A 137428-nucleotide genomic window follows, 5' to 3' on the forward strand; every position below is an offset into this window, starting at 1 on the left:
TGGAACTGGGGAATCACAGGGAGAGATTGGAACTGGGGAATCACAGGGAGAGATTGGAACTGGGGAATCACAGGGAGAGACCGGAACTGGGGGATCACAGGGAGAGATTGGAACTGAGGGAATCACAGGGAGAGATTGGAACTGGGGAATCACAGGGAGAGATTGGAACTGAGGAATCACAGGGAGGGATTGGAACTGAGGGAATCACAGGGAGAGATTGGAACTGAGGAATCACAGGGAGAGACTGGAACTGGGGAATCACAGGGAGAGATTGGAACTGGGGAATCACAGGGAGAGATTGGAACTGAGGAATCACAGGGAGAGATTGGAACTGGGGAATCACGGAGAGAGACTGGAACTGAGGGAATGACAGGGAGAGATTGGAACTGGGGAATCACAGTGAGAGACTGGAACTGAGGAATCACAGGGAGAGACTGGAACTGGGGAATCACAGGGAAAGATTGGAACTGAGGAATCACAGGGAGAGATTGGAACTGAGGGAATCACAGAGAGAGATTGGAACTGAGGAATCACAGGGAGAGATTGGAACTGGGGAATCACAGGGAGAGATTGGAACTGAGGGAATCACAGGGAGAGACTGGAACTGAGGAACCACAGGGAGAGATTGGAACTGAGGGAATCACAGGGAGAGATTGGAACTGCGGGAATCACAGGGAGAGATTGGAACTGAGGAATCACAGGGAGAGATTGGAACTGAGGAATCACAGGGAGAGATTGGAACTGAGGGAATCACAGGGATAGATTGGAACTGAGGGAATCACAGGGAGAGACTGGAACTGAGGGAATCACAGGGAGAGATTGGAACTGGGGAATCACAGGGAGAGATTGGAACTGAGGAATCACAGGGAGAGACTGGAACTGAGGGAATCACAGGGAGAGATTGGAACTGAGGAATCACGGAGAGATTGGAACTGGGGAATCACAGGGAGAGATTGGAACTGAGGAATCACAGGGAGAGATTGGAACTGGGCAATCACAGGGAGGGATTGGAACTGAGGAATCACGGAGAGATTGGAACTGAGGAATCACAGGGAGAGATTGGAACTGAGGAATCACAGGCAGAGATTGGAACTGAGGAATCACAGGGAGAGATTGGAACTGAGGAATCACAGGGAGAGATTGGAACTGGGGAATCACAGGGAGAGATTGGAACTGAGGAATCACAGGGAGAGATTGGAACTGGGGAATCACAGGGAGGGATTGGAACTGGGGAATCACAGGGAGAGATTGGAACTGGGGAATCACAGGGAGAGATTGGAACTGGGGAATCACAGGGAGAGACCGGAACTGGGGGATCACAGGGAGAGATTGGAACTGAGGGAATCACAGGGAGAGATTGGAACTGGGGAATCACAGGGAGAGATTGGAACTGAGGAATCACAGGGAGGGATTGGAACTGAGGGAATCACAGGGAGAGATTGGAACTGAGGAATCACAGGGAGAGACTGGAACTGGGGAATCACAGGGAGAGATTGGAACTGGGGAATCACAGGGAGAGATTGGAACTGAGGAATCACAGGGAGAGATTGGAACTGGGGAATCACGGAGAGAGACTGGAACTGAGGGAATGACAGGGAGAGATTCGAACTGGGGAATCACAGGGAGAGACTGGAACTGAGGAATCACAGGGAGAGACTGGAACTGGGGAATCACAGGGAGAGATTGGAACTGAGGAATCACAGGGAGAGATTGGAACTGAGGGAATCACAGAGAGAGATTGGAACTGAGGAATCACAGGGAGAGATTGGAACTGGGGAATCACGGAGAGAGACTGGAACTGAGGGAATGACAGGGAGAGATTGGAACTGAGAGAATCACAGGGAGAGACTGGAACTGAGGAATCACAGGGAGAGACCGGAACTGAGGAATCACAGGGAGAGACTGGAACTGAGGGAATCACAGGGAGAGATTGGAACTGAGGGAATCACAGGGAGAGACTGGAACTGAGGAATCACAGGGAGAGATTGGAACTGGGGAATCACAGGGAGAGATTGGAACTGAGGGAATCAGGGAGAGATTGGAACTGGGGAATCACGGAGAGATTGGAACTGGGAATCATAGGGAGAGATTGGAACTGAGGCAATCACAGGGAGAGATTGGAACTGAGGGAATCACAAGGAGAGATTGGAACTGAGGGAATCAGGGAGAGATTGGAACTGGGGAATCACAGGGAGAGATTGGAACTGAGGAATCACAGGGAGAGATTGGAACTGAGGGAATCAGGGAGAGACCGGAACTGGGGAATCACAGGGAGAGATTGGAACTGGGGAATCACGGAGAGATTGGAACTGAGGGAATCACAGGGAGAGATTGGAACTGAGGAATCACAGGGAGAAATTGGAACTGAGGGAATCACAGGGAGAGACTGGAACTGGGGAATCACAGGGAGAGATTGGAACTGAGGGAATCACAGGGAGAGATTGGAACTGGGGAATCACAGGGAGAGATTGGAACTGGGGAATCACAGGGAGAGACTGGAACTGAGGGAATCACAGGGAGAGATTGGAACTGAGGAATCACAGGGAGAGATTGGAACTGAGGGAATCACAGGGAGAGACTGGAACTGAGGGAATCACAGGGGGAGACTGGAACTGAGGAATCACGGAGAGATTGGAACAGAGGGAATGACAGGGAGAGATTGGAACTGAGGAATCACAAGGAGAGATTGGAACTGAGGAATCACGGAGAGATTGGAACTGGGGAATCACAAGGAGAGATTGGAACTGAGGGAATCACAGGGAGAGATTGGAACTGAGGAATCACAGGGAGAGATTGGAACTGAGGAATCACAAGGAGAGACTGGAACTGAGGGAATCACAGGGAGAGATTGGAACTGGGGAATCACAGGGAGAGATTGGAACTGGGGGAATCACGGAGAGATTGGAACTGAGGAATCACGGAGAGATTGGAACTGAGGAATCACAGGGAGAGACTGGAACTGAGGAATCACAGGGAGAGATTGGAACTGAGGGAATCACAGGGAGAGATTGGAACTGAGGAATCACAGGGAGAGACTGGAACTGAGGAATCACAGGGAGAGATTGGAACTGAGGGAATCACAGGGAGAGATTGGAACTGGGGAATCATGGAGAGATTGGAACTGAGGAATCACAGGGAGAGATTGGAACTGGGGAATCACAGGGAGAGATTGGAACTGAGGAATCACAGGGAGGGATTGGAACTGGGGAATCACAGGGAGAGATTGGAACTGGGGAATCACAGGGAGAGATTGGAACTGAGGGAATCACAGGGAGAGATTGGAACTGAGGGAATCACAGGGAGAGACTGGAACTGAGGAATCACAGGGAGAGATTGGAACTGAGGGAATCACAGGGAGAGATTGGAACTGAGGGAATCACAGGGAGAGATTGGAACTGGGGAATCACAGGGAGGGATTGGAACTGGGGAATCACAGGGAGAGATTGGAACTGAGGAATCACAGGGAGAGATTGGAACTGGGGAATCACAGGGAGAGATTGGAACTGAGGAATCACAGGGAGAGATTGGAACTGAGGAATCACAGGGAGAGATTGGAACTGGGGAATCACAGGGAGAGATTGGAACTGGGGAATCACAGGGAGAGATTGGAACTGAGGAATCACAGGGAGAGATTGGAACTGGGGAATCACAGGGAGAGATTGGAACTGAGGAATCAGAGGGAGAGATTGGAACTGGGGAATCACAGGGAGAGATTGGAACTGAGGAATCACAGGGAGGGATTGGAACTGGGGAATCACAGGGAGAGATTGGAACTGAGGAATCAGAGGGAGAGATTGGAACTGGGGAATCACAGGGAGAGACTGGAACTGGGGAATCACAGGGAGAGATTGGAACTGGGGAATCACAGGGAGAGACCGGAACTGAGGAATCACAGGGAGGGATTGGAACTGGGGAATCACAGGGAGAGATTGGAACTGAGGAATCACAGGGAGAGATTGGAACTGAGGGAATCACAGGGAGAGTTTGGAACTGGGGAATCACAGGGAGGGATTGGAACTGGGGAATCACAGGGAGAGATTGGAACTGAGGGAATCACAGGGAGAGATTGGAACTGAGGAATCACAGGGAGAGACTGGAACTGAGGAATCACAGGGAGAGACTGGAACTGGGGAATCACAGGGAGGGATTGGAACTGAGGGAATCACAGGGAGAGATTGGAACTGAGGAATCACAGGGAGAGACTGGAACTGAGGAATCACAGGGAGAGATTGGAACTGAGGGAATCACAGGGAGAGATTGGAACTGAGGAATCACAGGGAGAGATTGGAACTGAGGGAATCACAGGGAGAGACCGGAACTGAGGGAATCACAGGGAGAGATTGGAGCTGAGGAATCACAGGGAGAGATTGGGACTGGGGAATCACAGGGAGAGATTGGAACTGAGGGAATCACAGGGAGAGACCGGAACTGAGGGAATCACAGGGAGAGATTGGAGCTGAGGAATCACAGGGAGAGATTGGGACTGGGGAATCAGGGAGAGAGACTGGAACTGAGGGAATCACAGGGAGAGATTGGAACTGAGGAATCACAGGGAGAGATTGGAACTGAGGGAATGACAGGGAGAGACCGGAACTGAGGAATCACAGGGAGAGATTGGAACTGTGGGAATCACAGGGAGAGACTGGAACTGTGGGAATCACAGGGAGAGATTGGAACTGGGGAATCACAGGGAGAGATTGGAACTGTGGGAATCAGGGAAAGATTGGAACTGGGGAATCACAGGGAGAGATTGGAACTGGGGAATCACAGGGAGAGATTGGAACTGGGGAATCACAGGGAGAAATTGGAACTGAGGGATCACAGGGAGAGATTGGAACTGAGGAATCACAGGGAGAGATTGGAACTGAGGAATCACAGGGAGAGATTGGAACTGAGGGAATCACAGGGAGAGACTGGAACTGAGGAATCACAGGGAGAGACTGGAACTGAGGAATCACAGGGTGAGACTGGAAACGGCAGCACCGAGGACAGATGTCTCCCCATTTTAACTATGCTGGTTGCTGAGAGAATGGAAGGGCTCTCAGAAATAATTGTGGGGACCAAAGTTTAAATCACAGATTTCCCACAAACGATTACTTGCTCCGGCAAAACTACTTCATTAAGTCACAGTTAACTGAATGTTCAAACTATGCCATACAAAGGTCAGAGTGCCAACTGATGGCATTGCCTGGGAGAGAGGTCCACAGAGGGGAGAAGAAGGCTGGGGCTTTGCACACTCTCCAACCCCTCCTCCTTTGCATGGGGTGGGATTTTGGGCTGACCTCAGCCATATTTCTGGCCCTGTGGTCATCAACACATGGTAGGCGGAATGCAGCGGGAGGAGGAGGTGGCCAGCGAGCGGGAAATTTAATTTTCTTTAAAAATTTCAACTTTTATTCATGGGTCCTGTGGAGGTCATGCTCCAAAGACACTTGCACATGCCTGTTTTCTGTGTTTGTCTCAGGGATCCCTTCTTCGATCTCTGAATGCTGAGGCCTAATCAGGCAGCCCCTGCATCTAGTATTCCAAGAGTACAAATGGCGGGAAACACGGTGGAGACCTTATTCCCCTCATTTGCACCATGGGAATCTTCAAGCTTCAGAATAGGCAAACTCTTCGGAAGATCCAGGCACAATGCTCCCATGCCGTGGCCCGAGGAATTCTTCTCCTGGGAGTGATTCAAACAGCTCTAGGTTGGAGTCTAAGGCCCATTTCTTCAGTACACCCCTCCGAATGAGTGACCCGCTAGCAAATGAAGGCAGGAGGGCTGGTTTAGACCGATTCAACCAGACAATCAATATGGTGGCAATCAGCAATTTTAATAATCAAGTACAACTAGTTATACACAGTTCCACAGGTCCACTATTCTCTGGGAAAAGAAGAACTGCTGAACATACAACCTAGTTTTGCCCTTACATAACTTGTAAGAGTGACCCCATGTCCTCCCTAATATGTTCAGTTGAAATAACTGGTCCACATAAACACCATCTAGTCCCTTCATTATTTTACAAACCTCGACCAAATCGCCCTAAAGTATAGAGACCCAGCTCTTTGAGCCTACCTGGGTAACTAAGATGTTTTAAACTGGGAGTTAATCTTGTGGCCCTTCTCTGCACCCTTTCCAAAGCCTCAATGTCATCTACCATGCGAGGAGACCAAAACTAGACACAGTATTCTAACTGAGACATAACCAGGGTCCTGTACAAGGATAAAATGGTATGCTTTGTTTTATAGTGAATTGTCATATGAATGCACCCTAAAACCCGGTTTACTTTAGCTATAGCCTCACAGCATTGGTTGTGAACCTTTAGAAAGTAATGCACTAAAACACTAAACCAGATCTCTTTCTTTCATCACTGACTTGAATTCTATTCCCTATAGGGTGTACGTATATTCGGCATTTGACCTGCCCATGTGCATAACACTGCACTTTCCTAAGTTAAACATCATTTGCCAAACATAGGCCCTTTTCCCCAACACATCGAGTTCTGCTTGTTGAGCATCCTCCACACTCCTAACTCCCGCATGCATCTTGGTATCAGCTGCAAGCTTGCTGATCCTTGCCCCCAACACCTACATCTAGATCATTAATAAAAATAGTAAATAGCAATTGATCCCTGTGGGACACCACTGGTAACTGGTCTCCAATCAGGCCATTGACATCAACTTTCTACCCACAGGCATTCAGCCATTCCTCAATCCACCGCAGCAGATTACCACTAATTCCACAAGATTCTATCTTGTTGAGAAGACTCTTGAGAGGTACCTTATCAAAAGCTTTTTGAAAGTCTAGGTAGACAATGTCTACAATTTTACCTTCATCCACTAACCTGGAGATTAGTTCAAAAAATTCAATCAGGTTTGTAAGATAGTACCTCCTTTTCCAGAAGCCATGCTGGGTGTCCCTGATAAGGCCTAATGATCCCTTGGAGCCTTTTGCATATTACTGATAGATAGATAGATAGATAGAGAGAGAGAGAGATAGATAGATAGATAGATAGATAGATAGATAGATAGAGATAGGGAGAGAAAGATAGATAGATAGAGAGAGTGAGAGAGAGAGAGATAGATAGATAGATAGGTGGCTGGATGGAAGGTGGACGGATGGACGGATGGAAGGTGGACGGATGGACGGATGGAAGGTGGGCAGATGGATGGATGGAAAGTGGGCGGATGGACGGATAATCTTGCTCATTGAAAGGATTTGATGGCTTGCCTTGTGTCATCAGTACATTGCATTTCTGAATATCAGCTCTTGATTAGTTCTCATTTAACGACATTGCAGTTGTTACCCCTCTAACCCTCCATTATCTTACAGCCCTGGCTTTAAAGAGAGCCCCGGGAAATAAACAAAGCGCTGGAGGCACCTCCAATTCTGAAGATGCTTTTTGCTCCTTCGCTCAGCATTTGTTTCCTTCTGCAGATTTTCAGACTGCTGCTTTGTCCATTGGTATGTAAGTGGGTTGAATTCAGAACATGGGGAGCTGTATCGTATTCCACTGGAAGGCGTTCCACAGTATGCGATGTGATATAGTGGGAGTGTTGTTCTGTAATGAGGAGTGTTCTCAATCATCAGAAGGTCAGAGGCAAGATCCTCAACCTCCAAAACATGACTGATGTATCTGCGTCCAGGAAATTACTGGTTGACAAAAGCAAAATACTGCAGATGCTGGAAATCTGAAATAAAAACAGAAAATGCTGGAAATACTCAGCAGGTCAGGCAGCATCTGTGGAGAGAGAAACAGAGTTAACGTTTCAGGTCGATGACCTTTCGTCAGAACTACCAGGTGAATCTGCCGATGAATTGTCCGGGCATCCAGTTCATTCTGTTTGCACAGTATTTATGCATGCATCAACGTCAACACAATTGTTAACCATGAGCGGACAAGATAGCAGGTTAACACAGAATGCAGTTTAGTGTCGGCTTACTCACACGTTTGTTAATTGTTTTTTTCTTCACCCAGCACTCCTGTGCTCGCTGACTTACATTGGCCCCCGTTCCACCAATGCCTCGATTTTAAAATTCTCATCCCTGTCTTCAAATCCCTCCCTGGCCTCACCCCTCCCTGTCTAGGTAACCTCCTCCAGCCCTGCAACCGTCCGTGATCTCTGCCCTCCTCCAATTCTGGCCTCTTGCACATGTCGGACTTTCATCGCTCTACCATTGGCGGCCGTGCCTTCAGCTGCCTGGGCCCTAAGCTCTGGGATTCCCTCTCTAAACCTCTCTACCTCTGCTCCTTTATTTCCCACATTTCAACAGTAACTACACTTCAAATGTACTTCATTGGCTGTAAAGCGCTTTGAGACGTCTGGTGGTCGTGAAAGGCGCGATAGAAATGTAAGTATTTCTTTCTTTCTTTCTTTCTTTCTTTCCTTTAAGATGCTCCTTAAAACCTACCTCTTTGACCAAGCTTTTGGTCACCTGTGCTAATATGTTTTTATATGGCTCAGTGTCAAATTTTGTTTTGATAATGCTCCTGTGAAGTGCCTTGGGATGTTTCACTACGCTACAGGCGCTATATAAATGTAAGTTGTTATTGTTGTTGCTGTTCTGTTACAAATACTCTCAAGTTGGCTTAATGTCGTGTGAAAAGCTGCACAGAATCAGATGCTGACTGGGAGAAAGCGAATCAATGGCCTTTGCTGTAAGGCTCTAGCTGTGCAGGTCAATGCTGTGAGTCAGCCGCTTATCTCAAGCTTTTCTCTCACCGAATGTATTTTGAAGCTCGCCGTCAGTACAGTTGCCTCAGGGCTTGTCAAAGCGACAAATGGTGGAGGATGTGGGGGAGAAGCACTTGGCAGGGGCACCAGAGACTCGCACAGGATGCGGGAGGGTCACAGTGTTACCATCGACACAAGTGGTCGGCTTTGCTGGGTGACGAACACTCTGGCCTCTCGAGCGCATAGTCTAGGCTGACACCTCACCCAGGGTCGCCGGCTCTGATTGGACGGGTTCCTGGAGGTTTCACCACATGACCTCCTGCTTCCAATCGCTCCGCCCCCCACCATTGGTCGCTCGACACGTCCATCCTCACGGCCAATTGGAAAGCAAAGAGACTCTTTCTTGCCCGATTGGATGATGCTCGACTCTCAGTCAAACAACCTTTTCCCATCTCCAATATTTTTACAACTAATGAACACAACCTTTTTTAACGCCCCTCTAATGTTCTCCAGAGTTGCTCGCAGCAGTGTCCTGGGGATTAATCTTCAATTCCTGGAGGGTTGGAAACCCTAACCTCACCGTAGCATTGAGGGCGAGCTGAATTGTCGGAGACCAGGACCTTCAGATCTGTAGTCAAAGCAAGGACCTCATCTGTCTGCTCTGTTGAGTCATGTGGACTTTAAAGCTTCCATTTGAAGAAGTTCTCCTGGTGTCAGCTGTGGCTCAGTGGGTAGCACCCTCTCGCCTCTGAGTCAGCAGCTCATGGGTTCTTAGTCCCACTCCAGAGACTTGAGCTCAAAAATCTAGGCTGTCACTCCAGTGCAGTTTTGAGGGAGTGCTGCACTGTCGGAGGTGCCGTCTTTTGGATGAGACGTTAAACTGAGGTCCGTCTGCTCTCTCGGGTGGGCGTAAAAGATTCCATGGCACTATTTAGAAGAAGAGCAGGGGAGTTCTCTCTGGTCTCCTGGCCAATATTTATCCCTCAGTCACCTCCTCGGAAATGTCCCAAGACGCATCAAGTAGCTTTGCAGTTCAGGAAGTGCTGTTATGTAGGTAAGTGGCTCAGTGGTAGCACTCTCCCCTCTGAGTCAGGCAGGTTGTGGGTTCACGACCCACTCCCCCAGGACCCATGCACAAGATCTCCGCTGAGGGAGTGCTACATTGCTGGAGGTGCTGTCTTTCAGATGAGATGTTGGACAACAAACCCACCTGCCTCTTCAGGTGGATGTGAAAGATTCCATGGCACCATTCAGAGAATTAGTACCAACAAAGTTACTCCAACATAAGGTTTACATCTGAGGATCCTGATGGAAGTTAAGTTAGGAAAAGGGGAGACTCACTGTGAAATTCATGGAGCATCAGACAATGGGAAACCTGATTGTCACCATGTGGGAGCAGAACTTTGGGATGGTACCTGGTTATGCTGGGATTCCATTGGAATTTAACAGCACAAGCTTCAGTTGAATTTTTTCACCATTTCCCAGCCGGCAGCCGGAGAGTATGAGAGGTCGGGGGGGTTGAAGAGATCGTGGGTCGGGGGGTGAAGAGATCGTGGGTCGGGGGAGAAGAGATCGAGGGTTGGGGGGTGAAGGGATCGTGGGTCAGGGGGGGTGAAGGGATCGTGGGTCGGGGGGGTGAAGAGATCACGGGTCGGGGGTGAAGAGATCACGGGTCGAGGGGTTGAAGAGGTCGGGGTGAGGAGATCGTGGGTCGGGGGTGAAGAGATCGTGGGTCGGGGGTGAAGAGATCGTGGGTCGGGGGGTGAAGAGATCGTGGGTCGGGGGGTGAAGAGATCGTGGGTCGGGGGGTGAAGAGATCGTGGGTCGGGGGGTGAAGAGTTCGTGGGTCGGGGGTGTGAAGAGTTCGTGGGTCGGAGGGTTGAAGAGCTCGTGGGTCGGAGGGTTGAAGAGATCGTGGGTCGGGGGTGAAGAGATCGTGGGTTGGGGTGAAGAGATCATGGATCGGGGGGTGAGGAGTTCGTGGGTCAGGGGGTGAAGAGTTCGTGGGTCGGGGGTAAAGAGATCGTGGGTCGGGGGGTTGAAGAGATCGTGGGTCGGGGTTGAAGAGATCGTGGGTCGGGGTTGAAGAGATCGTGGGTCGGGGGTGAAGAGATCGTGGGTCGGGGGTGAAGAGATCGTGGGTCGGGGGTGAAGAGATCGTGGGTCGGGGGTGAAGAGATCGTGGGTCGGGGGTGAAGAGATCGTGGGTCGGGGGTGAAGAGATCGTGGGTCGGGGGGTGAAGAGATCGTGGGTCGGGGGGTGAAGAGATCGTGGGTCGGGGGGTGAAGAGATCGCTGGTCGGGGGGTTGAAGAGATCGCGGGTCGGGGTGAAGAGATCACGGGTCGGGGGGTGAAGAGATCACGGGTCGGGGGGTGAAGAGATCACGGGTCGGGGGGTGAATAGATCATGGGTCGGGGGGTGATGTGTTTGTGCGTCAGGGGTGAAAAGATCGTGGGTCGGGGGGGTTGAAGAGATCGTGGGTCGGGGGGTTGAAGAGATCGCGGGTCGGGGGGTTGAAGAGATCGCGGGTCGGGGGTGAAGAGATCGTGGGTCGAGGGGTGAAGAGTTCGTGGGTCGGGGGTGATGAGTTTGTGGGTCGGGGGTGACGAGATCGTGGGTCGGAGGGGTTGAAGAGATCATGGGTCGGGTTGAAGAGATCGCGAGTCGGGGGTGAAGAGATCACGGGTTGGGGTGAAGAGTTCGTGGGTCAGGGGTAAAGAGATCGTGGGTCGGGGGTTGAAAAGATCGTGGGTCGGGGGGTGAAGAGATCGTGGGTCGGGGGTGACGAGATCGTGGGTCGGGGGGGTTGAAGAGATCGCGGGTCGGGGGTGAAGAGTCCACGGGTCAGAGGGTGAAGAGATCACGGGTCGGGGTGAAGAGTTCGTGGGTCGGGGAGTGAAGAGATTGTGGGTCGGGGGTGAAGATTTCGTGGGTCGGGGGTGAAGAGATCGCGGGCCGGGGGTGAAGAGATTGCAGGTCGGAGGTGAAGAGATCGTGGGTCGGGGTGAAGAGATCATGGGTCGGGGGTTTGAAGAGATCGTGGGTCAGGGGTTGAAGAGATCGTGGGTCGGGGGGTGAAGAGATCGCTGGTCGGGGGTGAAGAGATCATGGGTCGGGGGTTTGAAGAGATCGTGGGTCGGGTGGTTGACGAGATCGCGAGTCGGGGGTAAAGAGATCGTGGGTCGGGGGGATGAAGAGATCGCGGGTCGGGGTGAAGAGATCACGGGTCGGGGGGTGAAGAGATGATAGGTCGGGGTGAAGAGTTCGTGGGTCGGGGGGGTGAAGAGATCACGGGTCGGGGGTGAAGAGCTCGTGGGTTGGGGGTTGAAGAGATCGTGGGTCAGGGGTGAAGAGATCGTGGGTCGGGGTGAAGAGATCGTGGATCGGGGGTGAAGAGATCGTGGGTCGGGGGTGAAGAGTTCGTGGGTCGGGGTGAAGAGTTCGTGGGTCGAAGAGATCGAGAGTCGCGGGTGAAGAGATCGCGGGTCGGTGGTGAAGAGATCGTGGGTCGGAGGGGTGAAGAGATCGTGATTCGGGGGTAAAGAGATCGTAGGTCAGGGGGTGAAGAGATCGTGGGTCGGGGGTGAAGAGTTCGTGGGTCGGGGGTGAAGAGATCGCGGGTCGGGGGTGAAGAAATCGTGGGTCGGGGGGGTAAAGAGATTGTGGGTTGGGGATGAAGAGATCGATGGTCGGGGGTGAAGAGATCATGGGTCGGCGGTTTGAAGAGATCGTGGGTCGGGGGGTGAAGAGATCGTAGATCGAGAGGTGAAGAGATCGCAGGTCGGGGGTGAAGAGATCGTGGGTTGGGGGTTGAAGAGATCGCGGGTCGGGGTGAAGAGATCACGGGTCGGGGGGTGAAGAGATCATGGGTCAGGGGTGAAGAGCTCGTGGGTCGGGGTTTGAAGAGATCGTGGGTCGGGGGGTTGAAGAGACCGCGGGTCGGGGGTAAAGAGATCACGGGTCGGAAGGTGAAGAGATCACATCGCGGGGGTGAAGAGTTCGTGGGTCGGGGGTGAAGAGATCGCGGGTCGGTGGTGAAGAGATCGTGGGTCGGAGGGGTGAACAGATCGTGATTCGGGGGTAAAGAGATCGTGGGTCAGGGGGTGAAGAGATCGTGGGTCGGGGGTGAAGAGTTCGTGGGTCGGGGGTGAAGAGATCGCGGGTCGGGGGTGAAGAGATCGTGGGTCGGGGGGTTGAAGAGATCGCGAGTCGGGGGTAAAGAGATCGTGGGTCGGGGTGTTGAAGAGATCGCGGGTCGGGGTGAAGACATCACGGGTCGGGGGTGAAGAGATCATAGGTCGGGGGTGAAGAGTTCATGGGTCGGGGGTTAAGAGATCGTGGGTCGGGGAGTTGAAGAGATCGTGGGTCGGGGGGTTGAAGAGGTCGCGGGTCAGGGGTGAAGGGATGTGAAGAGATCGTGGGTCGGGGTGAAGAGATCATGGGTCGGGGGTTTGAAGAGATCGTGGGTCAGGGGTTGAAGAGATCGTGGGTCGGGGGGTGAAGAGATCGCTGGTCGGGGGTGAAGAGATCATGGGTCGGGGGTTTGAAGAGATCATGGGTCGGGTGGTTGACGAGATCGCGAGTCGGGGGTAAAGAGATCGTGGGTCGGGGGGATGAAGAGATCGCGGGTCGGGGTGAAGAGATCACGGGTCGGGGGGTGAAGAGATGATAGGTCGGGGTGAAAAGTTCGTGGGTCGGGGGGGTGAAGAGATCATGGGTCGGGGGTGAAGAGCTCGTGGGTTGGGGGGTTGAAGAGATCGTGGGTCAGGGGTGAAGAGATCGTGGGTCGGGGTGAAGAGATCGTGGATCGGGGGTGAAGAGATCGTGGGTCGGGGGTGAAGAGTTCGTGGGTCGGGGGTGAAGAGTTCGTGGGTCGAAGAGATCGAGAGTCGAGGGTGAAGAGATCGCGGGTCGGTGGTGAAGAGATCGTGGGTCGGAGGGGTGAAGAGATCGTGATTCGGGGGTAAAGAGATTGTGGGTCAGGGGGTGAAGAGATCGTGGGTCGGGGGTGAAGAGTTCGTGGGTCGGGGGTGAAGAGATCGCGGGTCGGGGGTGAAGAAATCGTGGGTCGGGGGGTAAAGAGATTGTGGGTTGGGGATGAAGAGATCGATGGTCGGGGGTGAAGAGATCATGGGTCGGCGGTTTGAAGAGATCGTGGGTCGGGGGGTGAAGAGATCGTAGATCGAGAGGTGAAGAGATCGCAGGTCGGGGGTGAAGAGATCGTGGGTCGGGGGTTGAAGAGATCGCGGGTCGGGGTGAAGAGATCACAGGTCGGGGGGTGAAGAGATCATGGGTCAGGGGTGAAGAGCTCGTGGGTCGGGGTTTGAAGAGATCGTGGGTCGGGGGGTTGAAGAGACCGCGGGTCGGGGGTAAAGAGATCACGGGTCGGAAGGTGAAGAGATCACGTCGCGGGGGTGAAGAGTTCGTGGGTCGGGGGTGAAGAGATCGCGGGTCGGTGGTGAAGAGATCGTGGGTCGGAGGGGTGAACAGATCGTGATTCGGGGGTAAAGAGATCGTGGGTCAGGGGGTGAAGAGATCGTGGGTCGGGGGTGAAGAGTTCGTGGGTCGGGGGTGAAGAGATCGCGGGTCGGGGGTGAAGAGATCGTGGGTCGGGGGGTTGAAGAGATCGCGAGTCGGGGGTAAAGAGATCGTGGGTCGGGGTGTTGAAGAGATCGCGGGTCGGGGTGAAGACATCACGGGTCGGGGGTGAAGAGATCATAGGTTGGGGGTGAAGAGATTGTGGATCGGGGGGGTGAAGAGATCGTGGGTCGAGGGGTGAAGAGTTCGTGGGTCGGGGGTGATGAGTTTGTGGGTCGGGGGGTGACGAGATCGTGGGTCGGGGGGTTTGAAGAGATCGTGGGTCGGGGGGGTTGAAGAGATCGTGGGTCGGGTTGAAGAGATCGCGAGTCGGGGGTGAAGAGATCACGGGTTGGGGTGAAGAGTTCGTGGGTCAGGGGTAAAGAGATCGTGGGTCAGGGGTTGAAAAGATTGTGGGTCGGGGGGTGAAGAGATCGTGGGTCGGGGGTGACGAGATCGTGGGTCGGGGGGGTTGAAGAGATCGCGGGTCGGGGGTGAAGAGTCCACGGGTCAGAGGGTGAAGAGATCACGGGTCGGGGTGAAGAGTTCGTGGGTCGGGGGGTGAAGAGATTGTGGGTCGGGGGTGAAGATTTCGTGGGTCGGGGGTGAAGAGATCGCGGGCCGGGGGTGAAGAGATTGCAGGTCGGAGGTGAAGAGATCGTGGGTCGGGGTGAAGAGATCATGGGTCGGGGGTTTGAAGAGATCGTGGGTCAGGGGTTGAAGAGATCGTGGGTCGGGGGGTGAAGAGATCGCTGGTCGGGGGTGAAGAGATCATGGGTCGGGGGTTTGAAGAGATCGTGGGTCGGGTGGTTGACGAGATCGCGAGTCGGGGGTAAAGAGATCGTGGGTCGGGGGGATGAAGAGATCGCGGGTCGGGGTGAAGAGATCACGGGTCGGGGTGTGAAGAGATGATAGGTCGGGGTGAAGAGTTTGTGGGTCGGGGGGGTGAAGAGATCACGGGTCGGGGGTGAAGAGCTCGTGGGTTGGGGGGTTGAAGAGATCGTGGGTCAGGGGTGAAGAGATCGTGGGTCGGGGGTGAAGAGATCGTGGATCGGAGGTGAAGAGATCGTGGGTCGGGGGTGAAGAGTTCGTGGGTCGGGGGTGAAGAGTTCGTGGGTCGAAGAGATCGAGAGTCGGGGGTGAAGAGATCGCGGGTCGGGGGTGAAGAGATCATGGGTCGGCGGTTTGAAGAGATCGTGGGTCGGGGGGTGAAGAGATCGTAGATCGAGGGGTGAAGAGATCGCAGGTCGGGGGTGAAGAGATCGTGGGTCGGGGGTTGAAGAGATCATGGGTCGGGGGTTTGAAGAGATCATGGGTCGGGTGGTTGACGAGATCGCGAGTCGGGGGTAAAGAGATCGTGGGTCGGGGGGATGAAGAGATCGCGGGTCGGGGTGAAGAGATCACGGGTCGGGGGGTGAAGAGATGATAGGTCGGGGTGAAGAGTTCGTGGGTCGGGGGGGTGAAGAGATCACGGGTCGGGGGTGAAGAGCTCGTGGGTTGGGGGGTTGAAGAGATCGTGGGTCAGGGGTGAAGAGATCGTGGGTCGGGGTGAAGAGATCGTGGATCGGGGGTGAAGAGATCGTGGGTCGGGGGTGAAGAGTTCGTGGGTCGGGGGTGAAGAGTTCGTGGGTCGAAGAGATCGAGAGTCGGGGGTGAAGAGATCGCGGGTCGGTGGTGAAGAGATCGTGGGTCGGAGGGGTGAAGAGATCGTGATTCGGGGGTAAAGAGATCGTGGGTCAGGGGGTGAAGAGATCGTGGGTCGGGGGTGAAGAGTTTGTGGGTCGGGGGTGAAGAGATCGCGGGTCGGGGGTGAAGAAATCGTGGGTCGGGGGGGTAAAGAGATTGTGGGTTGGGGATGAAGAGATCGATGGTCGGGGGTGAAGAGATCATGGGTCGGCGGTTTGAAGAGATCGTGGGTCGGGGGGTGAAGAGATCGTAGATCGAGAGGTGAAGAGATCGCAGGTCGGGGGTGAAGAGATCGTGGGTCGGGGGTTGAAGAGATCGCGGGTCGGGGTGAAGAGATCACAGGTCGGGGGGTGAAGAGATCATGGGTCAGGGGTGAAGAGCTCGTGGGTCGGGGTTTGAACAGATCGTGGGTCGGGGGGTTGAAGAGACCGCGGGTCGGGGGTAAAGAGATCACGGGTCGGAAGGTGAAGAGATCACGTCGCGGGGGTGAAGAGTTCGTGGGTCGGGGGTGAAGAGATCGCGGGTCGGTGGTGAAGAGATCGTGGGTCGGAGGGGTGAACAGATCGTGATTCGGGGGTAAAGAGATCGTGGGTCAGGGGGTGAAGAGATCGTGGGTCGGGGGTGAAGAGTTCGTGGGTCGGGGGTGAAGAGATCGCGGGTCGGGGGTGAAGAGATCGTGGGTCGGGGGGTTGAAGAGATCGCGAGTCGGGGGTAAAGAGATCGTGGGTCGGGGGGTGAAGAGATCGTGGGTCGGGGGTGACGAGATCGTGGGTCGGGGGGGTTGAAGAGATCGCGGGTCGGGGGTGAAGAGTCCACGGGTCAGAGGGTGAAGAGATCACGGGTCGGGGTGAAGAGTTCGTGGGTCGGGGGGTGAAGAGATTGTGGGTCGGGGGTGAAGATTTCGTGGGTCGGGGGTGAAGAGATCGCGGGCCGGGGGTGAAGAGATTGCAGGTCGGAGGTGAAGAGATCGTGGGTCGGGGTGAAGAGATCATGGGTCGGGGGTTTGAAGAGATCGTGGGTCAGGGGTTGAAGAGATCGTGGGTCGGGGGGTGAAGAGATCGCTGGTCGGGGGTGAAGAGATCATGGGTCGGGGGTTTGAAGAGATCGTGGGTCGGGTGGTTGACGAGATCGCGAGTCGGGGGTAAAGAGATCGTGGGTCGGGGGGATGAAGAGATCGCGGGTCGGGGTGAAGAGATCACGGGTCGGGGGGTGAAGAGATGATAGGTCGGGGTGAAAAGTTCGTGGGTCGGGGGGGTGAAGAGATCATGGGTCGGGGGTGAAGAGCTCGTGGGTTGGGGGGTTGAAGAGATCGTGGGTCAGGGGTGAAGAGATCGTGGGTCGGGGTGAAGAGATCGTGGATCGGGGGTGAAGAGATCGTGGGTCGGGGGTGAAGAGTTCGTGGGTCGGGGGTGAAGAGTTCGTGGGTCGAAGAGATCGAGAGTCGGGGGTGAAGAGATCGCGGGTCGGTGGTGAAGAGATCGTGGGTCGGAGGGGTGAAGAGATCGTGATTCGGGGGTAAAGAGATTGTGGGTCAGGGGGTGAAGAGATCGTGGGTCGGGGGTGAAGAGTTCGTGGGTCGGGGGTGAAGAGATCGCGGGTCGGGGGTGAAGAAATCGTGGGTCGGGGGGGTAAAGAGATTGTGGGTTGGGGATGAAGAGATCGATGGTCGGGGGTGAAGAGATCATGGGTCGGCGGTTTGAAGAGATCGTGGGTCGGGGGGTGAAGAGATCGTAGATCGAGAGGTGAAGAGATCGCAGGTCGGGGGTGAAGAGATCGTGGGTCGGGGGTTGAAGTGATCGCGGGTCGGGGTGAAGAGATCACAGGTCGGGGGGTGAAGAGATCATGGGTCAGGGGTGAAGAGCTCGTGGGTCGGGGTTTGAAGAGATCGTGGGTCGGGGGGTTGAAGAGACCGCGGGTCGGGGGTAAAGAGATCACGGGTCGGAAGGTGAAGAGATCACGTCGCGGGGGTGAAGAGTTCGTGGGTCGGGGGTGAAGAGATCGCGGGTCGGTGGTGAAGAGATCGTGGGTCGGAGGGGTGAACAGATCGTGATTCGGGGGTAAAGAGATCGTGGGTCGGGGGTGAAGAGTTCGTGGGTCGGGGGTGAAGAGATCGCGGGTCGGGGGTGAAGAGATCGTGGGTCGGGGGGTTGAAGAGATCGCGAGTTGGGGGTAAAGAGATCGTGGGTCGGGGTGTTGAAGAGATCGCGGGTCGGGGTGAAGACATCACGGGTCGGGGGTGAAGAGATCATAGGTTGGGGGTGAAGAGATTGTGGATCGGGGGGGTGAAGAGATCGTGGGTCGAGGGGTGAAGAGTTCGTGGGTCGGGGGTGATGAGTTTGTGGGTCGGGGGTGACGAGATCGTGGGTCGGGGGGTTTGAAGAGATCGTGGGTCGGGGGGGTTGAAGAGATCGTGGGTCGGGTTGAAGAGATCGCGAGTCGGGGGTGAAGAGATCACGGGTTGGGGTGAAGAGTTCGTGGGTCAGGGGTAAAGAGATCGTGGGTCAGGGGTTGAAAAGATTGTGGGTCGGGGGGTGAAGAGATCGTGGGTCGGGGGTGACGAGATCGTGGGTCGGGGGGGTTGAAGAGATCGCGGGTCGGGGGTGAAGAGTCCACGGGTCAGAGGGTGAAGAGATCACGGGTCGGGGTGAAGAGTTCGTGGGTCGGGGGGTGAAGAGATTGTGGGTCGGGGGTGAAGATTTCGTGGGTCGGGGGTGAAGAGATCGCGGGCCGGGGGTGAAGAGATTGCAGGTCGGAGGTGAAGAGATCGTGGGTCGGGGTGAAGAGATCATGGGTCGGGGGTTTGAAGAGATCGTGGGTCAGGGGTTGAAGAGATCGTGGGTCGGGGGGTGAAGAGATCGCTGGTCGGGGGTGAAGAGATCATGGGTCGGGGGTTTGAAGAGATCGTGGGTCGGGTGGTTGACGAGATCGCGAGTCGGGGGTAAAGAGATCGTGGGTCGGGGGGATGAAGAGATCGCGGGTCGGGGTGAAGAGATCACTGGTCGGGGGGTGAAGAGATGATAGGTCGGGGTGAAGAGTTTGTGGGTCGGGGGGGTGAAGAGATCACGGGTCGGGGGTGAAGAGCTCGTGGGTTGGGGGGTTGAAGAGATCGTGGGTCAGGGGTGAAGAGATCGTGGGTCGGGGGTGAAGAGATCGTGGATCGGAGGTGAAGAGATCGTGGGTCGGGGGTGAAGAGTTCGTGGGTCGGGGGTGAAGAGTTCGTGGGTCGAAGAGATCGAGAGTCGGGGGTGAAGAGATCGCGGGTCGGGGGTGAAGAGATCATGGGTTGGCGGTTTGAAGAGATCGTGTGTCGGGGGGTGAAGAGATCGTAGATCGAGGGGTGAAGAGATCGCAGGTCGGGGGTGAAGAGATCGTGGGTCGGGGGTTGAAGAGATCGCGGGTCGGGTTGAAGAGATCACGGGTCGGGGGGTGAAGAGATCATGGGTCAGGGTTGAAGAGCTCGTGGGTCGGGGTTTGAAGAGATCGTGGGTCGGGGTGTTGAAGAGATCGCGGGTCGGGGTGAAGACATCACGGGTCGGGGGTGAAGAGATCATAGGTCGGGGGTGAAGAGTTCGTGGGTCGGGGGTTAAGAGATCGTGGGTCGGGGAGTTGAAGAGATCGTGGGTCGGGGGGTTGAAGAGGTCGCGGGTCAGGGGTGAAGGGATCGTGGGTTGGGGTGTTGAAGAGATCGCGGGTCGGGGTGAAGACATCACGGGTCGGGGGTGAAGAGATCATAGGTCGGGGGTGAAGAGTTCGGGGGTTAAGAGATCGTGGGTCGGGGGGTTGAAGAGATCGCGGGTCGGGGGTGAAGATGTCGTGGGTCGGGGTGTTGAAGAGATCGCGGGTCGGGGTGAAGACATCACGGGTCGGGGGTGAAGAGATCATAGGTCGGGAGTGAAGAGTTCGTGGGTCAGGGGTGAAGAGATCGTGGGTCGGGGGTGAAGAGATCACGGGTCGGGGATGAAGAGATAGTGGGTCGGGGGGTTGAAGAGATCGTACTTTGGGGGGTGAAGAGATCATGGGTCGGGGGGTGAAGAAATCGTGGATCGGGGGTGAAGAGATCGTGGGTCGGGGGTGAAGAGATCATGGGTCGGGGGGTGAAGAGATCGTGGGTCAGGGGTGAAGATATCGTGGGTCAGGGGGGTTGAAGGATTCGTGGGTCGGGGGTGAAGAGATCGTGGGTCAGGGGTGAAGAGATCGTGGGTCGGGGGTGAAGAGATCGTGGGTCGGGGGGTGAAGAGTTCATGGGTCGAAGAGATCGAGAGTCGGGGTGAAGAGATCGCGGGTCGGTGGTGAAGAGATCGTGGGTCGGAGGGGTGAAGAGATCGTGATTCGGGGGTAGAGATCGTGGGTCAGGGGGTGAAGAGATCGTGGGTCGGGGGTGAAGAGTTCGTGGGTCGGGGGTGAAGAGATCGTGGGTCGGGGGTGACGAGATCGTGGGTCGGGGGGGTTGAAGTGATCGCGGGTCGGGGGTGAAGAGTTCACGGGTCGGAGGGTGAAGAGATCACGGGTCGGGGTGAAGAGTTCGTGGGTCGGGGGGTGAAGAGATCATGGGTCGGGGGTGAAGAGTTTGTGGGTCGGGGGTGAAGAGTTCGTGGGTCGGGGGGTGAAGAGATCATGGGTCGGGGGTTTGAAGAGATCGTGGGTCGGGGGTTTGAAGAGATCGTGGGTCGGGGGGTGAAGAGTTCGCTGGTCAGGGGTGAAGAGATCATGGGTCGGGGGGTTGAAGAGATCGCGAGTCGGGGGTAAAGAGATCGTGGGTCGGGGTGTTGAAGAGATCGCGGGTCGGGGTGAAGACATCACGGGTCGGGGGTGAAGAGATCATAGGTCAGGGGTGAAGAGTTCGTGGGTCGGGGGTTAAGAGATCGTGGGTCAGGGAGTTGGAGAGATCGTGGGTCGGGGGGTTGAGGTCACGGGTCAGGGGTGAAGGGATCGTGGGTCGGGTGTTGAAGAGATCGCGGGTCGGGGTGAAGACATCACGGGTCGGGGGTGAAGAGATCATAGGTCGGGGGTGAAGAGTTCGTGGGTCGGGGGTTAAGAGATCGTGGGTCGGGGGGTTGAAGAGATCGTGGGTCGGAGGGGTGAAGAGATCGTGATTCGGGGGTAAAGAGATCGTGGGTCGGGGGTGAAGAGTTCGTGGGTCGGGGGTGAAGAGATCGCGGGTCGGGGTGAAGAAATCGTGGGTCGGGGGGGTAAAGAGATTGTGGGTTGGGGATGAAGAGATCGATGGTCGGGGGTGAAGAGATCATGGGTCGGCGGTTTGAAGAGATCGTGGGTCGGGGGGTGAAGAGATCGTAGATCGAGAGGTGAAGAGATCGCAGGTCGGGGGTGAAGAGATCGTGGGTCGGGGTTTGAAGAGATCGCGGGTCGGGGTGAAGAGATCACGGGTCGGGGGGTGAAGAGATCATGGGTCAGGGGTGAAGAGCTCGTGGGTCGGGGTTTGAAGAGATCGTGGGTCGGGGAGTTGAAGAGACCACGGGTCGGGGCTAAAGAGATCACGGGTCGGAAGGTGAAGAGATCACGTCTGAAGAGTTCGTGGGTCGTGGGTGAAGATCGCGGGCCGGGGTTGAAGAGATCGCGGGCCGGGGGTGAAGCGATCGTGGGTCAGGGGGTGAAGAGTTCGTGGGTCGGGGGTGAAGAGATCACGGGTCGGGGGTGAAGAGCTCGTGGGTCGGGGGGGTTGAAGAGATCGTGGGTCGGTGGTGAAGAGATCGTGGGTCGGGGGTGAAGAGATCGTGGATCGGGGGTGAAGAGATCGTGGGTCGGGGGTGAAGAGTTCATGGGTTGGGGGTAAAGAGATCGTGGGTCGGGGGTTGAAGAGATCGTGGGTCGGGGGTGACGAGATCGTGGGTCGGGTGGGTTGAAGTGATCGCGGGTCGGGGGTGAAGTGTTCACGGGTCGGAGGGTGAAGAGATCACGGGTCGGGGTGAAGAGTTCGTGGGTCGGGGGGTGAAGAGATCGTGGGTCGGGGGTGAAGAGTTTGTGGGTCGGGGGTGAAGAGATCGTGGGCCAGGGGTGAAGAGATCATGGGTCGGGGGTTTGAAGAGATCGTGGGTCGGGGGTTTGAAGAGATCATGGGTCGGGGGGTTGAAGAGATCGCGAGTCGGGGGTAAAGAGATCGTGGGTCGGGGTGTTGAAGAGATCGCGGGTCGGGGTGAAGGCATCACGGGTCGGGGTGAAGAGATTATAGGTCGGGGGTGAAGAGTTCATGGGTCAGGGGTGAAGAGATCGTGGGTCGGGGGTGAAGAGAGCACAGGTCGGGGATGAAGAGATCGTGGGTCGGGGGGTTGAAGAGATCGTACTTCGGGGGGTGAAGAGATCATGGGTCGGGGGGGTGAAGAAATCGTGGATCGGGGGTGAAGAGATCGTGGGTCGGGGGTGAAGAGATCGTGGGTCGGGGGGTTGAAGGGATCATGGGTCGGGGGGTGAAGAGATCGTGGGTCAGAGGTGAAGATATCGTGGGTCAGGGGGGTTGAAGGATTCGTGGGTCGGGGGTGAAGAGATCGTGGGTCGGGGTGAAGAGATCGTGGGTCGGGGGTGAAGAGATCATGGGTCAGGGGGGTTGAAGGAATCGTGGGTCGGGGGTGAAGACTTCTTGGGTCGGGGGTGAAGAGATCGTGGTTCAGGGGGTGAAGAGATCGTGGGTCGGGGGTGAAGAGATCGTGAGTTGGGGTGAAGAGATCGTGGGTCGGGGGTGAAGAGATCGCTGGTCGGGGGTGAAGAGATCGTGGGTCGGGGGTGAAGAGATCGTGGGTCGGGGGTGAAGTTATTGTGGGTCAGGGGGGTTGATGGAATCGTGGGTCGGGGGTGAAGACTTCTTGGGTCGGGGGTGAAGAGATCGTGGTTCAGGGGGTGAAGAGATCGTGGGTCGGGGGGGTGAAGAGATCGTGAGTCGGGGTGAAGAGATCGTGGGTCGGGGGTGAAGAGATCGCAGGTCGGGGGTGAAGAGATCGTGGGTCGGGGGTGAAGAGATCGTGGGTCGGGGGGTGAAGAGATCGTGGGTCGGGGGGTGAAGAGATCGTGGGTCAGGGTGAAGAGATCGTGGGTCGGGGCAGCGGGGGTGAAGAGATCGTAGATCAGGGGGTGAAGAGATCGTGGGTCGGGGGGGGTGCGGGGCTAAAGAGATCGCGGGTCAGGGGTGCGGGGTTAAAGAGATCGCGGGGCGGGGAGGGAGGCCCATCCCGGGCCGGAGGAAGCTCTCCTGTAGTGCTGGAAAGGCACTTACCTACTGGATCCGGCCTTTCTCGCCCCCCTTCAGCTGCCGGGGTTCTCGAACCCTGATGCCTACCCTGCCTCCGCCACTGACCTTGTACGAAATTGGTGGAGGCTTTTCCCCTTACCAGGCCCCACAGATTCACCGATGTAAGGGCTCTCGGCCTTTATATCCAGCACACTCCCACCGGAGGTAAAGCGGGAATGCATTGGAAGGGCCACGGATTTTCAGCTCAATAATGTTACGATGTAACTAATACAAAGCAGTTTCCATCGCAACATAAAACGGACTCAGTCCTCTGAGACCTGGGGACATTCAGGGAGTACCATCACTTGAAGGACTGCAGCTGCTCAAAGAGAAGGCCTACCATCACCTCCTCAGGGTAACTAGGGTGGGGAATAAGTGTGGCCCTGCCAGTGTCACGGTACGCTAGGAGAGAGAACCATTGAGAGCAGAATGTCTGGTTCCTGTGTCTGCTATATCCTTCTTACCTCCTTGACATCTTAACGGATGATCTCTCGATGATCCCGGTGTTTAAGTGATATCTTCGCTGCTCATCTACTCATCTGTGCTAATCTGTCACAACTGTGTGGATTTTCCTTGTTTCACTTTAATTAGAGCTCAGAGCACGGATTCTGATCAAGAGCTCAGAAGGAGTTCTTTGATCCAAGATCAGAGTCATTTTTTTTTTCGTTTCAAATTAAGAATCTTATCGATTGATCAATGGTTTGATGATAACTTGGTGATTGAGTTTGCAGCTCTGTGTGTGTCCTGATTTGGATGGTTTGAATTTAATTTGGCACACCTCTTCAAAAGGCAGATAGAGTCATTGTTGGGCAGCAGCAGTGGCTCCGGTGGTTCCAATCCCACCCCAGAGACTTCAGCACAAAATCTCGGCTGGCACTCCCAGTGCAGTGCCGAGGGAGCGCTGCACTGTCGAAGGTGCCGTCTTTTGGATGAGATGTTAGTCTTCCCTCTCAGGTGGGTGTAAAAGATCCCGTGGCACTACTTCGAAGAACAATTGAGTTCTCCCGGGTGTCCTGGCCAATCTTTATCCCTCAACCAACATCATTACAACTCGAGGAACAGCACCTCATCTTCCGATTAGGCACCTTACAGCCTTCCGAACTCAATATCGAGTTCAACAATTTCAGATCATAACCTTGGCCCCTATTATATTTTTGATGCGCTATCGATTCTAATAAAAGGCCGAGTAGAGTTCAGAACAACAGGCTTTTATTAACTACTGAATGCAACTACAAACAGATCGGGACTATGCCTCTAGTGGACGACCAAATGGCAGAGAGCTGCCGTGCAGCCGTCCTTATACCAGGTAGCCAAGGGCGGAGTCAGCTGAGGCATAGTCAGGTATAACAGTGAAACAAGAGTGAACGACAACAACAACAACAACAACAACAACAATAGTGAGCACAGTGAACGACAGTGGTTTACCACAATTTTTAATATTTTTTATCCACACTTTTGGTTTGTGCCTTTCCCTTGTTTCCCTCTCTCTCCCACGTGGCAGCTGTCTCTCACTCTGCACATTTCACACTTCATCCAGAGCCGTTGTTTGTTTCTTTACCTGTCCTATTACCATCTCGTCTCACCTTGAATATCTCTTAATGTCGCTTCTTTCATCCCCTCCCCCATTTCCCAGCCCCCAAACTGCCTTTTAATCTTTTCATTTCCTGCCTTTTTTCCTCAGTTCTGACGAAGGGTTTCGACCCGAAACGTTAACTCTGTTTCTCTCTCCACGGATGTTGCCTGGCCTGCTGAGTTTTTCCAGCGTTTTCTGATGTAATTTTCATTAAAAGTGTTGATCTGTTCAATATCACATCGCGGTTTGTGGGATCTTGCTCTGTGCAAAATTGCCTGTTGCGTTTCCCACATTACAACAGTCACTACACTTCAACAGGTACTCCATTGGCTGTAAAGCACTTTGGGACGCTGTGAAAGGCACTGTATAAATGTACATTCTTTCTTCTATTTATTAATGTGACTTTGTTAAACTTGCCTGAAAACCTAACTTCAAATGGATTTAGTGGTTAAACAACTCTCCCAAATAGGGCTGAAGTTTTCTGAATTGAGGTGATTGATCCAGACATGGGGCTCGATTTTCAGTGCACCGTGGAGTCGGGTTTGGAGGCGTGCGGGGGGTTAAATTCCCGAAATCGGGGGTCCCGCCCCCAACCCGCCCTCAACCCGCCTCCATGCCAGTTTCAAAGGAGGCGGGTACCCGCCCCGCACTGGGACCCGCCTACCCGAGGCGGGAAGGGATTAGTGCCAATTAACAGGTAGTTAACAGGTAGCTAACAGGCAGTTTTTAGCCTAATCCCTATTTTAACGCTTGAACTGTGGGATTCCCGACGGCTCCAAACCACGCCAAGTTGGAGGAGTCGGTCCGTCGGGATGAAGGGCTTGGAGGGGTCGAGATGTCGGTGTTCAGGTGAGTGATGTGTGCATGAGTGCAAAGGTAAGTGTGTTTGGTGTATCTAAAGTGATTAAAGAAGTTTAAATGACCTTTTCTTACCTTTTCAGCCTTCCTTCCTTTAGGTTCGGGGAGTCCCTCATCTCACCGGCAAAGAAAGCAGAATGGCTGCGATCTGTCAAAAGTGACAGCCTGCAGCTTTCTGTGCAGGAGAGATTTCTAACTGAGTCTGTGGAGAAGGACTCAGGTTAGAAGTAAGCCTGTCAGTGTTTGACAGCTTCAAACAGCTGTGAAACGCTGATATTTCATCTGTCAAAACGTCTTGACAGATTAAATTTCAGTCTGTGACGTCACCTGTTGCCGGGTGGCCCTTAATTGGCCTGCTGAGCCCGCTGGGCGGGCTCAACAAGGTCAATCAAGTTAAAATCGCGTGGATTGGCCGCATCTCGATGGAGGCGGGACTACAACCCCGAAAGTTGTAGTCCCGCCTCCAACCCGACTCCTGAAAGAAAATCCTGCCCATGGACTCAATTGAATGCGGTGTTTGAGGGAGATCATTTATTTTTTGATACGCTCTCCGAGCTTTGCTCACCAGAACTGCAAATCGATGGATGCTGCCCGTGAGGAGTCAGCAACGGAGGAGACAGCAGATAAAGAGAGCGGGGCCCGAGGACAGCCCCGAGCTCGAGGAGGGACACCGGGGGAGACAGCGAATAAAGAGAGCGGGGCCCGAGGACAGCGCCGAGCTCGAGGGGGGGCACCGGAGGAGACAGCGAATAAAGAGAGCGGGGCCCGAGGACAGCACCGAGCTCGAGGAGTCGGCACCGGAGCAGACAGCGAATAAAGAGAGCGGGGCCCGAGGACAGCGCCGAGCTGGAGGAGGGGCACCGGAGGAGACAGCGAATAAAGAGAGCGGGGCCCGAGGACAGCGCCGAGCTCAAGGAGGGGCACCGGAGGAGACAGCGAATAAAGAGAGCGGGGCCCGAGGACAGCGCCGAGCTCGAGGAGGCGGCACCGGAGGAGACAGCGAATAAAGAGAGCGGGGCCCGAGGACAGCACCGAGCTCAAGGAGGGGCACCGGAGGAGACAGCGAATAAAGAGAGCGGGGCCCGAGGACAGCACCGACCTCGAGGAGGAGCACCGGGGGAGACAGCGAATAAAGAGAGCGGGGTCCGAGGACAGCGCCGAGCTCGAGGAGGCGGCACCGGAGGAGACAGCGAATAAAGAGAGCGGGGTCCGAGGACAGCGCCGAGCTCAAGGAGGGGCACCGGGGGAGACAGCGAATAAAGAGAGCGGGGACCGAGGACAGCACCGACCTCGAGGAGGAGCACCGGGGGAGACAGCGAATAAAGAGAGCGGGGCCCGAGGACAGCACCGACCTCGAGGAGGAGCACCGGGGGAGACAGCGAATAAAGAGAGCGGGGACCGAGGACAGCACCGACCTCAAGGAGGGGCACAGGGAGAGACAGTGAATAAAGAGAGCGGGGCCCGAGGACAGTGCCGAGCTCGAGGAGTCGGCACCGGAGGAGACAGTGAATAAAGAGAGCGGGGCCCGAGGACAGCGCCGAGCTCGAGGAGTCGGCACGGGAGGAGACAGTGAATAAAGAGAGCGGGGCCCGATGACAGCGCCGAGCTCGAGGAGGGGCACCGGAGGAGACAGCGAATAAAGAGTGCGGGGCCCGAGGACAGCGCCGAGCTCGAGGAGGGGCACCGGAGGAGACAGCGAATAAAGAGGGCGGGGCCCGAGGACAGCGCCGAGCTCGAGGAGTCGGCACCGGAGGAGACAGTGAATAAAGAGAGCAGGGCCCGAGGACAGCGCCGAGCTCGAGGCGGGGCACCGGGGGAGACAGTGAATAAAGAGAGCGGGGCCCGAGGACAGCACCGAGCTCGAGGAGGGGCACCGGGGAAGACAGTGAATAAAGAGAGCGGGGCCCGAGGACAGCGCCGAGCTCGAGGAGTCGGCACCGGAGGAGACAGCGAATAAAGAGAGCGGGGCCCGAGGACAGCGGCGAGCTCGAGGAGTCGGCACTGGGGGAGACAGCGAATAAAGAGAGCGGGGCCCGAGGACAGCGCAGTGTCGAGGAGGGGCACCGGGGGAGAAAGCGAATAGAGAGAGCGGGGCCCGAGGACAGCGCGGAGCTCGAGGCGGGGCACCGGGGGAGACAGCGAATAAAGAGAGCGGGGCCCGAGGACAGCACTGACCTCGAGGAGTCGGCACTGGAGGAGACAGCGAATAAAGAGAGCGGGGCCCGAGGACAGCGCCGAGCTCGAGGAGTCGGCACCGGGGGAGACAGCGAATAAAAAGAGCGGGGCCCGAGGACAGCACCGAGCTCGAGGAGTCGGCACCGGAGCAGACAGCGAATAAAGAGAGCGGGGCACGAGGACAGCGCCGAGCTGGAGGAGGGGCACCGGAGGAGACAGCGAATAAAGAGAGCGGGGCCCGAGGACAGCACCGAGCTCAAGGAGGCGGCACCGGAGGAGACAGCGAATAAAGAGAGCGGGGCCCGAGGACAGCACCGAGCTCGAGGAGTCGGCACCGGAGGAGACAATGAATAAAGAGAGCGGGGCCCGAGGACAGCACCGACCTCGAGGAGGGGCACCGGGGGAGACAGCGAATAAAGAGAGCGGGGCCCGAGGACAGCACCGACCTCGAGGAGGAGCACCGGGGGAAACAGCGAATAAAGAGAGCGGGGCCCGAGGACAGCACTGACCTCGAGGAGTCGGCACTGGAGGAGACAGCGAATAAAGAGAGCGGGGCCCGAGGACAGCGCCGAGCTCGAGGAGTCGGCACCGGGGGAGACAGCGAATAAAAAGAGCGGGACCCGAGGACAGCGCCGAGCTCGAGGAGGGGCACTGGAGGAGACAGCGAATAAAGAGAGCGGGGCCCGACGACAGCACCGAGCTCGAGGAGGGGCACCGGGGGAGACAGTGAATAAAGAGAGTGGGGCCCGAGGACAGTGCCGAGCTTGAGGAGGGGCATCAGGGGAGACAGTGAATAAAGAGAGCGGGGCCCGAGGACAGTGCCGAGCTTGAGGAGGGGCATCGGGGGAGACAGCGAATAAAGAGAGTGGGGCCCGAGGACAGCGCCGAGCTCGAGGAGGGGCACCGGGGGAGACAGCGAATAAAGAGAGCGGGGCCCGAGGACAGCGCCGAGCTCGAGGAGTCGGCACCGGGGGAGACAGTGAATAAAGAGAGCGGGGTCCGAGGACAGCGCCGAGCTCGAGGAGGGGCACCGGAGGAGACAGTGAATAAAGAGAGCGGGGCCCGAGGACAGCGCCGAGCTCAAGGAGGGGCACCGGAGGAGACAGCGAATAAAGAGAGCGGGGCCCGAGGACAGCGCCGAGCTCGAGGAGGGGCACCGGAGGAGACAGCGAATAAAGAGAGCGGGGCCCGAGGACAGCGCCGAGCTCGAGGAGGGGCACCGGAGGAGACAGCGAATAAAGAGAGCGGGGCCCGAGGACAGCGCCGAGCTCGAGGAGGGGCACCGGGGGAGACAGTGAATAAAGAGAGCGGGGCCCGAGGACAGCGCCGAGCTCAAGGAGGGGCACCGGGGGAGACAGTGAATAAAGAGAGCGGGGCCCGAGGACAGCGCCGAGCTCGAGGAGGGGCACCGGGGGAGACAGCGAATAAAGAGAGCGGGGACCGAGGACAGCACCGACCTCGAGGAGGGGCACCGGAGGAGACAGCGAATAAAGAGAGCGGGGCCCGAGGACAGCGCCGAGCTCGAGGAGGGGCACCGGAGGAGACAGCGAATAAAGAGAGCGGGGCCCGAGGACAGCGCCGAGCTCGAGGAGTCGGCACCGGGGGAGACAGTGAATAAAGAGAGCGGGGCCCGAGGTCAGCGCCGACCTCGAGGAGGGGCACCGGAGGAGACAGCAAATAAAGAGAGCGGGGCCGAGGACAGCGCCGAGCTCGAGGAGGGGCACCGGGGAAGACAGTGAATAAAGAGAGTGGGGCCCGAGGTCAGCGCCGAGCTCGAGGAGGGGCACCGGGGAAGACAGTGAATAAAGAGAGTGGGGCCGATGACAGCGCCGAGCTCGAGGAGGGGCACCGGGGAAGACAGTGAATAAAGAGAGTGGGGCCCGAGGTCAGCGCCGAGCTCGAGGAGGGGCACCGGGGAAGACAGTGAATAAAGAGAGTGGGGCCGAGGTCAGCGCCGAGCTCGAGGAGTCGGCACCGGAGGAGACAGTGAACAAAGAGAGCGGGGCCCGAGGACAGCGCCAAGCTCGAGGAGTCGGCACCGGAGGAGACAGTGAACAAAGAGAGCGGGGCCCGAGGACAGCGCCGAGCTCGAGGAGTCGGCACCGGAGGAGACAGTGAATAAAGAGAGCGGGGCCCGAGGACAGCGCCGAGCTCGAGGAGTCGGCACCGGAGGAGACAGCGAATAAAGAGAGCGGGGCCTGAGGACAGCGCCGAGCTCGAGGAGTTGGCACCGGAGGAGACAGCGAATAAAGAGAGCGGGGCCCGAGGACAGCGCCGAGCTCGAGGAGGGGCACCGGGGGAGACAGCGAATAAAGAGAGCGGGGCCCGAGGACAGCGCCGAGCTCGAGGAGGGGCACCGGGGGAGACAGCGAATAAAGAGAGCGGGGCCCGAGGACAGCGCCGAGCTCGAGGAGGGGCACTGGGGGAGACAGTGAATAAAGAGAGCGGGGCCCGAGGACAGCGCCGAGCTCAAGGAGTCGGCACCGGGGGAGACAGTGAATAAAGAGAGTGGGGCCGAGGACAGCGCCGAGCTCGAGGAGTCGGCACTGGGGGAGACAGTGAATAAAGAGAGCGGGGCCCGAGGACAGCGCCGAGCTCAAGGAGTCGGCACCGGGGGAGACAGTGAATAAAGAGAGTGGGGCCGAGGACAGCGCCGAGCTCGAGGAGTCGGCACTGGGGGAGACAGTGAATAAAGAGAGCGGGGCCCGAGGACAGCGCCGAGCTCGAGGAGGGGCACCGGAGGAGACAGCGAATAAAGAGAGCGGGGCCCGAGGACAGCGCCGAGCTCGAGGAGGGGCACCGGAGGAGACAGTGAATAAAGAGAGCGGGGCCCGAGGACAGCGCCGAGCTCGAGGAGGGGCACCGGGGGAGACAGCGAATAAAGAGAGCGGGGCCCGAGGACAGCGCCGAGCTCGAGGAGGGGCACCGGAGGAGACAGCGAATAAAGAGAGCGGGGCCCGAGGACAGCGCCGAGCTCGAGGAGTCGGCACCGGAGGAGACAGTGAATAAAGAGAGCGGGGCCCGAGGACAGCGCCGAGCTCGAGGAGGGGCACCGGGGGAGACAGTGAACAAAGAGAGCAGGGCCCGAGGACAGCGCCGAGCTCGAGGAGGGGCACCGGGGGAGACAGTGAATAAAGAGAGCGGGGCCGAGGACAGCGCCGAGCTCGAGGAGTCGGCACCGGAGGAGACAGTGAACAAAGAGAGCAGGGCCCGAGGACAGTGCCGAGCTCGAGGAGGGGCACCGGAGGAGACAGCGAATAAAGAGAGCGGGGCCCGAGGACAGCGCCGAGCTCGAGGAGTCGGCACTGGGGGAGACAGTGAATAAAGAGAGCGGGGCCCGAGGACAGCGCCGAGCTCGAGGAGTCGGCACTGGGGGAGACAGTGAATAAAGAGAGTGGGGCCGAGGACAGCGCCGAGCTCGAGGAGGGGCACCGGGGGAGACAGCGAATAAAGAGAGCGGGGCCCGAGGACAGCGACGAGCTCGAGGAGGGGCACCGGGGGAGACAGCGAATAAAGAGAGCGGGGCCCGAGGACAGCGCCGAGCTCGAGGAGGGGCACCGGGGGAGACAGTGAATAAAGAGAGCGGGGCCCGAGGACAGCGCCGAGCTCGATGAGTCGGCACCGGAGGAGACAGTGAATAAAGAGAGCGGGGCCCGAGGACAGCGCCGAGCTCGAGGAGGGGCACCGGAGGAGACAGTGAATAAAGAGAGCGGGGACCGAGGACAGCACCGACCTCAAGGAGGGGCACCGGGGGAGACAGCGAATAAAGAGAGCGAGGCCCGAGGACAGCGCCGAGCTCGAGGAGGGGCACCGGAGGAGACAGCGAATAAAGAGAGCGGGGCCCGAGGACAGCACCGAGCTCGAGGAGTCGGCACCGGAGGAGACAGCAGATAAAGAGAGCGGGGCCCGAGGACAGCGCCGAGCTCAAGGAGTCGGCACCGGAGGAGACAGTGAATAAAGAGAGCGGGGCCCGAGGACAGCGCCGAGCTCGAGGAGGGGCACCGGAGGAGACAGCGAATAAAGAGAGCGGGGCCCGAGGACAGCGCCGAGCTCGAGGAGGGGCACCGGAGGAGACAGTGAATAAAGAGAGCGGGGCCCGAGGACAGCGCCGAGCTCGAGGCGTCGGCACCGGAGGAGACAGCAGATAAAGAGAGCGGGGCCCGAGGACAGCGCCGAGCTCGAGGCGTCGGCACCGGAGGAGACAGCAGATAAAGAGAGCGGGGCCCGAGGACAGCGCCGAGCACGAGGCGTCGGCACCGGAGGAGACAGCAGATAAAGAGAGCGGGGCCCGAGGACAGCGCCGAGCTGGAGGAGGGGCACCGGAGGAGACAGCGAATAAAGAGAGCGGGGCCCGAGGACAGCGCCAAGCTCGAGGAGGGGCACCGGAGGAGACAGCGAATAAAGAGAGCGGGGCCCGAGGACAGCGCCGAGCTCGAGGAGGGGCACCGGAGGAGACAGTGAATAAAGAGAGCGGGGCCCGAGGACAGCGGCGAGCTCGAGGAGTCGGCACTGGGGGAGACAGCGAATAAAGAGAGCGGGGCCCGAGGACAGCGCCAAGCTCGAGGAGGGGCACCGGAGGAGACAGCGAATAAAGAGAGCGGGGCCCGAGGACAGCGCCAAGCTCGAGGAGGGGCACCGGGGGAGACAGTGAATAAAGAGAGTGGGGCCCGAGGACAGCGCCGAGCTGGAGGAGGGGCACCGGAGGAGACAGCGAATAAAGAGAGCGGGGCCCGAGGACAGCGCCGAGCTCGAGGAGGGGCACCGGAGGAGACAGTGAATAAAGAGAGCGGGGCCCGAGGACAGCGCCGAGCTCGAGGAGGGGCACCGGAGGAGACAGCGAATAAAGAGAGCGGGGCCCGAGGACAGCGCCAAGCTCGAGGAGGGGCACCGGAGGAGACAGCGAATAAAGAGAGCGGGGCCCGAGGACAGCGCCGAGCTCGAGGAGGGGCACCGGAGGAGACAGTGAATAAAGAGAGCGGGGCCCGAGGACAGCGCCAAGCTCGAGGAGGGGCACCGGAGGAGACAGTGAATAAAGAGAGCGGGGCCCGAGGACAGCGCCGACCTCGAGGAGTCGGCACCGGAGGAGACAGCAGATAAAGAGAGCGGGGCCCGAGGACAGCGCCGAGCTCAAGGAGTCGGCACCGGAGGGGACAGCGAATAAAGAGAGCGGGGCCCGAGGACAGCGCCGAGCACGAGGCGTCGGCACCGGAGGAGACAGCAGATAAAGAGAGTGGGGCCCGAGGACAGCACCGAGCTCGAGGAGTCGGCACCGGAGGAGACAGCGAATAAAGAGAGCGGGGCCCGAGGACAGCGCCGAGCACGAGGCGTCGGCACCGGAGGAGACAGCAGATAAAGAGAGTGGGGCCCGAGGACAGCACCGAGCTCGAGGAGTCGGCACCGGAGGAGACAGTGAATAAAGAGAGTGGGGCCCGAGGACAGCACCGAGCTCGAGGAGTCGGCACCGGAGGAGACAGCACAAATCCAGCGAATTCTAAAACAACAGCTAAAAACAAGGAGTGACGTCACAGGACAGCAGGTAGGTGATTAATATTTTTTCTCTCTAAGCTAGGACAGTGGTTTGAACTAAGAGCGGGAAAACTATAATGTACTTCATTAAATTAATAACTTAACTAGATAAACTAATTAATATAACTATAAATAACCATTTGAATAAAAACTTTAACTAAGAGAGCGAGAGGAGTGGCCAGAGATAAAGGTAGGCCCGACTTTTAAGACTTTCAGGGCTAGAAATTCATTACAGCACCAGGCGCTAATGCATTAAATTGCACGTAAAATTCATGCTCATTGCTCAAAGGAATGATTGGAGCACTAATTCAAGCCTTTGGGGGGAAAATTCAGTATCACCACGTTTGGGGCGCAATTATCAGCTGCGCGTAATGTTTAGCGCTTGGTGCTAATTATTGCCTCCGCCGGCAAACTTGGCTTTTATCGCCCCCGGAGGTGATTAGAGCGCTAAATCAGGCGCTACACACCTGTCTTAAGGTGCAAAGGCCGAGGAGCGAGGCGCTACCTCAGAGCGCTGGCGAAGCTCATGTAATGTCAGTCAGCAATGGAACACAGACACAATGGTGCCGTCCAGTTCTTAAAGGGGAGGGTCGATCTTGCTCTCCATCCACACCCTGCTCATTGCAGCCTTGAATCTCGGCCTGGAGAGACCTGTACATCAAATCTGCTGGAAAGAACAATGGAGAGGCCATGGGAAAGAGCTCAGAGTGCAGCCCCCACAGTCTCTTATAAATCGATACAAGGAAGGTCAAATCAAAATGAACCTGCAAAGTGCTGCTCAGTACCCAAAACTCCTTCACACAGTGTTGAATCTCTCCAGAAGTCTCTCTCTTTCTCAGAATGCGTGGTGCAAAAATGTCACCAACAAAAAAAGGCAGGAAGCGGTCGCCTTTAAATAGCGCTCCCCCAGTCCCTTCCCGACTGCAAAACGCTCCCCTCAACCTGTCATTGCTAGCGGCAGGCGGCAAGGCAGGGGGCGCCACTCAATATCCGGTCCGGGGCGCTACCGGGGCGTTGCACACTCGACTGACGTCACGATCTGCCGGCACAGGAGATCGGGTCGGTAGTGTTTAGCGCCAGCGCAAAATGTCTAGTTAATTTCATGAGCGGCGCAAACATCGCCGCCCATGGGCACTAGTTGCTTTGTGCCCTATTAGCGCCCTCTTAAGGTGCTAACGTGAGGCGCAAACCAACTGAGTTTTTCCCCCTTTAAGCCCAAGCTCATTGGCGTTACACTCGAGGGTGGACCAATGTCAGGTGCAGTCTAATCGCAAGTCATGATTGCCACCGGCTTTTTTCAGTTCTTCAAGGGGAAGTTCATTGATGCTGCAGAACCTCATTCTCAGCATTGCTGGCTGTGCAGCTGTCTGACCAAACAGCAGCAGGTCAAGGAGATGGAGGACTGAACCAGCTGTACTCAGGGCAGATCCACGCCCCAGGGAGAGAGCCCGCAGATTCTGCAATCAAGCACTGGAGGCGTTGGTGTTTGCTGTGGAGAGATGGAGGGCGGTGCTCTACCCGGCAAGTGGCAGGAGGCCATTGCCGCAAGTCTTCCACACCATGTGGAGGGAGGTAGCGCAGCATGTCTTAGGCAGCACTGTGGTCCCCAGGACCCACACACAATGCAGGAAGAAATTTAACGACCTCACTCAGGTGGTCAGGGTGAGTTAATGCTTCAACAAATGCCACATACCACCACCTGAACCACAGTCTGCACACACTGGCCAAAGCACCACACCCCCAGCACTCATCCACCAACAATCACTACCTACCAACACTCACACCCACATCTCACACCTTGCACACAATGACAGCTATTCAACTATGGCAGGCACATTACCCAAACACATTGCTCCACACTCACTCGCACACTTTCCTTTCTCTTGCAGGCCAAGCTGGCTCACAACAAGAGGGAGCAGGAGTGCACAGGCAGGGGACAAGCCGACACCCAACCACGGTCTGTGCTGGAGACTCAAGTGCTGCAGATTATTGGGCGCCAGGTGGTGGGCGCCGTGGTCATCGGTGACCTTGACCCCCTTGGGGACAACAACGGTATGTTCATCTCTACTCCTTCTTCTCACATCCCACTTCCCCCTCACCCCACAATCTTTTTGCACTTTCTAGTTAAGCATGTTGTATTTCTCCCTTCCTGCCCCCCTCCCCTCACCTTAACCCAACTCTTGTGCCTTTCTGCTTTCAGATACTGAGCAAGCACCTGAGCAGCCTGTCCCTGAGGGCACCGCACAGAGCGAGGCGGGAGAAGAGGAGGAGGCAGAAGACACCGCGTCACTGTATCTCTCACCCACAGGCACCAGCTCAGATACTGGCACTGTGCATTCTTTAGAGGCTAGTATAGTAGCGGGATCTGTACAGGGTGAGGCACCGGGGATGAGTGGGCTGCAGCAAGGCCAGGGGGAAAGGGTAGCTCGGGGGCCAGCTCCCCAGAGGGCGAGTTTGTGCGCGAGTTCTGCTGCACAGGATTCAGATGAGGACCTCGATGGGGAGCTGTTTAGAAGACGGGTGATGGGCATGTTCACGGAGATAGGTGCAATGGCAAGGGTGCCTGAGAGCCTCTCGGCAATGATAAGGAGCGTGGAGGAGTCCACCTCCAACATTGCACAAGGCTCTGCGCGCACCATGAAACCCATCGTTTCCAGTCTGTAAAGGATGGTAGACTCCCAGAGAGACCGTGGCGACCCAGACTTGATGCCACGTGTGATGGGTGACCTGGCACCTTCCATTGCAGTACAGGCGGAAGTGACGCAACGTCTTAGTGCTGTAATGCAGTCTATGGTTGGTGGCATCCAATCTCAGACTGCTCTCATGCAGTCTCAGCTTGATGCCACGCAAGCTCTGACTGCTGCCATCATGGCTGGGTCCACCACCATCCACTGGGGATTTCCCAGTGCCGCAGCAGGCCAGCAATCTGTGCTCCAGCAGATTGCTAGGGATGCTGAGGTGCTGCCATGGGGGAGTGGCAGTGGGTCAGTTGAGCAGGAACCTGCTGTCCTCTCTCAGGATGACAGCATTCCTGCTCTCACCACTGCCACGCCGCCATTGTCCTTGTTGCTGCCTGTCATCCAGCCAGCCCAGACTGCTGCCGCCCATGCTGAGGAGGTGCAGTCTACAGCCGGGCCTTCCAGACCCAGAGCTAGTCGAGGGCGTCCTGCAAGGCCATCTGAAGTCTCCCGCACGGACACTCAGCAGCCTTCCACCAGCCCTGCTACAGCCACTGGGCCAACACTTCATAGGAGCACTAGAGTAGGCAAAGGCACAGTTACAAGAGGCACTAAGGGATTGCACAAGGGTGAATAGTTAAATATTTTTGTTGTAAATATGTGTTCACTGATTTTCGATAAATTTATTAATTCAGTTTGGATTCTTTTGTGGTGTGTCTCATTTCAGCTTTGTGCTGTGATATGGTCTGTGACAGGGTTGGAATGATGGGGAGGTGGTGAGCAACGGGGATCTGGGGTTTAATTTATTGGAACCGCACTCTGATGAGGCGGTCATGGCTGCCCTTCCGGAAGGCCAATTGAGTGGCTGCCTCCTCCCTCACTCCTGTTCCTCCTCTCCCTTGTCCTCCTCCTGAGGTGGTCCCGCAATCCCTGGTGGCAAGGGCTACGCCCTCATAATGGCCAAGTTGTGGAGCATGCAGCAGACCACCACGAAATGGGACACCCGCTCAGCCAAGGGCTCCTCCCAAGCGGTCAAGGCAATGGAACAGTTGCTTGAGTACCCCGATGGTCTGCTCAATGATGTTCCTGGTGGCAGCATGGCTCTCATTATATGAGTGCTGGGCAGGAGTGTTGGGGTTGCGGAGGGGAGTCATGAAAATAATGGCAGGAAAAATAAAGAAGCAAATTATTATTTAAATGGAGAGAGATTACAAAATGCTACAGTTCAGAGGGACCTGGGGGTCCTTGTGCATGAAACACAAAATGTTAGCATGCCGGTACAACAGGTAATCAAAAAGGCAAATGGAATGTTGGCCTTTATTGCAATGGGGTTGGAGTATAAAAGCGGGGAAGCCCTGTTACAACTGTACAGGGTATTGGTGAGACCACACCTGGAGTACTGCGTACAGTTTTGGTCTCCTTATTTAAGGAAGGATATACTTTGCATTGGAGACAGTTCAGAGACGATTCACTAGGTTAATTCCAGAGATGAGGGGGTTGACTTATGAAGAAAGGTTGAGCAGGCTGGGCCTATACTCATTGGAATGTAGAAGAATGAGAGGTGATTTTATTGAAACATATAAGATACTGAGGGGACGCGACAGGGTAGATGCAGAGAGGGTGTTTCTCCTCATGGGGAAATCTAGAACTCGGGGGCATAGTTTCAGAATAAAGGGTCGCCCTTTCAGAACTGAGATGAGGAGGAATTTCTTCTCTCAGAGGGTCGTAAATCTGTGGAATTCTCTGCCCCAGAGAGCCGTGGAGGCTGGGTCATTAAATACATTTAAGGTGGAGATAGACAGATTTTTGCAAGATAAGGGGGTGAAGGGTTATGGGGAGCAGGCAAGGAAATGGCTTTGAGCCCAAGATCAGCCATGATCTTATTGAATGGCGGAGCAGGCTCAAGGGGCCAAGTGGCCTATTCCTGCTCCAATTTCTTATGTTCTTATGAGCCAGGTGGAGAGTGGATACCCCTTGTCTCCGACCAGCCAGCTGGCACACCGGTCTGGTGCAGGATGAAGGCATCGTGGCTGCTGCCAGGACAGCGGGTATTGACATTAAGGATTCGCTGTCTGTGGTCGCACACCAACTGCACATTAAGTGAGTGTTAGCCTTTGCGGTAACGGAAGATCTCAGGATTGTTATGCGGTGTCTGCAAAGCCATGTGGGTGCAGTCAATGGCGCCCTGCACCATGGGGAAGCCCGCTATCCTGGCAAGACCACATGCACGCTCATCCTGCTTCTCTCTGGTGATGGGGAAAGAAATGTAGTCCCTTCTCCCATTGTAGAGAGCCTTTGTGACCTCCCGGATGCAGCGATGGACGGCGAACTGCGAGATGTTAGCTATGTCTCCTGTTGCAGACTGGAAGGATCCGCTGGCGAAGAAATTGAGGGTGACAGTGACCTTGACTGCCACTGAGAGAGCCGTGGTTGCCCTGATCTGAGGCTTGAGGTCTGGTTGCAGGAGATGGCAGAGTTCTGTGACCACATCCTTGCTGAAGCAGAGCCTTCTAATGCACTGCTCCTCGCTTAATTGGAGGTAGGAAAAGTGCTCTCTGAATACCCTCGGAGGGTAAGGCCTCCTGTTGAGAGCCCTCCTGGCCCTTCTCCTCCCTCTGGCCACATGTTCCAGTCTTTCTCGCTACCTCCACTCCCTCCGCCGTAGATCCTGGTGGGCGAGGTCGACTGCCAGGACAGCCCCCATTAATGTAACCAAATGTAGCAGTTTGATTTAAAAAAAAATAAATGTAGCTACTTTTTAGTTGCCACAACACTCGTCATACTAAATAGCTTTGAAATTACGGAATGAGACTTGCACTGTGTGAAACTGACAAGAAAGCACTGAAACTCCACTAACCTTGGGCTGCAACTCATTACTGATGATCGCTTGAGTTGCACACTCACTGATGTCACGATCCACCTGGCGTTGAGGCTCGCGGCAATAACTGTTAGCGGGGGCGGGGGGCGGGGCTGCAGGATTTGGTGTGCACCATTGGATTCACCTCGCCCCGGCGATAATGCACTAGAGCCCCATTAGCGTCATCTGCTGGCTCCAACAGGAGGTGCTAAGGTCCTGAATGTTTCCCCCTTAGTCTTAAGTTTATTTCTGTTAAGTTAGTTAATAGCCTATTAAGAACATACCACTTTCCTGCACTATCCCCTTATCCCTTGATTCCCTTAATATTCAAAAATCTATCAATCTCTGTCTTGAATATACCCAATGACTGAGCCTCCACAGCCCTCTGGGGTAGAGAATTACAAAGATTCACCACCCTCTGAGTGAACAAATTTCTCCTCATCTCAGTCCTAAATGGCCGACCCCTTATTCTGAGACTGTGACCCCTGGTTCTAGACTCCCCAGCCAGGGGAAACATCCTCCCTGCAGCTACCCTGTCAAGCCCTGTAATAATTTTGTATGTTTCAATAAGATCACTTCTCATTCTTCTAAACTCTGGAGAATATAGGCTCAGTCTACTCAATCTCTCCTCATAGGACAATCCCCCCCATCCCAGGAACCAGTCTGGTGAACCTTCGTTGCACTCCCTCTATGGCAAGTATATCGTTCCTTAGGTAAGGAGACCAAAACTGTACACAATACACCTGGTGTGGTCTCACCAGGGACCTGTATAATTACATTGTAATTAAATAGAGGCATGGCAGGGCACTCCAGTCCCGTGGAATGCACATCCTGTGCCATGTGGGAACTCCAGGACGCTTCCCGTGTCCTGGACAATGATGTGTGCAGGAGGTTTCGTCAGCTGGAGAAGCTCGAGCTCTGGGTTTTGGAGTTTGAGTGGCAGCTGGTGTCACTGCGGTGCATCCATGAGGCTGAGAGCTACGTGGATAGCACGTTTCTGGAGGTGGTCACCCTGCAGCGTAAGAGTGTGCAGGCAGAGAGGGAATGGGTGACTATCAGACAGACAAGGAGGATCAGGCAGGTAGTGCAGGAGTCCCCTGAGTGCAGCTCATTCTCTACCAGTATACTGAATACTGGTGAGGGCGATGGTTCCTCTGGGGAGTACAACCAGAGCCATGTCCATGGCACCACTGTACAACAGTGAGGGGGGAGGGGGGGAAGAAGATCGGGAAAGCAATAATAATAGGGGATTCGATAGTATGGGGAACAGGCAGGCATTTCTGCGGCCGTAGACGTGACTCCAGAATGGCATGTTGCCTCCCTGGTGCCAGGGTCAAAGATGTCACTGAGCGGCGGCAGAACATTCTGAGGGGGGAGGGTGAACAGCCAGAGGTCGTGGTCCATATCAGTATCAACGACATAGGTTGAAAGAGGGATGAGGTCCTGCAGGCAGATTTTAGGGATCTAGGAAAGAGGTTAAAAAGCAGGACCTCAAAGGTAGTAATCTCCGGATTACTCCCAGTGCCACGAGCTAGTGAATATAGAAATAGGAGGATCGCGCAGATGAATGCGTGGCTGGAGAGATGGTGCAGGAGGAAGGGCTTCAGATTCTGTACAGGCCGGACGGGTTCCACCTCAACATAGCCGGAACCAATGTCCTCTCGGGCGGAGGGTTTACTGGTGCTGTTGGGGAGGGGTTGAACTAATGTGGCAGGGGGATGGGCACCAGGATGTAGCATTAGAAACATAGAAGATAGGAGCAGGAGTAGGCCATTCGGCCCCTCGAGCCTGCTCCGCCATTCAATGAGATCATGGCTGATCATCCAAATTCAGTACCCTGTCCCTGCCTTCTCCCCATATCCCTTGATCCCTTTAGCCTTAAGAAATATATCCAACTCCTTCTTGAATATATTTAATGAATTGGCCTCTACTGCCTTCTTTGGCAGAGAATTCCACAGGTTCACCACTCTCTGGGTGAAGAAATTCCTCCTCATCTCTGTCCTAAATGGCTTACCCCTTATCCTTAGACTGTGACCCCTGGTTCTGGACTCCCTGACCATCGGGAACATCCTTCCAGCATCTAGTCTGTCTAGTCCTCACAATCACAGAAACCCCACAGTGCAGATAGAGGCCATTTCGGCCCATCAAGCCTGCACCAACACATATCCCACCCGATCCCCGTAACCCCTACACAAACACATATCCCACCCTATCCCCGTAACCCCACGTATTTAATCCCCCTAACACTAAGGGTCAATTTATCATAGCCAATCAACCTAACCCGCACATCTTTGGACTGTGGGAGGAAACCGGAGCACCCGGAGGAAACCCACGCAAACACGGGGAGAATGTGCAGACTCCACACTGTTAGAATTTTATAAGTTTCGATGAGATCCCCTCTCATTCTTCTAAACTCCAGCGAGTACAAGCCCAATCGACCCTGTCTCTCCTCATAGTCATTCCTGCCATCCCAGGTATCAGTCTGGTGAATCTTCGTTGCACTCCTTCCATGGCAAGAACATCCTTCCTCAGATAAGGCGACCAAAACTGCACACAATACTCAAGATGTGGTCTCACCAAGGCCCTGTACAACTGCAGCAAGACATCCTTGTTCCTGTACAATGAAGACCAACATACCATTTGCCTTCTTAACCGCCTGCTGCACCTGCATGCTTACTTTCAGCGACTGGTGCACAAGGACACCCAGGTCTCGTTGCACTTCACCTTCTCCCAATCTATTGACATTAAAATAATAATCTGCCTTCCTGTTTTTGACACCAAAGTGGATAACCTCGCATTTATCCACGTTATATTGCATCTGCCATGCTTCTGCCCAATCACCCAACCTGTCCAAATCATACTGGAGTTTCTCGGCATCCTCCTCACAGCACACACGCCCACCCAGCTTTGTGTCATCTGCAAACTTGGAGATATTACATCTAGTTCCCTCATCCAGATCATTAATATATATTGTGAATAGCTGGGTTCCAAGGACCGATCCCTGCGGTACCCCACTAGTCACTGCCTGCCACTCGGAAAAAGAGCCGTTTATTCCAACTCTTTGCTTTCTGTCTGCCAACCAGTTCTCTATCCAAGTCAATACCTTGTCCCCAATCCCATGTGCCTTAATTTTACACGCTAATCTCTTACGCGGGACCTTATCGAAAGCCTTTTGAAAATCCAAATACACCACATCCACTGGTTCTCCCTTATCTATTTTACCAGTTACATCCTCAAAAAATTCCAGATTAGTCAATCACGATTTACCTTTTGTAAATCCACGTTGACTTTGTCCGATCCGGTCACTTTTTTCCAAGTGCTCTGCTATTACATCCTTTATAATGGCCTCCAGCATTTTCCTCACTACCGATGTCAGGCTTAGATAGGAGAAACAAGGTGTACAAAGGATTGGGAGAGACAGAAAGCACTAAAGTAAGAAATAGTATGGTATTAGGTGAGGTCAGACTAAAAGAGAATACAAGAAGGTCTAAGATAGGTTTACAGTGCATATGTGTAAACGCACAAAGTGTGGTAAATAAGGTTGGTAAGCTGTAGGCGCAAATAGCCACATGGGAATATGATGTAGTAGCGATAACGGAGATCTGACTCACAAAAGGGCAGAATTGGGTACTAAATATTCCTGGATTTAAGGTGTTCAGGAAAGATAAAAAGGGCAGCACAGTGGCATAGTGGTTAGCACTGTTGCCTCACAGCGCCAGGGACCCGGGTTCGAATCCGGCCTCGGGTGACTGTCTGTGTGGAGTTTGCACATTCTCCCCGTGTTTGCGTGGGTTTCCTCCGGGTGCTCCGGTTTCCTCCCACAGTCCAAAGATGTGCGGGTTAGGTTGATTGGCTATGATAAATTGACCCTTAGTGTTAGGGGGATTAAATACGTGGGGTTACGGGGATAGGGTGGGATATGTGTTGGTGTAGGGGTTACGGAGATCGGGTGGGATATGTGTCGGTGCAGGCTCGATGGGCCGAAATGGCCTCTATCTGCACTGTGGGGTTTCTGTGATTTCTGTGAAAGACTTACATTTATATAGCGCCTTTCATGACCATTGGACGCCTCAAAATGCTTTACAGCCAATGAAGTATTTTTGGAGTGTCGGCACTGTTGTAATGTGGGGAACGATGTGGGAAAAGATAGGGAAGGAAAGAAAGGAGGTGGGGTGGCAGTATTGCTTAAGGAGAATGTTACAGTGCTGGAGAGAGACATTACCCTGGAGGGGTCAAGGACAGAATCTATTTGGTTAGAGTTCAGAAACAATAGAGGTGCCATTACCCTACTAGGTGTATTCTATCGACCACCAACTAGTGGGGAAAATATAGAGGAGCAAATTTGCAGGGAAATTACAGAGAGATGCAAGAATTATAGAGTAGTAATAATGGGGGACTTCAACTATCCTAATATAGACTAGGATAGTAATAGTGTAATGGGCAGAGAGAGGGAAGAATTTCTGAATTGTGTTCAGGAGAACTTTCTTGATCAGTACATTTCCGGCCCAACGAGGGAGGAGGCATTGCTGGATCTGGTTCTGGGGAATGAGGTGGGTCAAGTGGAGCAAGTGTCAGTAGGGGAACATTTAGGGAACAGTGATCATAGTATCATAACGTTTAGATTAGGTATGGAAAAGGACAGGGAGCAATCTAGAGTAAAAATATTTAATTGAAGCAAGGCCAATTTCAGTGGGTTGAGTACGGATCTGGCCCGGGTAAATTGGAATCCAAGATTGGCAAGCAAAACTGTAATGGTACAATGGGCTGCCTTTAAAGAGATGGTTTGGGTACAGTCGAGGTACATTCCCATGAGGGGGAAAGGTACAGCAACCAAAGTCAGAGCTCCCTGGATGATGAAAGAGAGAGAGTAAGATGAAGCAGAAAAAGGACACGTAAGACAGATATCAGGCTGAGAATACAAGTGAGAACCCAGGCTGAATATAGCAAGTTCAGCAGGGAAGTGAAAAAGAAAATAAGAGGGGCAAAGAGAGGTTATGAGAATAGATTGGCAGCTAACATAAAAGGTAATCCAAAAGTCTTCTATAGGCATAATAAAAATAGTAAAAGGGTAGTAAGAGGAGGGGTGGGGCCAATTAGGGACCAAAAAGGAGACCTACGTATGGAGGCAGAGGGCATGGCTGAGGTACTAAATGAGTACTTTGCATCTGTCTTTACCATGCAGGAGGATGCTGCCAAAGTCTCAGTGAAAGAGGAGGTAGTTCAGATACTGGATGGGATAAAAATTGATAAAGACCTGGCACTAGAAAGGCTGGCTGTACTTAAAGTAGATAAGTCACCAGGACCGGATGGGATGCATCCTAGGATGCTGAAGGAAGTTAGGCTGGAAATTGCAGAGGTACTGGCCATAATCTTCCAATCCTCCTTGGATACGGGGGGTGGTGCGAGAGGACTGCAGAATTGCAAATGTTACACCCTTGATCAAAAAAGGGTGTAAGGATAAACCCAGCAACTACAGGCCAGTCAGTTTAACCTGTGTACTGGGGAAGCTTTTAGAAACAATAATCTGGGACAAAATTAAAAGTCACTTGGACAAGTGTGGATTAATTAAGGCAAATCGTGTTTAGCTAACTTGATTGAGTTTTTTGATGAGGTAACAGAGAGGGTTGATGAGGGCAATGCGGTTGACGTGGTGTACATGGACTTCCAAAAAGCTTTTGATAAAATGCCACATAATAGGCTTGCCAGCAAAGTTGAAGCCCATGGAATAAAAGGGACAGTGGCAGCATGGATACAGAATTGGCTAAGTGACAGGAAACAGAGTAGTTGTTCTTAGGATTGGAGGAAGGTATACAGTGGTGTTCCCCAGGGGTTGGTCCCAGGACTACTGCTTTTCTTGATATATATTAATTAATTGGACTTGGGTGTACAAGGCACAATTTCAAAATTTGCAGATAACACAAAACTTGGATGCATAGTGAACAGTGAGGAGGATAGTGATAGACTTCAAGAGTGTGGCATCAAGGAGCCCTAGTAAAACTGAAGTCAATGGGAATCGGGGGGAAAACTCTCCACTGGCTGGAGTCATACCTAGCACAAAGGAAGATGGTTGTGGTGATTGGAAGTCAATCATCACAGCCCCAGGACATCATTGCAGGAGTTCCTCAGGGCAGTGTCCTAGGCCCAACCATCTTCAGCTGCTTCATCAAAGACATTTCCTCCAACATAAGGTCAGAAATGGGGATGTTCACTGAAGATGGCACAGTGTTCAGTGGCATTCGCAACTCATCAGATAATGAAGCAGCCTATGCCCGCATGAAACAAGACCTGGACGATATTCTGGCTTGGGCTGATAAGTGGCAGGTAACTTTCGCGCCACACAAGTGCCAGGCAATGACTATCTCGAACAAGAGAGAGAGTCTAACCACCGCCCCTTGTCATTCAATGGCATTACCATTGCCGAATCCGCCACCGACATCCTGGGGGGTTACCAAACTCAACTGGACCTGCCACATAAATACTGTGGTAACAAGAGCAGGTCAGAGTCTAGGTATTCTGCAGTGAGTGACTCACCTCCTAATTCCCCAAAGCCTTTCCACCATCTACAGGGCACAAGTAAGGTGTGCGATGGAATACTCTCTACTTGCCTGGATGAGTACAGCTCCAACAACACTCAAGATACAGACACCATCCAGGACAAAGCAGCCCACTTGATTGGCACCCCATACACCACCTTAAACATTCACTTCCTCCACCACCGGCGCACTATGGCTGCAGTGCATACCAACAACAACAACAACTTGTATTTATATAGCACCTATAACGTAGTAAAATGTCCCAAGGTGCTTCACAGGTGTATTTTAAGACAAAAAATGACACTGAGCCACGTAAGGATAAATTAGGGCAGGTGACCAAAAGCTTGGTCAAAGAGGTAGGTTTTAAGGAGCGTCTTAAAGGAGGAAAGAGAGGTAGAGAGGCGGACAGGTTTAGGCAGGGAATTCCAGAGCTTAGGGTCTAGGCAACAGAAGGCACGACCATCAAAGGTTGAGCAATTATAATCAGGGATGCTCAAGAGGGCAGAATTAGAGGAGCGCAGATATCTCGGGGTGTTGTGGGGCTGAAGGAGATTATAGAGATAGGGAGGGGCGAGGCCATGGAGGGTATTGAAAACAAGGATGAGAATTTTGAATTTGAGGCGGATATTTGGTCGGAAGCTCATTTCAGGGTCAAATATGACACCGAGGTTGCGAACAGTGTGGTTCATGTAGGTCAGCGAACACAGGGGAGATGGGCGAACGGGGCTTGGTGCGAGTTAGAACACGGGCAGTCGAGTTTTGGATGACCTCAAGTTTACGTAGGGTGGAATGTGGGAGGCCAGCCAGGAGTGCGTTGGAATAGTCAAGTCTAGAGGTAACAAAGGCATGGATGAGGGTTTCAGCAGCGGATGAGCTGTGGCAAGGGCGGAGACGGGCAATGTTACGGAGGTGGAAGTAGACGGTCTTTGTTATGCTGTAGCTATGTGGTCGGAAGCTCATTCCTGGGTCAGATATGACACCAAGGTTGCGAACAGTGTGGTTCAGCCTCAGACCGATGTTACGGAGAGGAATGGAGTCAGTGGCTAGGGAACAGAGTTTGTGGCGGGGACCGAAAACAATGGCTTCGGACTTCACAATATTGTAATTGGAAAAAAGTTTTGCTCATCCAGAACTGTGTGTCGGACAAGCAGTCTGACAATTTAGAGACCGTGGAGGGGTCGAGAGAAGAGGTAGTGAGGTAGAGCTGGGTGTCATCAGCGTACATGTGGAAACTGACGCTGTGTTTTCGGATGATGTCGCCAAGGGGCAACATGTAGATGAGAAATAGGAGGGGGCCAAGGATAGATCCTTGGGGGACACCAGAGGTAATGATGCGGGAGTGGGAAGAGAAGCCATTACAGGTGATTTTCTACCTACAATTACGTAGATAGATAAGAATTGAACCAGGCGAGTGCAGTCCCACTCAGCTGGACGATGATGGAGTGGTGTTGGAGAAGGATGGAGTGGTCAACCATGTCAAAGGCTGCAGACAAGTCAAGAAGGATGAGGAGGGATAGTTTACCTTCATCAGTCACAAAGGATGTCATTTGTAACTTTGATGAGAGCCGTTTCGGTACTGTCGCAAGGGCAGAAATCTGATTGGAGGGATTCAAACATGGAATTGCGGGAAAGATGGGCACGGATTTGGGAGGCGACAACACATTCAAGGACTTTCGAAAGGAAAGGGAGGTTGGAGACGGGGCGGTAGTTTGCAAGGATGGAGGGGTCAAGGGTTGGTTTTTTGGTTTCTACAAGATGCACTGCAGCAACTCACCAAGGCTTCTTCGGCAGTACCTCCCAAACCACGACCTCTACCACCTAGAAGGACAAGGACAGCAGGCGCATGGGAACACCATCACCGCCAAGTTCCCCTCCAAATCACACACCATCCTGACTTGGAAGTATATCGCCGTTCCTTCATCATCACTGGGTCAAAATCCTGGAACTTCCTCCCTAACAGCACTGTGGGAGTACCTTCACCACACGGACTGCAGCATTTCAAGGCGGCGGCTCACCACCACCTTCTCAAGGGCAACTAGCGATGGGCAATAAATGTTGGCCCTGCCAACAATACCCACATCCCATGAATTAATTTAAAAAAAGAGGAAATAGACAGGCTGGGGGAATGGGCGGACACGTGGCAGATGAAATTTAATGCAGAAAAATGCGAAATGATACATTTTGGTAGAAAGAACAAAAGAGAATATAAACTAAAGGGTACAATTCTAAAGGGGCGCATGAACAGAGAGACCTGGGGGCATATGTGCACAAATCGTTGAAGGTGGTAGGGCAGATTGAGAAAGCAGGTAAAAAATACGGGATCCTGGGCTTCATAAATAGAGGCATAAAGTTCAAAAGCAAGGAAGTTATGATCAACCTTGCTAAAACACTGGTTTGGCCTTAGCTGGAATATTGTGTCCAATTCTGGGCACCGCACTTTAGGAAGGATGAATACAGAAAAGATTTACAAGAATGGTTCCAGGGATGAGGGACTTCAGTTACGTGGATAGACTAGAGAAGCAGAGGAGATTTGATAGAGGTGTTCAAAATCATGAGGGGTCTGGACACAGTAGATAGAGAGAAACTGTTCCCATTGGCAGAAGGGTCGAGAACCAGAGGATGCAGATTTAAGGTGATTGGCAGAAGAACCAAAAGCCACATGAGAAAAAACTTTTTTACGCAGCGAGTGGTTAGGATCTGGAATGCGCTGCCTGAAAGGGTGGTGGAGGCAGACTCAATCGTGGCTTTCAAAAGGGAATTGGATAAGTACCTGATGGAAAAACATTTGCAGGGCTACGGAGAAAGGGTGGGGGAGTGGGACTAGCTGAAGTGCTCTTGCAGAGAGCTGGCACGGGCTCGACGGGCCGAATGGCCTCCTTCTGTGCTGTAACCATTCTACGATCCTATGATTCTAATTCTCCAACTGTTAGCGTGAGGTTGGAAAGCCAAGACCAAATGTAGTCCTCCGCTGAAGCAGGTGATAATTGGACCTGGGAAGTGCAGACATAATTTAGTCACCATTTTAAAGTCATACATGCCTCCCTTATTTTTATTTAATATTTTGATTTGATATTGTTATTTATACTTAAAAGATCAGGTGAAGTGCTAAACCTGTCTGCTGACTCAAAGAAGAGCGGGGAGTTCTCCCAGTGCCCTGAAAAACAACATTCCTCCCTCAACCAACACCCCAAAGAACAGATCCATTGTCATTCATCTCACTGTCATTTTCAATGATCAAGAATTGAATGTGTGAAGTATCTTGAGAACCTGCAATGTGCAAGATGCTAACTAAGTATTATTGAGAGGCATCAGCCTGCAGACCAAGCACAAAGTTTACAGGGCTGCCGTTCTGACGACCCTGTTTTATGCTTGTGAAACTTGGACAACACGTTCACGCCACGTTAAGAAGTGGAATCACCTTCACCTAAGCTGCCTGAGATGCCTAATGAAAGATCAGATGGAAGGCAAGAACCCCAACACTGAAGTTCTCAAGAGAGCTGACATGCCAAGTATGGATGCTCTGATCGTGAAGGCACGGCTACAATGGTCAGGTCATGTGGTGCGAATGTCTGATGAACGAACCTCAAAGATGATCTTTTATGGCACATTGACTACAACAACAACAACTTGCATTTATATAAGGCCTTTAACGTACTAAAATATCCCAAGGCGTGTCACAGGAGTGTTATCAAACAACATCTGATACGGAGCCACATGAGGAGATATTGAGACAGGTGACCAAAAGCTTGCTCACAGAGATAGGTTTTAAGGAGCGACTTAAAGGAGGAGAGAGAGGCGGAGAGGTTTAGGGAGGGAATTCCAGAGCTTAGAGCCTAGACAGCTGAAGGCACGGCCACCAATGGTGGAGTGAAGGAAGTCGGAGATACGCAAAAGGGTAGAATTGGAGGAGCACAGAGATCTCGGATGTTTGTAGGGCTGGAAGAGGTTACAGAGATAGGGAGGGTTGAAGCCATAGAGGGATTTGAAAACAAGAACGAGAATTTTAAAAATCGACAACTGTAAAGTGATTTTGTGGTTGTCCGCAAAAGATCTATAAAGGCTGCCTAAAAGCCCCTCTGAAACAGTGACAAATAGATGCCCATTAAATGGGAACAACTTGCTCAAGATAAGGAAGCCATGAAAAACCATTCATGAAGGCACCTCCCACTATGAGGCCCGTCAGATTGCTGATGCAGAATGTAAATGTCAGGTGAGGAAGTCTCACCTGAAGAATCAAGATCCCCAACCTGGTGTATCCAGGATCCACTGTTCAATCTGTGGACGCTCACTCCTCATCAGTCACCAAAGAACTGATTGCAGAAATTGTATCGTTCCTGGGCTGTGGGCATCGCTGGCAGGGCCAGCATTTATTGCCCATCCCTAGTTGCCCTTGAGAAGGTGGTGGTGAGCCGCCTGCTTGAACCACTGCAGTCCGTGTGGTGATGGTATTCCCACAGTGCTGTTAGGGAGTTCCAGAATTTTGACCCAGCGACAATGAAGGAATGACGGTATATTTCCAAGTCAGGATGGTGTGTGACTTGGGGAGCTTGCTGGTGATGGTGTTCCCATGCACCTGCTGCCCTTGTCCTTCTACGTGGTAGAGGTTGTGGGTTTGGGAGATGCTGTCGAAGAAGCCTTGGTGATTTGCTACAATGTATCTTGTAGATGGTACACACTTCAGCCACAGTACGCCGGTGGTGGAGGGAGTGATGTTTAAGGTGGTGAATGGGGTGCCTATCAAGTGGGCTGCTTTGTCTTGGATGGTGTCGAGCTTCTTGAGTGTTGTTGGAGCTGCACTCATCCAGGCAAGTGGAGAGTATTCCATCACACTCCTGACTTTTGCCTTGTAGATGGTGGAAAGGCTTTGGGGAGTCAGGAGGCGAGACACTCGCCACAGGATACCCAGCCTCTGACCCACTCTTGTAGTCACAGTATTTATGTGGCTGGTCCAGTTAAGTTTCTGGTCAATGGTGACCCTCCCAGGATGTTGATGGTGGGGGATTCGGCAATGGTAATGCCGTTGAATGTCAAGGGGTAGTGGTTAGATGCTCGCTTGTTGGAGAATGTGGCAGCACGGTGGCATAGTGGTTAGCACTGTTGCCTCACAGCGCCAGGGACCCGGGTTCGAATCTGGCCTCGGGCGACTGTCTGTGTGGAGTTTGCACATTCTCCCCGTGTTTGCGTGGGTTTCCTCCGGGTGCTCCGGTTTCCTCCCACAGTCCAAAGATGTGCGGGTTAGGTTGATTGGCTATGATAAATTGACTCTTAGTGTTAGGGGGATTAAATACGTGGGGTTACGGGGGTGGGATGTGTGTTGGTGTAGGGGTTACGGGGATCAGGTGGGATATGTGTTGGTGCAGGCTCGATGGGCTGAAATGGCCTCTATCTGCACTGTGGGGTTTCTGTGATTCTGTGATTCTGTGAATGTCATTGTCTGGCACTTGTGTGGCGCGAATGTTACCTGCCACTTATCAGCCCAAGCCTGAATGTCTTCCAGGTCTTGTTGCATTATCTGAGGAGTTGTGAATGGCACTGAACACTGTGCAATCATCAGCGAACATCCCCATTTCTGGCCTTATGATGGAGGGAAGGTCATTGATGAAGCAACTGAAGATGGTTGGGCCTAGGACACTGCCCTAAGGAACTCCTGTAGCGATGTCCTGGGGCTAAGATGGTTGACCTCCAGCCACTGCAACCATCTTCCTTTGTGCTAGGTATGACTCCAGCCAGCGGAGAGTTTTCTGCCTGATTCCCATTGACTTCAGTTTTACTAGGACTCCTTGATGCCACACTCGATCAAATGCTGCCTTGATGTCAAGGGCAGTCACTCTTACCTCACCTCGAATTCAGCATTTTGTCCGTGTTTGGACCAAGGCTGTAATGAGGTCTGGACCCGAGTTTTTCCACATTGTCGGGTAGATGCCAGTGTTGTAGCTGTATTGGAACATCTTAGCTAGAGGCGTGGCTAGTTCTGGAGCACAAGGCTTCAGCACGACAGACGGTGTGTTGTCGGGGCCCATAGCCTTTGCTGTATCCAGTGTGCTCAGCTGTCTCTTGATATCATGTGGAGGGAATCAAATTGGCTGAAGACTGGCTTCTGTGACGGTGGGGACCTGAGGAGGAGGCTGAATTGAATTATCCACTTGGCACTTCTGGCTGAAGATGGTTTCAAACGCTTCAGCCTTATCTTTTGCACTCACGTGCTGGGCTCCACCATCATTGAGGATGGGGATATTCATGGAGCCTCCTCCTCCCGTTAGTTGTTTAATTGTCCACCACCATTCATGACTGGATATGGCAGGATTCCAGAGCTTTGATCTGACTCGTTGACTGTGGGATCGCTTAGCTCTTTCTATAGGATGCTTCTTCCTCTGTTTAGCATGCATGTAGTCCTGTGTTACAGTTTCCCCAGGTTGGGACGTCATTTTTAGGTACGCCTGGTGCTGATCCTGTCATGCTCTTCTGCACTCCTCATTGAACCAGGGTTGGTCCCCTGGCTTGATGGCAATGGTAGAGTGAGGGATATGTTGGGCCATGAGGCTACAGATTGTGGTGGAATACAATTCTGCTTCTGCTGATGGCCCACAGCACCTTATGGATGCCCAGTTTTGAGCTGCTAGATCTATTCTGAATCTCACCCATTTAGTACATTGGTAGTGCCACACAACACGATGGCGTGTGTTCTCAGTGTGAAGACAGGATTTCATCTCCACAAAACTCCGTGATAGTTTTCCTTCCAATTCTGTCGGGGACAGATGCATCTGCGACAGGTAGATTGGTGAGGATGAGGTCAAGTAGGTTTTTCCCTCGTGTTGGTTCTCTCACCACCTCCCGCAGGCCCACTCTGGCACCTATGTCCTTCAGGACTTGGCCAGCTCGGTCAGCAGTGCTGCTACCGAGCCACTCTTGGTGATGGACATTGAAGTCCCCCACCCAGAGTACATTCTGTGCCCTTGCCACCCTCTGTGCTTCTTCCAAGTAGTGTTCATCAGCTGAGGGAGGGCGGTAGGTGGTAATCAGCAGGAGGTTGACCATGCTTGACCTGAAGCCATGAGACTTCATGGGGTCCTGAATCAATGTTGAGGACTCCCAGGGCTACGTCCTCCCGCCTGTATACCACTGTGCCACCACCCCTGGTGGGTCTGTCCTGCCCGTGGGACAGGACATACCCAGGGATGGTGATGGTGGAGTCTGGGACATTGGCTGAAAAGTATGATTCTGTTGATTGACTAGTCGGTGGGAGAGCTCTCCCAATTTTAGCACATCCCCAGATGGGCTGGTTGTGTCCGAAGCTGGTGCCTAGTTCGATGCCAGGTGGTCAAACCGGTTTTATTCTTCTTCTGATTTTTCGTAGCGGTTAGTTACAACTGAGTGACTTGCTAGGCCATTTCAGAGGGCAGTTAGGAATCAACCACATTGCTGTGGGTCTGGAGTCACATATAGGCCAGACCAGGTAAGGACAGCAGATTTCATTTCCCTAAAGGAGATTAGTGAACCAGATGGGTTTTCACAACAATGCGATAGTCATCCTTACTGATAGTAGCTTTTTATTAACTGAATTATAAATTCCCCGGCTGCCGTGGTGGGATTTGAACTCATGTCTCTGGATAATGGGGGGATTGTCCTACGAGGAGAGATTGAGTAGACTAGGCCTATATTCTCTAGAGTTTAGAAGAATGAGAGGTGATCTCATTGAAACATACAAAATTCTTACAGGGCTTGACAGGGTAGATGCAGGGAGGATGTTTCTCCTGGCTGGGGAGTCTAGAACCAGGGGTCACAGTCTCAGAATAAGGGGTCGGCCATTGAGGACTGAGATGAGGAGAAATTTGTTCACTCAGAGGGTGGTGAATCTTTGTAATTCTCTACCCCAGAGGGCTGTGGAGGCTCAGTCATTGCGTATATTCAAGACAGAGATCCATAGATTTTTGAATATTAAGGGAATCAAGAGATATGGGGATAGTGCAGGAAAGTGGGGATAAGGTAGAAGATCAGCCATGATCTTATTGAATGGCAGAGCAAGCTCGAGGGGCCAAATGGCCGACTCCTGCTCCTATTTCATATGTTCTTATGTAGTCATAACTTGATTTGGCAGCCAACCCTGATTCAATGGACAGTAACGGGTTGACATTCTAAGTGCACAGTCCCGGTGGACCTTGAAGGTCTGGACAATTACTGCATTGCCCCCCTGCCCCCCGAAACCCCCGCCCCACCATTTTCTATCCATTAAAATTTTAAATGAGGAAAGCCCTTGATCCCTTGATTCATGCTCCTGGCTGGGGAGGCTCAGCACTTGAAGAAACTTAAGACTCCCTCCTCTCAGTTTAGACCAGTAATTGACCATATCCAATGGATCTCCTTGTGCTGGGAGAGTAAGACCCAGATTACACTGTCCGTGGTGAATCGTATTGTTAATTGAACCCGTTACAAAGCATGCAGTGCATCACTGAGTGTGGAAACTGTAATGTATTGTCACATGGTTTGGTATCTTGCGCAGTTCACTCTGGCCTAATAAAGTAAGCACATGGACTAGCAACTCACCCTGTCTCTGTCCTTCATTTGTTCTACCCACATATATTACATTTTGGCGACAAGGATGGGATTCCAAAGCCATTTTTAGGGATCATGGAAGGACACAGTGTTCAACCTTTGAGTGGACAAGTTTAGGGTGAATATGTGACACCTAAACTGAATTTTTGCGATGTTTTACCGTTAATGCTCCTGCAGAATTGTCTGTGCTTCACCTTCGTGTGTATGTATACCCAGCAACAGCGGCGCTGATTCTCACGGGTACACCGGTAGCCTGCTGAGTCACTGTTCAACGGGATCGGGGCCATTATGGCCGCACCTACGGGATTCATCGGAAGCCTCGGCATGTATGACCGAGCTCACGAACCATTCAGTTTTTACACTGAGCGGATGGAGATTTTTTTTTTTTTTTTTTAAGGCCAATAACATTATTGAGACCGACGGTGCAGATGAGAATGTTCAAGTTCAAAATAAAGTAATTCATGAACAAAAGAAAGCAACTTTTCTAGCGGAGATCAGGCCAGATGTCTATGGAACGTTGACAAACCTACTCGCGCCAGGGAAAGCGAAGGATGGGTTATTTGAAGACATTGTCGAGAAACTCGAGGACCATTTTGGCCCAAAGCCATTAGAAATTGCAGAGAGCTATAAGTTTGGTACCAGAAACCAAAAACAAAGTGAAACCATCAGTGAGTACATTGTAGCTCTTAAAAACCTGTCTTTGCATTGTAACCTTGGCATATTTTTGGATCGTGCGTTGCAAGATAAGTTTGTGTGTGGACTGGTGGATGAGCGCACACAGTCCAAGTTACCGAACACTCCAAATCTAACATTTGACATAGGGCAATTTTGCATGCTATCTATGGAGATGCCGTCTAAGAATGTGAGGGAACTCCATCCAACTCAAGTGACGAGTGCAGCTGAGGTCTACAGTCACAAAGCCACTGCCGAACCTAAAGCTGAGAGACCACGTCAAAAGCATGTCGGTGAGAGCAGTTCAGTGAATTGTTTTCACTGCAATGGAAATCACTCATCACAATCCTGCCAATACAGAAATGGAAAGTGTTTTCACTGCCAGAAGCAAGGCCATCTTTCAACAGCTTGCAGAGCTAGATCTAAAGCAGGAAGTAAGAACCATTCTAGTGGCAATGCAAAGCAGCGACAACAAAAGGGAGGAGTTCACAATATTGAAGTGAACACACCTGATGAAGAACTAGGCACCTACAGTATCTATGCCACTAGTGGCACACTAGCAGTCTTGCAAAAGACTTCCATACAAACATTTTGATCAATGAGCAATACGGCGGCGGACTGCTCGATCATGAGTATGAACACATATGTGAGTAAGTTTAATCAAATACCACTTATAAAGAGTACCGCAGAGTTAAAAACCTACTCTGGTGAAATCCTAGAGACATGTGGACAAATGGAATGTACAGTTCAACACAATGGCCAGTCAGTAAAGCTGCCTATTACTGTAACGAGCTACAACAACAGGCTAACTCTCATGGGCAAAGACTGGTTGAGAAAGTTAAAACTAGACTAGAAAAACGTCTTCAGTGTAGATGCTTCAAAGAAGCGACTTGACAAAATGCTGAACAAGTACGAAAGCAGGTTCACAAACAGTTATGAGAGCATCACTGGGTATGGCGTGTATATCCGCATCAAGTCCAACGCGAAGCCTGTCTATTGTAAGGCAAGGCTGGTCCCCTATACGCGGAAAAGTCAGGTGGAGGAAGAGCTGGAGAAACTGAGAGAGAACGGAGTGCTAGTAAAAACTGACAAAAGTGAATGGGCTACCCCAATTGTGGTAGTGTCCAAAGCAGACAAACTGTACGCTTGTGCGGTGACTACAAAGTTACTATCAACCAAGCAGTTGACGATGAGCAGTACCCGTTACCTACATTGCAAGATTTGTACGCAGCACTCTCTGGGTCAAAGGTTTTCTCCAAGCTTGACCTGTCACACGCTTACTCTCTGCTGAATGTTGACAGAGAGTGAACAGTATCTCACCATCAACACACAAGGGACTGTACTCATACACCAAGCTGCTGTATGGTGTAAAGTCCTCCTCCAAAATTTTCCAGGCTACGATGGATAAGATTTAGCTAGGAATTCCAAATTGCTTATGCAATCAAAACAACGTGCTGATCGCAACAAGCAGCGAGGAAGAAAATCTAGAAGTGTTAGATATAGTGCTTCAAAGGTTGAATGCCCACAATGTCAATTTGAAAAAGGACAAATGTGCTTTTGTGCAGCCTGAGGTTGTGTACATTGGTCTGAAAGTTGATGCAAATAGCTTGCACCCGTGAAGGGAAAGGCTGATGCTGTTATCAATGGTCCAAAGCTACAGAACGTGTCTGAGTTATGATCTTTCCTTGGAATGGTCCAGTACTACGCATGTTTCTTACCCGAGTTAGCGACCATGTTAGCTCCATTGCACGAGCTCCTCAAGAAGGATGTCCAGAGGAAGTGGACGAAAGCGCAACAGGAAACTTACGACGCTTTTAAGAGAAGTCTCTCTAGGGATCCTCTACTTATGCAGTTCGACACATTGCATGAGCTTAAGTTAGCGTGTGATGCTTCCAGCTACAATGTGGGAGCTGTCATAAGCCACGTAATGGATGACAGCCAAGCGAAACCAATCGCGTTCACATCGTGAACCCTCACAAAGAGCGAAAGAAACTACGTGCAAATTGAAAAGGAAGCACTCGCCATTGTGTTTGGAATCAAGAAATTTCAACAGTTCCTGATCGGCAGAAAGTTTACCCTGATAACCGATCACAAACCACTTCTAGTAATGTTGGGGCCCAAATCTGCCATCCCTGCAATGGCCACATCAAGAATGCAATGTTGGGCAGTGTTGTTGTCACAATATGACTACACGACTGAATATCGCACTTCAAAGCAAAACGCAATCGCAGATGCCTTGTCCAGGTGGTCACATGAAGACTCGTGTTGAGAGTGAAGGTGAGATTTTCGCGCTAGGTGCAGTTGACAAAGATTTTCCCGTGACTGCAACTGAGATTGCAGATGAGACTCAAAAGGACTCAGTACTGAAAAGAGTATGAAAACTCCTTGAATGGATGGATTGATCAGGGTATGGACACAGAATTGAAACCATTCCATAACCATTGTACTGAATTCTCGTGAGCAAGATTGTATCAAGTGGGGAAACAGAGTGCTGGTACCTACTTCTTTGAGAGATAGAATTCTGGCCAAACTTCATACTGACCATCCAGGGATTGTCAGTATGAAATCAATTGCAAGAAACTTTATTTACTGGCCTGGATTGGACAATGATCTTGAATCACTCGTCAGCAAATGCAGTGCTTGCCAAAATTGCAGAAACAAACCACCCAGAACTCCACTACAATCCTGGTCATGGCCAAGTAGACCTTGTCAGAGAATACATGTAGACTTCTGTGAGAAAGCAAATGATTATTTCCTGGTACTTACAGATAGTCACTCATAGTTTTGTTGTATTTGAGAGGGGAAAATATACATCTTTTTAAGGGTAATGTATTATCACATGGTTTGTCACATGGTTTGGTATGAGCATGCTCAGTTTGCTCTGGCCTAATAAAGCAAGCACATGGGCTAGCAACTCATCGTGTCTCTGTCCTTCATTTGTTCTACCCACATATATTACAGAAACCAGCTTTCCTATACAGAGCATTTTTCAGTATTAGGACAATAAATCTGCCGTCCTTACCCGCTCTGGCCTACATGTAACTCCAGTCCCACACCAACGCGGTTGACTCTTAACTGCCCCCCGAAGTGGCCTAGCAAGACCCTCAGCTCGATCAAAACTGCTATAAAAAATTGCAGCTTTTCAAAAAGGCAGCTCACCATCGCCTTCTCAGAGTAACTAATAAATGCCGGCCTTGCCAGCGACGCCCACACCCCAAGAATAAATAATAACGTAAAATTCTGAGGGATTTGTCTTAAATCAGTTTGATACTTTCTGGGTCAAGTCAAGGTTACTGATTGACAGCGAGAGCTACATGGCCTTCCTCAGCGGAAGAATCGTTCCTGGGAACAGGAACTGTCAAGGTCCTTATTGTTCAAATCACCTTTTTAAAAAAGAACTTGTGCGTCCCCTGAAAAAATGATTCCCGGGTCTCACCCTCAGCAGTTATCAACCAATTGTTTGCTGCCACCTCACCACCTACCTCCCTTCCAACACATCAACACTATTACAGTTTTAACCCCTGGTGTCGGCCTGTCTATCTTCCTGTCTGTGTCTTTCTTTCCTTCCTTATTTCCTTCCTTCCACTGGCCCATTTTTTAATTCTTATAATACCCCTGTGAAACACCTTAGGACCTTTTACTACATTAAAGGCGATACATAAATACAAGTTGTTGTTGTTGTTGTGGAATGGTTTGCAGGATGAGGGATTATAGTTAGGTCGATAGATTGGAGAAGGTGGGGTTGTTCTGTTCAGAGCAGAGAAGGCTAAGAGGAGATTTGATAGAGGTACTTAAAATCATGAAGGGTTTAGACAGAGTAAAATAAAGAGAAATTGTTTCCAATGGCTGATGGGTCGATAACCAGAGGCACAGACTTAAGGTGACTGGCAAAAGAACCAGAGACGATATGATGGAAAACGGTTTTGTGCCACAAGGGGTTAGGATTTGGAATGCGGGGTGGAAATAGATTCAATAGTTGCTTTCAAAAGGGAATTGGATAAATACTTGAAGGAGAAAAATTTGCAGGGATACGGGGAAAGAGCAGGGAGTTGGTTAACTGGATTGCTCTTAGAACGAACCAGCACAGACTCGATGGGCTGAATGGCCTCCTTCTGTGCTGTACTATTCTATGATTCTATGATTAAGGAGCAAATGTCAGAGTGTAGAGCCGAGATGGCTGAAGGGACAGGCAGCAATAGTGAGGTGAAGGGAGGGAGCGATGCAAAAAGACCAGAGTCAAAGGAATAGAGCAGTTGTAGGATCAGAGGAGGCTACAGAGATAGGGAGGGGCGAGGTCAGGCAGGGAGTTAAACACAAGGATGAGAATTTTAAATGGGAAGGGTTGGGGAACCAGTAGCCGAGGACAGCAAGGACAAGGGTGCTGGGGGAGCAGACCCTGGTGTGGGTTAGGATACAGGTAGCAGAGGCTTGCATAAACCAAAGTGTTCGGAGGGTGGAGGGTGGGAGGTCGTAGGGAGAGCTTCAGAATAGTCAAGTCTGAAGGACAAAGGCATTGTTAGAGGAACGATGTCCTTACTTAGACGTTTCTCCTAAAAGTAATAGGGCTCACAGCATTACAGGTAGATGTTCACAGATTTATTAAGCATATGATAATAACTATTGGCAGCATTGATGGCTCCATTTGGACCAGCCCATGTGGAATGGCTGTCGACTACTCGTTCCGGAGATCAGGATCAGTCGGACAACACACAAGTCTTTCCGGAGCCATTGGCTCTTACCCGGATAGAGAGCTGCTGCCACCTAGTGACAGCTGTTAGACTTGGTGTCGACGGGGTGAAGTCCCACATTGTACAAAAACAGGAGAAGACACTTTCTCGGTGCAATTAAATGACCTGCTCATGTGATCACGTTTTAAAGTCACATGTTGCCACAATTTGGTCCGCAGGTTGTTAATTTTGGACAACAGTGTCCTGCTTTTCTTAAAAGAGGAATGTTGCCCCAACCCTTTCCCTCCCATCCCATGTTTCTCCTCATTACTGCAGTTACTGGGGAGCCTCACGAGATCCCAGTCTGTGGAAGTCTCTGTGTTGCCAGTCACTCAGCCTCATTGTGTGCCACATTCAGCACCTCACCACGGAAACAGTGCCACCCCCAGATCTCCCAACAATGCCATCCCCAGATCTCCCAATAATGCCATCCCCGGCTTACATCACTCAGAGGACACGTGCCTCATCATAAACATTTAAAACAGGCAACAAGAAACTCAATGGTTCACAACGTCGTATAAATAAATATTCATTGCTGCAAAGATTTCAGGCATCTCTGAAAGAGCTGCAGGATGGATTGCGCTGGCCTGGTGTCTGGACATTAGATCACCGATCAAATGGGGAATATCAGGCGGGGAGGAGTGCTCGGGCTCAGGGGAGCCTGCCCGATATCACAGAATCACAGAATCACAGATATCCTGTCCATTCATTTTAATACATGCTCCTCCCCAACTGTTTTCCTGGATTCACTGTGCCCAGAAAATGTCCACTCTTTAGGTGTCAGCCTTGGCTCAGTGGGTAGCACTCTCACCTCAGTCAGAAGGTTGTGGGTTCAAGTCCCACTCCAGAGACTTGAACACAAAATCCAGGCTGACACTCCACTGCGGTTCTGAGGGAGTGCTGCACTGCCGAAGGGGCTGAGACTTTAAACCGAGGCCCTGTCCACTTTCTCAAGTGGATGTTTCCTACATTAAAGCAGTGACTACACTTCAAAAGTACTTCATGGTCTGTGAAGCTCTTTGGGACCAGCCCAAGGTTCCTTCCTTCTTTGTTCGGGCCGCCTGCGTCTAGTGCCCTTCCAACCAACACCCCCTCCCACCTCGGTTACACGGACCCCCATAGCCTGTGTCTACAGTCGGAGCAGACATTCTGGCCCCCATTGGGAGGGAGCCTGGAAATCCCAGGGCAACATAAAGGAGGCCGAGGCTTCACCCCATGTGGATGAATAATCTGTGCCCGGTCCTGTAGCTAACTTGTTACTGGGATTTTGATAGAGCACCACACTGACTAGACTGAGGGAATACACAGCGCAAACTGGTTCCTAGTCAGGGGAAGCGACAGACAGAGCTGGTGTGTGATAAAGGAATTCAACACAAGGCAATACAGACCATTAACAGAGGCTAATTTATTTGACATTATGATAACACAGTTACAGAGAGGATTATCAGGAACATAACAAATCCACAATCCCAGTATACAACTATCAGTATTAACACTAAGAAGTGTGAGGAAATGCATTTGGAGAGAGCTAACAAGGCAAGGGAATACACAATAAATAGTAGGACACTGAGAAATGTAGAGGAACAGAGGGACCTTGGAGTGCATGTCCACAGATCCCTGAAGGTAGCAGGACAGGTAGATAAGGTGGTTAAGAAGGCATACGGGATACTTTCCTTTATTAGCCGAGGCATAGAATATAAGAGCAGGGAGGTCATGCTTGAACTGTATAAAACATTAGTGAGGCCACAGCTAGAGTACTGCGTACAGTTCTGGTCACCACATTACAGGAAGGATGTGACTGCACTAGAGAGGGTACAGAGGAGATTTATGAGGATGTTGCCAGGACTGGAAAATTTTACCGATGAGGAAATATTGATATAGGCTGGGGTTGTTTTATTAACAGAAGAGGATGAGGGAAGATTTAATTGAGGTGTATAAAATTGAGGGGTCTAGAGTGGATAGGAAGGACCTATTTCCCTTAGCAGAGAGGTCAATAACCAGGGGGTATAGATTTAAAGTAATTGGTAAAGGATTAGAGGGAAGTTAAGGGGAATTTTTTTCACCCAGAGGGCGGTGGGGGTCTGGAACTCACTGCATGAAAGGATGGTCGAGGCAGAAACCCTCATCACATTTAAAAAGTACTTGGATATACCGTAATCTACAAGGCTACGGATCAAAAGCTGGAAAATGGGATTAGACTGGCAAAGACACGATGGGTCGAATGGCCTCCTTCTGTGCCGTAAACTTCTGAGATTCTATACCGATTAAATGGCATTCTAACAAAAACATACAACCTCGTAAAGAGTTGACAGGTTACAGTTATGTGCAGAACATTTTGGGTACAGTTCTGTCCCCCCTCTAATGGTGGTGAGCCATTGACACACCCTCTAGTTCGATGCTCGGTTTCAAATCCGTCAGGCTGCATATCTCTGGCTTTCGGCAGAAGGAGAAGGATACCCAGCAATGTTTCAATGTTCGTAAGTGTTGTGTCGGTACCTTTCTACCTAGACACAATTTAGGACTCAGAACTCAGAGATTCAAACATGAAGTGCTTTATTGGAAGGAAAGGAAGTTCTGGGAAGTTCCGAACAATGAGAGCTAAACTTAACAGAGAACACCCAACCATTTATCTCCAGTGACAGCGCCACCACAGGTGGGAGGAGAACACACAATAGAACACACAATGCATAACAGTAGGGTCTCCCAAAGAATGTCTCAATATTCAAAAGGGTTTCCCAGAGAAAGATTTGAAAACCACTCATATAATTAACATACAATAAAATAAGTTTCCAAAGAACCGAAATATACTAATCAGTCCTGCAACAGTAACAGACAGCAAACAACACATCTATTTCTAATATGTCCAAAGACTTGTGCTCACTTCCTGTTTATAAATGGGGCAACTTTAAACACTATCATCATAAACCATAAAACCAACTGAGGTTGAATATCGAAGAGGTGAATTAAAGCACGGAGAAAGGGAACACATGACAGCATGTCAATTACACAATACATACGAACAAACGAATTAGGAGCAGGAATAGGCCACTCGGCCCCTCGAGCCTGCTCCGCCATTCAATAGGATCATGGCTGATCGGATTACTCCACATTCCCGCCGACCCCAGATAACCTTTCACCCCCTTCATTGGCTGTAAAGCGCCTTGAGACGTCCGGTGGTCGTGAAAGGCACCACACAATCATAAACAACAAAAACTGGTACTTCTACAGCACCTTTAACGTAGAAAATCGTCCCCAGGCGCTTCACAGAGTAATCAAAAAATATATAATGGTCAGTGAACAACAGCAGGCCGAGGATGACCAGAGGGTGGATTTAAGGAGGATCTTAAAAGGAGGAGAGGGAGGTGGAGAGGTTTAGGGAAGGAACTCCACGGCCGCCAATGATGAGGTAAGGGGAAGGGGAAATGCAGACGGGACGGGGAGTATTGGGAGGAAGGGGGTGTAGTGTTGGCAGTTGCAGAGATATGGAGGGGTGAAGCCTTGAAGGGATATAAACACCAGGATGAGAATTTTCAATTGAACTTGTTGGACGGGGGTCCGGGAGCCAATGTAGGTCAGCGAGGGCAGGGCTGATGGGTGAGCAGGATAGGAAACGGGCCGCAGAGGGATGAGCTGAAGTTTACAGAGGATGGAGGGTGAAGGGCTGGCCAGCGAGCAGTGGAATCGTCAAGTCTGGAGCCGACAAAGGCATGGATGAGGCTTCTGGGCGGGTGGCATTACAGAGGTGCAAGTAGGTGGTCTCTGTGATGGAGAGGATGTTGGGTCAGAGACTCAGGCATCGGAGAATTGTGACCAAACACAGACATGTGAACAGTGACTGGTTTCATAGCGACTCTCCCCAGAACCTAGGAGCATCGTGAAATCTATTACTACACCACAGTTGCTTTATGCAGGACTACAATCCTCCATCAAGATAGGAAAGGCAGGTGAGATTTTTCCCTCTCTCCTCCCACAGCTTATAGACACACGAGAAGCAGTATTCAATCCCTCAACACCCCCAGCTCACCAGCTCCAATATTAAAAGCCGTGGATGTCACAATTGCGACCACCGATAGCGAGCACGGCTGTGGGGGGAAATCCGTAAACTGACTTGAATGATCACGGTCATTGTCATTTAGCGCCCCAAAAAAGTTAGCGACCCCGCGCCCGAAATTCACTTGTAGCACTCCAAGAGGGGGCGCTGCAAGGGAATATCGCAACGTCGCGCCGCGGTACCACAGGCCTTCCTCCCCTCATTAAAGGGGAGGGGACCTAGCACAGTGCGACCCGGGGCCCAGCTGGGCCACCAAGGATCGGAGTGCCGGCAAAAGAGCCCGGCACTGAAGCGGAGAGCCGAGCCGAGCTCACGGAGCGCAGCCGGCACCCTGCGGGAGGGCTTCACAGAAGGCCAGGGACGGCAACGGGGACAGGTGCTGGCAGGCGGCCAGCAACATAAATGGCCGCCCGGCACCTCCCCTTTAACTTGTGCCGCCCCAGCCGCACGTACGCCCCCCTGACCCTGTCGGACATAGCATCTGGCGGTAAGTCAGGGTGCACTACTGAAGATCATGGCTGGGGCGCGAGCGGGGCACTAACAGTTGCCGCCGCTAACCTCCCGCTGAATTTTGCGGGAGACGTTAGCATTGCCGCGCCCGGGCGCTAGTTGCATTGCGCCCCGTTAGCGCCAAAGAGTCAGTGCTGTCCCAGCTTCAATTCGAAAAGCAGGATGGACTTTATCTGGCATCGAACCCGTGAATTTGTAGATTAAAGTCATTGTATCTGTCACACTGTAAAATGACAAGCTGTATTTATCGAAGTACATTCCAATTCTCTTGTAGCTTACACTCGGTATTTCAGACTCTACCCCATTATTAAAGAGCAAGAAAGTATTGTGTGCCGTTAGATGCAAGTCTAAACACCACGACAATATATTCCTACCAAGGACACAGGAAGAGTCCTTCCCTTTTCTTTGGATATCAGAGGTTGTGATGCCCACACAAATATGGTCAGTGCTCCTACTTTTGTGCAATTCTACTTCGCAGTAATATCTGTCGTTGTTCCGCCAGTAATCTGTACACAGGATTTGTGGATAAAAATCAAATCTGTCCTTGTGATCGGGGTAAGTCTTTGATGTTGAATGTGTCACTGTCTGATAGCCGTTGTAGAAGTGAAGACAATGATTTGCCGAATTCACATTAAAAGTGAGTGTTCGAACAACTGTGGAGACAAAGGAAGAGCGATGATCCATTTGTTGGGACGCCTGTGGTGCTAAGCATCGGATTGGGAATGGGTGATGCGGGATCAATTCCCCAGTTCACTCAGCTCCCACTGTATATAAACCGCACCCTGTACAGAAGCACTGGGCGGAGGCTGACACCAGGAGGGGGGAAAAGAGGACAAATTAGGAGATGCCCAGCCTGAGTGGCAACTTGCACCTCCTGGCAGTTGTCCAATGAAACAGTAACAGGATTCTGAGAGATTAATAACTGCTTTGCTCATATAATCTAGGCGGACACTCCAGTGCAGTGCTGAGTAGGTGCTGCACTGTCGGAGGTGCTGTCTTTCAGATGAGAGATTAAACCGAGGCTGTCTGCCTTCGCAGGGGGGCGTAAAAAATCCCATGGCACTATTTCAAAGAAGAGCAGGGGAGTTCTCCCCAGTATCCTGAAAAATATTTATCGCTCAAACATCACCATTAAAACAGATTATCTGGTCATTACCACATTACTGTTTGTGGGAGCTTGCTGTGCGCAAATTGGCTGCTGCCTTTCCCTACATTACAACTGTGGCTACACTTCAAAATTACTTCATTGGCTGTTAAGCGCTTTGGGTTAACATGCAGGTACAGCAAGTGATTAGGAAGGCAAATGCTATGTTCGTCTTTATTGCAAGCGGGTTGGAGTTTAAGAGTAAGGAAGTCTTGATGTAATTATATAGGGCCTTGGTGAGACCACACCTGGAGTATTGTGCACAGTTCTGGTCTCCTTACCTAAGGAAGGATATACTTGCCTTGGAGGCGGTGCAATGCAGGTTCACTAGATTGATTCCTGGGATGAGGGGGCTGTCCTATGATGAGAGATTGTGTAGAATGGGCCTATATTCTCTGGAGTTCAGAAGAATGAGAGGTGATCTCATAAAATTCCTAGCGGACTTGACAGGGTAGATGCTGAGAGGTTGTTTCCCCTGGCTGGAGAGTCTAGAACTAGGGGTCATTGTCCCAGGATAAGGGCCCGCCATTTAGGACTGAGATGAGGAGAAATTTCTTCATTCAGAGGGAGGTGAATCTTTCTTATTCTCTACCCCAGAGGGCTGTGGATGCTCAGTCGTTGAGTATATTCAAGACTGAGATCGATAGATTTTTTGGAATCAAGGGGTATGGAGATAGGGCAGGAAAGTGGAGTTGATGTAGAAGATCAGCCAGGATCCTATTGAATGGCGGAGCAGGCTCGAGGGGCAGGTGGGTTGCTTGCCCTCATTTTGATAATGGAGTTTACACTGTCAACTTGGACGGTGCCGAGACAGCAAGTAGAAGTCCCGCTCCAACACACTTGCAATGAAAACCTCGCCGATTTGGAAAAATCTAACTGACTGTAAATCACCGTTGGACGAAATATTGCAGTAATCAGAAATACTCACGCAGCAAGAAATCATTCCTGAGCTTCACCTTGGCTGCACAAAGTAAACAGAGTAAAGAAGAATCAATGAAGACTTGCACTTAATTTCCACAGCATAGCTTTAGCAACTCGCATTGTTCTACTTATTTTAGTTATCATCTTCATAAACACAGATACAGGGGTGAATAGATAGGTAGAGATATCTATATATAGACCGATCGCTCTGGGAGTTCACGTTACTCCCTGGGGAAAATTCGCCTGCACCCATTTCCTTGGGCCCAGAATCGGTGCTGTCGAGGCCGGCCCGAAATTAGGCCCAAGTTCAACAATTTGTTCGAGCTGCCAAGTGCCTATTGCCCCTCCACAGGCAGCTCGCCCATCTCCGAAAACTAAATTGAGGCCACTTCCCTCGCCAGTAGAGGCCCTCAGGTAAGTGCCGGGAAGGGGGGGTGGGAAAAAAGGACAGTGTGGGGCATTCGATCACGGCCAGCCAGTTGCCATGACGCCGGCGGAGCTCTCGTGCCTCCAAGTGAATCTTTAAAAGAAAGAAATTTACTTACCATTTCGACAGCGGACGCTGGCTAGGCCGCATTCACATCTGGAAAACCTGAGGCGAGCAGGCCCAAAGTCTAGGCTGCCCAGTTTTATTGACTTGCGGAGCAGGCTCGAGGGGCCGTATGGGCTACTCCTGCTCCTATTTCATATGTTCTTATGGGACATCCAGAGGTTGTGAAAGGCACTATATAAATGCAAGTCTTTTTTCTTTCACTGGACAGGATTCCAGACAGACCTTAGATGCCCGGTTGAGTCTTTTATTACAATACTAAGCGATACAGATCAGAAGGTGCCAGGGTTGATTTGCAGTTTGCGCTGTTGGTGGGGCTACTGGGAGACCACAATTGGTCTCCGTGTCCCATATTGGAGAGGTGGTGGGGGTGCGAACTCCGCTAGGGTTCTGACCTACTATATTCCTGGTGTAAAGTCAGGACTTCTGGTGATGACTGCCTCAGTCCTGGTCAAATATCCTGCCGACACTCGAGGGTCAAAGGTGACACATGAAAAACTGCCTCCCGTGGGGCAAGTGCAGTCTGCATCCTATAGGCAATGGTCGCAGCCAGGGTCAGAGTCGGTCGTTATACGCTAGCCACATCTGAAACACAAGGGGCCGATTCTACCCAACACCACGCAGTGGGAATGGAGCGGGTGAGGGAAATAAGATGGCGGGGGAGGATTCGTGCTGCGTCCCCGATCTCTCCCCAGCGCCCTCCCCCCACCGCACCACCGCCCAGCACCTGCCCCAGTGGAGCGCGGGTGGCCTAATTTAAAAGGGATGAAGTCATTAGGTTATGGACGCCATTTTAACCGCAGGCCCGACTGAAGGCCGTTCAGTCTCCAAACCGCCAGCAAATACTGGGGGCAGCAAGGACCCAGGCCACAGGAGGCTCGGGTAAGTCATCTTTTCAAGGGTCCTTGTGGGTCAGGATGAGCAGGAGAGACACCTTAGGCTACCCTCCCCCCAACATCACTGAAACAGATGTTCTGGTCATTATCACATTGCTGTTTGTGGGAGCTTGCTTTGTGCAAATTGGCTGCCGCGTTTCCTACATCACAACAGTGACTCCACATCAAAAGTAGTTAATTGGATGTAAAGTGGTTCGAGACGTCCGGTGGTGGTGAAAGGCGCTATAGAAATGTAAGTCTTTTTTTTCCAACCATTTTGACTCCCGCCCGCTGGTGATTACGTCATTCCCGTCGGCATCAGGCAGGAGTCAGAATTAGAATATGTAAATGAGGCCTAGGAGTTTAAAAACACCCGCTCTTTATGCTTCCCTCAGGCTCACTAACTACTCACCTGCCCCCCCGCCCCCCCCACTCTTCCTCCTAAGCTGTGCGGCCACGCAGTTCTCTTCAGGTTGCCGTACACCAGGTGTTGCAGGCCGCGCAGTCCCGCTAGAGCGTGCCCAGCGCGCAGGCGCTCTTTTTAATCACGTCCCACAGTCTCGTTCTTTGGGACCGCAGGAGCGGGCTTCGGTGCCTATGCTCTGGACCCATTTGGGCGCCTGTGTGCTGAAGCCCACTCCAGGCCTAACCCTGAGCCTGTGAATGCCGAGTGTCCACACCACCATTCCTGCGGCCTTCTGCGCACGCACGCGGTGTCACAGAGCCACGCATGCACGTTACCCAACAGTTGCGGCCTTGCAGCATGGCCACAATTTCTTCAGCTCCATGGGAGAACTGCATCTGTTGGTGGCGGGGGGTGGGGGGGGGGGGGGGGGGCGGGGAAAGAGTGAGAGAGACTGGGGGGGGGGGGGGGGGCGGGGGAAAGAGTGAGAGAGACTTTGCGGGGGGGGGGGGGGAGTGAGTGAGAGAGACTGGGGGGGAGTGAGAGAGACTGGGGATGGGGTGAGAGAGACTGGGGGGGGGGAGGGAGTGAGAGAGACTGGGGGGGAGGGAGGGAGTGAGACTGGGGGGGGAGGGAGGAGTGAGAGAGACTTGGGGGGGGGGGGGGGGGAAGAGAGAGAGAGAGACTGGGGGGAGTGAGAGAGTCTAGGGGGAAGAGATATTCCCTGCACTTCTGGAAGAAAGATGAATGTTTATTTCTCTTAAATCGTAGCTTTTCCTGCTTTTTTTGTTAATTTGGTGACGGATTGTGTATGTGTTTTTCCGCACTTGTGAATAATTGCTGCCTTTCTGACATGCTACATGGGGGGTGCTGCTTCAAGAAGACCACGTTTATTAATGGAAGTGATTGAAGTTGAAAATACAGATACCTGTTTTTGTTCAATTCTTTTTAATACTGTGAGCTAAAGAACTACAGCACTTCATATTTGTTGGTTGTCTGGTTGCATTGTGATTAATATTCTAATTACTTATGTGGACATCCAGCACGTCAGCGCCATAGGAAAGCCGCTGCTCCTGCTGCCTGTGCAGCCACTGCTATAGTGACATGAGGGATGGACTAATACATTGAAAACCTTTAAATTAACACAAATTGCACGAATAGATATGCCTCTTTCAGCTCACCTTGGGCTTTAGGATTGTTTGTCGATACATAACCGTGTAACTGAGTGGCGTTTCTGAAGTGTTAATGCACTATTATGCAGTTCTTTTATATCCCAGTCATTTCTGACAAGTATTTTTTATTAAATACAGTTTGTTCATGATGAACTAAAAGCTTTAAATTAATTCTATCATAAACAAACTTGCAGAATGGGCATGTAAATGACAAATGAATTTCAATCCAGATAAGTGTGAGGTGGTGCATTTTGCTAAGAGGATCAAGAAGGCGACTTACTCCGTGGAAAATAAGAGTCTAAATGGGGTAGAGCTGCAAAGGGATCTAGGGCGATAGATTCACAAATCATTAAAAGTAGCAACACAGGTTAAAAAAGCCATAAAAGTGCAAATAAAGCACTGGGGTTCAATTCTAGAGGAATAAAATGCAAAAGTATCGAACCTTGTCTGATTGTCTCATGATTTGAGACGGTGGGGTGGCAATATGTAATTACTGTATATATGCTTTTAAGTGGTGGTGGTGAAGGTGAAAGTGGTGGTGAAGGTGAAAGTGGTGGTGAAGGTGAAAGTTGCCCACGGACAAAAAGGTCACGCTCAAAGGAGTTCATGGCCCGCTCAGTACAAGAACAAATTAGAGGGAACATTGCGCCCCCTCCCCACGCCCCCACAACTGCCGGTGGGTGGCTAGCCTTCATTTTGATAATGGCGTTTACCCTCTCAAATTGAACGGAGTCGAGCCAGCAAGTAGAAGTCTCGCTCCAACGCACTTCCACTGAAAACCTCACCGATTTCGAATATCTAACAGACTGTAAATCACCGGTGGGCGAAATATTGCACTTATCAGAAATACTCACACAGCAATAAATCCTCCCTGGTCTTTGGTTCTGAGGTAAATGTTTTCAACATCCATGGATTGGCTGTACAAAGCAAACAAACAGAGTAAAGAAGAATCAATAAAGACTTGTGTGTAATTTCCACAGCTAGCTTTAGCAACTCGCATTCATAGAATCACAGAATCATAGAATGGTTACAGCACTGAGGAGGCCATTCGGCCCGTCGAGCCCGTGCCAGCTCTTTGCAAGAGCACTTCAGCTAGTCCAACTCCCCCGCCCTTTCTCCGTAGCCCTGCAATTTTATTTCCTTCAGGTACTTATCCAACTCCATTTTGAAAGCCATGATTGTGCCTGCCTCCACCACCCTTTCAGGCAGTGCATTTCAGATCCTAACCTTCTTCTTAGGCAGTCCCTCGGAACCGAGGATGACTTGCTTCCACATTAATAATGAGTTCGCAGGTGACTGATGAGTCCAATGTGGGACCTACAGTCTCTGTCACAGGTGGGGCAGACGGTGGAGTGCTTGGGTTGACGTGCGCTCCGCTTCCGCTTGCTCCCGGCGAAGAGACTAGAGGTGTTCGGCGCCTTTCCGGATGCTTCTCCGCCACTTTGTGCGGTCTTGGGCCAGGGATTCCCAGGTGTCGGTGGGGATGTTGCACTTTTTCCAAGGAGGCTTTGAGGGTCTCCTTGAAGCGTTTCCTCTGCCCACCTGGGGCTCTCTTGCCGTGTCGGAACTCCAAGTAGAGCGCTTGTTTTGGGAGTCTTTTATCAGGCATGCGGACGATGTGGCCCGTCCATCGGAGCTGATTGAGTGTGGTCAAAGCTTCGATGCTGGGGATGTTGGCCTGAGCAACAACACTGATGTTGGTGCGCCTATCCTGCCAATGGATTTGCAGGATCTTGCAGAGGCAGCGTTGGTGGTACCTCTCCAGTGCTGTACGTGGTCCACGTCTCTGAGGCATACAGAAGGGCGGGTATTACTACTACTCTGTAGACCACGAGCTTGATGTCGGGTTTAAGGTCCTGGTCTTCAAACACTCTCTTCCTCAGGCGACCGAAGGCTGCACTGGCACTCTGAAAGCGGTGTTGGAATTCATTGTCGACGTCTGCCCTTGTTGACAGAAGGCTCCAGAGGTATGGAAAGTGGTCCACGTTGTCCAAGGCCTTGTCGTGGATTTTAATAATCGGGGGGCAGTACTGTGTGGTGGGGGCAGGTTGGTAGAGGACCTTTGTCTTACGGATGTTTAGTGCAAGGCCTATGCTCTCATACGCTTCAGTGAAGGTGTTAACGATGGTTTGGAGTTCGACCTCAGAGTGAGCGCAGATGCAAGCGTCGTCTGCATACTGTAATTCGACGACAGAGGATGGGACGAACTTGGATTTGGACTGGAGGCAACGGATGTTGAACAGTTTCCCCGTTTGTTCTGTAAATTAGCTCCACTCCAGCGGAGAGCTTACTGAGGGCGAGATGGAGCATTGCAGCAAGGAAGATCAAGAAGAGCATTGGTGTGATGACACAGCCTTGCTTGACCCCGCTCCATACGTGACTTGGGTCTGTGGTGGAACCGTTGGTCAGGATCACAGTTTGCATGTCGTCGTGAAGCAGGCGGAGGATGGTGACAAACTTTTGAGGGCAGCCGAATTTGAGGAGGACACTCCATAATCCCTCACGGTTGACAGTGTTGAAGACCTTTGTGAGGTCAAAGAAGGCCATGTACAGCGGTTGGTGCTGTTCCCTGCATTTCTCTTGTAATTGGAGCGAGGTGAAGATCATGTCCATTGTGCCCCTTAGTGGGCGGAATCCGCATTGCTACTCTGGGAGGAGCTCTTCAGTCACTGGGAGAAGGCGACTGAGGAGGATTCTTGCAATGACGTTCCCTGTGGCAGACAGCAGGGAAACTCCTTTGTAATTACCGCAATCGGGCTTGTCACCTTTCTTGAAGATGGTCACAATTACGGCGTCTCTGAGATCCCCTGGCATGCTCTCCTCCTTCCAGATAAGAGAAATGAGTTCATGAATTCGCTGATCCTAACCACTTGCTGAGTAAAAAGGGTTTCCCTCATGTCGCCTTTGGTTCTTCTGCCAATCACCTTAAATCTGTGTCCTCTGGTTCTCGAGCCTTCTGCCAATGGGAACAGTTTCTCTCTATCTATTCTGTCTTGACACTTCATGATTTTGAACATCTCTATCAAATCCCCTCTCAATTTTCTCTGCTCTAAAGAGAGCAACCCCAGATTCTCCAGCCTGGGACTAGGGACAGGGTCACTGGCAAGGCTTGGAAGCTAAGCAGAGCCAGGCCTGGTTAGTACCTGGAAGGATGACCATCAGGGAAGACCAGGTGCAGAAGGTCACGGAAGGAGCCCCGAGGAGGGGCGGTTGGTGAGAAGCTCACGGAAGGAGCCTCGGGAGGGGCGGCTGGTGAGCAGGCCCGGGCGTTGGGCTGAAGATTGTCGGACAGGAGGAATGGTGGAAATGGAATGGCGGCGCGCACAGACGCAGCGGCTTTGCTTCTCCCAGGACGGTGCTATTTATGTTTAATGTTAATGTTATTTGTACTGGACTCATGGGAGCTTGCAAGATCACATTTCGTTGTTCATGTACTTGTGCATTGTACAATGACAATAAAGTTGAATTATTATTATTATTATTATTATTAACTGAAGTCCCTCATTCCTGGAATCATTCTCGTAAATCTTTTCTGCACCCTCTCTAAAGTGCGGTGCCCAGAATTGGACACAATACTCCAGTTGAGGCTGAACCAGTGTTTCATACAGGTTTCTCATAATTTCCACAATTTTGTACACAATGGCCAGAAATTCAGGTCGGAGGCTACCCGCGAGTGCAAGCCTCCGACCTGCACTTATCTAGCGCGCCGACCGTTGTGCTGTGGGCCCGCGTGGGATTCCGATCCTGGGCCTCCTCCAACTGCCGGCGCGCAGTGCTTGCGTATCCCAGGGGCGCAGTTAGTTCGAAGCGTCCCCTGGGATCAGGTGGGCCATGGAGAGCCAATGGTAGCAGGGAAATGCCCATTCATAAATTTGATAGGAAGAGCTGTCAAAACTACAAATACAAATCAGCCCCAAAACATAACTAAAACTTCAAATACATTTAAAAAACATCACATTTTTAAAATAACTATAAATTACATAAAATAACTATTTTAAACAATAATTTAAATTTTTGAAAAAATGGATTCGTTTCTAACGGGGCTAAAAATAAACTTACCTTTCTTTAAAGTATTTAAAAATAATAAACCTGTGGAAAAAACGTTTTAATTTTACTTAATTCACCACTTACCTTGTTAAAAGCAGGCCTTGCGACTGCTTTTTAAAAGTGTAACTCCTGGAGACTTACCCTCCCGGAGAAAGCTGCAAAAAAAACGGAGGTTCCTGGCGAACACGCTGCCTCTCCGGCGCACGCGTTCAACCTGTGAACCCCTTCCTTTAAGGGAACGGAATTTCAGGTTTCCCGTGCATGCGCAGTGCATCCACAAAACCGGCACTTTTGTTGGGTCTACGGGTGAGGACCCAGCGCTTACTCACGCGTGGGGACCCGAATTTCTGGGCCGATACCTCTATTCAAGCCCAGTATCCCATAAGCTTTTTTAACTGCTTGCTCAACCTGCCCTGCCACCTTCAAATATTTGTGTACATATACCCCTAGGTCTTTCAGTTCATGCACCCACTTTAGGATTTTACCCTTTAGTTTATATTGCCTCTCCTCATTCTTTCTACCAAAATATATCACTTCACAAATAGAGATAAATGGGTTTGATTTAAAAGCCATTACAGAGACATGGTTGCAAGCTGGCCAAGGTTGGGAACTAAATGTTCCAGGGTACTTGATGTTTCAAAAAGACAGGCAGAATGGAAAAGGAGGGGGAGTAGCCCTGATAATAAAGGATGACATAAGGACAGTAGCGAGAAAGGATCTCGCTTCGGAAGGTCAGGAAGTAGAATCAGTGTGGGTGGAGATAAGGAATAACAAGGGGCAGAAAACACTGGTAGGAGTAGTGTATAGGCCCCCTAACAGTAGCTATACCATTGGGCAGAATATTAATCAAGAAATAGTAGGAGCTTGCAACAAAGGTAATGCAATAATCTTCATATAGACTGGTCAAATCAAATTGGCAAAGGTAGTCTGGAGGACAAGTTCATGGAATGCATTTGGGACAGTTTCCTAGAATAATATGTCATGGAACCAATCAGGGAACAGGCTATTTTAGATCTTGTGTTGTGTAATGAGACACGGTTAATTAGCAATCTCATAATAAAGAATCCTCTGGGGCAGTGTGATCATAATATGCTAGAATTTCACAATTTTGAAAGTGACTTGCCGAAGTCTGAACCTAGAGTCTTAAACTTAAATAAAGCCAATTACATTGGTATGAGGGGTGAGTTGGCTAAGGTAGATTGGAAAAAGAGATTTAAAAGTATGGCGGTAGATAAGCAGCGGCTAGCGTTTAAAGAAATATTTCATAATTCTCAATAAAAATACATTCCATTGAGAAACAAAAACTCCACAGGAAAAGTGATCCAACTGCGGCTAACTAAAGAAGTTAATGACAGCATTAGATTGAAAGAATAAGCTTATAATGTTGCAAAGAATAACAATAAGCCTGAGGACTGGGAGAGTTTCAGAAACCAGCAAAGGTTGACCAAAAAAATTGATGAAAAGGGAAAAAATAGAATGAGAGAAAACTAGCAAGAAATATAAAAGCAGATTGTAAGAGTTTCTACAAGTATGTAAATAGTAAAAGAGTAGTAAAGTAAACTTGGTCCCTTAGAGGCTGAGACAGGAGAAATTATTATGGAGAATAAGGAAATGGAAGAAATGTTAAACAAATATTTTGTATCTGTCTTCACAGTAGAAGACACAAAAAGCATACCAAAAATGATGGGGAACCAAGGGTCTAATGAGGGTGAGGAACTTAATGTAATTAATATAAGTAGAGAAAAAGTACTAGAAAAACTAATGGGACTAAAAGCTGACCAATCCCCTGGACCTGACGGCCTACATCCTAGGGTTCTAAAAGAGGTGGCTGAAGAGATAGTGGATGCATTGGTTTTGATCTTCCAAAATTCCCTAGATTCTGGAATGGTCCCAGCCGATTGGAAGGTCGCAAATGTAACACCGCTATTCAAGAAAGAGAGAAAAAACAGGGAACTACAGGCCAGTTAGCCCATCAGTCATCGGGTAAATGCTGGAATCCATTGTTAAAGAAGTGGTATCAGGGCACTTCGAAAATCATAACATGGTTTTATGAAAGGGAAATCGTGTTTGACAAATTTATTAGAGCTTTTTGAGGATGTAACTAGCAGGGTAGATAAAGGGGAACCTGTGGATGTAGTATATTTGGATTTCCAAAAGGCATTGATAAGGTGCCACATAAAAGGTTATTACACAAGATTAGGGCTCATGGGGTTGGGGGTAATATAGTAGTATGGATAGAGGATTGGTTAACGGACAGAAAACAGAGACTAGGGATAAACGGGTCTTTTTCAGGTTGGCAGGCTGTAACTAGTGGGGTGCCACAAGGATCAGTGTTGGGGCCTCAGCTATTTACAATCTATATTAATGACCTAGATGAAGGGACCGAGTGTAATGTATCCAAGTTTACTGATGATACAAAGCTAGGTGGGACAGTAAGCTGTGAGGAGAACACAAAGAGTCTGCAAAGGGATATAGATAGACTGAGTGAGTGGGCAGTAAGGTGGCAGATGGAGTATAATGTAGGGAAATGTGAGGTTATTCACTTTGGTAGGAAGAATAGAAAAACAGAATATTTTTTAAACAGTGAGAAACTTTCAAATGTTGGTGTTCAGAGAGGTTTGGATATCCTCATGCAAAAAACACAGAAAGCTAGCATGCAGGGACACCAAGCAATAAGGAAGGCAAATGGCATGTTGGCCTTTATTGCAAGGGGGTTGGAGTATAAGAGTAAGGAAGTCTTGCTACAACTGTACAGGGCCTTGGTGAGACCACACCTGGAGTACTGTGCACAGTCTCCTTATCTAAGGAAGGATATACTTGCCTTGGAGGCGGTGCAACGAAGGTTCACTAGATTGATTCCTGGGATGAGAGGGCTGTCCTATGATGAGAGATTGTGTAGAATGGGCCTATACTCTCTGGAGTTTAGAAGAATGAGAGGTGATCTCATTGAAACATACAAGATTCTGAAGGGGATTGACAGGGTAGATGCTGAGAGGTTGTTTCCCCTGGCTGGAGTGTCTAGAACTAGGGGGGCATAGTCTCAGGATAAGGGATAGGCCATTTAAGACTGAGATGAGGAAGAATTTCTTCACTCAAAGGGTTCTTTGGAATTCTCTGCCCCAGAGGGCTGTGAATGCGGAGTCTTTGAGTATATTCAAGGCTGAGATAGATAGATTTTTGGACTCGAGGAGAATCAAGGGATATGGAGATTGGGCGGGAAAATGGAGTTGAGGTTGATGATCAGCCATGATCTTATTGAATGGCAGGGCAGGCTCGAGGGGCTGTATGGCCTACTCATGCTCTTATTTATTAAGTTCTTATGTTCTCACTTTTCTGCGTTAAAAGACATCTGCCACATGTCTGCCCATTCCACCAGAAAAGCAGTGGTCCTAGAACCGAACCCTGGGGAACACGACTGTATACCTTCCTCCAGTCCGAAAAACAACTGTTCACCACTACTCTCTGTTCCCTGTCACTTAGCCAATGCTGCCACTGTCCCTTTTATTCCATGGGCTTCAACTTTGCTGGCAAGACTATTATGTGGCACTTTGTCGAACGCCTTTTGGAAATCCATGTACACCACGTCAACCGCATTGCCCTCATAACCCTCTGTTACCTCAACAAAAAACTCGATCAATTGGTTAAACACGATTTGCCTTTAACAAATCCATGCTGGCTTTCCTTAATTAATCCACACCTGTCCAAGTGACTGTTAATTTTGTGCCTGATTATTGTTTCTAAAAGCTTCCCCACTACAGAGGTTAAACTGACTGGCCTGTAGTTGCTGGGTTTATCTTTACACCCTTTTTTGAACAAGGGTGTAACATTTGCAATTCTCCAGTCCTCTGGCACCACCCTCGTTTCTAAGGAGGATTGGAAGATTATGGCCAGTACCTCCGTGGTTTCTTTCTTCACCTCCATCAGTGTCCTAGGATGCATCTCATCTGGTCCTGGTGACTTATCTACTTTAAGTAAAGCCAGCATTTCTAGTACCTCCTCTATCAATTTTTATCCCATCCAGTATCTCCTCTTTCACCATGTCTATGGCAGCATCTTCTTCCTTGGTGAAGACAGATGCAAAGTACTCATTTAGTACCTCAGCCATACGCTCTGCCTCCATACGTAGGTCTCCTTTTTGGTCCCTAATCGGCCCCACCCCTCCTCTTACTACCCATTTACTATTTATATGCCTGTAGAAGACTTTTGGATTACCTTTTATGTTAGCTGCCATTCTATTCTCATACCCTCTCTTTGCCCCTCTTATTTTCTTTTTCACTTCTCCTCTGAACTTTCTATATTTAGCCCGATTCTCAGATGTATTCTCGACCGGACATCTGTCATACGCGCTCTTTTTCTGCTTCATCTTGCTCTCTATCTCTTTTGTCATCCAGGGAGCTCTGACTTTAGTTGCCCTGCCTTTCCCCCTAGTGGGAATGTACCTCGACTGTACCCGAACTATTCCCTCTTCAAAGGCAGCCCATTGTTCGATTACAGTTTTGCCTGCCAATCTTTGATTCCAATTTACCCGGACCAGATCCATTCTCAACCCACTCTAGATTGCTCCTTGTCCTTCTCCATAGCTAATCTAAACATTATGATGCTATGATCACTGCTCCCTAAATGTTCACCTGCTGACACTCGCTCCACTTGACCCACCTCATTCCCCAGAACCAGATCCAGCAATGTCTCCTTCCTCGTTGGGCCGGAAACATACTGATCAAGAAAGTTCTCCTGAACACACGTCAGAAATTCACCCCCTGCTCTGTCCTTTACACTATTACTATCCCAGTCTATATTAGGATAGTTAAAGTCCCCCATTTTCACTACTCTATAGTTCTTGCACCCCTCTCCAATTTCTCTGCAAATTTTCTCCTCCATATTTTCCCACTAGTTGGTGGTCTATAGAATACACCTAGTAGTGTAATGGCACCTCTATTATTTCTTAACTCTAGCCATATAGATTCTGTCCTTGACCCCTCCAGGACATCCTCCCTCTCCAGCACTAACATTCTCCTTAATCAATACTGCCACCCCACCTCCTTTCTTTCCTTCCCTATCTTTCCTGAACACCTTGGGGGAGAAATTCGGTTGTTAGCGCCACCAATTAACGCCTAGAGGTTGAGAAGTGGGGCGCGAGCCAATTTCCGGGTGGGCGCAAGGCACCTAGCACCTCGCCCCATATTGAGCATGCATATAGCGCCGGCGCTAAATCTTAGCGCCCGCTCATGGGCGCAGGCTGATTATGACGTCATGTGTGTGTGCAACACCTTTTGGGCGCCCCGGACCTGAAATTCAGTGGCGCCCCCCTCCGTAGCGCCTGGCGCTAATAGTGACAGCTTACCTGGACCTTACCAAGTCGCTCTCGGGCTGGAGGAGCGTTATTTAAAAGGGAAGCGGCAGCATTTTTGGAGCACAACTTCCTCGAGAGCTACAAAGAGAGTTGCTGAGCTGCACACTGAGAGCCATTTGACCACTGAGCCAGCGCAGGCAGACGATCTTCAGCCTTCTGACCATCACCTTGCTGTTGGTGAGCCTTGACAACGGGGAACCTTCCTGTGGGCACTTATTATGGGGGCTGCATTGGAGGGGAACGTCCTACTGCTGAATCATCTGGAAAGGGCACCGAGACGCTGGGAGAGGGGGGCGGGCATGGCCAGACGGAGGAGGGCCAACAGACATCACCACAGCAGACCTTACGCTGGCAGGGTTTTCCGACAGCAGTTTTCCTACATGAACATGCCTGAGGAGCAGTGTGTCAGAAGGCTGCGATTTAGAAAGGAGGTGGTGACTGAGCTGTGCCAGCTGCTTCAGCCAGATCTGCAGCCTCAGATAAGGTGCAGGACATCTCTGTCGGTGGCTGAGAAGATGCCTGCTGGCCTGAACTTCTACGCGAGCGGCTCTTCTCAGGCTGCGCGTCAGAGGCTGATCAGAAGTAGCTTCCAGGCCCCTCTCACGGAATGCTTGCTGCCATTCCAAGAACAGGAATGGAACCGGTCTGATACCACCAAGCCTGTGAAGGGCAAGATGCATGTAAATAGAAGGCATGGCCATTGTAAAAGAAGAAAGTGTTTCATTACACAAAATGTGGTTCCTTCAAACATGAGAAAGCTATGGCAACAGAAAGCAAAACTAATACACTGACACATAACTGCCTCTCACACCCGGGAGACTGTCCAAAACATAAATCACATTCCGACCATCTTCCTTGGCCTTTATTCCACTGCGCCAACCAAAGCATCCAATGCCCCATCAGTGAGGCGTTCCGCCCTCTGCCTCACCCTTTCCATGTATTGCTAGACTGGTGCGCCACAGGCAGGCTCCCACCGCTTTGAAGGCCTACAAGGCAGTGAGTGTGTCTGGTGATGCCAATTGACCTGCCCCTTAAAGGGCTGGCCGGCGCCAGTGTGTCTCAGGGAAAGTGATTATTGACAGCATCCTCGCTGCGCCCCGCCGCCGCGAAATTGGGTTGCGCCGCCGGGTTAGCGCCTTAAGAGTAGCGTGCAGCACCTGATTTAGCGCCACAATCACCTTTAGAGGCGCTAAATTGCACATCGCCAGGACTAGCGCCCCAAACGTGGCTATACCGAATTTCTAGGCCCTTATATCCAGAAATATTTAATACCCTACCCTTTTTTGAGCCAGGTCGCCATTATTGCCATGACATCATATTCCCATGTGGCTATTTGTGCCTGCAGCTCACCAAATTTGTTTGCTATGCTTTGTGCGTTCACATACATACACTGTAAACTCATCTTAGACCATCCTGTGTTCCCTCTTAGTCTGACCCCACCTAATAGCTTACTATTTCTTACTTTGGTGCTAACTGTCTCTCCCAATCCTTTGTGCCCTTAGTTTCCCCTTTCTAATGCTACATCCTGGTGGCCATTCCCCTGCCAACTTAGTTTAAATCCTCCCCAACAGCACTAGCAAACCTCCCCATGAGGATACTGGTACCAGCTCTATTGAGGTGCAACCCATCCGGCCTGTGCAGGTCCCACCTCCCCCAGAACTGGTCCCAATGCCCCAGGAATCTGAAGCCTTCCCTCCTGCACCATCTCTCCAGCCACACATTCATCTGCTCTATCCTCCTATTTCTATACTCACTCGAGCATGGCACCGGGAGTAATCCAGAGATTACTACCTTTGAGGTCCTGCTTTTTAATCTCTTTCCTAGCTCCCTATAGTCTGTCTGCAGGACCTCATCCCTCTTTCAACCTATGTCGTTGGTACCGATATGGACCACGACCTCTGGCTGTTCATCCTCCCCCCCTCAGAATGTTCTTCAGCCACTCGGTGACATCCTTGACCCTGGCACTAGGGAGACAATATACCATCCTGGAGTCACGTCTATGGCCGCAGAAACGCCTGTCTGCTCCCCTAACTATCGAATTCCCTACCACTATTGCTTTCCCTGTCTTCCTCCTCAACCCCCGTACAGCTGAGCCACCCGTGGTGCCGCAGACTTGGCTCTGGCTGTACTCCCGAGGAACCATCGCCCTCACTAGCACTCAGAACCGAATACTGGTTGGAAAGCGAGATGCACTCGGGACTCCTGCACTTCTGTCCGGTAGTCACCCATTCCCTCTCTGCCTGCGCACTCCTTAGCTGCAGGGTGACCACCTCCTGAAACGTGCTATCCATGTAGCTCTCAGCCTCGCAGATGCACTGCAGTGACACCAGCTGCTGCTCAAGCTCCGAAACCCAGAGCTCGAGCTCCTCCAGCTGACGACACCTCCTGCACACGTGGTTGTCCAGGACACTGGAATCGTCCTGGATTTCCCACATGGCACAGGACGCGCATTCCGCGGGACTGAGCTGCCCTGCTATACCTTTATTTATTCGACTATTAACTAACTTTACAGAAACTTAAGGCTAAGATGTATCTAATTCAAGTTATTAATATAATATAGTATTAACAGTTACTAATTTAATGTAGTATTAACAGTTACTAATCTCCAAGCTCCTGCTTTATCCCTAACCAGTTATTTAACCCTGGCCCCTAACTTGCAGGAAATAAACGGTTACCAGCTATCCTGTGACGTCACTCCTTGTGTTTTTCGCCACTCCCTTTATGTTGCCGCCGCTGCCGCTCAGTTCCGCGCTCTCATTGTTCTATTTATTTTATTTACCATCTTAATAAACACAGATACACAGGTGAATAGATAGGTAGAGAGATCTATCTATAGACAGATTGCTCAGTGAGTTCAAGGTACTCCCTGGGGGAAAAATTCACCTAAGCATATTTTTTCAGGCCCAGATTCGGTGTTGCCCGAGGCCGGCCAAAAATTAGGCCCGAGTTCAATGATTTGGCCGAGCTGCCAGGTGCCTATTGCACCGCCACAGGCAGCTCGCCCATCTCCGAAAACTAAATTCAGCCCCTTCAGGCTCTCGGGTAAGTGCTGGGAAGGGAAGGGGGAAGGACAGTGGGAGAGGGATCATTCGCAGCCAGCAGGAGAGCCATGGAGCTGGGCGGAACTCTCGTGACTCCAAGTGAAATTTAAAAATAAATAAATAAATTTACTTACCTTTTCGGTGGCGGTCGCTAGCTAGGTCGCTTTGATGCCTGGAAAACCTGAGTGGAGTAGGGCCGACGTCTGGGCAGCCCAGTTTCTCCAAGAGGTCCTAAAACAGGCGCTAGGCCCCTCATTAGCATATGCAAAGGGCCAAACGCCTGTCTTAGGCGGCCGCTCTGGACGTCTGAAAAATGGCCCGACTCAATCTCGGGTCGGACGTTCAGACGTCCTTGGGACGCAGGATGTTGGTCCCTGAAATTGGGCCTTGTTATGCCCAAACAGGCACAGCGAGGTCCAGCTTGCACCCACCCCCAGGATCATTTCACTGACGACAGCAGCAGGGAGCAGTCCCATGTGTCACACAGCTGCTCTATTCAAAGCCAACAAGGGCCATGACTTTGAATGAGTCGGGGAAGCTGAGCCGGAACTGATGTGGAGCCACACGGTCCTGGGATGTATTCACCTTCAGACTTTCTTTCCCCTTTAATACAATGGCACAGCAGAACACAGACTTGTTGCTCTAACTCTCAAGTTTTCTGTTTAAATAGGACAAGCGATTTGTGATGACTCAGATCCACTTAGAAACTATGATTATCGCCATTTCGCAGACAGCTCTGCAAAATGGTGGCATTTGGACATCAAGTTGCACTGCCTGTGGAAAGTATAGGTATGTCGTAGGATGTTACACAGAACTTACATCACAGAAACCGGCCATTCGGCCCAACTGGGCCACGTCGCTGTTTATGATCTACACGAGCCTCCTCCCGCCTTATTTCATCTCAGTTTATCAGCATATCCTTCGATTCCTTTGTCAGGAGTAGTTGTGATCTGGAATTCAGTTCCAGAAAGGGTGGTGGAAGCAACGTTCCCGCTAAGCGTGCATGGATTCGGAGGCCCCGCACAGGATGCTCACCAGCTGTTCCGCTGGAAAAGACATCGCGTGGGGTGGCCGTGTAGCAAATCTAATGCGACCGTGCACGAAAATCTTTTGCAGGGAACATTGGGTGGAAGCAGATTCAACAGAAACCTTCAAAAAGGGAAGTGGATAAATATTTGAAAGGAAAAAATTTACAGGGCTCTAGGGGAAGAGCAGCGGAGTGGGAGTAATCGGATTGCTCTACCAAAGGGCCAGCACAGGCACGAGTGGCCTCCTGATGTGCGGTTTCATTCAATGATTCTAATCTAGTTTCCCCTTAAATGCATCTTTGCTATTCGCCTCAACCACTCCATGTGGAAGCAAGTTCCACATTCTCACCACTCTCTGGGTAAAGAGTTGCACTGAGCCAAGTCACTTGTCTTATCCATATTGTTGGAAAAGTAATAACTTAATAAAACATTAATTATCTAATAACTGAAATGTATGAATTCACTAACCGATATTTCCTCTGTCTAGGATTTGCTTGGAAATCGGTTGCACTCGCTGTTTAACCCACGTGGCAAGTTCTGTGACAGCTACGTTGACGTTAGCCAGTGAGGATTGGACATCTGTCTTTAACTGCGGGAAATCCAGAGGTTGCACGCTTGCTTTTAAACAACTGGATTCCTGTCAGGGAATAAAGCACAATGGATCATTTAATCTACAGAAAGCTCTCGGAAAATAAGTCAGGCCATCAGCTAACATCCGATTTCAGGGCTGAACAAACTGACTGCACTTGGTTTTTTCTCCCTATTTGTTCCTGGAATTCGGGCAACACTGGCCCATCCCTGGTGGCCCCGAGGGATTGACTCACCCACCGAGTGTGGGCCTGGACTCACGTGTAGGGCCAGGCAGGGGTGGAAGGCTCCCTTCCCCTGAAGACTCCAGGTGAACCGGTTGATGTGCTCAGGATACAAGAGGTCCTGAAATAATAAATGAAGCACTTCTGTCCAAGATTTCACTCGGTGATGGCTTCTCTAATTCACAGAGATGCACAGAATTTACAGCACAGAAACAGGCCATTCGGCCCAGCTGGTCTGTGCTGGTTTATGCCCCACACGAGCCAATTCAATGAGGGCTTTCACTCTATGAAGAAAGTTCCAACTCATTTGTTCATTTGTCAGAAAACATATCTGAGTGAGGGACCCAGACATTCAGTACAAATACATACAATCTCTTCAATTGCAAGCTTCCTTCGAGTTAAGCAGACCGCTATTTAAATTCACAAGGCCCCAGTTACTGTTTTTGAAGGTATTTATCAGTTGGCCTTTTACAAAACCATGAGTCTATTTTCAAACCCTTTCAAAGAGGGTTTGTCTGAAACCTGCTAAGAGAGTTAGTTTCGGCAGATTATTTATATAACTAGAGAGAATCACTATGGTTGGAAATATTACGCCATAGTTTAGCGCAGCCAAAACTTTTCATTATTTTTTAATACAAAATAAACTTTGGTGCACCTGCAACCACGGCAACCGTGAGCAGAAAAGCGCAGGAATTGAGGAAGAGACGGTGGAGTCGGAAATAGTGAAACAAGTCTCTTGTTCCCCCCGCCCTTCACCACAGTGCTTCTAATCTGGGTCCTGGAAAAGACAGCTGAGCATTTCTGTAAGGAGATGGGGAGTAGCAGGAGTAAGTGAGGCCGAGCACACAGCTCATGTCTCGGGCCTTCGGACAGGCCATCGAAAGCACCAGAAAGACTCCCAGTGCCTGCCCCTCAGCCCATAGGGCAGCGGCAGGAGAACAGCTTTAAATCGGGAAACTCTGAACATCCTGGGTCGTGACGGTGAGATTCAGTCTCTAGCTGAGGAGGAGGAAATCGACATGTGCTCAAGACACTTGAAACAGCCAAGCGACAGCAACTATTGGAAGAGCATAAGAAGTAAGAGCAAGAAATCGGCCATTCGACCCCTCGAGCCTGCTCCGCCATTCAATGAGATCATGGCTGATCTGATCTTGGCTTCAATGCCACTTTCCTGCTCGCTCCCCATAGCCATTGACTCCCCTATAGTTCAAATATCTGTCTATCGCCGCCTTGAATATATTCAATGACTCCGCCTCCACAGCTCTCTGGGGTAGAGAATTCCAAAGATTTACGACCCTCAGAGGAAATTCCTCCTCATCTCCGTCTTAAATGGGCGACCCCTTATCCTGAAACTGTGCCCCCGAGTTCTAAATTCCCCCCACGAGGGGAAACATCCTCCCTGCATCTACCCTGTCAAGCCCCTTCAGAATCTTATGTTTCCGTAAGATCACCTTTCATTCTTCTAAACTCCAATGAGTATGGGCCCAAGAGGAGGAGCAGGGGAGTTCCCCCTGGGGTCCTGGCCAACATTTATCCCTCAGCCAAAATCACTGAAACAGATAATCTGGTTATTAGAACATTGCTCTTTGTGGAATCTTGCTGTGCGTAAATTGGCTGCCACTTTACAACAGTGACCACCCTTCAGAAGTACTTAATTGGCTGCAAAGCACGTTAGGATGTCTCGTGGACGTGAAAGGCACTGTATAAATGGAAGCGCTTTCTTTCCACAAGGAGCTTCAGACATGGACCCCGCCCTCCCGCGTCACTTCATGAGAATGGCTGCCAGAGTCTCTATTTCACAGAGTGTCGCTTGGCTTCTGCCAAATAATCTCATCGTGCACGATCCACCTAAACACGCAGGAATGCCATGCTCACCACCGAAGGGGGATTGTAGTTATGTCTCACAAAAAGACAGAATAAAGGAATCGCTGCAGTCCTAAAGCAGTCAGTAGGGAATTCTCACTCTGGTATTTATTACAGTAACACTAATCATTCTCAACAATGAAACTGTTCTCACAAGACAGTCAGAATAGTCAATACAACGGATAGAAAACAGAAGTTAAAAGCACACAGTAAAAACAAATGGAAAAGTCAGAGGCAGACACATGTGAAACTGTGATTCCCAGCTCCAATCCCCAATAGAAGACACCAGTTATTACAGAACTGCATTTTCCCCGCTGGTTGCCAGCCATGGTAACAGACATCAAGTGAATTTTTATATAATTAGAAAAGTATATACACATTTTACCTGCAAGAATATCAGGTTATCATTGATCGTCAGCAGGGTTCTCAGTTGATGCTCATTCCCTCGGAGTTCAGCACACCTCTGCTCTAATTGGTTCCTGATGCTCTCAGCCTGGCCCAGTGCCACTCGCTCGTCATTGTCTATCAGTCCAATCACTTCTTTATGTGCTTCTTCAATGGCTTTGACCATTGCAGTGAATTTCCTGGTGACCTCAGCTCTCACCTCCTGTGACGAATTCTATTGATAAACAATAAATGGAGTCAGCAACTTTTCAGACTGAGAACAGGTTGCATTATCTAGGCTTGTATTCCCTTGTGTAGAGAAGATTAGGGGGGCGATCGGATTCAGATGTTTCATAAACTTGTATTTATACAGTGCCTTTAAAGTAGTAAAACGTCCCAAGGTGCTTCACAGGAGCGTTATCAAACAAAATTTGACGCCGATTCACGCGAGGAGATATTAGGACAGGTGACCAAAAGCTTGGTCAATGAGTTAGGTTTAAAGGAGCGTCTTAAAGGAGGAGAGGTAGAGAAGCGGAGAGGTTTAGGGAGGGAATTCCAGATCTTGGGCCTAGGAAGCTGAAGGCACGGCCGCCAATGGTGGAGTGATGGAAATCGGGGATGTGCAAGATGATTGAAGGATTTAATAGGGAAGATAGAGAAATTATTTCCTCTGATGTGAGAGTCCAGAACAAGGGGGCATAATCTTAAAATTAGAGCTAAGCCGTTCAGGGGTGAAATCAGGAATCACTTCTTCAGACAAAGGGTAGTGGAAATCTAGAACACTCGCCTCCAAAAAGCTGTTGAAGCTCAGTCACTCAAATTTTTCAAAACTGAGATTGATTTTTGTTAGCCAAGGATATTAAGGGATATGGAACCAAGGCAGATAAATGGAGTTAAGATACAGATCAACCATGATTTAATTGAATAGCAGAACAGGCTCGAGGGACTGAATGACCTCCTCCTGTTCCTATGTTCTCTCCAGTGAAAAGCTCACTGTTTTGTGAAGTTAACAATCACCAATGGACTTACCGTGACTGAATCAACGTTTTTCTGCAGTTTATTGATCTCTACCAACGTCTTTTGTAGCTGTTCTTTCACGTCAGACTTCTTCTGGAGAAGTAGCTTCTAGAATGAAATCACATGTAATTAAGAAATGACAGTGAGGGGTGCGTGAATCACAATCAGACATTCCGCTCCGAGTGCCTCCATGGCCTCGCCCCTCTCCATCTCTGTAACATCCTCTAGTCCTACCACAATCCAAGATCTCTGCACTCCTCCAATTCTGGCCTCTTGTGCTTCCCCGATTTTCATTGCCGCACCATTGGCGGCCTTGCCTTCATCTGCCCAAGTTTCAGAATTTCCTCCCTCAACCTCTCTCTCCTTTAAGTCGCTCTTTAAAGCCTCTCTCTTTGACCAAGCTATTGGTCACCTGTGCTAACATCTCCTTTGGCGGCTCAGTATCGAACGTTGCCCGATAACGCTCGCGTGAAGCGCCTTGGGATATTTTACTACATTGAAGGCACTATATAAATGCAAGTTGTTGAGTGCCAGGGTTACCCCCCTTGCCACACTCGGGTAAGTTTTTGATATAAATACAAGTCCTTCATTTCTTTTCCTGCTGGCTGGAGGCAGGTGCATGGTGGGAAATGATCTCCAAATGGAAGAAAATGAGCAGCAAACGAGGAATAAATGGTTAGAATTTAGTGGAGATAGTTAGGAAGTTCACCTTATGTAACTGAACTATTAATAACTTTCTCCATCATCTCATATCACACCCCACCTATAAATCCAGCAGAAGGTTAGCAGCTGAACACAGAATTCATGGCACTAATGGCAGGGACTGTATCTGCTTCTCTTAATTCCAAAGGTTTCTTAATTCACATGATCTGATCATTCATTGCTTTGAACACTTAATGCCCACCTTGCAGCGTTATTTACCGTGCTGATGTCCTCATTGGGTAATCCCATCTTTTACTGCAAAATTGACATTGAATTATCCTGCGTAGACTAAGACGGCATTAAATCCTCAATAGCTCCTGCTGCCCCCTCACGTACAGGATCAATACCCTAGTCACTAGTTACTGAGGATACACTATTTACTCCAATTTACCAGATGAATAGAAATTTGCTCCAATTAAATATCGGGAAGACCAAACCCATTGTCTTGGGTTCATGCTACAAACGCTGTTCCCTTGCCACTGATTGGCCGGGGAGGGAGAGCCACTGTCCAAGGCTGACCAAGCCTGTTTGCAGCCTTGGAGTCATATTTGATCACAAATTTTGCTTCCGACTTCATTTCCGTTCAATCCGCCGATTTCCACCTTTGTAACATCGCCCGTCCGCCCTTACCTCAACTGCTGCCCAAACCCTCGTCCATGCCTTCATCACCTCTAGACTTAACTATTCCAACACACTCCTGGCCGGCCTTGGCATCATCCAAAACTCTGCCGCCCATGTGCTAACTTGCACTAAGTCCCGCTCACCCACTTCCCGCTGACCTACATTGGCTCCTAGTTAAGCAACAGTTCGATTTTAAAATTCTCATCCTTGTTTTCAAATCCCTCCATGGCCTCGCCCCTCCCTATCTCTGTAACCTCCTCCAGCCCCATAATCCCCCTCGACCTCCGCGCTCCGCCTATTCTGGCCTTTTGAACATCCCCGATTTTAAATGCTCCACCATTGGCAGTCGTGCCTTCAGCTGCCTAGGTCCTAAGCACTGAAATTCCCTCCCTAAATCTCGCCGCCTCACCACTTCTCTTTCCTCCTTTAAGACTCTTAAAACCTACTTCTTCAACCAAGCTTTTGGTCATCTGCCCTATCATCATCTTACATGGCTCGGTGTCAAATTTTGCTTTTCTGGATAACGCTCCTGTGAAGCGCCTTGGGCCGTTATGTTAAAGGCGCTATATAAATATATAAGTTGTTGTACCACAATACAGAATAGTCTGGAGAAATGTGGCGATCATGAGGCCAAATTTTAATGAGCAACTTGGAGCGCGCTTCACATGGGATCGCACTTTGTACTGGAGCAAATCCCTTGACCTCAATTAGAAGTTCCTGCTTCTATTCATCCCCAGTCCCCGTTTTTCTGACCCTAACCATTTCCATGTAGGATGACCAATTCTAGGCAAAAGAGATGGGTATTTACAATCCACAGGCATTGTGCCTGCGTGAGATGGGGCTGAATGAAGCTGACACAAATCTACCCACTCGAGCATGCATACAACTATTAAAAAACAGCATTGTAGAATGATCTGGATTCCCTCTCTCAATGTGAATGTTTGTCCACCCTGGAAACTGGAGCTTTGATCCAGAACCAGGCGGGCAGTTTTCCTTACCTTTCGTTCACCTACTTCCTCTTCCACAGTCACCGTTTCATGAATAACGTGTTGCCCCGTGACACACAATTCACAAACACACATTCCTTCTGTTCTGCAGAACAAGTCCAGGGCTTTCCCGTGAGCTACACAACTTCTCTGAGCATGGAGGTGTTTGACTGGGTCAGTCAGGGTGTGGTCCCCGAAAGCTGGCTCCTTGTGATGAGGCTTCAAGTGGCTCTCGCAGTAAGAGAGCAGACAATCCAAGCACGATTTCCTGGCCTTTAACCTGGTCTCCGTGCAGACATCGCAGGCGACATCCCCCGGGCCAGCTGGAGAGCTAGGTGAAAGCTTGCCCCTTGAGCGGAGGTCTTCCAGCACCTCACACAAGATGAGGTTCTTGTGCAGTGTGGGTTTCGGAGTGAAGGTGTGTAGGCACTGCGGGCAACTGGCCCTGTCTGAGCTGGAGCTGGAGCTGAGCTCCCAGTAGGTGCCGATACATTGCAGGCAGAAGCTGTGTCCACACGGGATGGTGGTGGGGTTGCTGAAGATGTCCAGGCAGATCGCACAGACGAATTTGCCGTCGGAACGGGGTCTGGGAGAAGCCATGGCGGTGGGAAGCAAAGGCAAGATTCTCGGGAAGTGAAAGTGAAAGTTTGGGAACTTGTAGGAAGTGGAGGAGGAGCTGTCCGGGATTGGCTGGACAAATCCCAGCACGGTTACATGATTGGTTCTGTTACTAGATTAGTAATCCAGCACCGGATTCAGACACGACAAAGGCACACCCAGCCCAGTCAACCCCTCCTCGCCAACATCTGGGGACTTGTGCCAAAATTGGGAGAGCTGTCCCACAGACTAGTCAAGCAACAGCCTGACATAGTCATTGTGATGAAATATTCCATTCATCACTGCCTGTGACTGTGGTTGGTTTCAGGTTTCTCCTCACCATTGTATTGTGTATTGGAATGTATGGAATGTGTTGTGTGTAGGGCTCCGCCCATACCTGGCCTCTATGTAAGCCAGCTCAGTCTGGCCTCACAGCCAGTACTGCAGACCTCCAGGGAAGATACCTCTCTCCACTGCGTGTTATCTTCTAAGTTAATAAAAGCCTTGTTTTGTTTCGCTAACATCGCGTCTCGGGATTATTGAGGCACATCAGTCATACTCGCAGAATCATAATGTTCAGCCAATGTCCCAAACTCCTCCATCACGACACCAGGGTATATCCTGTCCCACCGGCAGGGCAGACCTACCAGGGTGGCGGCACAGTGATATACAGTCGGGAAGGAGAGGGCCTGGGAGTCCTCAACATTGACTCTGGATCCCATGAAGTCTCATGGCTTCAGGTCAAGCATGGGCAAGGAAACCTCCTGCTGATTACCACCTACCGCCCTCCCTCAGCTGATGAATCAGTACTCCTCCATGTTGAACACCACTTGGAAGAAGCACTGAAGATAGCAAGGGCACAGAATGTACTCTTGGGGGGCGGGGGGGGGACTTCAGTGTTGTTGGTATTGGTAGCAGTGACCACCACACAGTCTGTGTGGAGACAAAGACCCCTCTTCACACGGGGGGCACCCTCCATCGTGTTGTGTGGCACTACCACTGTGCTAAATGGGATAGATTCAGAACAGATCTAGCAGCTCAAAACTGGGCATCTGTGAGGCGTTGTGGGCCATCAGCAGCAGCAGAATTGTATTCCACCAGAATGAGTAACCTCATAGCCCGGCATATCCCTCACTCTACCATTACCATCAAGCTAGGGGATCAACCCTGGTTCAATAAGGAGTGTAGAAGAGCATGCCGGGAGCAGCACCAGGCGTACCTAAAAATGAGGTGCCAACCTGGGGAAGCTGCAACACAGGACTACATGCATGCTAAACAGCGGAAGCAGCATGCTATAGACAGAGATAAGCGATCCCACAATCAACGGATCAGATCAAAGCTCTGCGGTCCTGCCACATGCAGTCGTGATTGGTGGTGGACCATTAAACAACTAACGGGAGGAGGAGGCTCCATGAATATCCCCATCCTCAATGATGGCGGAGCCCAGCACGTGAGTGCTAATGACAAAGCTGAAGCATTTGAATCCATCTTCAGCCAGAAGTGCCGAGTGGATGATCCATATCAGCCTACTCCCGAGGTCCCCACCACCACAGACACCAGTCTTCAGCCAATTCGATTCACTCCACATGATATCAAGGAACAGCTGAGCGCACTGGATACAGCAAGGGCTGTGGGCCCCGACAACATCCCAGCTATCGTGCTGAAGACTTGTGCTCCAGAACTAGCCGCGCCTCTAGCCAAGCTGTTCCAGCACAGCTACAACACTGGCATCTATCCGACAATGTGGAAAACTGCCCAGGTATGGCCTGTCCACAAAAAGCAGGACAAATCCAATCTGGCCAATTACCGCCCCATCAGCCTACTCTCACTTTAGGAAGGACGTGAATGCTTTGAAGAGGTAGAGAAGAGGGTACCCGAGCCCATCACTTCGATTTCCACTTTTTTCTCCCCCTTCATTTTTCTTTTCTCTTTACCCCTCCTCGACCACTCTCACCTGACATCATGCGTCCTTTCATTTCACCACTCTTGTGTACTCTGCCCTCGCAAATCCCTACACCAACCCTTCAGCACTCCTCAACCTTCCTACTCTCCTGCCGCTGTCCCAGGCTTGACTCCCTCTTAGATAAGCCTACAGCGTCCCTCTGTGCCTCTCGGCATTCTCCGGAGGGCCCAGCGAGGCACTCGTCGCTGCCTCCTTATGAGCAGCAACTGCAACTGCTCCATCCTACTCTCTCGCCGACCTTCCCGCCCAGCGCGCCCGCTGGGGGCTAATCTTTCCTACCTCCTTCCCGTCCTGCTCACCCCTCCCAATGCTGACCCTTTGGACTCTGCCACTGGATCAGCTATTACTGCCCCTCTCCACATCTCCCTCTAGAATGTCCATTCACTTGTGAACAAGGTCCTTGCCATTCTTGCCAGCTTATTGCGGATGACCGCACTGACATCATGGCCTTGACGGAAACCTGGCTCAGGGGTGATGACCAATGCTCCCTCTAATTTTTTTTTGGTGCGGTCCCTTTAAATTTGCTGCACATGCGTGGTATCTTCCAATGGCAGCAGTTGGTGACTGGCCTGCGCGGGACCTCCCGATTGGTGTACGGCCGTGCCGCCTTAGCAGGAATACTGGTGATGACACCTTCCCCCTAAATGAAGACTCCCCGCCTGGCTATACCGTCCACTACCTGCCCCGCTCAGGCCGTCGCGGTGGCGCTGTGGCTCTTATCACCAAATCACACCTTGGTCTGTCCCCCTACTCCTCTGGGACCTTCTCCTCCTTTCAGCACCTCACCTTGTTCCACCCCTCTCGCCTCTCATTTAAAAACCTCATTCTCTACCACCCACCCAAGTACCAAGCCAAGTTTCTCACCGAGATATCTTCACCACTTTCCTCCCTCACCCTCTGCACCGAGCGACTTCTCATACTCAGTGATTTCAACCTCCAGCTCAACTCATCATGCTCCCTCTCTGAGTTCACTGCCCTCCTATCCTCCCCTAATCTCTCCGTCCATATAAACTCCCCAACCCATATTCACGGCCACCCCCTTGACCTTACAACCTCATGTAGCCTCGCGTCAATCGCAGATAAGGTGATCTATCATCACTTCCTTGTATCACTCTCCACCCACAACCCCCTTTCCCCTCCCAATCCTGATCCTTCTGTGTCCGACCCTGGAAAAAACTCTCTCTCAATTCACTTACAACTGCACTTTCAAGTGCCCTCTCCGAGCTCACCTAGTCCATGAGACCCACCTCCTGCTTCGTCGACCCTATTCCCACTAAACTGCTGACCACCCAACTTCCATTCCTAGCCCCCATGTTAGCTGATACTGTTAACGGTTCTCTCTCCTCAGGTACTGTCCCCCTCTCCTTCAAATCTGCCATCATCACCCCCTCAAAAGTCCAACCCTTGAGCCCCTCTGTCCTTGCAATCTACTGCCCCCATCTCTAAACTCCCTTTCCTCTCCAAGTTCCTTAAATGTGCTGTCACCTCCCAAATCCATGCCCATCTTTCCCAGAACTCCATGTTTGAATCCCTCCAATCAGGTTTCCGCCCCTGCCACAGTACAAATGTACTTTATCAAAGTCACAAATGACATCCTTTGTGACTGTGACAGTGCTAAACTATCCCTCCTTGTCCTTCACGACCTGTCTGCAGTCATTGACACGGTTGACCACACCATCCTTCTCCAACGCCTCTCCACCATCGTCCAGCTGGGTGGGACTGCCCTCACCTGGTTCCAGTCTTATCTATCTAATCGTAGCCAGAGAATCACCTGCAATGGCTTCTCTTCCCACTCCCACACCCTTACCTCTGGTGACCCCAAGGATCTATCCTTAGCCTCCTCCTATTTCTCATCTACATGCTGCCCCTCGGCGACATCATCCGAACACAGCGCCGGTTTCCACATGTATGCTGATGACACCCAGCTCTACCTCACCACCACTTCCCTCGACCCTCCACCGGCTTTAAATTGTCTGACTGCTTGACCGACTTCCAGTACTGGATGAGCAGAAATTTCCTCCAACTAAATATTAGGAAGACCGAAGCCGATGGCCCAGATTTTCGGGGGCCTATGACCGCATAGGCGGTGAGTACGCGGCCGTAATTGCCCCGCAAGTTCTGGGTTTCTGCAGTGATGCGCGTGCCTGAAAACCCGGATCTTGCGATGTCACGAATGCGCGCTGACCTACATTGGCTCCCTGTTAAGCAACACCTCAATTTTTAAATTCCCCTCCTTCTTTACAAATCCCTCTAAGGCCTCACCCCTCCCTATCTCTGTAACCTCCTCCAGCCCCACAACCCTCCAAGATCTCTGCGCTCCTACAATTCTGGCCTCTTGCGCATCCCCCGATTTTAATCGCTCCACCACTGGTGGCTGTGCCTTCCGCTGCCGAGGCACTAAGCTCTGGAATTCCCTCCCTAAACCTCTCCGCCTCTCTTTCCTCCCTTAAGGCACTTCTTAAAATCTACATCTTTCACCAAGCTTTTGGTCACCTGCTCCAATATCTCCTTATGTGACTCGGTGTCAACTTTTGTTTGATAACGTTCCTGTGAAGCACCTTGGGATGTTTTACTATGTTAAAGGCGCTATAAATACAGGTCATTGTTGTTGTTGTAGAATGGTTCCAGGGATGAAGGATTATAGTTACGTGGATAGACCGGAGAAGGTGGGGCCATTCTGCTTAGAGCAGGCTAAGGGGAGATTTGATGGAGGTGTTCAAAATCATGAAGGGTTTAGATAGAGTAAATCAGGAGAAACTGTTTCCAATGGCTGAAGGGTCGATAACCAGAGGCACAGATTTAAGGTGATTGGCAAAAGAAACAGAAGCGACATCAAGAAAAGCTTTTTTATGCAACAAGGGTGATGTGCCTTCAATAACCACAAAACTAGAAGTTATAGACTTTAACAAGTTGGCTTTTAATCACTAACATCAGAGCTAACATCTCAGCACGCCGACTGGTTCACAGGAATGAGTCATACAGATCCTGAGATCTTTATGTAAGAGAAGTCAGGGGCGGAGCCAAGAGCCAAGACCTGGAACCTTCCAGGTTAGTCAGGAAAGAGGAAGTGAAACTATACACCGTGTGGGGGAGGGTAATATACATGAGTGCAAAACGAATACAGGAAAATACAGGATCAAGACAAACAGATTTCATTACATTCACCCCTTCTTTTGATTTAGTCCATCGGGGTGATGTTTCTTAAAAGTTGGTATAAGTGAGTCTGTCAGGAGGTTTTGCGGTTCTCAGTGATCGGCGCAAAGCCGGTTGGGGTGCCTCTAGGGGAGTGGATTCTGGTTCCTCCGCTGTCCGGGCCTCCGCAGTGTCTTCCAGGTTATCTGCAGTGTCCTCCAGGTTAAAGTTGGGTATTGATACCTCCGGGCGTCCTGTCTCTTTGTAGTGTAGGTCTTCCTCGGGTAGTCTCTCATCGTTCTCTCTGCTCCCCGAGGGAGTGAGGTCTTTTATGGAAACAGTGTCCTCTCGCCCGTCAGAGTATTCGATATAGGCGTACTGAGGGTTTGCATGGAGGAGCTGTACCTTTTCCACAAGGGGGTCCGTTTTATGGCCTCTCACGTGCTTCCGCAATAGTACTGTCCCCGGAGACGTCAGCCACGCGGGTAGAGATATGCCCGAGGTGGATTTCCGGGGGGAAACTAACATCTTTTCGTGAGGGGTAGCGTTAGTGGCTGTACATAACAGAGACCTTATGGAGTGGAGCACGCCTGGGAGGACTTCCTGCCAGCGGGAGGTCGGAAGGCCTTTTGACTTTAAGGCTAACGTGACAGCCTTCCAAACAGTAGCATTCTCCCTTTCCACTTGCCCATTACCCTGGGGGTTGTAGCTAGTGGTTCTGCTAGTGGCTATCCCCTTCGAGAGCAAGAACTGGCGCAGCTCGTCACTCATGAATGACGTCCCCCTATCGCTGTGTATGTAGTTCGGCATGCCAAACATGCAGAATAGATTACAGAGACACTTGATGATCGTGGCACTGGTCATGTTTGGGCAGGGAATGGCGAAGGGGAAGCGGGAATATTCATCGATGATATTGAGGAAGTATACGTTACGGTCGGCAGAGGGAAGGGGTCCCTTGAAGTCCAGACTTAGGCGCTCGAATGGCCGTGTGGCTTTGATAAGGTGTGCACGGTCAGGCCTGTAGAAACGAGGCTTGCATTCCGCACAGATGCGGCAGGCTCTGGTCATTGCCCTGACCTCCTCGATGGAGTGGGGCAGATTGCGGGACTTTATAAAATGGTATAGTCGGGTGACCCCTGGGTGACAGAGGTCATTGTGGAGACCCTGTAATTTGTCCGTATGAATGCTGGCACACATTCCCCGCGATAGGGCGTCTGGGGGTTCATTGAGGGCTCCCGGCCTGTACATAATATCATAGTCGAACGTGGATAGTTCGATCCTCCACCTGAGTATTTTGTCATTCTTGATTTTCCCCCTTTGTTTGTTATTAAACATGGAAGCCACCGACCGCTGGTCGGTGAGCAGGGTGAAACGTTTGCCGGCTAGGTAGTGTCTCCAGTGCCGCACTGCCTCCACTATAGCCTGTGCCTCCTTCTCGACAGAAGAGTGCCTGATTTCAGGTCCCTGAAGGGTTCGGGAGAAGAAGGCCACAGGTCTCCCAGCCTGATTGAGGGTCGCAGCTAAGGCAAAGTCTGACGCATCACTTTTGACTTGAAAGGGAATGCTTTCGTCCACTGCACACAGTGCAGCCCTTTCAATGTCCTGTTTGATACTGGTGAAAGCCTCCCGAGCTTCAGCTGATAGTGGGAAGGACGTCGATTTAATGAGGGGTCGGGCCTTATCAGAGTAATTGGGCACCCATTGGGCATAATACGAAAAGAATCCCAGGCACCTTTTTAAAGCTTTGGGATTGTGTGGCAGGGGCAGTTCCTTTAGGGGGCGTAGTCGGTCAGGGTCCGGTCCAATTACCCCATCTTCCACCACACAGCCGAGGATACAGAGACGGGTTGTGTTGAAGACACATTTGTCTTCGTTGTAGGTTAGATTCAGCTTTAGGGCAGTTTTTAAAAATCTCGCAAGATTTAGATCGTGGTCTTGCTGGTTGTGCTCGCAGATAGTGACATTGTCCAGATAGGGGTAGGTAGCTTGTAGTTTATTCTCGTCAACCATGCGGTCCATCTCACGTTGGAAGACCGAGACCCCATTTGTTACCCCGAAGGGCACTCTGAGAAAATGGTAGAGGCGTCCGTTCGTCTCAAAGGCGGTGTATGCGCGGTCCTCCGTTCTAATGGGGAGCTGGTGATACGCGGATTTGAGGTCGATAGTCAAGAAGACTCGGTATTGCGCAATCTGGTTGACCATTTCTGATATGCGGGGTAAAGGGTAGGCGTCCAGCTGGGTATAAATATTAACAGTCTGGCTGTAGTCAATTACCATCCGTTTCTTTTCGCTATTTTTAACTATGACTACTTGGGCACGCCACGGACTGGTACTGCATTCAATAATGCCTTCCCGCAGGAGTCTGTCCACATCCGCCTTGATAAAGTGTCTGTCTTCCAGACTGTACCGTCTACTTTTGGTCGCTATGGGCCTACAGTTCGGAGCGAGATTAGCGAATAAAGAGGGCGGGCTGATTTTTAAGGTTCATAGGCCACAGACTGTGAGTGGCGGCTGGGACCCGCCATATGCTAGCGTGATACTTTCGTGGTGGCACTGGAAGTCCAGGCCCAAGATTACATTAACACAGAGTTCTGGCATCACGAGGAGTTTAAAATCCTTGTAGTCCGTGCCTTTTACAGTCAGTGTTACCACACAGTAGCCCAAAATGTCCGAAGTGTGGGGCTTAGCAGCCATAGCAATTCTGCTCCGTGTAGGGGTTACCGTTAATGAGTGCCGCCATACCAGGCTAGGGTGGATAAAACTCTCGGTACTCCCACAGTCAATTAAACATTTCGTTAAATTCCCGTTTACCTGTATGTCCATCATGGATTTTGTCAACGGGTGTGGCCTGGATTGATCCACCATGATCAAAGCCACTGTTGGGCCCTGGGCGGCCGTTGAGTCGGGAAAAGATGGCGGATCCCAAGATGGCGGCCCGTACGGCACGCACGTGGCGGTGACGGAGTTGGAAGTCGGATTCCCCCTGCAGACTTTGCTAAAATGCCCCTTTTTCTTACATTTGAAGCATGTAGCGTCCTTCGCTGGGCATCGTTGTCTGGGGCGCTTGGCCTGGCCGCAGAAGTCGCATTTCGGGCCTCGAGACATTGCCGCTGTAGTAGGACTCCTGGGTGAACTTCTGTGTGGGGACTCCGGCGGTGTAGAGCTGGTCTGAGACCTGGATGGGGAAGATGGCTGATGACAAGATGGCGGCCCGCTCGGTGCGCACGAGGCGGTGAGGGCCGCATGGCCGGAAGAATAAGAGTCAGAGTTTTTCTGGGCCACGTCCAGCAATCGCGCAGTGGCCACTGCCTTTTTTAAGTCCAGGACCTCCTTCTCCAGCAGTCTCTGCCGGATATAATTCGATTTGAGGCCCGTGATGAAGGAATCGCGGACCAATTCGTCAGAGTACACGTTGGACGTCACGGCCTTGCAGTTACAGTCCCGGACCAAGTGCTTTAGGCCCTGTAAGAAATCGTCCATTGATTCCTCAGGTCACTGCCTGCGTGTAGCCAGCAGATGTCTGGCGTATACTTCATTTACCGGCCTCTGGTATTGGGCCTTCAGGATAGTGATGGCCTCCGTGTAAGAGGTGGCGTCCCGGATGAACGAATAGATCCGATGACTAACGCGAGTAGTCAGTAGACTCAGTTTATCTACCTCACTAGCGGATGAGGCCCCCGCGAAGAGTTCGAAGCATTTGAGCCAGTGTCCAAATTGATTTGATGCTTCAGCAGAATGTGGATCCAAGTCCAGATGCTCTGGTTTTAGGAGTCGATCCATCCTAGTATTCTTTAGTGATTAAAATTGATGTGCCTTCAATAACCACAAAACTAGAAGTTATAGACTTTAACAAGTTGGCTTTTAATCACTAAGATCAGAGCTAACATCTCAGCATGCCGACTGGTTCACAGGAATGAGTCATACAGATCCTGAGATCTCTATGTAAGAGAAGTCAGGGGCGGAGCCAAGAGCCAAGACCTGGAACCTTCCAGGTTAGTCAGGAAAGAGGAAGTGAAACTATACACCGTGTGGGGGAGGGTAATATACATGAGTGCAAAACGAATACAGGAAAATACAAGATCAAGACAAACAGATTTCATTACAAAGAGGTTAGGATTTGGAATGCACTGTCTAATAGCGGGGTGGAAATAGATTCAATAGTTGCTTTCAAAAGGTAATTGGATAAATACTTAAAGGAGAAAAATTTGCAGGGATACGGGGAACAAACGGGGAGTTGGTTAACTGGATTGCTCTTAGAACGAACCAGCAGACTCGATGGGCTGAATGGCCTCCTTCTGTGCTGTACTATTCTATGATTCTATGATTAAGGAGCAAATGTCAGAGCGTAGAGCCGAGATGGCTGAAGGGACAGACAGCAATAGTGAGGTGAAGGGAGGGAGCGATGCAAAAAGACCAGAGTCAAAGGAATAGAGCAGTTGTAGGATCAGAGGAGGCTACAGAGATAGGGAGGGGCGAGGTCAGGCAGGGAGTTAAACACAAGGATGAGAATTTTAAATGGGAAGAGTTGGGGAACCAGGAGCCGAGGACAGCAAGGACAAGGGTGCTGGGGGAGCAGACCCTGGTGTGGGTTAGGATACAGGTAGCAGAGGCTTGCATAAACCAAAGTGTTCGGAGGGTGCAGGGTCGTAGGGAGAGCTTTAGAATAGTCAAGTCTGAAGGACAAAGGCATTGTTAGGGGAACAATGTCCTTACTTAGACGTTTCTCCTAAAAGTAATAGGGCTCACAGCATTACAGGTAGATGTTTACAGATTTATTAAGCATATGATAATAACTATTGGCAGCATTGATGGCTCTGTTTGGACCAGCCCGTGTGGAATAACTGTCGACTGCTTGTTCCGGAAATCAGGATCAGCTGGTCAGCACACAGGTCCTTCCAGAGCCATTGGCTCTTACCCGGATAGAGAGCTGCTGCCAAGCGAGTAGGGCAAGGCTGGATGGCATTTATTTTAATGCAAGGAGTCTTGCGAATAAGGTGGATGAACTGAAGGTGTTGATGAACACATGGGATATGATATTGTTGCTATCACGGAGATATGGTTGAGGGAGGGGCAAGACTGGCAGCTCAATATTCCGGGGTATAGAATCTTCAGGCGTGACAGAGAGGAGGGGGTGTCACAATATTAATTAAGGAGTCAATAACTGCTGTAAGGAGGGATGATATATTAACAGGGTCTTCTAATGAGGCCATATGGGTAGAACTTAAAAACAAAAAAGGGGCAAGCACTTTGCTGGGAGTGTACTATAGGCCCCCAAACAGTCAGGGGGAGATAGAGGAACAGATATGTAGGCAAATCTCAGAGAAGTGTGCAAATAATAGGGTAATAATAGTGGGGGATTTCAACTTCCCCAATATTAACTGGGATAGTCAGAGTGTGAAAGGCTTAGAGGGTGCAGAATTCTTAAAGTGCATCCAGGAGAGCTTTTTGAGCCAGCATGTAGAAAGTCCTACAAGAGAGGGGGCAGTACTGGACCTAATTCTAGGGAATGTGGCCGGGCAAGTGGTAGAAGTGTTATTGGTGAGCACTTTGGTGACAGTGACCATAATTCGGTGAGATTTAAGGTAGTCGTGGAAAAGGACAGAGATGGACCAGAAATAAAGGTTCTAAATTGGGGGAAGGCCGATTTTAATATGATAAGGCAGGATCTGGCCAAAGTGGACTGGGATCAGCTACTTGTAGGAAAATCCACATCGGAGCAATGGGAGTCTTTCAGAAAGGAAATTGAGAGAGTACAATGGCAACATGTTCCCGTAAAGGTCAAGGGTGGGACCAACAAGCCCAGGGAACCTTGGATGGATGTCAAGGGATATACGAGAATGGATTAGGAAAAAAAGGGGGGCTTTTGGCAGATACAAGGGACTAAAGACAGAGGAAGCCCTAGAGGAGTATAAAAAGTGCAGGGGGATATTTAAAAAAGAAATTAGGAGAGCGAGGAGGGGCCATGAAATAACACTGGCGAGCAAAATAAAGGAAAATCCTAAGGTGTTTCATAAGTATATTAAGGGCAAGAGGATAACTAGGAAAAGAGTAGGGCCCATTAGGGAGCAAAGTGGCAATCTGTGTGTGGAGCCAGAAGATGTAGGTGGGGTTTTAAATGAATTTTTTGCATCTGTGTTCACTATGGAGAAGGACGATGTAGACATAGAAATCGGGCAGGGGGACTGTGATATACTTGAACATATTAGCATCGAGAGGGAGGAGGTACTAGCGATTTTAGCAGGCTTAAAAGCGGATAAATCCCCAGGCCCGGACGAGATGTATCCCAGGCTGCTGTGTGAGGCAAAGGAGGAGATTGCAGGGGCTCTGACACAAATTTTCAGAACCTCTCTGGCCACAGGGGATGTGCCAGAGGACTGGAGAACAGCTAACATAGTACCATTATTCAAGAAGGGTAGTAGGGATAAACCAGGGAATTACAGGCCAGTGAGCCTAACATCAGTGGTAGGGAAATTATTGGAAAAAATTCTGAGGGACAGAATTAGTCTCCACTTGGAGAGGCAAGGATTAATCAGGGATAGTCAGCATGGCTTTGTCAAGGGAAGATCATGTCTGACCAATTTGATTGAATTTTTCGAGGGGGTGACTAGGTGTGTGGATGAGGGTAGTGCAGTGGATGTGGTATACATGGATTTCAGTAAGGCTTTCGACAAAGTCCCGCATAGGAGACTGGTCAAGAAGGTAAGAGCCCATGGGATCCAGGGTGCCTTGGCACATTGGATCCAAAACTGGCTTAGTGGCAGAAGGCAGAGGGTGATGGTCGAAGGTTGTTTTTGTGACTGGAAGCCTGTGTCCAGTGGGGTACTGCAAGGATCGGTGCTGGGTCCCTTGCTGTTTGTGGTCTACATTAATGATTTGGATGTGAATGTAAAAGGTATGATCAGTAAGTTCGCAGATGACACAAAAATTGGTGGGGTGGTAAATAGCGAGGAGGGTAGCCTCAGTCTGCAGGACGATATCGATGGATTGGTCAGATGGGCAGAACAGTGGCAAATGGAATTTAACCCTGAAAAGTGTGAGGTGATGCATTTTGGAGGGACTAACAAGGCAAGGGAATACACAATGAATGGTAAGACCCTAGGAAAGACAGAGGATCAGAGGGACCTTGGTGTGCATATACATAGATCCCTGAAGGCAGCAGAACAGGTGGATAAGGTGGTTAAAAAGGCATATGGGATACTTGCCTTCATTAGCCGAGGCATAGAATATAAGAGCAGGGAGGTTATGATGGAGCTGTACAAAACGCTATTTGGCCACAGCTGGAATACTGTGTGCAGTTCTGGTCGCCACACTATAGGAAGGATGTGATTGCATTGGAGAGGGTGCAGAGGAGATTCACCAGGATGGTACCTGGGCTGGAGCGCTTCAGCTATGAAGAAAGACTGGACAGGCTGGGGTTGTTTTCCTTGGAGCAGAGAAGGCTGAGGGGGGATCTGATTGAGGTGTACAAAATTATGGGGGGCATAGATAGGGTAGATAGTAAGGAACTTTTTCCCTTAGTAGAGGGGTCAATAACAAGGAGGCATAGATTCAAGGTAAGGGGCAGGAGGTTTAGAGGGGATTTGAGGAAGAACTTTTTCACCCAGAGGGTGGTTGGAATCTGGAACTCACTGCCTGAAAGGGTGGTAGAGGCAGGAACCCTCACAACATTCAAGAAGCATTTGGATGAGCACTTGAAATGCCATAGCATACAAGGCTACGGACCAAATGCTGGAAAATGGGATTAGATTAGACAGGGCTTGATGGCCGGCACGGACGCGATGGGCCGAAGGGCCCCTTTCTGTGCTGTATAACTCTATGACTCTATGACACCTAGCGACAGCTGTTAAACTTGGTGTCGAGGGGGTAAAGTCCCACATTGTACAAAAATAGAAGACATTTTCTCAGTGCAATTAAATGACCTGCTCATGTGATCATCTTTTAAAGGCACATGTTGCCGCAATTTGGTCCGCAGGTCGTTAATTTTGGAGAACAGTGTCCTGCTTTTCTTAAAAGAGGAATGATGCCCCAACCCTTTCCCTCCCATCCCATGTTTCTCCTCATTACTGCAGTTACTGGGGAGCCCCACGAGATCCCAGTCTGTGGGAGTCTCCGTGTTGCCAGTCACTCAGTCCCATTGTGTGCCACATTCAGACTGAATTCGAAGCGTCAGTTTCCGGAGTGGTGCAAGTGTCGGGCTTGGCAAGTCACCATCCCGAGGAGGGGCGAGATTCGGGTTCCATCTTCAATGGAAATATTCTTAATGCTGCCTAGATGGGCCACAGAGGCATTGCGCACCTCACCACGGAAACAGTGCCACCCCCAGATCTCCCAACAATGCCATCCCGGCTTACATCACTCAGAGGACACGTGCCTCATCATAAACATTTAAAACAGGCAACAAGAAACTCAATGGTTCACAACGTCGTATAAATAAATATTCATTGCTGCAAAGTTTTCAGGCATCTCTGAAAGGATGGATTGCGCTGGCCTGGTGTCTGGGCATTAGATCACCGATCAAATGGGGAATATCAGGTGGGGAGGAGTGCTCGGGCTCAGGGGAGCCTGCCCGATATCCTGTCCATTCATTTTAATACACGCTCCTCCCCAACTGTTTTCCTGGATTCACTGTGCCCAGAAAATGTCCACTCTTTAGGTGTAGCACTCACCTCAGTCAGAAGGTTGTGGGTTCAAGTCTCACTCCAGAGACATGAACACAAAATCCAGGCTGACACTCCACTGCGGTTCTGAGGGAGTACTGCACTGCCGGAGGGGCTGAGACTTTAAACCGAGACCTTATCCACTTTCTCAAGTGGATGTTTCCTACATTACAGCAGTGACTACACTTCAAAAGTACTTAATTGTCTGTGAAGCACTTTGGGACCAGCCCAAGGTTCCTTCCTTCTTTGTTCGGGCGCGCCTGCGTCTAGTGCCCTTCCAACCAACACCCCCTCCCGCCTCAGTTACACGGACGCCCATAGCCTGTGTCTACAGTCGGAGCAGACATTCTGGCCCCCATTGGGAGAGAGCCTGGAAATCCCAGGGCAACATAAAGGAGGCCGAGGCTTCACCCCATGTGGATGAATAATCTGTGCCCGGTCCTGTAGCTGACTTGTTACTGGGATTTCCATAGAGCACCACACCGACCAGACTGAGGAAATACACAGCGCAAACTGGTTCCTAGACAGAGGAAGCGACAGACAGAGCTGGTGTATGATAAAGGACATAGATTCAACACAAGGCAATACAGACGATTAACAGAGGCTAATTTATTTGACATTATGATAACACAGTTACAGGGGGGATTATCAGGAACATAACAAATCCACAATCCCAGTATACAACTATCAGTATTAACACTAAGAAGTGTGAGGAAATGCATTTGGGGAGGGTAACAAGGCAAGGGAATACACAATAAATAGTAGGACACTGAGAAATGTAGAGGAACAGAGGGACCTTGGAGTGCATGTCCACAGCTCCCTGAAGGTAGCAGGACAGGTAGATAAGGTGGTTAAGAAGGCATACGGGATACTTTCCTTTATTAGCCGAGGCATAGAATATAAGAGCAGGGAGGTCATGCTTGAACTGTATAAAACATTAGTGAGGCCACAGCTAGAGTACTGCGTACAGTTCTGGTCACCACATTACAGGAAGGATGTGACTGCACCAGACAGGGTACAGAGGAGATTTATGAGGATGTTGCCAGGACTGGAAAATTTTACCGATGAGGAAATATTGATATAGGCTGGGGTTGTTTTCTTAACAGAAGAGGAAGAGGGGCGATTTAATTGAGGTGTATAAAATTGAGGGGCCTAGAGTGGATAGGAAGGACCTATTTCCCTTAACAGAGAGGTCAATAACCAGGGGGTATAGATTTAAAGTAATTGGTAAAGGATTAGAGGGGAGTTGAGGGGAATTTTTTTCACCCAGAGGGTGGTGGGGGTCTGGAACTCACTGCCTGAAAGGATGGTCGAGGCAGAAACCCTCATCACATTTCAAAAGTACTTGGATATACCGTAATCTACAAGGCTACGGATCAAGAGCTGGAAAATGGGATTAGGCTGGCAAAGACACGATGGGTCGAATGGCCTCCTTCTGTGCCGTAAACTTCTGAGATTCTATACCGATTAAATGGCATTCTAACAAAAACATACAACCTCGTAAAAATTGACAGGTTACAGTTATGTGCAGAACATTTTGGGCACAGTTCTGTCCCCCCTCTAATGGTGGTGAGCCATTGATACACCCTCTAGTTCGATGCTCGGTTTCAAATCCGTCAGGCTGCATATCTCTGGCTTTCGGCAGAAGGAGAAGGATACCCAGCAATGTTTCAATGTTCGTAGGTGTTGTGTCGGTACCTTTATACCTAGACACAATTTAGGACTCAGAACTCAGAGATTCAAACATGAAGTGCTTTATTGGAAGGAAAGGAAGTTCTGGGAAGTTCCGAACAAAGAGCTAAACTTAACAGAGAACACCCAACCATTTATCTCCTGTGACAGCGCCACCACAGGTGGGAGGAGAACACACAATAGAACACACAATGCATAACAGTAGGGTCTCCCAAAGACTGTCTCAATATTCAAAAGGGTTTCCCAGAGAAAGATTTGAAAACCACTCATATAATTAACATACAATAAAATAAGTTTCCAAAGAACCGAAATATACTAATCAGTCCTGCAACAGTAACAGACAGCAAACAACACATCTATTTCTAATATATCCAAAGACTTGTGCTCACTTCCTGTTTATAAATGGGGCAACTTTAAACACTATCATAAACCATAAAACCAACTGAGGTTGAATATCGAAGAGGTGAATTAAAGCACGGAGAAAGGGCACACATGACGGCATGTCAATTACACAATACATACGAACAAACGAATTAGGAGCAGGAATAGGCCACTCGGCCCCTCGAGCCTGCTCCGCCATTCAATAGGATCATGGCTGATCGGATTACTCCACATTCCCACCGACCCCCGATAACCTTTCACCCCCTTCATTGGCTGTAAAGCGCCTTGAGACGTCCGGTGGTCATGAAAGGCGCCACACAATCATAAACAACAAAAACTGGTATTTCTGCAGCACCTTTAACGTAGAAAATCGTCCCCAGGCGCTTCACAGAGAGTAATCAAAAAGAATATAATGGTCAGTGAACAACAGCAGGCCGAGGATGACCAGAGGGTGGATTTAAGGAGGATCTTAAAGGAGGCGAGGGAGGTGGAGAGGTTTAGGGAAGGAACTCCACAGCCGCCAATGATGGGGTAAGGGGAAGGGGAAATGCAGAACGGACGGGGAGTATTGTGAGGAAGTGGGTGCAGTGTTAGAGATATGGAGGGGTGAAGCCTTGAAGGGATATAAACACCAGGATGAGAATTTTCAATTGAACTCGTTGGACGGGGGTCCGGGAGCCAATGTAGGTCAGCGAGGGCAGGGCTGATGGGTGAGCAGGATAGGAAACGGGCAACAGAGGGATGAGCTGAAGTTAACAGAGGGTGGAGGGTGAAGGGCTGGCCAGCGAGCAGTGGCATCATCAAGTCTGGAGCTGACAAAGGCATGGATGAGCCTTCTGGGCGGGCGGCATTACAGAGGTGCAAGGAGGTGGTCTCTGTGATGGAGAGGATGTTGGGTCAGAGACTCAGGCATCGGAGAATTGTGATCAAACACAGACATGTGAACAGTGACTGGTTTCATAGCGACTCTCCACAGAACCTAGGAGCACTGTGACATCTATTACTACACCACAGTTGCTTTATGCAGGACTACAATCCTCCATCAACATAGGAAAGGCAGTGAGATTTTTCCCTCTCTCCTCCCACAGCTTCTAGACACACGAGAAGCAGTATTCAATCCTTCAACACCCCCAGCTCACCAGCTCCAATATTAAAGGCCGTGGATGTCACAACTGCGACCACCGATAGCGAGCACGGCTGTGGAGTTTGGTGGGGGGGTGGTGGGGGGAAGGGGAAGACATTAAACTGACTGAATGATCACTGTCATTGGGCGAAGGGATTATGTTCCTTCCAAAGGCATGAGCAACATTCATCCCAGGACTGCCGACACACAACTGCACAGCGCCAGCTCCAGCACCGAGGTCTTTATTTAAGCTTGTAAAGTGTCAGTGCTGTCCCATATCCAATTCGAAAAGCAGGATAGGCCATAGTTAGATCCACATCCGTGAATTTGTAGATTAAAGTCATTATACCTGTCACACTGTAAAATGACAAGCTGCCATATTCCAAGTACATTCCAATTCTCTTGTAGCTTACACTCGGGATTTCGGACATTACCCCATTATGCAAAGCCAAGAAAGTATTGCGTGCCGTTAGGTGCAAGTCTAAACACCACGACAAGTTATTGCCACCAAGGACACAGGAAGAGTCAGACCCTCTTTTTGGCATCTCTGGAGCTGCGATTCCCACAGAAATATGGTCTCTGCTGCTACTTTTGTGCAATTCTACTTCACAGTAATATTTCTTCCTGCCCATCACCCAAGAATCTACACACAGGATTTGTGGATGAATATTAAATCTTTCATTGTGATCGGCGTATAATATTGGTGTTGAATGTGTCACTTTCTGATACCCGCTGTAGAAGTGAAGACAATGATTTGCCGAATTCACATTAAAAGTGAGTGTTTGAGCAACTGTGGAGACAAAGGAAGAGCGATGATCCATTTGTTGGGACACCTGTGGTGCTAAGCATCGGATTGGGAATGGGTGATGCGGGATCAATTCCCCAGTTCACTCAGCTCCCACTGTATATAAACCGCACCCTGTACAGAAGCACTGGGCGGAGGCCGACCCCAGGAGGGGGGAACGAGGACAAATTAGAAAGGGATGCCCAGCCTGAGTGGCAACTTGCACCTCCTGGCAGTTGTCCAATGAAACAGTAACAGGATTCTGAGAGATTAATAACTGCTTTGCTCACATAATCTAGGCTGACACTCCAGTGCAGTGCTGAGTGAGTGCTGCACTGTCGGAGGTGCTGTCTTTCAGATGAGATGTTAAACCGAGGCTCTGTCTGCCCTCGCAGGGGGGCGTAAAAGATCCCACAGCATTATTTCAAAGAACAAGGGAGTTCTCCCGGTACACTGGCCAATATTTATCCCTCAGCCACCATCACTTAAACAGATTATCTGATCATTTATCACACTGCTGTTTGTGGGAGCTTGCTGTGCCCAAATTGGCTGCTGCGTTTCCTACATTACAACAGTGACTACACTTCAAACAGTACTTCCATGGCTGTAAAGGGCTTTGGGACGTTCTGAGGCTGTGAAAGGCGCTATAGAAATACAAGTTTTCTTTCACCCGACAGGATTCCAGACAGACCTTAGATGCCCAATCGAGTCTTTTATTACAATACTAAGCGATACAGATCAGAAGGTGCCAGGGTTGATTTGCAGTTTGCGCTGTTAGTGGGGCTACTGGGAGACTACAATTGCTCTCAGTGCCCCATACTGGAGAGATGGTAGGGGGAAAACCAGCTAAAGTTCTGGCCTGGTGTATTCCTGGTGCAAAGTGAGGACATCTGGTGAAGACCACCTCAGTCCTGGTCAAATATCCTGCCGACACTCGAGGGTCAAGGGTCACACATGAAATGCTTTCTCTTGGGGTGAAGTGGAGTCTGCACCAGGCAGGCCCAGGGTCAGAGTCCGCCGTTATATGTTAGCAACATCGCAAACATAAGGGATGATGTCATTAGCACACGGATGCCATTTTAACCGTGGGCCTGACTGAGGGCTGCTCAGTCTCCAAACCGCCAGCAAATACTGGCGGCAGCAAGGACCCAGGCCACAGGAGGCTCAGGTAAGTCATCTTATAAAAGTTCATTGTGGGCCAGGATGACTCAAAGTGCCACCTTAGGCCTCCCCTGCCCCGGGCTTTCCCTTCCCCCCACCCCCTGATCTTGCTTATTCACCACCCCCACCGCCCCCTAAATCTGTACTTACCATGCTGGGAACCATTTCCCTGAGCCCCCAGTGGCGGCTTGACTCCCCCCCCCCCCCCCCACCAGTGAATACATCATTCCCTCCAGCATCAGGCAGGAGTCGGAGTCAGGATATGTAAATGAGGCCTGCGAGTTCAAAACACTCTTTATGCTTCCCTCAGGCTCAATAATTACTCCCCCTGCCCCCGCACGCCACCTCCCCCGTCGGTGGGTGGCTAGCCCTCATTTTGATAATGGCGTTTACCCTGTCAAATTGGACGGAGTCAGCAAGTCAGCAAGTAGAAGTCCCGCCCCAACACACTTTGTGAAAACCTCACCGATTTGAGATGAAATATTGCACTTATCAGAAATACTCACACTGCAAGAAATCCTCCCTGGTCTTTGGTTCCAATATAAGCGTGTTCACCATATTTCCACTGGCTGTACAAAGTAAACACAGTAAAGAAGAATCAATACAGACTTGCGTTTAATTTCCACAGCATAGCTTTAGCAACTCGCATTGTTCTATTTATTTTATCTATCATGTTAATAAGCACAGATAACGAGATAGGTAGAGAGATCTATCTATAGACCGAATGCTCTGGGAGTTCAAGTTACTCCCTGGGGGAAAATTGCCTGTGCCTATTTTCTCAGGCCCAGAATCGGTGCTGCCCGAGGCCGGCCCACAATTAGGCCGAAGTTCAATGATTTGGTCGAGTTGCCAGGTGCCTATTGCCCCTCCACAGCTCGCCCATCTCCGAAAACTAAATTCAGGCCCTCAGGTACGTGCCGGGAAGGGCAGGGGGTGAAATCGATCACGGCCAGCAGGGGAGCCGTAGAGCAGGGCCAAGTGAATTTCTAAAATAATTAATTTACTCACGTTTTGGGCGCGAGCAGACAATGGCTAGAAGGGAAAAAAAAGACAGACTTGCATTTATATACTTCTTAGGCGGAACCGAGGATGGCTTGCTTCCACATTAAAAATGACTTGCATTTATATAGTGCCTTGGGACATCCCAAAGTGCATTACAGCCAATTAATTACTTCTGAAGTGTCGTCAATGTAGGGAACGCGGCCCCTCATTAGCATACGCAAAGGGCCAAATACCCAGCTTAGGCGGTCATGCTGGATGCCTGAAAAATGGCCCGACTCAGTCTCGAGTCGCACGGTCTTCAGGCGTCTTTGGGACGCAGGATGTGGTCTCTAAAATTGGGCCTCGTTACGCCCAAACGGGCACAGTGAGGTCCAGCTTGCACCCACCCCCTGGATCATCTCACTGATGACAGCAGCAGCGAGCAGTCCCATGTGTCACACAGCTGCTCTATTCAAAGCCAACAAGGGCCATGACTTTGAATCAGTCGGGGAAGCTGAGCCGGAACCGATGTGGAGCCACACGGTCCTGGGATGTATTCACCTTCAGACTTCCCGCCCCATTATAGTATAAAGGCAGCACTATTCCATTGTTTGATGAATGTAGAGAAGCACACAGAATTGTCGCCGTCATTCCCAAGGCTCTTTGCTTAAATAGGACAAGTGATTTGTGATCTGAAACTAGGATTTTCATCATTTTGCAGACTTCAATGCAAAATGATGGCTTTTGGACAGCAGGTTCCACTGCATGTGGAAAGTATAGATATGTCCTAGGATGTTACACAAAACTTACATCACAAACACACGAGCCTCCTCCCACCTTATTTCATCTCACTATCAGCGTATCCTTCGATTCCTTTTTCCCTCGTGTGTTTATCCAGTTTCCCCTTAAATGCATCTTTGCTATTCGCCTCAACCACTCCATTTGGTAACAAGTTCCCCATTCTCACCACTCTCTGGGTAAAGAGTTGCACTGAGCCAAGTCACTTGTCTTATCCATATTGTTGGAAAAGTATTAACTTAATAAAACATTCATTATCTAATAACTGAATTCACTAACCGATATTTCCTCTGTCTAGGATTTGCTTGGAAATCGGTTGCACTCGCTGTTTAACCCACGTGGCAAGTTCTGTGACAACTTCGTTGACGTTAGCCAGTTTGGATTGGACATCTGTCTTTAACTGCGGGAAATCCAGAGGTTGCACACTTGCTTTTAAACAACTGGATTCCTATCAGGGAATAAAGCACAATGGATCAATTAATCTACAGAAAGCTCTCGGAAAATAAGTCAGGCTGAACAAACTGACTGCACTTGGCTTTTTCTCCCCATTTGTTCCTAGAATTCGGGCAACACTGGCCCATCCCTGGCGGCCCCGAGGGATTGACTCACCCACTGAGTGTGGGCCTGGACTCACGTGTAGGGCCAGGCCGGGGTGGAAAGCTCCCTTCCCCCCCCCCAAGGGCTTTAGTGAACTGGTTGATGTGCTCAGGATACAAGAGGTCCTGAAATAATAAATGAAGCACTTCTGTCCAAGATTTCACTCTGTGATGGCTTCTCTAATTCACAGAGATACACAGAATTTACAGCACAGAAACAGGCCATTCGGCCCAACTGGTCTGTGCCGGTGTTTATGCTCCACACGAGCCAGCCCTAAATCAGTCAGTAGGGAATTCTGACTCTGGTATTTATTACAGTAGCACGAATCATTCTCGACAATGAAATTGTTCTCACAAGACAGCCAGAATAGTCAATACAACAGATAGTAGGAAACAGAAGTTAAAAGCACACAGTAAAAACAAATGCAAAAGTCAGAGGCAGGCACATGTGAAACTGTGATTCCCAACTCCAACCCCCAATAGAAGACACCAGTTATTACGTAACTGCATTTTTCCCTCTGGTTGCCAGCCATGGTAACAGACATCAAGTGAATTTTTATATATTTAGTAAAGTATATACACATTTTACCTGCAAGAATATCAGGTTATCATTGATCTTCAGCAGGGTTCTCAGTTGCTGCTCATTCCCTCGGAGTTCAGCACACCTCTGCTCTAATTGGTTCCTGATGCTCTCAGCCTGGCCCAGTGCCACTCGCTCGTCATTGTCTATCAGTCCAATCACTTCTTTATGTGCCTCTTCAATGACTTTGACCATTGCAGTGAATTTCCTGGTGATCTCAGCTCTCACCTCCTGTGACGAATTCTATTGATAAACAATAAATGGAGTCAGTAACTTTTCAGACTGAGAACAGGTTGCATTATCTAGGCTTGTATTCCCTTGCGTAGAGAAGATTAGGGGGGCGATCGGATTCAGGTGTTTAATAAACAACTTGTCTTTATACAGTGCCTTTAAAGTAGTAAAACGTCCCAAGGTGCTTCACAGGAGCGAACAAAATTTGACAGCGAGACACATAAGGAGATACTGAGACAGGAGACCAAAGGCTTGGTCAAAGAGTTAGGTTTTATGGAGCCCGTTAAAGGAGGAGAGGCAGAGAGGTTTAGGCAGGGAATTCCAGATCTTGGGCCCAGTCAGCTGAAGGCACGGCCACCAATAGTCGAGTGCTGGGAATCGGGGATACGCGAGATGATTGAATGATTTGAGCGGGTTGATAGAGAGAAACTATTTCCTCTGGTGGGTGAGTCCAGAACAAGGGGGCATAATCTTAAAATTAGAGCCAGGCCATTCCGGGGTGATGTCAGGGATCACTTATGCAGACAAAGCGTAGTGGAAATCTAGAACTCTCGCCTCCAAAAAGCTGTTGAGGCTCGGTCATTGAACATTTTTAGAAATGAAACTGATAGATTTTTGTTAGCCAAGGGTATTAACGGATCTGGAACCAAGGTGGGTAAATGGAGTTACAATATCAAGCAGCCATAATCTAATTGAAGAGCGGAACAGGCTCGAGGGACTGAATGACCTCCTCCTGTTCCTATGTTCTCTCCAGTGAAAAGCTCACTGTTTTGTGAAGTTAACAATCACCAATGGACTTACCGTGACTGAATCAACATTTTGCTGCAGTTTATTGATCTCTACCAACGTCTTTTGTAGCTGTTCTTTCATGTCAGTCTTCTTCTGGAGAAGTAGTTTCTAGAATGAAATCACTTGTAATTAAGAAATGACAGTGAGGGGTGCGTGAATCACAATCAGACATTCCGCTCCGAGTGCCTCCATGGCCTCGCCCCTCTCCATCTCTGTAACATCCTCTAGTCCTGCCACAATCCAAGATCTCTGCACTCCTCCAATTCTGGCCTCTTGCGCTTCCCCGATTTTCATTGCCGCACCATTGGCGGCCTTACCTTCAGCTGCCCAAGTTCCAGAATTTCCTCCCCAAACCTCTCTCCCCTTTAAGTCGCTCTTTAAACCTCTCTCTTTGACCAAGCTATTGGTCACCTGTGCTAACATCTCCTTTGGTGGCTCAGTATCGAACATTGCCCGATAACGCTCGCGTGAAGCGCCTTGGGATGTTATACTACATTGAAGGCACTATATAAATGCAAGTTGTTGTTGTTGTTGAGTGCCAGGTTTACCCCCCCTTGCCACACTCGGGTAAGTTTTTGATCAAAGCTCAATATACATACAAGTCCTTCATTTCTTTTCCTGCTGGCTGGAGGCAGGTGCATGGTGGGAAATGATCTCCAAATGGAAGAAAATGAGCAGCAAACGAGGAATAAATGGTTAGAATTTAGTGGAGATAGTTAGGAAGTTCACCTTATGTAACTGAACTATTAATAACTTTCTCCATCATCTATCACACCATACCGATAAAACCAGCAGAAGGTTAGCAGCTGAACACAGAATTCATGGCACTAATGGCAGGGACTGTATCTGCTTCTCTTAATTCAAAGGTTTCTTAATTCACATGATTTGATCATTCAATGTTTTGAACACTAAATGCCCACATTGCAGCGTTATTTATGTTGCTAATGTCAACCTCATTGGGTAATCCCAATTAAATCCTCACCGATTCCTGCTGCCCCCTCACGTACAGGATCAATACCCTATTCACTAGTTACTGAGTATACACTATTTACTCCAATATAGAATAGTTTGGAGAAATGTGGCGATCATGAGGCCAAATTTTAATGAGCAACTTGGAGTGCACCTCACATGGGATCGTGCTTTGTACTGGAGCAAATCCCTTGTCCTCAACTAGAAGTTCCTGCTCCTATTCATCCCCATTCCAAGTTTTTCTGACCCTAACCATTACCATGTACGGTGACCAATTCTAGGCAAAAGATGAGTATTTAAAAACCACAGGCTTTGTGCCTGCGTGAGATGGGGCTGAATGAAGCTGACACAAATCTACCCGCTCGAGCATGAATACAACTATTAAAAAATAACAGCATTGTAGAATGATCTGGATTCCCTCTCTCAATGTGAATGGTTGTCCACCCTGGAAACTGGAGCTTTGATCCAGAACCAGGCGGGCAGTTTTCCTTACCTTTCGTTCACCTACTTCCTCTTCCACAGTCACCGTTTCATGAATAACGTGTTGCCCCGTGACACACAATTCACAAACCCACATTCCTTCTGCACGGTGGCATAGTGGTTAGCACTGTTGCCTCACAGCGCCAGGGACCCGGGTTCGAATCCGGCCTCGGGTGACTGTCTGTGTGGAGTTTGCACATTCTCCCCGTGTTTGCGTGGGTTTTCTCCGGGTGCTCCGGTTTCCTCCCACAGTCCAAAGATGTGCGGGTTAGGTTGATTGGCTATGATAAATTGACCCTTAGTGTTAGGGGGGTTACAGGGATAGAGTGGGATATGTGTTGGTGTAGGGGTTACGGTGATCGGGTGGGATATGTGTCGGTGCAGGCTCGATGGGCTGAAATGGCCTCTATCGGCACTGTGGGGATTCTGTGATTCTGTGAAGTCCAGGGCTTTCCCGTGAGCTACACAACTTCTCTGAGCATGGAGGTGTTTGACTGGGTCAGTCAGGGTGTGGTCCCCGAAAGCTGGCTCCTTGTGATGAGGCTTCAAGTGGCTCTCGCAGTAAGAGAGCAGACAATCCAAGCACGATTTCCTGGCCTTTAACCTGGTCTCCGTGCAGACATCGCAGGCGACATCCCCCGGGCCAGCTGGAGAGCCAGGTGAAAGCTTACCCCTTGAGCGGAGGTCTTCCAGAACCTCACACAAGATGAGGTTCTTGTGCAGTGTGGGTTTCGGAGTGAAGGTGTGTAGGCACTGCGGGCAACTGGCCCCGTCTGAGCTGGAGCTGGGCTCCCAGTAGGTGCCGATACATTGCAGGCAGAAGCTGTGTCCACACGGGATGGTGGTGGGGTTGCTGAAGATGTCCAGGCAGATCGCACAGACGAATTTATCCTCGGAACGGTATCTGGGAGAAGTCATGACGGTGGGAAGCAAAGGCAAGATTCTCGGGAAGTGAAAGAAGGGACGACTGTTTACAAGTTCAATTTTCAGAAGTATCTCTGACACAGAATCTCAAAATCCCAGTGATATATTCTATATTATTTAAATATCCGAATCCGAGCTTCCTGTTAATTCTAATAATTTCTTATTAAAAGTTATAGATCCTTCCTAAATGTTTTCCTTTCAAAGGTATGGTAATGTAAATAGGAGGCCAGGGTCAGGGAGCTCTCTTCCATGACAATCCCAGGGTGTTGCTGAGCTCCTTGTGTTGCATTGAGAATCTTGCTCCCCTCAGCTCCTCTGTGTGGTGAAATCTCACTGTGAGGTATTCATGCAAACTCTGCCCACCATTTCAAAGGAGCCATTAACAGAGGACGTTGTATGTGGTTTGATCGCTCTAATGAAATAATTGGCAAAGAACCAACTTTTAAGTGTCCGTACACTAAATCACACAGTACAATAATACTCCACTGATGTTTCTATATTCTCCCAATAACTCTATGTAACTTGTTACATCTTTATAAAAAGGATATAGCGGCACTGGAGAGGGGGCAGAGAAGGTGTACAACGATGATACCAGAAATGCGAGGGTATACCTATCAGGAAAGGATGAACAGGCTGGGTCTCTTTTCTCTTGAAAAAAGAAGGCTGAGGGATGACCTAATAGAGATCTTTAAAATTATGAAAAGTTTTGATAGAGTGGATACTGAGAGAGTGTTTCCACTTGTGGGGAAGAGCATAACTAGAGGCCATCAATATAAGATAGTCACCAAGAAATCCAATAGGGAATTCAGAAGAAACTTCTTTACCCAGAGAGTGGTGAGAATGTGGAACTCGCTACCACAGGGAGTGGTTGAGGCGAATGGTATAGATGCATTTAAGGGGAGGCTGGACAAGCATATGAGGGAGAAGGGAATCGAGGATTACGCTGATAGATGAAGAAAGACGGGAGGAGGCTCGTGTGGAGCATAAACGCCAGCATGGACTGGTGGGGCCGAATGGCCTGTTTCTGTGCCGGAGATCCTGTGTTTATTGCATTGCAACCATCTGCCTGCAGTCCACTGGGAATGGGTGAGAGGATTACACGCACGGACTCAAATAACGATTAATTATTGCTGTATCAGCAACAAGCATTTATATAGCGTATATATAACATAGAAAAATGTGCCAAGGTGCTTCGCAGAGGCGTAATCAGACCAAAATGGATGCCGAGCGAAATGAGATATTAGGAGGGGTGATCAAAACCTTGGTCAAGATGTGGGTTTTAAGGAGGGTGTATAAGGAGGGGATAGAGCTGAATAATCGGAGCGGTTTAAGGAACAAATGCCAGAGTGTAGGGCCTCGATAGCTGAAGGGACGGCTGCCAATAGTGGGGTGAAGGGAGGGAGGGTGCAAAAGGTGCAGCGTCAAAGGAAGAGAGAGTTCAGGGTGATTGTAGGACCAGCGGAGGCTACAGAAACAGGGAGGGGCGAGGTCATACAGGGAGTTAAACACAAGGATGAGAATTTAGATTGGAAGAGTTGGAGAGCCAGGAGCCAAGGACAGCAAGGACAAGGCTGCTAGATGAGCAGAACTTGGTGTGGGATAGGATGAGGTAGCAGAGGTTTGGATGAACGAAAGTGTTCGGAGGGCGGAGGATGGGAGGTCGACCAGGGAAGCTTCAGAATAGTTGAGTCTGGAGGACAAAGGCATTGTTAGAGGAACAATATTCTTACTTATAAGCTCTCCTTAAAAGAATTGGGTTCACATCATTACAGGTAGATATCCACAGATCTAGTAAGTATATTATTATTATTATTATTGACAATAATTAAATGTGCACTTAACAGCAGCACTTGTGAGTTTTTAACCCGGGAATCTACACATTAACAGTGAAATGGCCAACTGATCAGACCTCATCGAATGCTATGGTCTCTCTTTTCACAATGACTGTGAATGGTAAGACCCTAGGAAAGACAGAGAATCAGAGGGACCTTGGTGTGCATGTACATAGATCCCTGAAGGCAGCAGAAAAGGTAGATAAGGTGGTTAAAAAGGCATATGGGATACTTGCCTTCATTAGCCGAGGCATAGAATATAAGAGCAGGGAGGTTATGATGGAGCTGTACAAAACGCTGGTGAGGTCACAGCTGGAGTACTGTGTGCAGTTCTGGTCGCCACACTATAGGAAGGATGTGATTGCTTTGGAGAGGGTGCAGAGGAGATTTACCAGGATGTTACCTGGGCTGGAGCGCTTCAGCTATGAAGAAAGACTGGACAGGCTGGGGTTGTTTTCCTTGGAGCAGAGAAGGCTGAGGGGGGACCTGATTGAGGTGTACAAAATTATGAAGGGCATAGATAGGGTAGATAGTAAGGAACTTTTCCCCTTAGTAGAGGGGTCAATAACCAGGGGGCATAGTTTCAAGGTAAGGGGCAGGAGGTTTAGAGGGGATTTGAGGAAAAACTTTTTCACTCGGAGGGTGGTTGGAATCTGGAACTCACTGCCTGAAAGGGTGGTAGAGGCAGGAACCCTCACAACATTCAAGAAGCATTTAGATGAGCACTTGAAATGCCATAGCATACAAGGCTACGGGCCAAATGCTGGAAAATGGGATTAGATTAGACAGGGCTTGATGGCCGGACGCGATGGGCCGAAGGGCCTCTTTCTGTGCTGTATGACTCGATGACTCTATCGTTTTTTCACAATATGCTGTTTTAGTATTACCAGTTGCTCATTTCATGTTCCCTATAGTGTCAGCTGTGGCTCAGTGGGTAGCCCGCTCGGCTCTAGGTCAGAAGGTTGTGGGTTCACAGTCCCAACTCCAGACACTTGAGCATATATACCTAGGCTGACACACCAGTGCAGTGCAGTGCTGCGGGAATGCTGCACTGTCGGAGGTGCCATCTTTCAGATGAGACGTCTGCCCCCTCATGTGGATGTAAAAGATCCCATGGCCACTATTTCAAAGTAGAGCAGGGGAGTTATCCCTGGTGTCCTGGACAATATTTATCCCTCAATCAAAGTTGAGGGGATGACCTGAATTTAGGAGAGTTTATATGGTGCAAAGGTTTAGGGAGGATAGGAGGGCAGTGAAATGTTTCAGTTGTTTTGGCCCATTGGTCTTGTCACTCTGCATCAGAGATAGTCAAACCTATGATTAAATGATACAAATGATGTTGTTTTTGCGTTGCACGTATAGAAACGGGGCTCAAGAGCTTCCTTGGTGCCATTGACTCCCCAAAGCCTTTCCACCATCTACAAGGCACAAGTCAGGAGTGTGATGGAATACTCTCCACTTGCCTGGATGAGTGCAGCTCCAACAACACTCAAGAAGCTCGACACCATCCAGGACAAAGCAGCCCGCTTGATTGGTACCCCATCCACCACCTTAAACATTCACTCCCTCCACCACCGGCGCACCGTGGTTGCAGTGTGTACCATCTACAAGATGCACTGCAGCAACTCGCCAAGGCTTCTTCGGCAGCACCTCCCAAACCCGCGACCTCTTCCACCTAGAAGGACAAGGGCAGCAGACGCATGGGAACACCACCACCTTCAAGTCACACGCCATCCTGACTTAGAAGTATATCGCCAATCCTTCATCGTCACTGGGTCAAAATCCTGGAACTCCCTCCCTAACAGCACTGTGAGAGCACCTTCACCACACGGACTGCAACAGTTGAAGAAGGCGGCTCACCATCACCTTCTCAAGGGCAATTAGGGATGGGCAATAAATGCTGGCCTTTCCAGCGATGCCCAGGTCCCATAAGCGAATAAAAAAAATTCTTGGCTTATCGCTGAATGAATAAAAAATGTAAACTGGACCAGAGGAATGAAGCTCTCTCTGTTTTTATCATCAATTCTAATTGATTCCCAGAGACCAATCAATATGGTGGTAATGTACAGGATGCAATTGATACAGGAGTGTCGGCACTTAGCTGAAAGCCTTGTGACTTGTTTCTTTCCTCTGTACAATAGTAAGGTCTGGAAGCCATCTAATTGCTGAGACCAACCAACTGTCTGCATTCATTTGCAAAATCTCATGGGAGAAAGTGATCTCAAGGTCTCCCACTTAACGATCATGATCTCATGCATTTATGGACAGCAGCCTATAATTTGCAACATTGCTATTGACAGAGCGTGAGAGAAAACAAGAGATCATTATGGAGGTGGGCTATCCCATCATTCATGTGGTAGTGAAGCCACTCTATCAAAAATACAAGCCTTATATTTAATAGAGGACTTTTCACCATCACGAAGATAGCTGGGACAGTTTATGTTGTTTTGTCTTTCTCTTGCAAATCTCACAGCTGCGAATTGAGAAAGTCAAACGGAAAACAATGAGAGAAAGCAAAGACAGAAAAGAAGATAGAGAAGAGGAGAGAAGTAAACATGAATGACGTGGTATTCCTTGCAGACCACATGACAGACTGATGTTTACATTTGGGCATGTGACTTTACCGCAACTGTCTGTTTGAATCTCTCCAATCAATTTCCCGCTCCTGCCTCAGCACTGAAATGGCCCTGACCAATGGCACAAATGACGTCTGCTGTGACTGTGAACATGGCGCATTATCCCTCCTGGTCCTCCTCACCTTCTTTGGAGCCTTTGACATGTAGGACCACACCATCCACCTCCAACACCTCTCCTCCATTGCCCAGCTCAGTGGGATTGCCCATGTTCGGTTTTACTCTTACCGATCCAATCGTAGACAGAGCATCTTCAGCAATGGTGGATTTTCCTGCCGCTGCAGTGTTACCTCCGGAGTTATCCAAGGATCTATTATTGCCACCTTCTTCCTCATCTACATGCTGCCCGATGGTGACTTTATCCGCAGACACGGAGTCATCTTCCACATGTACGCTGACAACAACCAGCTCTAACTCTCCACTGCCTCACTCACTCCTTCACTGTCTCTGTGTTGTCAGATTGCTGGACTGATATCCAGTCTTGGATGTGACACAGTTTCCTCCTGCTGAACAGTACAAAGAGTGAAACCATCATGTTTGGCCACCACACACTCCGTACCACCGATAAACTGTATCTAACCCGTGCTGTGCCTGCCCTGGGAGTGTTTGATGGGACAGTGCAAAGGGAGCTTTACTCTGTATCTAACCCGTGCTGTAACTGCCCTGAGAGTGTTTGATGGGACAGCGTAGAGGGAGCTTTACTCTGTATCTAACCCGTGCTGAACCTGCCCTTGGAGTGTTTTATGGAAAATGTAGAGGGAGCTTTACTCTGTATCTAACCCCGTGCTGTACCTGCCCTGGGAGTGTTTGATGGGACAGTGTAGAGAGACCATTACTCTGTATCTAACCTGTGCTGAACCTGCCCTGGGAGTGTTTGATGAGACAGTGTAGGGGGAGCTTTACTCTGTATCTAACCCGTGCTGAACCTGCCCTGGGAGTGTTTGATGGGACAGTGTAGAAGGAGCTTTACTCTGTATCTAACCCGTGCTGTACCTACCCTGGGAGTGTTTGATGGGACAGTGTAGAGAGACCATTACTCTGTATCTAACCCCGTGCTGAACCTGCCCAGGGAGTGTTTGATGGGACAGTGTAGAGGGAGCTTTACTCTGTATCTAGCCCGTGCTGTACCTGCCCTGGGAGTGTTTGATGGGACAGTGTAGAAGGAGCTTTACTCTGTATCTAACCCGTGCTGTACCTACCCTGGGAGTGTTTGATGGGACAGTGTAGAGAGACCATTACTCTGTATCTAACCCCGTGCTGAACCTGCCCAGGGAGTGTTTGATGGGACAGTGTAGAGGGAGCTTTACTCTGTATCTAACCCGTGCTGTACCTGCCCTAGGAGTGTTTGATGGGACAGTGTAGAGGGAGCTGTACTCTGTATCTAACCCGTGCTGTACCTACCCTGGGAGTGTTTGATGGGACAGTGTAGAGAGATCATTACTCTGTATCTAACCCCGTGCTGAACCTGCCCTGGGAGTGTTTGATGGGACAGTGTAGAGGGAGCTTTACTCTGTATCTAACCCATGCTGTACCTGCCCTGGGAGTGTTTGATGGGACAGTGTAGAGGGAGCTTTACTCTGTGTCGAAGCAGTGCTATGGGATTACCTGCTGCTGACACTGGGTGCCTTAAGTAAAAAATGTTCCAATCCTTGATGCTGATGATTATGGGATTTACTGAAAATTTATCGTAGAAAATAATTAGAAGTAAATATTTCCTTTTCTCTGTGTGCAACTGTAAAACATCCACTTTACATTAGCTCCAGAGATTATAATAGTGACTGAGAAGGATTCCTCAATGGCACTAGAGCTGGGTGTAGCCTGGGCCCTGCTCCCCTCCGTAACAATTAATTCTAATTGAATAAGTCCTTTGTCCCAAGGAGACCAACAATACGTCACATTTTATTTGGCGGCGAGGGGGGGCGGAGCATGCACAGTATATTAGAAGGTATTAGAAGGAGGATGAGTGGCCATCTTTCCTGCAATCGTTTCTCTCCAGTGCTTGTCAGACACATCACCGATGCGCAATGCCAATCACATTGCTATCTTTAACTGTGTTAATGTTTCTGTGGTGAGCGCACACCCCAAGTATATACTGTCCGGGACTAAAAAGCCCCGGGGTTTGTTCAGCTCTGTTCCTGATGTCACCAGTGGATCTGTTGAGCAAAGGATGCAAGCCCCATAAAGCAAGAGATCTGAAGATATTTTACAGCAGGCAATGGGTAGAACCGTAGAAATTTATGGCACAGAAGGAGGCCATTCGGCCCATCGTGTCCGTGCTGGCCATAAAAGAGCGATCCAGCCTTATTCCTCTTTCCAGCTCTTGGCCCGTAATCTTGTAGGTTATGGCACTTCAAGTGTATATCCAAGTACTTTATAAATGTGATGAGTGTTTCTGCCTCTACCACCCTTCCAGACCCCCACCACCCTCTGGGTGAAAAAAGTTCTCCTCAACTCCCTTCTAGTCCTCTTAGCAGTTACTTTAAATCTATGCCCCCTGGTTATTGACCGCTCTGCTAAGGGAAATAGGTCCTTCCTATCCACTCTATCTAGGCCCTTCATAATTTTATACACCTCAATCAAATCTCCCCTCAGCCTTCTCTGTTCCAAAGAAAACAACCCCAGCCTATCCAATCTCTCCTCATAACTAAAATTCTCCAGTCCTGGCAACATCTTCGTAAATCTCCTCTGTACCCTGTCTAGTGCAGTCACATCTTTCGTGTAATGTGGTGACCAGAACTGTACACAGTACTCTAGCTGTGGCCTCACTAATGTTTTATACAGTTCTAGCATAACCTCCCTGCTCTTGTATTCTATGCCTCGGCTAATAAAGGAAAGTATCCCATATGCCTTCTTAACCACCTTATCTACCTGTCCTGCTATCTACAGAGATCTGTGGACATGCACTCCAAGGTCCCTCTGTTCCTCTACACTACTTAGTATCCTACCATTTATGGTGTATTCCTTTGCCTTGTTAGCCCACCCCAAATGCATTACCTCACACTTCTCTGGATTGAATTCCATTTGCCACTTTTCTGCCCACCTGACCAGTCCATTGATATCTTCCTGCAGTTTGCAGTTTTTGTCCTCACTATCAACCACATTGCCAATTTTTGTATCATCTGTAAACTTCTTAATCATGCCCCCTACATTAAAGTCTAAATCATTGATATATACCACAAAAAGCAAGGGACCTAGTAGAGCCCTGCGGATCCCCACTGGAAACAGCTTTCCAGTCACAAAAACACCCGTCAACCATTATCCTTTGCTTCCTGCCACTGAGCCAATTTTGGATCCAACTTGGCACTTTCACTTGGATCCCACGGGCTTTTACTTTTCTGACCAGTCTGCCATGTGGGACCTTGTCAAAAGCCTTGCTAAACTCCATGTAGACTACATCAAACATGCTACTGTCATCACTCCTCCTTATTACCTCCTCAAAACACTCAATCAAGTTAGTCAGACACGACCTTCCCTTAACAAATCCATGCTGACTGTCCTTGATTAATCCATGCCTTTCTAAATGAAGATTTATCCTGTCCCTCAACATTTTTTCCAATAATTTGCCCACCGAGGTTAGGCTGACAGGCCTGTAATTACTCGATCTATCCCTTTCTCCCTTTTTAAACAATGGTACAAAGGTAGCAGTCCTCCGGCACCACGCCTATAGCCTCCACTATTTCCTCACTTGCTTCTCTTAACAGCCTGGGATACATTTATCCACTTTCAAAGATGCTAAACCCCTTAATATATCCTCTCTCACTATGTTTATCTCATCTAATATTTCACACACCTCCTCCTCAACTACAATGTCGGCATCGTCCTTCTATTTTGTGAAGTATTCATTAAGAACCATACCCATTGACATAAGAAAACTACTAGGCACTTGGTCTAAGCATTAAACAAAGCTTTAATCAACTGTTTTACAACATGGAGGTCTAGTTGTGTCCTTCACTAGTTCCTGTTAAGAATGTCCTGCGCAAGCTGGGCCCATGCCCGAGTATTTATACTCTCCCTGGACAGCGCCACCCGAAGGCCGCTCAGTATTATTTCATAAGCCTTTCTTTCATGAATGACTGATTCATGTCACTCATGCCTTCCACCTCCACGCGCAAGTTATCTTTTTGGTCTCAAATAGGCCTTACTGTTTATCCTCTTGCTCTTTATGTATTTATAAAACATCTTTGGGTTTTCCTTGATTTTACTTGCCAATATTTTTTCCTGCCCTCTCTTTGTTTTCCTAATTTCCTTTTTTAATTTCACCCCTGCACTTTCTATACTCCTGTCGGCTTTCTGCAGAATTTAGCTCTTGGTATCTGACATAAGCTTCCCTTTTTTGCCTTATCCTATCCTGTATGCCCCTTGACATCCAGGGGGCTCTAGATCTGGGAGTCCCACCCTTTTTCTTAGTGAAGGATAGATACATTTAGCGAGATAGATGCGTTTACTTACAATATCAATTAGACAGTGGGGTAGTACAGCTCAGCAATAGCGTGCCGATAGTCTCCAGACTCGACTATTCCAATGCTCTCCGGGCCAGCCTCCCATCTTCCACCCTCCGTAAACCTCTGCATCCAAACCTCTGCTGCCCATGTCCTACCTCGCACCAAGTCCCCTTCACCCATCTCCCCTGTGCTCGCTGACCTACATTGGCTCCCGGTGCAGCAATGCCTCAAATTTAAAATTCTCATCCTTGTGTTCAGATCCCTCTCTGGCCTTGACCCTCATGTTTCCTCTTATTTGTGTTTGGGTGCGCAGCTCCTTTAAGGGGTTACGCGCCCATTCCAAATACAGTGCATGCGCGGTTTTTCGCATTGAGGAGCCGGCTGCGCGGGAGGTCCCAAGAGGAACATTGCTCCCGACCTGTGTAACCTTCTCCAGCCCTACAACCCTCCGAGATCTCTACGCTCCTCCAATTCTAGCCTCTTGTGCATCTCCAGATTCCTTCGCCCCTCCATTGGCGACCGCACCTTCAGCTGTTAAGCTCTAGAATTCACCCCCTGGACCTTTCCACCTCTCCACCTCTCTCTCCTTTAAGACCTACCTCTACAGTGTCAGCTGTGGCTCAGTGGGTAGCACACTTGCCTCTGAGTCAGAAGGTTGTGGGTTCAAGTCCCCACTCCAGAGACTTGAGCACATAAAGCTAGGCTGACACTCCCAGTGCAGTGCTGAGGGAGTGCTGCTCTGTTGGAGGTGCCGTCTTTCAGATGAGACGTTAAACCTGTCTGCTCTCTCAGGTGGATGTAAAAGATCCCAAGGCACTATTTCAAAGAAGAGCAGGGGAGCTCTCCCCAGTGTCCTGGTCTATATTTATCCCTGAACCAACATAACAAAAACAGATGATCTGGTCATTATCACATTGCTGTTTGTGGGAGCTTGCCGTGTGCAAATTGGCTGCCGTGTTTCCCACATTACAACAGTGACTCCACTTTAAAAAGTACTTCATTGGCTGTAAAGCGCTTTGAGATGTCCGGTGGTCGTGAAAGGTGCTATATAAATGTAAGTCTTTCTTTGAACAAGCGTTTAGTCATCTGTCCTATGTGGCTCTGTGTCAAGTTTTGTTTGATAACGCTGCTGAGGCACATCAGGCAAGACCATGGCTGTATACAGTAAGGGCTATTCAACTATGGGAGGCACATCAGGCAAGACCATGGCTGCATACAGTAAGGGCTATTCAACTATGGGAGGCACATCAGGCAAGACCATGGCTGCATACAGTAAGGGCTATTCAACTATAGGAGGCACATCAGGCAAGACCATGGCTGTATATTTACTCAGATGCCGTCCTTTTTCTTGCAGGCCAAGCTATCTCATAATAGGAGACATCAGCAACGGACGGGTTGAGGGCGGCCTCAGCTGCAACCCCTCAGCGATCTTGAGGTGCGCATCCACAGGATTGTGGCAAGCCGGGTGATCGGTCCCGTCGCCACTGGAAATGCTGACCCCGTTCTGGACAGCAATGGTAAGGTCATCACCTTTTAGTCCTCTCTCCTTCCACTTGTTCCTCACAACAGCAGCCTTTGACACTTTCAATCCAACTTACTAAATTGCTGCATTCATTCCTCCCTTGCTGCCCCCCTGTCCTCATGCTAAAGCCACTCTTGTACCTCCCTGCTTTCAGATGCTGATTCACCAGCTGAGGAGATGGGCCCTCAAGCTGCCAGTGGGAGTGAAGCTGCAGGCGAGGAGGAAGAGGAAGCCGGAGCATCAGCACCACCCTCTCCCGAGGAAGCCCATGCCCACACTGGGAACACGCCTTCCCTGAAGGGGAGCAGGGGGGAATGGTCTGATGAGTGTGAAGCTCCAGGACCCAGCGGGCTGCAGCAACGCGATGGGGGTAGGGAAGCTTGGGGGCCTTCTCCGCGGAGGGAGAGTATGCCAGCGAGTCCTACTGCACTGGACGTAGAGGAGGAGCGGCTCCTCGCTGAAATGAACACCCAGGCGGTGCACAGGCACACTGAGCTCATGGGTGCAGTGGGAAGGGTGCCCGAATCCATTGAATCACTGGCAAGGAGTGTGGAGTACTTCGCAGTAGCACAGGCGGATGCCACGCAAATGCTTAGTGCTTCAGTCACTGGCTGCCATGAGCCCATCTCTGACTGCTCTCCTGCAGACTCAGATTGAGGCCACGCGAGCACTGACTGCTGCCATCCTCGCTGGTTCGGACACATTTCCCCGGGGCTCTCACGCGCCGCAGCAGGCCAGCAATCTGTGCTCCAGCAGATTGCTCTGGATGCTGAAGTGCTGCCCCGTGGGAGTGCCAGTGTGTTGGTCGAGCAGGGAGTTGCTGTCCTCTCTCAAGATGACATAATTCCTGCTGCCACCACTGTCACTTCTCCACTGCACTTGCCACCGCCTGTAGGACAGACTGCTGCTGCCCATGCAGAGTTGGTGCAGTCTGCAGCCGGGCCCTCCAGGCCCAGAGCTGGTCGAGGCCGTCCTTCAAGGGCATCCGCAGTCTCAGGTTGTGACAATCAGCAGCCTTCCAACAGCGTTGCTGCAGCCACTGGGGTCCCATTACGGAGGAGCAGTTGGGTGGGAAGGGGGGAAGTGCGCAAGGGAAGGAGATCACCCTCGAATGGCAAAAAGTAGGAGGTGTGACCAAGTGTTGTTCATTTTTTTTATTAAAGGCCGAGGTTCGTGGTCAATTTTTTTTTCGTGTTTTGGACATTATCTCCAGGTTGTGAGAACCATTATGTTAATGACTGTTTTTTTTTGTGTTTCTTTCTATTAGTTTGTCATGCGGAAATGACACACATAGAGTTTGTAAAATAAATAAGTTTTTGTATTCAAAATGTACATGTTTGGTCTTTGCAATCATTGTTGCCTTGGCCGGCTTAGGGGTTGCGGGTTGGTTTCATTCATGTTGTTCTCAATGGCAGAAGCCATTTCCTCAGCAGGGGCCTGGAAGTGGCTTGCTATCAGCCATTGACTGTTTCTACATTGTGGGCCTCCATCCCGCCTTGGTGCTCCTGATGATCATCCTCCTCCTCTTCCTCCTCCTCCTCTGGTGGTGCTCCAAGGCCTGGTGGCATTGGCTGGGTCCTGAGGATTGCCAGGTTATGCAGCATGCAGCACACAACAACGAAGTGGGAGACTCGCTCAGGCGAGTACTGCAGGGCTCCTCCAGAATGGTCCAGACAGCGGAACCGTTGCTTGAGCACGCCGATTGTGTGCTCAACGATGTTCCTGGTAGCTTGATGGCTCTCGTTGTATCGCAGCTCAGCAGGGGTGCTGGGCGAACGGAGCGGTGTCATCAGCCAGGTGCACAGTGGATATCCCTTGTCCCCGAGAAGCCAACCACCTGGGTGATGCAGTGCCTGGAAAAGGTCTGCCACAGAAGTCTGGTGCAGGATAAAGACATCGTGGCTGCTGCCAGGATAGCGGGCATTGACAGCAAGTATCAGCTGTCTGTGGTCACAGACCAACTGAACGTTTAAGGAATGGAACCCCTTTCGGTTGCGGAAATCCTCGGCATTCTCATGCAGTGCACGCAAAGCCACATGCGTGCAGTCAATGGTGCCCTGCACCATGTGGAAGCCCGCTATCCTAGCAAAGCCCATTGCGCATTCTTGCTGCTTGTCCGGGGTCATGGGGAAAGAGATGTACTCTCGTCTCCTTTTAAAGAGGGCATTTGTGACCTGACGGATGTAGCAATGCACCACGAACTGGGAGATGTTGGCGATGTCCCCAGTAGCTGATTGAAATGAGCCAGTGGCATAATAGTTGAGAGCCACTGTTATCTTCACTGCCACCGACAGAGACATCCTGCTCCTCAGTTGAGGCTGCAGATCTGGCTGCAGCAGGTGGCAGAGCTCAGTGACCACCTCCTTGCTGAAGCGCAGCCTTCACAAACACTGCTCCTCAGACATATTAATGTAGGAGAATTGTTGGCGAAATACCCTGGGAGGGTAAGGTCTCCTGTACAGAGACCTGTTGGCCCTCTTCCATCTGGCCATGATTGCCACTCTCTCTCTGCGTCTCTGTGCTCTCCGAATGTGATGGAGAAGGACGACACCCCCATTCATTCCAGCCCCCATAGTATCTAGGCAATCAAAGTTATGAAGGTCAAAAACCAAAGTACCTGCAAAGTTATGGTCAGAAGTCAAAACTACCTCAGACAGCGTTGACTCATTGCAGAAGTCTCTCTTTCTCTCTTTGTCTCTCTCAAAATCTCTCTCTCTCTCTCAGAATGAGTGGTGCAAAAATGGCTACCACACAACAGCCAGGAAGAGGCCCCCTTTAAATAGCGCCCCCCCAGCCCCACAGCGACTGGGAAGCATTCCAGTCTACCTGTCCTTGGTTGCGCCAGGCGGAAAGGAGGGGGGCGCCACTCAATTTCCATTCCAGGGCATCACAAGGGTGTTGCACTCTCGAATGACGTCAAGATCTGCGTGCGCAGGAGATCGGGCAGTATTATTTAGCGCCGCCGCAAAATGTCAGGTCAATTCTGTGAGAGGCGCAGATATTGCCTCGCCCGGGCACTAGTTGCTTTGCGCCCCATTAGCACCCTCTTAAGGCGCTAACGGCAGGCGCAAACCAACTGAATTTTCCCCCCATGACATCAGTGAATGTGCAATGCTCACTTGACGCTCGATCTCCAAACTTCATTTTGGCCACTGAACTTACCGGTAGGAGAAAGCAATGACAGGTTGAGGTGGCAGCAGCAGTAGGAAGTCGGCTCCAGCAATGCTATTTAAAAGGATCCTCACCAATCACTCACACCTGGCAGGGTTTTGAAGTTTGAGTGGCTGTGTGCTACTTCCTGCTACTGCAAGAGTTTACGTTAGTAATTTCAAGGTTATTTGGCATGAGGGTGTTGAAACGGATTCTTTTGGTCCTCAATCTGGTTCAGTACAAACACTGAGTCGAATACTGGTTGAGTTCAACAGTTTTTATTCCGTCATCCCGGGAGACTTACTCTGATACAGCACAGTCCTGACTCCAGAAGAGTCCGACAGGTTAAACCAGAGCAAGCAATCTTTCATACAGTGTGCCACATTATTATACTTGCATTTGAGAAGACATTAACACATCGTACAGTCTGCACCAATCCCGAGCTGTACACGTATACATTTAATTTGATTTCCTGGCCTGGCAGTATGAAACAAAGAAGTCACATTTCATTGAATGGTTTATAGTTAAGTAAATATCCTGGTAATGGTTTCATGATCACCTAATCATTATGGTAATGCGTTTGCAATCATGGTAATGTGTTTTCTGATCGCCTATTGTCTGTATAACCTCTGCACTCTGCCCTACACTGTTTCCACCAGCAAGGTGTGACATCGTGGGTGCCAGCCATATTAGCAGCCACAGATCAGTTCAGTTTCTTTTATTTTACTTCCTGCTGCCTTCACAGTTTCTTGAGTTAACATGATCATTTCTTACAATATGCAAGTGACTCAGCGATGTCGACATTTCACCACCATTTTATGCTGACAGGATCCTCCATTTTAGATTGACAGTGTCCTTGGCTATGCGAAGTGAGTTGTTACCATATTTTGCATTCTATATCCTCATTCCCCCCTTTTATCATTCCATGATAACCATCTAAGGTACCCAGTGATTCTGGGCTTCATCCTACTGGTCCATCTCTATCTTATTGAGTCTATTATACTCCTCCTCCATTAATTCCTTCTCAAATTTAATTTCTTCTTCTGATGGTTTCCTTTGTACCAATTGACTTGGAATTACAGTTGCTCCTAATCTATTGCAGCAACACTTAATCAGCGTGAAAACTAGAAAAATGCACATAATTACGGCAAGTACCACCACTAGCCCATGTAGCAGAGTTTGTCCCATTGATCCTAGCCATCCTCCAATGATCCAATCAAACCAGTCATCCCCTGGCTTAGGTTTCTTATACTGACTTACTGCATCCCGGGGAGAGCAGCAGCGGAGGAGGAGCCCGGCTTGAAAACCGGCGGCAGCTACAAGGCCCGACCAGTTCGGGGGAGAGCAGCAGCGGAGGAGGAGCCCGACTTGAAAACCGGCAGCAGCTACAAGGCCCGACCAGTTCGGGGGAGAGCAGCAGCGGAGGAGGAGCCCGGCTTGAAAACCGGCGGCAGCTACAAGGCCCGACCAGTTCGGGGGAGAGCAGCAGCGGAGGAGGAGCCCGGCTTGAAAACCGGCGGCAGCTACAAGGCCCGACCAGTTCGGGGGAGAGCAGCAGCGGAGGAGGAGCCCGGCTTGAAAACCGGCGGCAGCTACAAGGCCCGACCAGTTCGGGGGAGAGCAGCAGCGGAGGAGGAGCCCGGCTTGAAAACCGGCGGCAGCTACAAGGCGCACCAACTCAGCAGCGGGGAGAGAGGTAAAAAGTAATCAGTGTGTGACGTCACCAGGGAGCAGGTAAGTGATTGGTTGGTGAGTATTTCTCTTTTTTTAAACTTTAACTCTGTAGTTTAGAGTTACTAGGGTCTTTTCTGGTGTAGCAGGGACTGTTGGTAGACTATACAAGCGCCTTAGAGATAATTTTAATTCGTGATAGTAAATTAATTTAAATTAAGTAAAGGGAAGGTCATGCCAGGTGAGCCCAGCCCCGTGATATGCTCCTCTTGCTCTATGTGGGAATTCAGGGACCCCGGTGCCCCTGATGACCACGTGTGCCAGAGATGCATCCATCTGCAGCTACTAGCAGACCGCATTGAGGCGCTGGAGCTGCGGGTGGATGGGTTGTTGAGCATTCACGATGCTGAGAGGTTCGTGGATAGCACGTTTAGTGAGTTGGTCACACCGCAGGGAAGGGCTGCACAGGAAGACAGGAAATGGGTGACCACCAGGCGGAGCAATAGAAGCAGGCAGGTAGTGCAGGAGACCCCTGTGACCATTCCCCTCTCAAACAAGTATACCGCTTTGGATACTGTTGAGGGGGATGACTCACCAGGGGAAGGCAGCAGCAGCCAACTTCCTGGCACTGGGGGTGCTCCTGCTGCCCAGGAAGGGGGGAAAAAGAGTGGGAGAGCAATAGTGGTAGGGGATTCTATAGTAAGGGGAACAGACAGGCGTTTCTGTGGCCGTAGACGTGAATCCAGGATGGTTTGTTGCCTCCCTGGTGCCAGGGTCAAGGATATCACTGAGCGGCTGCAGGGCATTCTGGAGGGGGAGGGTGAACAGCCAGAGGTCGTGGTCCACATTGGTACCAACGACATAGGTAAAAAGAGGGATGAGGTCCTGCAGCAAGAATTTAGGGAGCTAGGGGAAGGATTAAAGAGCAGGACCTCAAAGGTTGTAATCTCTGGATTACTCCCGGTGCCACGTGCTAGTGAGTATAGGAATAGGAAGATAGAACAGATGAATGCGTGGCTAAAGGGATGGTGCAGGAGGGAGGGCTTTAGTTTCCTGGATCACTGGGTCTGCTTCTGGGAAAGGTGGGACTTGTACAAGTCGGACGGTTTACACCTGAACCAGAGGGGAACCAATATCCTTGCGGGGAGGTTTGCTAGCACTGCTGGGGGGGGTTTAAACTAACTTGGCAGGGGGATGGGGTACAGAGTGGAGCTATAGTAGGGGGTGATTTACAGCCAAATACAGAGGAAAAAACAAGTCAGCTGGGAAGGCAGAGCAAATATGTGAAGGCAAAAGGGAATATGGCAGGGCTGGAAGGCATTTATTTTAATGCAAGGAGTCTTGCAAATAAGGTGGATGAACTGAAGTTGTTGTTGAACACATGGGAGTACGATATTGTTGCCATCACGGAGACATGGTTGAGGGAGGGTCAGGACTGGCAGCTCAATATTCCGGGGTATAGAATCTTCAGGCGAGACAGAGGGGGGTGTAAAAGGGGAGGGGGTGTTGCAATATTAATTAAGGAGTCAATTACTGCTGTAAGGAGGGATGATATATTAGCGGGTTCCTCAAATGAGGCCATATGGGTAGAACTTAAAAACAAAAAGGGGGCAAGCACTTTGCTGGGAGTGTACTATAGGCCCCCAAATAGTCAGGGGGAGATAGAGGAACAGATATGTAGGCAAATCTCAGAGAAGTGTGAAAATAATAGGGTAATAATAGTGGGGGATTTCAACTTCCCCAATATAAATTGGGATAGTCAGAGTGTGAAAGGCTTAGAGGGTGCAGAATTCTTAAAGTGCATCCAGGAGAGCTTTTTGAGCCAACATGTAGAAAGTCCTACAAGAGAGGGGGCGGTACTGGACCTAATTCTGGGGAATGTAGCCGGGCAAGTGGTGGAAGTATCAGTAGGAGAGCATTTTGGCGACAGCGACCATAATTCGGTGAAATTTAAGGTGGTCATGGAAAAAGACAAAGACGGCCCGGAAATAAGGGTTCTAAATTGGGGGAAGGCCGATTTTAATATGATAAGGCAGGATCTGGCCAAAGTGGACTGGGAGCAGCTACTTATAGGAAAATCCACATCAAAACAGTGGGAGACTTTCAGAAGGGAAATAGAGAGAGTACAGCGCCAACATGTTCCTGTAAAGGCCAAGGGTGGGACCAACAAGCAAAGGGAACCTTGGATGACAAGGGAGATACAAAAATGCGTTAGAAATAAAAGGGGGGCTTTTGGCAATTACAAAAGACTAAAGACGGAAGAAGCCCTAGAGGAGTATAAAAAGTGCAGGGGCATACTTAAAAAAGAAATTAGGAGGGCGAGGAGGGGCCATGAAATAACACTGGCGAGCAAAATAAAGGAAAATCCTAAGATGTTTTATAAGTATATTAAGGGCAAGAGGATAACCAGGGAAAGGGTAGGGCCCATTAGGGACCAAAGTGGCAATCTGTGTGTAGAGCCAGATGATGTAGGCGGGGTTTTAAATGAATTTTTTGCATCTGTGTTCACTATGGAGAAAGACGATGCAGACATAGAAATTGGGCAAGGGGACTGTGACATACTTGAACATATTAGCATCGAGAGGGAGGAGGTGCTAGCGGTTTTAGCAGGCCAAAAAGTGGATAAATCCCCAGGCCCGGACGAGATGTATCCCAGGCTGCTGTGGGAGGCAAAGGAGGAGATTGCAGGGGCTCTGACACAAATTTTCAGAACCTCTCTGGCCACAGGGGATGTACCAGAGGACTGGAGAACAGCTAATGTAGTACCATTATACAAGAAGGGTAGCAGGGATAAACCAGGGAATTACAGGCCAGTGAGCCTAACATCTGTGGTAGGGAAATTATTGGAAAAAATTCTGAGGGACAAAATTAGTCTCCACTTGGAGAGGCAAGGATTAATCGGGGATAGTCAGCATGGCTTTGTCAAGGGTAAATCATGTCTGACAAATCTGATTGAATTTTTCGAGGGGGTGACTAGGGAGGTGGATGAGGGAAATGCTGTGGATGTGGTTTACATGGACTTCAGTAAAGCTTTTGACAAAGTCCCGTATAGGAGACTGGTCAAGAAGGTAAGAGCCCATGGGGTCCAGGGTGCCTTGGCGCGTTGGATCCTAAACTGGCTGAGTGGCAGGAGGCAGAGGGTGATGGTCGAAGGTTGCTTTTGTGACTGGAAGCCTGTGTCCAGTGGGGTACCTCAGGGATCGGTGCTGGGTCCCTTGTTGTTTGTGATCTACATAAATGATTTGGATGAGAATGTAAAAGGGATGATCAGTAAGTTTGCAGATGACACGAAAATTGGTGGGGTGGTAAATTGCAAGGAGGAAAGCCTCAGGCTACAGGACGATATAGACGGGTTGGTCAGTTGGGCGCAAAAGTGGCAAATGGAATTTAACCCTGAAAAGTGCGAGGTGATGCATTTTGGATGGACAAATAAGGCAAGGGAATACACAATGAGTGATAGGACCCTAGGAAGTACAGAGGGTCAGAGGGACCTTGGTGTACATGTACATAGATCTCTGAAGGCAGCGGAACAGGTAGATAAGGTGGTTAAAAAGGCATATGGGATACTTGCCTTCATTAGCCGAGGCATAGAATATAAGAGCAGGGAGGTTATGATGGAGCTGTACAAAACGCTGGTGAGGCCACAGCTGGAGTACTGTGTGCAGTTCTGGTCGCCTCACTATAGGAAGAATGTGATTGCTTTGGAGAGGGTGCAGAGAAGATTCACCAGGATGTTACCTGGGATGGAGCGCCTCAGCTATGAAGAAAGACTAAACAGGCTGGGGTTGTTTTCCTTGGAGCAAAGAAGGCTGAGGGGGGACCTGATTGAGGTGTACAAAATGATGAGGGGCATAGATAGGGTAGACAAAGAGGAACTTTTCCCCTTAGTAGGGGGGTCAATAACAAGGGGGCATAGATTCAGGGTAAGGGGCAGGAGATTTAGAGGGGATTTGAGGAGGAACTTTTTCACCCAGAGGGTGGTTGGAATGTGGAACTCAATGCCTAAAAGGGTGGTAGAGGCAGGAACCCTCACAACATTCAAGAAGCATTTGGATGAGCACTTGAAATGCCATTGCATACAGGGCTATGGACCAAATGCTGGAAAATGGGATTAGACTGGACAGGGATGGATGGGCGGCGCAGACACGATGGGCCGAAGGGCCTCTTTCTGTGCTGTAAAACTCTATGACTCTATGACTCTATATGTTTGACAATGTTGGTTATGTTTTCCGAGCTATCAGGGATATAAGTACAGCACTCACTTCCTATCAAGGCACAGGTTCCTCCTTGTGCTGCAAGGAGGTAATCTAAGGCCATTCGATTCTGGAGGGTTACTGTTCTAATGGCTATCATTTCAGCACTCATGTCTGCTATAGCTTCCTCAGTGTCATTGGCAACTATCTCTAGTAGCCTTGCCAGATTCCTTGTTTCATCCATCAAGCTCATTATTCCATAGGGAGGGTTTATTATGCCGAAAAATCGATTAAAAGCTCCTAGCTCTCTTTTGGTCACGTGTTTCTTAAATTCATGGTGTTCCCCAATCTTATTCAAGTGGTGAATAAAAGGTACTGCATAACCTAAGTAACACGAACCTGTCCAATCCCGGGGTAACCATGGATAGGCTTGGTGACCACATATAAAATAGGTCCCATTATATGCGATTAAATTGTCGTCTAATGCCTCACGAATCCTCCATCCCCATCTGATTTCCATTCCTTCCCATGGTCCCCCACTTGTCCTATTGGGGGTTCCGGTATGATCTAATTGGAAGAACCCTTGGCCACAGCCTCTGGTGCGAATACATTTTGTTACATTAACATTTTGGAAACATTTACTGCGTCCTACTTCTATACCTCCCGGCACACTCTTCGTTAAACATATTGGCCCCTTCGGCCTACCAACTCCTGAAGTATTAGTAAGGACTAAGGCTGGAGGCTGGCTGTTCCGATTATAATTAGGCTGGTACCACCCTTGGAAAGTGGTTAGGTCGTAACCTGCCGACTTCCATTTGTCCCTGTCGCCCTCCTGGTTGTATGAATCTTTATAAACGCCGCTGGCATTCTGGCGCATGACCCACTCCGCCATCTCTGTGGCATTGTACGGGATGGGTCTCAAGGGAATCCCTCTTTTACTATGGATAGGAATGTGACTGCAAACCCAACAGCTTGTTAAGTTATAGCTTTTGGCGTATTCATATGACATGTGCAGAAAGGTGTTGGTAAGTAATTCACGTTTCTTCCGTGATTTGTCCGTATCGCCTTGAGTCAGGCACAATAGTCCAAAAAGTCCAATAACAACGAGCAGCAACTTCATGGTTTCAGTCTTCAGTGGGCGCTCCGCCTGTGGTGGTGTTTTCTTCTTTGTAGCACTCGGCTCCGACCCGCCTGGGATGCTGTTTTCTCCCGGCTCCGAAACTTGATGCTAAGCAGATGGTCCCCTAGCGGTTGTTAATCTGTGAAATAAAAGGCTTACACACAATCAAAATTAAAACTTAAAATATTAAAACTTAAAATTAAAAATTAAAATCGTATAATAAGTATAGTAAGAGTAGGATTTCAGCAGGCCAGAACAATCCAAACACAACACCAGACCTCGTAAAAGCTGCAGTCACCTCTATCAAGGCCGAGCACGAGTTCTGTAGTCTCCTATCAATGGCTGATCAATCAAAATAAAATTAATGATTGTTCGTAAAATCTACTATATACTGTACTGATTTACTACTGATTATCTCCCCCCCCTTTTGATTGGTTTCTCCAATCAATTTACAATGGTGGAAATGCACACATGCGCTTCTTCCCTCGACCTTAGCTGCAGTCGGGGTTGTTAGTAAAACCTGATATGGACCTTCCCACCTTGGATCTAGACTTTTACGAGTCCAGTTCTTAACCATCACATACGAACCTGGTTCAATTTTTAGAGAACCAGATAAGTCAGGAAGTTCACCATATGCAGCACGGACCTGTGAATGCAGCCCGCGCAAAACCTTAGTAAGAGCCAAGACATAGGTCGTCATTTCTTCAGTCCTATGGTGAAAATGCACCATTGTAGGAGCATTTTGGTTCCAGGGAGTCTTGAGTGGTCTACCATAGATAATCTCAGCAGGTGTAAGTCGTGCTTTACCCGTTGGTGTGGTGCGGATCTGAAAGAGAGCCACAGGAAGCAATTTCAACCAAGTAGAGCCGGTTTCGGCTACCAGTTTAGCAAGTTTGTTCTTCAGAGTCTGATTGGTTCTTTCGACAAGTCCTGCAGCCTGTGGTCGATAAGCACAATGCAATTGCTGATGAATGTTCAACTGGGTACAAAGTTCCTTGTTCACTTCGGCAGTGAAGTGAGGACCGTTGTCAGAACTTAACCGAGTTGGAATACCATACCGAGGTATGATCTCTCTCAGCAATACCTTAACAACAGTAGAGGCTTTATTGTCTGTGGTTGGATATGCCTCGATCCATTTACTAAATACATCTACAATGACAAGTACGTATTTGTAACACTGACATCTTTCCAACTCAATGTAGTCCATTTGCAGGGTCTCAAAGGGACCCTCAGGTAAAGGGGTTTTTCCCCATTCGCAAGGCACTCCCTTTCCAGGGTTGTGTTGTTGACAAATCAGGCATCGATCGCTAATGTTCTGTGCTATTGCTTGAAGCCTTGGATGCCACCAAGTACTTAGAAGCAAATCACCCACTGCCCTGGCACCACAATGAGTTGCAAAGTGTACACATTCAATAACCCATAAAGCTAGCTCATCAGACATGCAAGTCTGTTCCGCGGGAGTAGTCCAGAGTTTTGATAAAGGGTTATATACACATCCCAATTCTCTCCACAAATGCTTATCACTATCAGGAGCGTCCTCCTGCAACTTAATCACCTCTTGGATGGTTGGCATTAGTTTTTCCGAGGTAGACTGATTCTTTTTGGAATTTTTAGTCTGCCTCATCATTCGGGGCACAATCATTTGGTGACTCCTAGAAGCATTTTTGGCCGCCTCATCAGCGCGGCAGTTTCCTATATCTACCGGGTTTTGGCCAGTGGTATGGGCAGAGCATTTAATCACAGCTATCTGTTTGGGGAGTAAAAGGGCTTGCAAGAGATCTGAGACTAACTGACGGTGAGAGATCGGGCTGCCCGAAGAGGTCAGAAAACCTCTATTTTTCCACAATTGTCCAAAGTCGTGAACTACTCCAAAGGCATATCTAGAGTCTGTATGTACATTGATTTTTAATCCTTCTCCCAAAGTACAAGCTCGTATGAGTGCAAACAGTTCGGCTTGCTGGGCAGAAAAAGGGGATTCAAAGGCTGCTGATTCTAAGGTGACACCTTCCTGATTTACAATTGCATAACCAGAAATTCGTTTTCCCATCTCATCAACTGAAGAACTGCCGTCCGTATACATGGTAATATCGGGATCTGCAATAAGAGTGTCAGACAGATCAGGTATCATCCTTAATGAGGTTTAAGCAATCATGGCTTGGTTCATCACTCTCGGAGGGCGGATTTGCAAGGAAACTGGCAGGGTTGATAGTGCTACAGTGTTTAAATGCTAGCCGAGGA

General features: G+C 50.1%; 3 protein-coding genes across 3 annotated transcripts; all 3 read right to left on the reverse strand.

Annotated features, from left to right (window-relative positions):
• Positions 1-60697: 60697 nt before the first annotated feature.
• LOC147102636 (E3 ubiquitin/ISG15 ligase TRIM25-like) lies at positions 60698-89435 on the reverse strand. The gene is made up of 7 exons (XM_085963314.1): positions 88802-89435; positions 86493-86588; positions 85465-85698; positions 82873-83041; positions 69793-69855; positions 65946-65978; positions 60698-64526 (listed from the first exon to the last, which is right to left on the reverse strand). Exons 1-7 carry the CDS (start codon positions 89387-89389, stop codon positions 63988-63990), a joined length of 1722 nt encoding a protein of 573 aa, XP_085819440.1. The 5' UTR covers positions 89390-89435; the 3' UTR covers positions 60698-63987.
• A 17141-nt stretch (positions 89436-106576) lies between these two features.
• On the reverse strand, positions 106577-107155 carry LOC147102637 (stonustoxin subunit alpha-like). The gene has a single exon (XM_085964095.1). It carries the CDS (start codon positions 107153-107155, stop codon positions 106577-106579), a length of 579 nt encoding a protein of 192 aa, XP_085820221.1.
• A 3177-nt stretch (positions 107156-110332) lies between these two features.
• LOC147102638 (E3 ubiquitin/ISG15 ligase TRIM25-like) lies at positions 110333-114621 on the reverse strand. The gene is made up of 5 exons (XM_085964096.1): positions 114142-114621; positions 113717-113821; positions 112267-112362; positions 111244-111477; positions 110333-110506 (listed from the first exon to the last, which is right to left on the reverse strand). The coding sequence occupies exons 1-5, from the start codon at positions 114619-114621 to the stop codon at positions 110333-110335; spliced, it is 1089 nt and encodes a 362-aa protein (XP_085820222.1).
• Positions 114622-137428: the final 22807 nt, after the last annotated feature.

Source organism: Somniosus microcephalus, chromosome 21 (genome assembly GCF_052327205.1).
Source record: "Somniosus microcephalus isolate GS21.2 chromosome 21, FLI_Smic_1.0, whole genome shotgun sequence".
NCBI classification, from domain to species: Eukaryota; Metazoa; Chordata; class Chondrichthyes; order Squaliformes; family Somniosidae; genus Somniosus; species Somniosus microcephalus.

Excerpts from the sequence above, each read along its gene's own strand:
- LOC147102636 (XM_085963314.1), bottom strand. The coding sequence starts at position 89,389 with ATGGCTTCTCCCAGACCCCGTTCCGACGGCAAATTCGTCTGTGCGATC. Across the intron at positions 86,589-88,801 it reads AGGAAGTAGGTGAACGAAAG|AAGCTACTTCTCCAGAAGAA; the intron begins GTAAGGAAAACT and ends ATTTCATTCTAG. Across the intron at positions 83,042-85,464 it reads ATAACCTGATATTCTTGCAG|GAATCCAGTTGTTTAAAAGC; the intron begins GTAAAATGTGTA and ends ATTCCCTGACAG.
- LOC147102637 (XM_085964095.1), bottom strand. The coding sequence starts at position 107,155 with ATGGATCATCGCTCTTCCTTTGTCTCCACAGTTGCTCAAACACTCACT.
- LOC147102638 (XM_085964096.1), bottom strand. The coding sequence starts at position 114,621 with ATGACTTCTCCCAGATACCGTTCCGAGGATAAATTCGTCTGTGCGATC. Across the intron at positions 112,363-113,716 it reads AGGAAGTAGGTGAACGAAAG|AAACTACTTCTCCAGAAGAA; the intron begins GTAAGGAAAACT and ends ATTTCATTCTAG. Across the intron at positions 111,478-112,266 it reads AAAATGTTGATTCAGTCACG|AATTCGTCACAGGAGGTGAG; the intron begins GTAAGTCCATTG and ends GTTTATCAATAG.